The sequence below is a fragment of the Varanus komodoensis genome, unplaced genomic scaffold, assembly GCF_004798865.1.
Source record: "Varanus komodoensis strain SLA01 unplaced genomic scaffold, ASM479886v1 scaffold1, whole genome shotgun sequence".
Classification (NCBI taxonomy): domain Eukaryota; kingdom Metazoa; phylum Chordata; class Lepidosauria; order Squamata; family Varanidae; genus Varanus; species Varanus komodoensis.
In genome coordinates this window covers 98,982,414-99,126,592 of record NW_025335268.1, presented here as the reverse complement: position 1 = coordinate 99,126,592, position 144,179 = coordinate 98,982,414, and the positions used below count along the sequence as shown (strand labels likewise).

Sequence of the window (144,179 nt, the reverse complement as noted above, 5' to 3'; positions counted from 1 at the left end):
CAGCTTTCACAGCCATACATTGCAACTGAGAAAACTATAGCCTTGACTATACGCACTTTTGTTGGCAGAGGGATGTCTCCGCTTTTTAGTATGCTGTCTAGATTTGGCATAGCTTTCCTTCCCAGGAGCAAGCATCTTTTAATTTCTTGGTTGCAGTCCCTGTCTGCATTGATCTTAGAGCCTAGGAAAATAAAATCTGTCACTACCTCCATTTCTTCCCCATCTATTTGCCAGGAAGTGAGAGGACCAGATGCCATGATCTTAGTATTCTTAATGTTAAGTTTCAAGCCAACTTTTGCACCCTCCTCCTTCACCTGCATCAAGAGGCTCTTTAGTTCCTCTTCACTTTCTGCCATTAGAGTGGTATCATCTGCATATCTGAGGTTGTTGATATTTCTCCCAGCAATCTTAATTTCAACTGGTGATTCATCTAGCTCTGCCTTTCTCATGATGTGTTCTGCATATGAGTTAAATAGGCAGGGCGACAGTATACAGCCTTGCCGAACTCCTTTCCCAATTTTGAACCAATCAGTGGTTCCATGCCCAGTTCTCACTGTTGCTTCTTGACCTGCATATGGGTTTCTCAAGAGTCAAATAAGATGGTCTGGTACTCCCATCTCTTTAAGAACTTGCCACAATTTGTTGTGATCCACACAATCAAAGGCTTTAGCATAGTCAATGAAGCAGAATTAGATGTTTTTCTGGAACTCCCTAGCTTTCTCCATGATCCAGCGTATGTTGGCAATTTGATCTCTAGTTCCTCTCCCTCTTCGAAATCTTGCCTGTACTTCTGGTAGTTTTCGGTCCACATACTGCAGGAGCCTAGCTTGTAGGATTTTGAGCATCACTTTGCCAGCATGTGAAATGAGTGCAATGGTGCGGTAGCTTGAACATTCCTTGGCATTGCCCTTCTTTGGGATCAGAATGTAAACTGACCTTTTCCAATCCTGTGGCCACTGTTGAGTTTTCCAAATTTGCTGGCATATTGAGTGTAGCACTTTTTCTGCATCGTCTTTTAAGATTTTGAATAGCTCAGCTGGAATACTGTCGCCTGCACTAGCTTTGTTGTTGCTCAGACTTCCTAAGGCCCATTTGACTTTACATTCCAGGATGTCTGGCTCGAGGTCAGTGACCACCCCATCATGGTTATCAGGGACATTAAGCTCTTTCTTGTATAGTTCTTCTGTGTAATCTTCCCACCTCTTCTTAATCTCTTCTGCCTCTGTTAGGTTCCCGCCATTTTGGTCCTTTATCATGCCCATTTTTGCATGAAATGTTCCTTTTATATCTCCAATTTTCTTGAAGAGATCTCTGGTCCTCCCTATTCTATTGTTTTCTTCTATTTCTTTGCACTGTTCATTTAAGAAGGCATTCTTATCTCTTCTAGCTATTCTCTGGAATTCTGCATTCCATTGGGTGTATCTTTCTCTTTCTCCCTTGCCTTTCGCTTCCCTTCTTTCTTCAGCTATTTGTAAAGCTTCCTCAGACAGCCATTTTGCTTTCTTGCATTTCTTTTTCTTTGGGATGGCTTTAGTTGCTACCTCTTCTACAATGTTGTGGAACCTCCGTCCATAGTTCTTCAGGCACTCTGTCTTTCAGATCTAATTCCTTAAATCTATTTATCACCTCTACTGTATATTCATCAGGGATATGATTTAGGTTATACCTGAGTGGCTTAGTGCTTTTCCCTACTTTCTTCAATTTAAGCCTAAATTTTGCAACCAGAAGCTTATGATCTGAGCCACAGTTGGCTCCTGGTCTAGTTTTCACTGACTGTATAGAGCTTCTCCATCTTTGGCTGCAGAGCACATAGTCAATCTGATTTTTGTGTTGACCGTCTGATGATGTCCATGATTCAGACTGTACTTTTTAATATTCCCCCATAAAACAAAAACTAATTTTCCCTGCAATTACAAACTAAGAGAAGGTTCTAATCCATATTTTGTATGTGCAGGATTTTCAAACACAAACATTTAAAGTCACAATTCCCACCTACAGCAGAAGTGAAACATTTCACTCTCCCACTTCAGTGCTTTCTTCAGAGTCGCCTTATCAATCCATTTGCATGTGAGTACCAAACCAAAAACAAATTTGCAGTGAAGTGTTCTTGTCAGGCATAAACTTCATTTGATTGTATCTTTTCTTTCATGGTAGCTAATGATCAAAGATGGGTAACAGTAGAGTTTTCTCAGCTGGTATCTTAAAGATTTCGAATGCTTTCCCATAAACTGTTCATTTGATTTTTTTCTCTTTATGACATTCCAGAAGTACATAAATATTGTTTTGTTTCATTCTGCTATTGGAATCAATCCTTTAATGCACTTTTGTTATTTCAGCATTTATACTTATTTTCATACTGCAATTTTCAGATAGTTTATTTGACTGTCTCATATACCACTCTGAAAGCAACAAGTAACATTCTTACATAAATAAAGGGTTCCTTATCTCTGGACTAGGAAAGGAAGCAGTTCTGCCGAGCTGACAAATTTAATAATTGTGTTACTGCATAGACTCTTCTTTTACCACTTATGCAACAAATTAAAGAACTGTGGAGAGGTAAGAGCATTAATTTCACTTTCCCTGCCCTACCACTCCACTGCCCCTCAATGATACAGGAACTGTTAACAAGGGTTTACCCTTATAAGCACAATAAAGGATAATGAAATACAAATATCACAGAATAGTACTGCTAAAAAATTATACATACTGTCATACAAGAAGGAACATATCATATGCATGCAATTTAAAATTACTTAGGCTGATGATGCTACAAAAAGTATACATAAGATAAGCAAGCAACAATAAGGAGTAGAAACAGACTGAATGCATTCCAGTCAGTGACAGTTTACAATTCAGCAGATTCTCACACAAATACTGCAGCATTCTACAGTCACAAAGGAGGTGAAAAAGCAAGAGTGAGTGAATGGAAAATGTAGCATATGGCTTCTAACTCTGCTGAGCTTCTGCTTAAATTTGTACTCAAGATCAGCTGCAACTAGGCTTTGGAACTCACTCCCTATTCATGACCTTCCAAAAATGGGGAAAGACCTTTTTAGCAAGACATTGGTTTTTAATGTGTCCCTGATTTGAATATCTTTTGATTGCTCATACATTTTTATGCTTTGCTGTTATTTCAGTGCTTTAGTGCAAAACTATGCACTCCTACCTGAGATGAAACCCTACTGAACATAACTGGATTTTACTTCTGAGTAGACATAGATAACATTTCAATTAAGGTTTAACTGGTAATATATTGTGCAAGGAAAAATGTAAGGAAATTCTGAGTAAGTAAGCTCTTCCCTTACTGGTTCTGACTTAGAGATGAGAAATACAGAGAGTGAGCAACTGACTGGCCCAAAGTCACCTTGAGCTTCATGGTCAAGTGGGGACTAGAACCAAAAACTCCTGGGTCCCTAGTCCAACACTCTATCCAACACAGCACACTGGCTTCATTATAGTCTCCTGCCAGTATCTCTATAGATACCTCACAAATAAGGGACAAATGAAAGTCATTTTCTAGGGAGCACTTGCCTATTTTTGCCCACTGAAAACACTACCTTTAGCCTGATGAGAATAGGACTCAACGTAGCTTCTAGACCAGGGGTCCTCAAACTTTTTCACCAGGGGGCCAGTTGAAAGGTGCCGGTGCCGGGCGCGGGCCAGAAAGGTGATGCCGGTGGGGCACGCAGGCCGGAACGGGGGCGGGGCATGGGGGCACACGGCCGCTGAGGCGGTGGGGCGGGGCGTGCGGGCATGGCAAGGCACGGGCGGGTGGGCGTGCGTGGCAAGGGGAGGCGAGGCAAGGTGGGGGCAGGCAAGTGAACAAGCAAGCTGCCTCCCCACGTGGGGGGCAAGGTGGGCTGTGGCGGGCGCTGGTGTGGCATGTTGAAAACCTCTGAGGCGGGCCAGATAAATGGCCATGGCAGGCCGTATCCGGCCCCTGGGCCATAGTTTGAGGACCCATGTTCTAGACCCTCTGCGGACTCCTTAAGCCTGTCCTCCATTTCTACATGGCAGCTAATTAACAAAAGCTCATGCATTTTAATCATGCTAATTAAGTCCCTGACAAAAACAAGAATATTCAGAATTGTTAAGTCCTCAGCCACATTTCCACCTTAAGCCTGCAACTTAAATAAATATATTCAAATGTTCTTAATTTGCATTATTTGCACCACCACAGAATTTGTTTTCTGGTAGCACAAAGATGTTTACTGTGGATTCTAGACTAAAATCCGCAATATTCTGTACCTAAGAAATCCTATAAACCTACATGCAGTAGGCACCTGTTCAGGATTTTCCACACAATAGTTAGAAGCTTTGATTTAAGAATACTAACTGTAGATTCCAGATTATGTGCTTAGCTAGACTCTGTCAGATACCTTGAATACACAGGACTAAATATAACTCATAAGAACTTTATTAAAATCTTTGTTTCATAAATACCTTTGTATCCAGAAATTCAAAAACTGAAATGATCATGTTGCCATGTTTAAAAGACAAAATTAACTATGTTTACATATATTATTTCTTACCTTCTGTGTGAGGTCACTAGCTTCATTGATGTATCGGTCTCTCTCCTTCTCCAGCTGAAAAATAATCTTCCTCTGTTTCTGAGCCTCATCTTTATAATTCTGAATTTCTTCTTCTAGGTTTTTCTTTGACTGTTCATGAAGCTTAACTAGGTTCATCTGTTTTTGAGTAACACTAGCAGCCTTGAGCAAGTTCTGCAAACACAAGGCCAAGATAGTTAATCATCTTATAAATTTAGTAATTTCATAGAGCCTACTCATGCCAAATACCCAGAGCCATATGAGATGTTACATGAGAGACAAATGTAAAACTTTCCTGATTCTTTTTTTAATGAATGGCAGATATGTGTTGGGAATAGATGGACAGCAGTGAGGGGGATGCTTCATTCTTTCCCCCCTAGTTGTATTTCCTCCACACCTGATAGCAGCCTGTCACAGCTGTTCTTCATTAAAATAAAAATATTGAAAGATTCTACAATACCTACTTTGACTCTGACTACCTCAACCAAATAGAGATTATTCAGAGTGGACACAGGATCTCTTTTATAAAATTCTCATTCCCAAGTTACAGAACATTCTGTGGGTGGGTTTGCATGATGCAACAGGCATCCCTACATAGTTTCCACATGGTATGGGGGGGGGTGTTACCTGGATGTGCCTGACAGATGATTATGTGGCCTCTATGCTAACATGGTTTCCACCCTCCTCACTCAGTCCTGTTGGCATATATCCCATGCTGAATGGCTGGAGGAGGGATGCAGGAGACTCTATGGTAGCTGCATACCAGAATTGTGAAAACCATGATGCCATGTTCAAACAACCAGAGAAATCATGGTAAAGCATGAAACTCATAGAACAGACTGTTGTTTCTTAGGGTGGTTTCTAAAAATCAAATATAGCATGCTGAAATATCATACGTGACAGGGTTTGGATGACATGACAGACCATCCTGCCCAAGAAACCACCATGGATTGTCAAGCCATGCAAAACTGCCGCATCTAATGTTTGTATTAAACATTTATAAACCATTACAGTGGTAAGTAGCTGTCATGGGCTGGCAACTCTCTTCTGTGCTCTCTCTCTTTTCCCCTTCCCAGCAGATCAAAAGGAGAGGCTTCCAACTACAATCTTTATTATGTTAAAGGTTGTTAGCAAGAGACATCCATCAAATTAAGACCTTTTAATTATGACATTAGCTCTTATCCATACCAGGGTTGATTCCAACCTGAATTCCCTTCCCCACCCAATGCATCTGGCTATGCCATCAAGGAGGTTTGCACTGCTTGTGAGCTAGATGGTGGGACTGCCAAACATTACTTAACTATGCACTCATTGGACTTGACCTCAAACCACTGATAAAGTAACACCCCCTCCCTTCTGACCTTCCCTGTTCTACCATGTCTCTCCACAAAATATTTGTACTACCAGTCAGAAAGATATTCAATCTTTTCCCCATGGTTTCCCTTTTCTTGGCTATAAGGAAAGCCATGGGGGGGGGGGGTGATGCCATTGCCAAGCTCAACAGATAACAAAACGACAAACTTATATGAGATGTTGCCATAAGGACTTAAGAACAGTGTTTAGAAATCCAAGGATTGGTACTACTATGAATGATATTTTGTATTTACAAGTAGTGTTTGCTTACCTTTATTTCCTGAAGTAACTATTAATTAAAATTAAAACCTGTGACACGGGAGCACTGAAAAAAGATTGCAGGACTTGGAGAGACCTGGAGGAAGCTAGATAGACTGACATTCACTATGCCCAGACTGGCTGCTACCCCAGGGCATGTGTAACATAAAATAAATTTCACATGCCTCTAATTTTAAAACTGATGTTAATGAGACATTTTTCATTCGTGTTCTCTAAATTTTTCAGGAACCCCTTCAGCAAAGAGACATTCCCTACCAAATGTTATACAATAGACTAAATGCGCATGTCATGAGCGGAGCTGGCTAGTGCCGGAGTGTTTGACAAAAGTATTGGAACAGGATCAATGGGCCACCCTGCAGATATTCGACAGGGCTGCGCTATTGCTAAAAGTTACAGAAATACCTGCCCTGGTAGAGTATGTCAGGGTATGTCTAGGCTTTGGAATATGTTACAGTTCATATGCAATAAAAATGCAAGCTTTACTCCATCTTACCAAGATGGCTCCATATACCTTCTTCTTCAAGGAAAAAACAAACCTTTCTAAATTGTACTCTTCTGCATAAGCAAATTTTAACCACTTTCCAAACAGCTAGCTTATGTCAAGCTCTCTCCCTGAGGTCAGAAGTATTAGAGCAAAATGAAGGTAGAAGCAGGTTCTGATATCTGTAGAAGTGGGAGCTGAAGGAGGACAGGGCAAATCAAGCAGGACATAGTCTTTTCAGAGGTGGTTTCCGGCAAAAACACTGCCAGTTCAGAGATCCATCGGCCTGACATTACAGCGAATACAGCTTTCCTATCCACCCATACAAAGCAACAAATTTTCCATGTTGTTTATGAAAAAAGTGGCTTATGCTGTACGGCTCACTTTGGTCCCAGATCAATTCTCTTCTCTCTCTTCCTCAGCTTGCACGTCAGTTGTTGTTATGTGCTATCAAGTAGTCTACAACTTATGGCAACCCTATGAATGAAAGCTCTCCAAAATGTCCTATCCATGGCAATATGCTCTTGTAAATCCCAGACTTTGCCTTCCTGAACAGAGTCATTCCAAACCATCCATTCCTCTTCTTCATCCTTTGACTTTGCATAGCATGACTGTCTTCTCCAGAGAGTCTTGCCTTCTCATAATGTGTCTGAAATATGACAGCCTCAGCTTTGTCATTTTTGCTTCTAAGGAAAGCTCTGGCTTGATTGGATCTAGAGCCAACTTGTTCATCTTTCTGTCAGCCCAGGGTATTTGCAAAGCTCTCCTGCAGTACCATATTTCAAATGCATCAATTTTCTTCAAGACAAACCCCAAAATGCCAGGCTGGAGTCATACACTATGTGGTGGGATGAAACCACATTTACCATACAGTTGTGTGCACAGCTGTAAAGAAAAGGCTTGGTTGACTTCCAGGTTTTCTCCATGTTTGCCTGGCACTACAAGTCAAAGAATATTCCAGTTGCTTTGCCAGAGGTTCATCCCATGCTCCAGAGGCTTCTAATGTGTCATCCAAACTTATCTTGTTCAGATGGCAGCTCTGATCCCATAGGCAATGAGCCTATGATCAAAGGGGGAAATGCGGGGGGGCAGAAACTGTCTTTTTTATTTAATTAATTTAGAAAAAGGAACAAAGGAAAAGAGGGGCATGAAGAAGAAGCAAATCTCAGGTGAAGAGCTGAGGAAAAGAATGAGACTAGCTCTGTCTTGGGCAAAGGCAAAAAACAAACTGAAGAAGAGCCAGAGCCAAAGGCTACACCAAAGCTTGGTCATCAGATCCCTGGGTGGCAAAGAGACATAACCTGCTGTGAACATCTCCTTGCTCCAACAGGGAACCACAAGTAATACCACAGCTATTTCATATATTCATAGGCCTAAATATCTATGATGCATTCTCACCTTGTTCAGTATGTCCCTTTCTCTCACAAGCTCATCTATAGCTTTCTTATCCATCTCTGCTTGCTTTTTTGCACATTCCAATTCTAAAGCAAAGGAAAAGGTTATAAACTTTGAGTTTGGACTTGGTAAACCTTTACAAATCAAAAATATTATGGATGGGTTTTTTAAACTTAGTTCACTGAATGAGCTCATGGTAATTCCCTTTTAGAAACTTAACTAAGTACCTACAATAAAATGTCGGAGTGTGGCGTGCTTCTGTTCATTGCCAGCTGGTTGAAACCATGAACCCTCTTCAAAAATACTCCATTGATTTCCTACTCATTCCTGGCTTGTTCCAATAAACTACATTGCACTTCCAATCCATCTTGTTTTTCCATTTTTCCCACCAGTACCAGCTACTAAGCACTCCATGGACACTGGGCATGGTCAGTTCATATAGCTTTTCAAAGAAGCATTGAACTTCTGCAAACTATGGGGATTCCATAAAACCTGCTGATAAATGGATTGTGCCAGCTTGGCTCCCTAAGTAAGTTCCAGCACTTGGAGAACAGAGGTTGCTATTAATATATACAGGCGAGACCTACCACAAAATGTTGGAGTGAGAAAGCTTCTGTTCAGCCAGTCATACTTTATTCCAGGATACTTCATCCATGCCCCACTTCTATTCACTTTTCTGTCTATCCTCACTCCCACTGAACAATCAGTCAGTGGCAGTAACCATATATTCATGGATACTCCCACAATTTTTATTTTAATTTCAGCCAAGGACCAAACATACTTCTCAGCCCACCTGATAGAAACTACAGTTTCAAGATCTTTGTTACCATGTATTCAAATGCTACCACACTCTACAAAAGTTTCTGCGGTTTTTGAATATGCAGGGAATTGTTAGTACCATGTCATATTTTTTCTATAAGAAACAGGAAGAAACAGCTGTGCAAAACACAGGGTGAATATTTGCCAGAGAGGTACAACTGGCCAAATTTCACTGCTGCATGCTTGCATTTCCAAATCCCCTTAAAATGTTATCATATCAACCAAACAGTTGACCCACCATGAAAATCCTGTCTTTTCCCATAAAAAGATAATTTGCCCACCTGTAGTTCTGCAGGTAGTCATCTGTGCTTTCACACATACAAGTTTTGCACCTGCATGGAGTCTCATTCAAGAAACTTCTCCAGGTGAGGAATGTTAGGTGGAAACCCATGCCTGGATTACTGCTCAAGTTTCTGGCAGCTTCCCACCTATACCTTCATTTTTCAGAGACCTCAGCAACAAAAAGGTATGCTAGTGTCAATACCATACAACCAACTTCTGTTCTATTCCTTGAACTCAACATCAACACCAAAGTGAAGCTGATGGGGAGAGTTATGAATGCACACATGACCACTTGAAGAACTACAGTTATAGGTAAGCATCTGCCTTTCTTCTCCTCGGTCTCCGTGTATCACACATAAAGACAAATAGCAGGGTGCTCCACTTGCCAGAAGTAGGTCAGTGTTATCAGTGAAGAGAAGACACGCCCTTCAAAAAGAGCAGTCTGCTCAGAAGCAAACTTGGAGGCTGTATAATGAATTCAACTAGATAGCTTTGACCAAGTGGATACATGACAACAGATCTAGCAAAGTAACACCTCTGTCATATTCCACAGAAGTAGCCACTCCTTGTGTTGAGTGTGCTTTCAACAGTCCCAAGAGTTCCAGTCCTGACAATTCATACATCAACAATGATAGCCTGAACAATGGTGCTAAATGTGATAAAATAAGCAAACCTTTGCTCTTGCCTCCATAAGACAGGAATAGATGACAAGCCTTACAAAAGGCTCTGTTTCAGAAAGTGACAAGTCATCTCACATGAAGAGAGTAAAGGACCAACTCCACTGGTGAGGAAGGAGAGATGAAGAAGTGGGAAAATAATGTATTTGTTCAGATACAACCTTAGAGGAAATAAGACATAGGGCAATCCTGTCTCTGTGGAATATCACAGAAACACAGAACAGATGGGGTCAGAAGGGACCAAGACCATCAAGTCTAATAATATCCTGAAGATGTACTCCATTGGATCACAAGGCAGATGTAATCACAGAGATGAAGGTGACCTTCCAAGGCAACAGTTGAATATCAGCTGTTGCAAGATGTTCAAATGGCTTTAATATTAAAGCTTGTAGAATTACTGGTAATTTCTAAGCCAGTACTTGGGAATGGACAGGTGGTAGCAATGGAACTGTCAAATAAAAATGTTTTAATAAATAAATAAATAAATAAATAAATAAATAAATAAATAAATAGGGATGTGTGAGGAATCCATCTGGGTGTGAGAATCCCTTGGAATCCCCAAGTTCAGCTCCCCAGACTCCAGGCCGCTTTGGCCTCATCAGTTTCACATTAACTAAGCTCTCTCCACTGGGAGCAGGCCTCCTAGATTAACCTAGCTGAGCATAATCAGATGTTCCTCCTCAATCGCATTGCTCTGACCTTCACTTTCACACCATAATCTGCTTGATGCTGTGTTGATCTGCTGTCATTTGAAGCAAGTGGCCTCCCTCTCTAAAAGCTGAGCAAGTTCCCTCTCATCCTCAGACAAATAATCACAGAGGGTACCTACTTTCTTCCATAAGAAAAGTTGAAGATGGTCATCCTATCCTGGTAATTTGAGACAAAGTGGTCATGTTTAGTTGAAGAGTATAGTCTAAAGCCCATAAGGCCCTTTCGGAAACCCTCTTTATCCACCAGCGACAAGTGCACTCCATGGGCAACCCAAACCGCAATGGAGTTTGGTCAAGGGTGAGAAAAGAGAAAGTCCATGTCCTTCTGGACTCTCTATATATTTTCTAACCTCTTAGAGGCTGAAGCCACGGAGGGGAGGACTTTACAAGACTGCTGGACTGTCTGGAATAGAGTTGGAAGGAATGCAGTGGCAACCAGTGTGAAAGCCTTGAAGAGCACTGCATCAAAAATGAGGTTCTGCACCTTCTGATATGGTTGCTATGTCTCCAGACCCACGGACTGTGCCATCCTCTGTATCTGGTTGCAAAAGTGAACTGGATCCTCAGATGGGGAGAATCAATCCCACTGCTACATCTAGAGATGAAAGCAAAAGGGGATGAAACTGCAGGATCCAAATGCTGAAAGGCAGTCTTTGGCAGCAGATAAGGGTGCAGAATCCAGCCTTCAGCTGAGAAACAGTGTTGGAGAAGATAGTGCTTGTTCAGGCATACCAGAATGGGGCAGTCAAGCTAAGTCAGGGGCCAAAAGTTAGACCTTTTCAGTGAATGATGGTATTCAGAGCATCATTGTACAGAAGTGGTTTTGAAAGGGAAGCTGACGATACCTCATGCTGAACTCACATGGAGACACCATGAAGAGATAATGACTGAAACTATATGCATAGTTCCAAACATATTGCCAGTTATCATAATAGTAAGGCAAGGACCACCCTGTCTACCTGTCCTAATCCAACAATGGAAGGCAAGAACAAACATGCTGAACGTAACAGTAGCCCCTGTCATCTCTTTGATATTCACATGGAAACACTGGATGTTGACTAAGGTTGCAACAATCCTACCTGGAATCTGACTTTCTTCTGTTCATCAGACTTCCTCTGATGCTCAGTCATGGCTCAAGAAGCAAGCCAAGAAAGAAAGTCCATGAAAGTTTGCCGAACTCCAGTTGTGCAGTTGGCAACCTTCTTTTGCAGTACATGCAGCAGAAACAAAGGCTAGAAGTTACATGCACAGAAGAGGGAGGCTGCTTGGGCAACATTACCCAGGGCTCAATTCCTGATGAGCACCATATAAATTGTCAGCGTGTTCACCAGGAAGCTGAACACACAGCTGCAAGAAAGCAGGCCAGAGTCCAGGGAGCTAAACTCAGGGAATCTGACAGATTTCATCCCCAAAACTGATTCCTCTCTCATCCCTAATGTTGACAATGGGAGATCCTGGAGACAAATGCCTAGCACCCATATCTTGGTTCTGAGACAGGGAATGACCTCAGAACTCTGCTTCAGATGCCCAGTTTTTGTTATCAAATCTTTAAACAGTACTGAAGGTTGTAAAGTGGTAACTGGAAAATCCAGAAGTAGTGGAAGTGCTGGGATCAATACTGAGCATGCTAAGGAGGAATGTCTTCTGGAATCCTTCTTTTCTTCATCTTCCGTATTCAGAAGGCTTTGATGCCCTGGCTCTTTTGATAGTTTTTTGACTAAGAAAAACATCCAAGAGCAACCCAGAGTTTGAGAGTCCATATAGCCCATGGCAAGGGCCATCAAAGGAGGAGACAGGCTCTGATACCTTCAAGGCTGAAGAAGAGGCAGGGCATGCAGTGAGGATGCACAAGTAAGAGCTGGCAAAGATGTAGGGTGTGTTGCAAGAGTGATTGAGTGAGTGCCACTGAAGGACAAGCTGCTTCAATGTTCATTTTTGTTTCATTTCTTTTATTTCATTTTTACACTGTCCAATATCTGAAACCGTCTGGGCCATTAACCACAATATATACAATACAGTAAAACACGAAAGTACAATACAGTAAAACAGCATATCATTTCAATACAACATTTAAAATGGTATTTTTAAAAAATTAGCAACTACAACAAATTCAGGCATCTCTCCCCTAAAGCAGTGCAGTCCAAAACTGCAGCTCCAGGCTTCCTTATAAACTGTCTGGGGGTGGAAGTAGGTGGAATGGTGCACCCTTGATGTGACAGCATCTTTCCCCTAAAGCAGTACCTCCCAAGCTACAGCTCCACTCGTGCTTTTAAAGTCTCTGGAGCGACAGCTTCTAATGCCTTCTTCTAAAGAACAGCCTTCAAATTGTCTGATTTTTGCCTGTCTGCTTAGCAAACACCTGCCAGTCCTTCACCCAGGCAAAACAGACAGCAAGAATGTCTACCCATTGGTTGTAGTTTCCATCCATATTTGGCACACTTTCTAAATGGTGTCTTCAAAGCCATATGTCATAAGAACATAAAAGCCAATCAGACCAATAGTTCACACAGTCCAATACTCCATTCTCACAGTGGCAAACCAGCTGCCCACAGGATCCCTCAAGCAGGACAGGTACAAGACCGGCCTAAATGCTACAGCATCTTGTGTACACAGACATACTGCCTCTGATAACAAAGAGAGCACATAGATGATTCAGCTAGTAGCCACTAATAGCCCCCTCCTCCATGAATGTGTCCAATCCTTCCATTCATGTCCTGAATTTTAAAAGTGGCACATGAGACCCCAGAAAGAAAACACGAGTAAGGGAACAAGAGAGAGAGAGAAGCCTCAATATATGTCCAACACAATCCAAAAATGGATGAGCTAAGCCTCCTTCCAAGCAAGAGTCAAAGAGGAACTGAGGATATAGGTGGGAACCCTCTATCAAGGGATATGTGGAGTGGTGCAGTGGAGGGATTCCCTCCTAATATTTCTCAACTAGAGACATTTCCTGAATGAGGCTCCATGCAAAACCCATATAGGTGATGCACAGAGACCATTAAAAAGTTTACCCAAAATATACATTGAAGGGAAAGCTTTTTCAAGTCAAGTTTCCATAGCATTGCTTTGAAATTGACTCCTACCTTTCTCCAATCCACTTATCTGGTTTTTAAGTGTGTCCCTTTCACATTCTGCTTGTGTTTTGTGCTCTTCCACAACACGTAGTTTTCGTTGCATAACCTCTCTCACTTTGGAAAGCTTTGCAATCTCTTGACGCATCTGAGACAACTCATCTTCTCTCATCTATGGAAGGCAAGGAAATAAGAATTGAGATTTAGCAATTAGTAACACATCTATCAACTCCATTTTTCACTGCGATTGTCACGTGTTTGGTAAAGCAGAACAACAATAGTAGCTCTTGTCCTTTTAAAAAGCTGCAACCTTGATTGTTGGCCTCAATATTGTTAGCAATATGCTCTTTATGTGGGGGGGAGGGACAACTCTTATTGTCTGCTTGCATCTCCTTTGTGTAAGCCTGCGCTCCCTTTTTGCTATCCTCATTTGGGAAAGACTTCCATATTCTGAAGGAAATCTTGGTTTTTTCCAATATCTTCCTTGGACCAGCTTGTGAACCATGATGGTAACCTCTTGTAACTACAGGTATGCTCTTGACTGCAGAAGGGTAGATACAACAGATGAACAATGATAATATATTATGTTTGTATGAATATATTTCATCTCAAGAAGAGATTTGCCTGTCTTTACAGGCAGGAATATATAGGATTCCACAAAAACATTATGAAAACACAAAAGATTGGAAAACAAGATGGATTGGAAATAACATAGTAATTTGTTATAAAAATAGCATGCATGAGCAGTTTGTGAGGTCATCACTTTCCACCTGTATTCACAAATCTTATATGACATTAATTACATTAATGTGTATATTTTTGTTATGCAAAACAGAAAAAAGACATTCTTCTTGCTGCCACCATCCACACAAAAATCACACACATACAAAAAGGATACTACTTCTGCAATAGGATTAGGTCTTATGTCAGCTGGAAACCATGAACTTACTCTCAGCTCCATAGTTTTCTGTTGGTTCTCCTGCATGAGTTGTTCAATGGCCAAACTATGTTGCTCGTTCTCTTGCTGGAGCTTGACATTTCTTGCTGTACATTGTTCCAGTTCTTTTGTAGCTCTTTCATTCAGGATCTGCAGTTATGGCACAAAAAAGTTGACAGATTTGTCATCAAATTACTGTGCCTACTCAAGAAACCTAGTATCACCACCATCTTTTTCATGTTTTCCTTCACATTTTATTCGCATTATCACATGCTCTTTATCAACACATTAGCAATTGAATATGTTGAGAAATGTGATAATTGTTCAACAGCTGGGGAGGGCAGAATGAATATCACAGTGAGGGTAATCCTTTTTTCTAAGGATCCTTGCAATTTTACTTCTGCTTGCCATTTGGCAGACAGTATACAACACCTCCTGTAATCACGGTGAATGAGGCGATTCAAATAGTTTTAATCAGCAATAGTGACAAGAAACTATTAATGGTAGCAGGGTAGTCATATATTAATAAGGAGATGGAGCCATTTCTCAGTAGTACAGTATACTATTTCAGTATGTTGGAATTAGTTTTTATTGTACTTTATCTGACTATGAGCTGCCCAGAGGTGCTGTGGCAAAATTGGGAGGCATACAGATGCTATAAATGAATGAATGAATGTCTTACTACTGTGGAAGACCCAGGTTAATACCTAGTATATCTACCTAAAGGATTACAGGCAATAGGAAATTTGCTAACACAAAGTGTGGTGATGACCATCAAACTAGATAGCTTCTACATTTACACATTGATAAAGCTGTCAATGGCTGTGAATTTTAATGGCTACATATTGCTGATTTCATTTAAAGCTTTTACACTGAATTAACAACTGCCACAGGCTTCTATCCATATCTACTTAGTGACTGGAGAAAGGAAAGGATCCTAAATTTGCTCCCAGAAGAATGTTACTCTTTTGTTGTTTACTAAAAGTGCTTCTCTTGAGGGTTTTGTAGCCTCCAGGGAAATAGATTGAAAAAGTAAACTCGTTTCAGAAGACCATTTTCCTGACAGAAAAATGTTAGGAAGTAATATTCTATTTTAAAAAAATACTTTGCAGTTCAACAGCAGCTTCTGCCTAAAGACCTTTACAACAATTGGTTAGCTAACCTCACAGAAAAAGTAACTGATGGAAAAATAGTATTGCCCTGTTTTCTTCTTTACCTAGATTTTAGAATTTGTTGCAGTCTCCATAATTTAAATGAATATGAGCAATGGTGCTATTTTAAGAAAAATGTTGGTGACACAGAATAGTCTGGTGAATCATGGAATCAGAGTATGAATACTGTTTAGTCAGAAGTGAGGGTCTATTCAATTATTCTGTTAGTCTGAGGAAGCTGCAGCCAGGTTATACATCAGTCTCCACCAAATCAGTCATAGTCATGCTTCTCTTACATCCAGAATTCAGGCATAACAACTTCGGACATGACAGTACAAATGTTGATTATCCATCTATACAAGAGAATAGCATTCACACCAGTATAATAAAGCATACACTGATTATTCTCCACTGTTTGCATGGCCTGAAACTACCCATGTAAAAATTGGGTCAGAGACACTGAAATTTGCAAAGGAAGTTCTGGAGGAGCTACAAACTATAAGTAAATTCTAGTGACATTTCAGGTGTACTTTAATAATCGGCAAAAAAGAAAACTTTGGGCCAGAAAATACAACATTATCCTTTTACCTTAAAAAGAAAGGAGGCAGAGAAGCAACTGCCTCAAGTCCATAGAAATCTTAAATAGGCAGTGACTATTTAATATTCTAGTAATGCAAGTACTGGACAATAGCTATGCTGCTTGAATTGAGCGCTCTTCAATATGACATATGAGATATTATCATTGAGCTCAAACAAGCAGTTATTGCTAGGCCCAAATATGTAACTGCCTAGTGCCTGCCTAATGTTCCTCAGGAGAATTTTACAAACAGAGCCTAATCCCCTCTTTAGAATCCTCCGTTCTAAATATTCCCACTCTTGTTTTTGTTCCTCAGCAATACAAAAAAGACCCAGTAGAAAATAGAAAGTCTCCTGTTATCTCACAAAATTCCCCAACATCTGTCAGACACTTATTTCATTTTATACCTTCTTATTTGCCTAGTTCATAACTGGCCTGGTGTTTGTCCGTCTTGAGGATAATATAACTCACTCACCTATGTATGTCAGTTACTGGTTCCTTGACCTTCAGCCACTGCTGCTATGGTAGCCATGACAGCTGGAAATTGATTCACAACTGGAAGTAGTGAGTGGATGGATGAAGGGAGTGAGAAAGTATTTATGCACAGTAAATTATGACGGTCTGATGAAGGCCTAAATTTCCTTTTGACTTTTTTGCATTTCATTGTGTTACAGTCTGGAATTGCAATTGATTTAATTGGCATTGCTATCACTCCATGTACATTAGATACTTGGCACTGTGAAGGTGCAAAATATTTTTACTGTGACACCAAAGTAAACAAAGTAAGCATGATGGCACTGGTTGGTTACATAAGTATTCACACACACACACACACACACACACCCCGTGCCCCAAGTCAATATTTGGTAGAACCACCTTTGGAGGCAATTACAACTACAAGTCTTCTTAAGTAATTCCCCACTAGCTTTCTGTATCCAGATCCTGCAATGTCTGCCCTGTCTTCCAGGCAAATCTGTTCCAGCTCTATCAGGATGGGGATGGTTGATGAATAGAATCTTTCAACTGTTGCCACAGATTCCCATTCAGGTTCTTGGATTGGGTTTGGGCTTTGACCAAGCCATTCAGGTTCTAGTTTCTAGATCATTCCACTGTTACTTTGTGTTTCATGTCATTACAGTGCTGGAAGGTGAACCCAGTTCCAAGTCTCTTGCAAATAAAAACTCTGTATTTGGCCCCTCAATCCCCCAACATGAGGCTGCCACCACCATGCTTCACTGCACATTCTCAGAGCAAAGATCAGTGTTAACACTGTGCCAACACAGAGCACCTTGCAACAAAGTTAAAAAGTCCAATTTTTGTCTCATCAGACCAGAGGGCCTCTTTGTACATGTTTGCTGGACCTCCTACATGCCTTTTTGCAAACTCCAAATAGGCTTTGATATGGCTTTGTTTCAGAAAATTTTCCTCCTTTCATAACTCTTCCATAAAATCTAGTTTTGTGGAGCAACCAGTAGACAGTTGTCCCAATGATGGTTTCTCCCATTCCAGCTGCAGATCTCTCCAGCAATTCTGGAATTATCACTGCCTTCTTAGTTACTTCTCTGACTAGTACCCACTTTGCCTGGTCACTAAGTTTTGGTGCATGGCCTTATTTATATAAAGTCACAGTTGTGTCATATTCTTTTCATTTGTTAATAATGGATCTAATGATGCTCTGGGGAATTTTCAGAGTCAGGGTGGGAGGTTATAACACAACCCTGATTGATGTTTCCACACAATTTCACCCTGGAGTTGTTTTGATAGCTCCTTGGTCTTCATAATGCTGTTTGTTTAAATATGCTCCCTGGTGATTTTTAAGGCCTTCCAAGAACAAGTGTATTTAATGAGAGGTCAAGTGGCATTGGAAGTGCATACAGATAGACTCCATTTAACCACCTATGTGACTTCTGGGAGGCAGTGGGTTACACCAGAGCATATTAAGTTATGTTACTAAATAAGCAAAGGGAAGAATATTTATGCAACCAATAAATTCCAGCTTGTTTTTTGTTTACTCAACTTTTGAGTCACAATAAATATTTTGCACATTCACAGTGTTTAGTATCTTGTGCACATAAAGGGATAACAGTGCCAGTTACATCCATTTTACTTTCAGGCTGTAACACAATAAAATGTGGAAAAGTCAAAGAGGGATGAATACTTCTCAAAGCACTCTATCTAGATTTGAGTGACTATTCTAAACCTATTAAAATATCTGAAAGAAGTGTCAATTCAGGATGCTGCAGAACAGTAAAAAAGGCCCCAAGTGCTACAGAGAGCAAGACTGATAACTGACAATGCTGTTTTTATTAATACAACATACCACCACAGCATAAATCTGGGTATAATGCATAACAGTCATATCTTGCCACCAATCATTAAGGGCATTCTCGGCTGACTTCAGTATAAGTAGAACTGGGAGCTGATTTTCATTCAAAATATGCATTACTTATCAAAATGCCTAGGAAGTTGCTGCCAAAGCTCTTCATATTGTACCTGAAATCTGACCTTGATCTTATGCCTAAACATGGCTGTTCTTTACATAGTTTAATACAGGAGCCTACAATAATACCTTTTGCTCTTTGAGTTGCTGTTCTAACTTCAGGAGTTCCTCCTTGGTCCTATTCATATTCTGCTGCATCGTCTTCATATCAGTTATCTTGTTATCTAATTCTGTCTGAATCTGTTTCATTTCTCTTTCCATTTTTTCTTTCTTTCGGGTATCCCGTGAAGCCTCATTTTGACGCATCTGAATTTCTTGATGGAGCTGCAGCAACAACAAAAGGGAAAATAAGTAAAATTTCATTTATCTTTAATTCTGGAGAATCCCTAAGCATATACTTCCTCACTCATAACTTTATCATTCTTTGACACAGGATAGTTTGTATGTGTACTTTTCTCTAATCCATCAATTTAGATCTCAATCAGGTAACTATTGAAATGTATCCATATTACTACTATTGAAACCCATAAAATGCATAATGCATTGGAATTGACCAAAATTCTGGCCAGAGAACATACAATCAATATTTGACAATGCAAGGTTGAAGTCAAACCTTTATATGAGGAATGGAGGTGAGGATCAAGTGACAGTGTGAATCCAGGTAAGATGAAAGGTTCAGGAATGGATTTGCTAAATAAATTTTGCTTTAGGGTGACTTATGAGAACTCAAAGACCTGGTCTGATGACAAGAGAAAGGAAAACTGTTCAGGACAAGAGGGAATGCAATAGCAGCTATGGAAAGCTGAATGGCATCCTATTCCTCTCACAAGCTCAGTTGGTTTTGCAAATACTTGAAAAAGAATGGATTAAATGGTCATAAAATCCTACTGGAGATGCCCACCTCCTTTGTCAATTCCCCTCTCCAACAAAATTTCTACCAATAACCAGTGGTGGTAGAAACCCTTCCCCGGAATCCCACCTACTTCGCTCTTCTACCTCTACCTTCATTCCCACCCCCACCTTTTCAGTATTTTTGCCCAACTTCTGCATAGATTGTAAGCTACTCCGGGCAGGAGATCCATCCTCTCAGCATTTGCAAAGTGCCACACACACACACACAATATAACTGACAATATAAAATAATTATCACCAGCAGGAAAAGACATGCAACTTATTATTTGCCACTGTGCAAAGATAAACACAGCTTCTCTGAAGCACTCCATTGCCTGCTATCTCCTACCACCTGTAAATTTTCTTCCTCATGAAAAAAAGGACTGGTAGGGTGAGCAATGTTAAGGCACAAGCTCTGATTTGTGGTTGTGATTACTTCAAATTGGGATCAGTTTGACTCTTCAAACACACACCGATATATTTTCAAGCATTTCAGCTTCAAATAATTCCCTCAGTCCTAAAAGAGGCTGATCATAAAGAGTGAGAAAGAGCAGTGGAGAAGTGGCCTAGAAATGATGATAATCAGACAAACAACAAAACAAGATAGAGCTAACAGGAAACTTTTGGAACCAGTCAAACATAGAAATCATGGGTGTGGATGATATCAGACTCATACTACAGAATTAGCCAAAGGGGCATAGAAGCAAATTTGCAATTGAGGAATTACCCTACTGAAGACAAGCTTTTCCAATACATTCTGTTAGGGATCAATAGAAGAGAATAACACTTCTGATGATGGCCTGTCAGTGCCAGCCTTTCACTGCCAGCAAAATGGTTTCGAGTGTGAAACAACTGGTGACAACTACGTAACAGAAATAAATTGAAAAGATATAGAAGCACTCTAGATAAAGGCAGCAATGACTTCCACTAAGGGGGTACACAGACCTGAGCAATGGTGGCATCTGTTTCAAGTTTGGTCTTTTCTGCCTCCTCTTGTTGATCTGTCATATTAGTTAGATTGTCACGTAACTTAACAACTTCTGACAAAAGTTGGTCTCGTTCCTTTGTTACTTCTTCCTTGAATTTTAGCAATTCCCTCAAGCTGAAAGAAAAGAGATCCGAGTCAGTTCTGTGTAGCCTACTCTGTGTTCTCAGCATGAAGCACTTTGTGGAAAATAGCAGTTTAAAGATAACTGTTTTGTGAGTAACTCCCCCTCCATTAGTTCACCAAAGCTGTCAATTAAATTATATGTCTATTGCAGCTACTAAAAACACATGCATTGTGGTAGAGACATAACATCTTAGTAGTATAAATAATGCCCCAGTAATTTCATTCTTTTGTTAATCTACAAAAGGGTCATCCTATGGCTCCTGAGACAGCACTTGGAAGCCCTAGGATTCTTCAGATTCCACTGTGCATCTTGCATCCAATGCAGAAAGAATAATGCTGGCCATTTTTCCAAGGTTGCTGAAGCAACCTCAAAAAGAGCTAAGGGAACACTCCAAAGGCCTCAGAGGAGAGAAGACCAGGGCCATCAGGATATGATGTATCCTCACAGCCTTCCATATTCATTTGTTCCCACTCCAAAGTGCTGCTGGCTAAGCAGCCATCTGCTACTTCTTCCACCCTTTATAGGATGCCCATAATCCTCATGATTCAGAAGCTTATGGGCATCCTGGTTGGACAGTCCCTCACTGATTTAAGCATAACTTCCACCAATATTATAATTACATATCCATTTCACTGAATACCATTTTCCTACTACTTCTTGTAGAAAAATTATGTCTCTATGATCCAGTCCAAAGGCAATAGCTAATCAGACACCAGCGCTAAAATGTAAATTACACTGTGCTAGTGTTAAGGGCCTTACCATAGCCTTTCCCGATCTGGCAATTCCAGATGTCTTGGGAGTATAACTCCCAGAATTCCCCGCATTCTCTAGCAGAATGCCAACAGTGTTAGCTGATATGATAGATTCCCCAGAAATCCTGTCACATCAGCTTATTCTGCTGCTAGGGGTCCCTCACACCAATGCAATCATAATTTATGTTGTGCTATTAGCCTGTCAGATACTGGTCAGAGGGTAAAAATACCTTTTTATTTATTCATCTAAAATATAAGTACAGACTTTTAGAATGTTATAAGCTTCAATTAATAACTATAACCTCAATGAGAAAGAGGCATCAATGGATGACAACCTCCCACCCCCACATCCAACTCACTTATGCTCTTGACCCAGTGATAATCCAGATCCTTGCTCCACTAATTTAGTCAGGTTCAAGATTTCATCTTTGAGAGACAGAATTGTTTCCTTTGCTTTCTGCTCCTTCTCATAAGCTGCATCCACCATTTTCCAGGCCTTTTCAATCTCCTATACAATTCATACAATATACAATTTAAAATGCACAGTATGTTTTTTCTCTTAACATTAATGAATTGAGGTTTTCCATTTTCTTTCATGCTTTGATCTGCATCATTCTACTAATGTAGTAGCCAACTGCTTGACCAATAGGTAGTAATACTTAAAGTCAACCAATCCACACCAAGAAATTGGGAACACAATTTCTAACATTTTATATTTTCAACTTTTTTTGCTTCTGTTCAGCTGCATAAATTTTGCTTAATACTCACTGGAATAATTTCTCTCTTTCTCTCTCTCATACACACAGCTAATTACAGTTTTTAAAAATCTACACTATAATTGTAATCATGTACTTAATGTCATTACTAGTTTGGCTCTAAGTTTATGCATTAATGTTTATCAAGCAACAGTGATTTTCAGAGTGAAAAACTGATGCAGAATATTTCCATGTTGAGTAATATGTTAGTGAATGTGAGCTGATTTTAAATAACCAGATCTCTGTGTTTTTACATGCAATTTTCTATCTATTGGTTCCCAGTAATTCCCACTTTAATTCTGAATGTGACTCCACATTATGAGAATGAGATTTATCATCACCTGGGAAATGCTAGCTTTCTATTATCCACCAGAATATGGTAAACTCACATCTGGAATGGAAATACATTCAGTTTACTATGCAAAAAAAAAAATTTTTTTTTAAGAAGTCATCCCAAACACACACACATAGAGGCTCAATTGATACAAGATGGATAACACAAAGGTGTAACACATGTTTTGAACAGAAAGTTTTAAAGATGCAGAGCTAGTGTTAGGTGCTGAGAATGCATGGAGGAAGGACATCCCCAAAAATTTCAAAATACTGGAGAAGTGATGGATCCCTAGTAAAAAACATTATGAACATTTTTAGGTGTGTACATCTAAGCCTTGACAGTAATATTAACTTTTAAAACTTGCAACCCATTTTTGAACTTATCTGCACTGGCCTTCTCTATCCCAACACTGAGTTCCACAGGCTAATATGCTGAGATTCTCATATGTATTTCTGTGCAGAAGCAGCAGGCTAAAGGACTAGGATACTGACCCAACCCTTCAGAAGATACACAGGAAAAATATCTCCAGTTGTGTCCTAAAGCCACATAATGGAAACTATAATTAGAACAAAGCTTTTCCTAGATGTCCTTTTACACAACCAGGTTGAAATAATGTAATAGTGGGGATCTAGACCCTACCATAACTATGCGTAATGAAGGATCTCATCCCAGGGGACATTCAGCAAACTTAATTCATGGCTGGTGGGGAGAAAGATGCCACATGATTTTAATGCCTCTTAGGTTTTCATTCCATCTTCAGATGTTCCCAAATTTCCTAATCCCCAGGGGTCAACACACAGTTTATATTCTAAAACAGTGATTTTCACTTAATCTCCTTGTATTATATGGTACTTTGGAATGGAAAGGGGATCTATACAAATTATAGCTATGGTTTAAATATTCTGAATTTTGAGGCAATGTAACTGAATGGAAACTTTGTATATACATGTTATTAAATATTTAGTATAGATGGCATGACTTTCCCTGTACAATTTTATCTTCACAACAGAACCTTTTTTACCCCAATCTAGCAAGCAGAGATAGTAAGATGATGTGACTCTGTTCATACTTGGTCTCTATACTACGTATCATAGAAACAATGACATCTTACAGGTTCATCCACTCCACTTACTATTGTGTTGTCAGTTATGTAATTGCTTATCAAGAATATAAGTCATGTTTTACTTCATTTACCCTTTTTAGTGATGCTATTGTAGTCTGATCATCCTGAGAAAGTTTCAGAGCGGTAGCCACTTTAGCCGAATTCACCACAATCTCTGCATTCAGTTCCCTGCATTTTGCCATAAGACGCTTTTCATTCTCATAGGACTTTTTCAGCACTGCGTGGAGCTTTTCATATTCCACACGAAATTTCTCCAGGCTTTGATCTCCAGTAAGCTCACTGATGACTTCTTGGAAGTCTTTTTCCAAGGCTTCAAAGACATTTTCTTCTATTGCAGGCTTGTCATACCTTTCCTGGATGAAAGGAAAGAGAGAATTTATCAGACAATCACCAAAGGCATCTTGACAAAGATAATGACATATACCAAGAGATTGGTATAATAGCTCCAAGGTAACTACTTTTGATTAAAACTTCTGTGATTATGGCAACTCTGATCCTATCATATGAAGTGTGCATTCCATCCTGGTTCAAGGGCATAGCCCCTTTTTGGCAAGCAGAATCTTTCGTCTATCATTCCAGCCTATCCATAAAGACCCACCAATAAGCAAGGTAGCCAGTTGTTGCTTTTGTATTATATTTCATTCTTTTAGTATTATGGAATTTGCCCAGAGAACTGTTATCATGTGGATTAGCATGCATACATAGATAAATAAACAACATATGTTTCAGCAACAGTATTTATATCAGCACCAGTTATCTTTGTTTACAAGATCCTTGAAGCTACCAAAATAAATTATCCTTCCATCCTTTTACCCTGAAAATAAAATAAAAACAAAAGCACTCTAGCCTTAAAAGAATGCTCCAGACCTATCAACACCTCTAACTTAATAACTCCAGGAGAACTAGATAGTTTAACAGGGGCCTGGCAGACAACAGTAGAAGGCTGACATGCTGTAATTTGGAAACCATGTAAGTTTCACAACCCTAGTTCCGACTTTTTTCTGTGCTTTTATACAATTTGTCCAAAATTATTATTGGGAATAATTTTTCATATTGATAACTTCAACTTATTTAGTTTGGATGCAACCTAATATGAATAACTGCTGAATTTCCCAGCCCAGCAGATCATGCACCAAATTACAGGAAGTGGTATAGGATCTATAATCAGCTAAAGTGACACTAATCCTTCAGAAATAGCATAAAATCAGCAATCCTATGAATACTTGGGGCCTTCTAGATTTTATTGCACTGCTGACCTGCCTCATGCATGAATTTTTACTGCAGGGGGAGCAGTGTTCAGATGTCATCTTACACTTCTAAACCTCCTGTGTTTTTCTACTTTTTTCTTACCACAGAAAATCCAGTAAGAAGAAACAGGACAGTTACACCATGCTGTGTGATTGGCAGTGCTAAGATCATACCATCTGAAAATGTCTTCATTCAAAGGAAAGTTCCAGGTATAACACTAACTGAAAGCATATAAGGCATGCCTGGACTTCATGTGCTTTAACATTCTTCCCATCACGGTTCCAACAACTATTTCCGTAAGACTGACAATATGCTCTTCCTGGGCCTCTTCAGCAAGTTCATTGAGATATTCAGGATTATATTATAGACCAGATGAGGACAACCTCTGACCTGCAGAACCTTCTAGGATTACTGGTGGAGGCAGGGGCATTTATGGTCAGAGATAGCAACAGAGAATATAGGTGGGTGATGTGAGAGACTCATCTATACAATGGCTTCTAAGTATTCCCCCAATCACTAGTATAGTCAGGCAGCTTCACTTGCCCCGTGTCCTTTGCCCAATGGGAGAAGGCATGAAGCAGGCAATACAATTTCGCTGTGTGTAGCGCTTCTCCTGTTGAAAGTCAGTTCCCAATGGTTCTATCAGGAGGATCATGCTCCTGACACACCCACCATTAACCAAATGATATTATTAGTTGTAATAACTGGAAATAACTGGTTGTTATTTCCCTCCCCTGTTACAGAATACATTTCCATATGGTTGTAATCCTATATATACTTACGTTGGAGTAAGTCCCATGAAACACAATAGGATTATTTCTGAGTAGATATATATAGGATTGCACAATAAGAATCTTTGTAACCAAATATTTTCACTTATTAACTTAGCTAGTGTAAATTAGCAAGTGTAAATTAAGAGCTTAACTGATCAGCTACAAACCATCTGCCATACATATGTTGTCACTATGTATAATTGCTGCTTAGAGAGTCTTGCTGACTATTTTGCAGCATATATATTTAAAAATAAACCAATGAATTGGCATTTCTACTACATGCATACAAGGTATACATTGTAATTGCTTGATGAACAAGTTTGGATTACGTTTAGTTATGGCTCTATCAATGAAAACTCAGTTTAGTGGAAAATATCGGATGAAAGAGAGGATACACCTACCCTACAAACTAGACTTATATTTGGCATTCCTTCCTATTGACAGTCCTTTAACTGATATACTTTCTTACATTTTAAGCCTATTACTTACATTTTGGTACCACCTCCTTTTTCAAAAGTCATAAAAATCCTTGCACAATTGTGTGGAAGCAACTCAAAAGTTCTGTCTGTCTATGCATGTTAATTACATTCTTCTTAACTACTAAAACTATTGCTTACTTTTTAAAAAAATTAAGTTAGCCTAATATAGTAAGTTATTTTTAAATAAAGGACATTCACTATCACCCCATTTTCCACTGCCTTAATATATTGTTTTATTTTAACTTTAATATTACCAGTTATAGAAAAAAATGCATATCACCACCACCACTGAGAGCATGGCCCCCCACGTAACACCTGAAAATAAAACTATTTCTCTTCATAATACTTAAAATGTAATGGTGTTCTCTACCCATGATAAATGACTTGCTGACTGAAAAATGTGAGTGAAATCAAACTGAAGATGTTTTGTGAGTTAAAAGGAGCAGCAAGGCAGCTCCTATTTCATTCTCTCAATCTGAGTTTGTGGCAAACTCAGTTATTCAGCCCATAAAGCTTGTTTATGGTCCCCAGGTTTGCCCAAAGTATCAAGAATCACAGGCTAAGAACATTTCAATTAATACAGAACAAAACTGGAATGGCAAGATGAAATGGCAGAAGGCTGTTTGCAACAGAGTGCAAGAGGGAGCTATATTTAAAAAATACAAAGAAATTGGGCTCCTGAAGAAAGAGCAGCAGCCCACATGAATAGGCAAGGAGAAGGGGAGAGATAGAAAGTGGGGGAGAGGAAGAATTAAAATATTAATAGAAACTAGAGAATAAGCAAAAATCATGAGAACAGTTTAGGAGAGTATGAAGGAGAAGAAGGCAAGGTAGTGAGAAAACAAGGAGTGAAAGCAGGATAAAGGAACAGGAAATCAGGAAACTGACAAATGGGGAGAAAAAGAGAAAGTGATGACATTGTATAAGATCAGCACAATACAAAAGAGAGACACTAACTGTGTCTTCTAACTTCCCCCCATCTCTTGCTCTCTCCGCCCCCCTCCACCCACCCAGCACACTAGGAGACACACGGCTATCTCATCAAGTTCTTGTTATGTGCCATCAGGCTGTCTCCAATTTATGGTGACTCTCACAACAAGTGTCCTCCAAGTTGTCCTGTCACTGATAGCCTTGTTCAGTTTTGCCATTACAGAATTCAGTCCATCTCATAGTTGGTCTTCTGTTTCTTCTTTCACCCAAGCATTATTGTCTTCTCCTATAAGTCTTGCCTTCGCATGATGTGCCTAAGTTTCGGTTTTGCCATTTCTCCCTTGATTTGACCGAGGATCCACATGTTCTGCTTTCTGTCAATGCAGGATATTCATAAAGCTCTCCTCCAGCACCATGTTCCAAATGCATCACTTTTCTTCCTATCAGCTTTCTTCACTGTCCAGGTTTCATGCCCATATATAAGGGTTGGGAATACAATAGTGTGGATAATCTTGGGCTTGGTCTCCAGTGAAACATCCTTACACTTGATCTTTTATAGTTCCTTCACTGCTGCCCTTCCAAATCTGTTTTCTAATTTCTTCTCTGCAATCTCCAAGGTGAAACACCAATGAAGAAGCAATGAGCGAAGTTTTATTAGCTTGCTTACTGCATTTGTATGCTGCCCCATAACAAAGTGATCTAAGCAGCTTCAAACAAAATGAACATAAAAATATAAAACAGAATATAAACCTATTAAGAGTTTTAACAGAGAGATTTAAGAAAAAGAAAGACAACATTATAAGAAAGAGAAGAGAAACTCAGAGGACATGACAAAAGTTCGTAGAAGAAAGGTGAGAGGAGAAGGAATAAAAAAAGCAAAATGAAAGAGGCAACAGGCAGAATAGAGCAACAAAAATATAGGAAAAATGAGAGTCTATGACATAAATCCAATGGGGGAGGATTAAAGAGAATACAACAAATTCAAGGATTTTATTCATGTTCTAGGATATAAGAACAGGTTATTACATTTATATCCCACCTTTTTTCCTCTTGTTAGGAATCCAAGACAGCTTACATAGGCCTACTCCATGCCATTTTATCCTCACAATTCTGTGAGTTGGGTCAGGTTGAGAGTGAGTGACTGGCCCCAGCTCATCCAGTGAGTTTCATGTCCAACCGAGGAACAGAAGAACCTAGATCACCTGGGTCCCCAGTCCAGCACTTCATGCCACACTGACCTTCTGTGTATCGTAAAAGAAAAAAAGCAGCCTTCCCCCACTGGGTGCCCACTAAATGTGATGCAATACAACTCCCATCATTCCCAAGCAGCGCACCCATAAGGGTCTGGGATGATGGGGTTATCACTGCAACACAGATGGAGGGCACAAGTCCAGGGTAAAAGGTATCTCAAGGAAAATATGGGGTGAAGAAAAAATTCAGAAGCAACACAGTTAAGACTTAAATTGCAACTGTTAAATAATGCATGTGCTTTTTTGGTTCAATTAATCAATTAATCAGGAAGAAAAATACCACCCAGTTCAATCAGTAGCATGGAGCACATTTTCCACGACGATCTATCTGTGGACACAAGCATACGAAGTAGGACGTTTGAATGTACCCTTGATTTTTCGGGAATGATGAATGTATGTTCCAAGCGATGAGCTACTGTTTACCCAACAGAGGGAGAAAGGCTGCCAGCTCTGACCCAGGCTTAGCCATGCCTAGAGCAGAACTCGTGAACACGGTGGAACTTCAGTCATCCGTAATTAACTTTCCGCTTTGGCTTCCAGGGATCTCCTCTGAGCATAATGACGTCTTGATCCGAGCTGACGTCAGCAGTAAAAACTGCAACTTTTCAGAGTCTAAAAACACAGGTGATATTCACCTTTCGAGGTTTCCAACGGCTGCCAAAGGGGAGCTATATTTCCTCCCCCCCCCACCACCCCCGTGGACAGAGCAGCAGGAGGGGGTGCTTGGAAATAACTGGCAGGACGCCCACTGCGCCTTGTTTCCTTTGGGGGCGCCCCAGGAGGCGGCGGAGGCTGTAACACGATCAGGCGGTGGGGCAGAAAACCGTGTAAGCTACTCGGACGGCAGCGGGCATGGACGGGGCTGCTGCAGGGACAGAAACGGGAGAAAATGAGCGGCCGGCAGAGCGGGAGAGGCTCACCTCAGTCATTTTTGCAGGGGGAGCGAGGTGCGCCCGCCCCGGGCGCGAGGGGGGAAGAGGAGGCGGCGGCGGCGGTGGAGTGTCCCGCGCTGGACGCTCCTCGAACGGGCTCCACTGCTGTGTACGCGGCGGCGCTCCCGTCTCCCGGCAACCGCAACCCCTCCCTGCTCGCATTCGGCGGGGCGCTCCCGGGTGGGCGGAAGGGCGGGGGGAGAGACCTCTCGGGCCCGGGCAACACACGCGGCCGCCTTCCCTGCTCGTGCAGAGGTCGGGGCTCCTCTTCCCATCATAGGTACTGCCCGATCTCCCGATGTTTCAGGGTAAGGGGGGTTTCAAAAATGTCAATAAAAGAGAGTGCTTCACTATAGCGCCACAACAAATGTAGCAGAATATAGCGTTATTTCAAATATTTCCATGAACCAGGGAAAGGCCGCATATAGTGCAAGCGTAGAGCCTCTACTCAGCAGTACGTTCCATTGAGTTCAATGGGGTTTGTCCCCAGATAGGTGGGTATTTGATTGCGCCCATCCGTGGCATGAAAATTTAAAATACCTCGTTACAGTGCTAAAAAAGGAGGGTTCAGTCTTTAAACACATGCAGGATTTGTGCAGAAATTAAATGGTACTGATATATCGCTATTTATTATAATTGTTAATAAAATAACAAAGGGGCCTAAAATACTTCAAACTACACAACTCGCATATAAAACCAATCTAAAATACTTTGAAGGAAAAGCAATTAAAACCAGCAGCAGTATAAACCATTAAGGATGCAACCTTGTTTGTTTAAACAAAAAATGTAATAAGCTGAAGTCCTACAATTCCCAGCATTTCCTAGCTGAGATATGCTGGGAGATGTAGGCCTTTTTCAGTCCTAAATATGCACTGGTGCAATCCTATGTATGTCTTTAAAAAGGAAAAAAAAAACCTAAACAATGCTGGGATTTGTAGGGCTTAGGGTTGGTTTGTTGTTGTTGTCATTTGTTTTTTCTGTCTAAATATGCATTATTTAGATTGCAGCCTAAATAATCCAACTCAGCCCAATGATTCAGTTAAAAAGCAGACTGAATTAAATGTTTTTTCAAGGCTTGTGAGAGGAGAAATATCTTTGCTGCTACTAAAAAGTTAGTGAAGTTGGTGCCAGGGGAGCAAGGGGATTCCCTAAATAGGGTGCCACAAACAGCATTACCTGAGCTGCTCCAAAGATGTGGCAGAAAGCATTTAAAGGGAAGGTGGAATTGGGGGGCAAATACCCCTTCAAATACCTCAGTTGCACATAGGGTTTATAGGCAACTACCATGATTTTCATTTGAGTTCAGAAATAAACTGGCAGCCACTGGATTTTTTTTTTCAGCTTTAGCAAAATTTGTTCTAAACTTCTAGTCCTATCCAACAGCTTACCAGCTTAATTCTAATCCTATAGCACTTCCTTCCTGAGGAGGAATACCCAGCCATTTATACCAGAGTAAAGATCTTAATCTGGTTCTCAATTGTACCAGTTGAGGGGCTCATATTGGAGGCTCACATGCTTGATTTCTCTAGCATAAAAAAAAACAAAAATCCCTGTATGTAGAAAACTAGCACTGGTGGGCGAGATGTCTAGTTTGTTTCTATGCAAAGGATTATTATGATTTTGATTGAGAAACAATCAAGAATGTCAGCTCCCAATGCAATCTGAAATAGCACACTGAATGAAGATGAGCAGGTGCAGAAAACGCTTGTCAAATTTGCAGATCACACAGAATTTGGTGGGAGAGCTAAAACCCTGGAAGAGAGAAACAAAATCCAAATGATCTTTTAGGCTGAAGCACTGGGCTGTAAACAACGGAATTAAATTGGATTGGGACAAATGCCAAGTCCTGCATCTAGGCAAATGAAACCAAATGCATAGTTACACGATAGGAGATACCTGGCACAACAATACTACAAATGAGTAGGATCTTGGAATTGTTGTAGCTCATAAACTGAATATGAGTCAACTATGTGATGTGATGTGACTGCAAAAAGAAGCAATTGCTATTTTGGGATGCATTAATGGAATTATTGCTTCCAGATCACTTTTAGTACTAATTCCCCTCTCCTTAGCACTGAGTAGACCCAGTCTTGAGTACTGAATCCAGTTCTGGCCACCACAGTTTAAGAAAGATGCAAACAAATTACTGGATGGTCTTCTCCTTCATTAGGTTATATTAAAAAATCCACTGCCTTATAATATGTGTCAGTCATTCAAGATTAACCATCTAGGTGAATTGGAAAGCTGTGCAGTGCACAGTATATTATGCTCTGTGAGTATGCATATGCATTAGAAATAAGATGCATCACCTCACATTTCATTTCTAGGAAAACTTAAGAATCTGCACAGCACCTTTAGTGCATGTTTAGAGATACTAGTAAAACACAATGAAACAAAAATTAAGAAATCCCCCAAATCTTCCCCAAAGGAAAACAGGGAAAGTCCAATATCACATATGCCTACTCAAAAGTATATCCTATTAAATTATTGGAGTACAGGAATGTAGCGTGATTTACCAGCAATAGACACAAGAAAATCAGAAGCAGCAAATATATAGGAATAATTGCAGCATATGCAGGAACTTTACATGAACAAAAGAATGTGATTAGAGTACTTCATCTCATTAGCAGCACAGTTGTTCGAGGGGAGTACTTAATTTCTCAGTACTTAATTTATAACCCCCCCCCAAAAAAAACCCCTGAGTTTCAGGTCTGCCAGGCAACTGCACCTCCTGACATATAATGGTTCCCTGCTTATACCCACAGGTCTGAGAGCTGATAACTGTCATTCTGTAGTCAAGGAAAAGGACACAACAGATGCTGAGAGGCACTCTGTGAAATTATATTCCAAGACAACCCTCTGAAACCCAAAATTAAGCAGAACAAAGGTGGGATTGGCCAAGCATAAGAAAGTTTACTCTGGAACAGTGAGGAAAATTATGGGAATGGGGGCAGATTGTGGGTGCAAGCTCTAATTTGAACCAGGAAATTGACCTGGCATGTCAACCTCAACCCTGGACCAGATTTAATTTCATCTTAATTTAAACACAAGCAGCAAAGCATACCTGGTTTACTGAACAGGTATGTTAATTAGCACTATAGTTTCCTCATTAATGCTTGTTCTATTACTATATATTCTCAGAATCTCTCACCTTTATGGACCTGTTTTCCTCCATTCGATATCAGAGTGAAACTGAAACCAGTGAAGTCAATTTTATTAGAAACCATACGATTTTGTAGATTATTGTTAGCAGGGACATGTCTTTATTTTTTCACTGTCATCTCTTCTACCCATCATATCTTTGCAGATTTTTTGCCAAAATTTGTCATATGTTAGGCTTCTGAATCTACTGAATAAGCCTACATAAAAATCAAGTCTACACTAATTAATCTGCTCTGTGAAGGCCTCAGCTGATTTGATACATCACTTCTCTGCATTATAGTAAGTAACATCTAAACTGAAAATACCTGGAAATAAGCATGAACACTACCATTGCCACACAAAAATTAAACTGTATCAGTCTGAAGAGATCAAAAATCTAAAGTGATCAAGCCACCACAGAGTAAGTCAGCAGACAATGCAGGTTCCATGAGTGTACTATGACTTGTGCTTCCCATGTGCCATTCATTAAGACCAACTTTAGTCCAAATAATCTTACTTTGCCATACCTGTATTCACACAAGCAATGCTGTAACCATTGTGAAAAGTTTTGGAAAATGAAGATGGCTTTAGAAGTAGGCAAAGCAAGCAACCTGGTATCCCAGGACAAGCCCACAGCTTGTCACATAGTAATGTGCATAGGCACATATATACATGCAGTGGAACCTCAAGAAATATATTTTTTAAAACCCTGAAGCATCACCACAATCTCACCTGTAAACCTCAAGGGAGAAGAAATATTCCTTAGGCCAGGAAAAAGGGCTGACTTAAAGACAAACACTAGGTGGCACTATGCACCCATAATGTTGTAGTGGAAGGGCTAGCTAAGCCTAGTCTTCCCCCAATTTATCTTATTTAGTTAAATACATCTCGATTGCATTCGCCTTTCTGTGGGAATGTGGTTCTACATCTCCACAATCATTTTGGTTGTTTTTTTCTGTACTATTTCTATCATTTATTCTACACTTCCTGATATATGACAACACAATAGGTTGTGTTCACACATAACAAGTCATAGCAGGAATGGCTGTTATGTATGAATCCAATAAGCATGGTGAAGTGTGGTGTATTTGGTTACCTTGAATCCCCATGTAGAACCAACAGTCTAAAGTCTCCACATTTTAGCATTGCTTGTTGTTGTGTGTGAATTCAGTTACAATGTTTCCCCATATCTTCCCCATTTCTGCCATCAGGTCTGGCAGCAAGAGCAGCTGTGGCAGCAGATGCTCCAGCCTGCATTTTTGGTGTCCTGTTCTGCCTAGCAACTACTGAGACAGCTGCAGCTGCACTCTGGTTGGCTGCCTTGCGCTGCTTTTTCCCTCTGTCTGCATGCTGCCTTCCCAATGCCCAGCTGCAGCTCTGGAATATCTGTGACGGCAGGGCATCACCCAGCACCATCACCAGCGGCAGTGACCTTGGAGGCAAGCGTGCTTGGCATCTGGTGGCTGCACTTTCCCAGAGCACCACTCTGAAATGGCTGTGCGTGTGTCCGGCTCAGGGAGCCAGCACTCTTCTCTTGAGAAGGCAGCTTTACGCAAGAGGAGCATGGTAATGGTGCATGGGCACAGCCATCAGGGTGATCGCCCTGAGAAGCCCAGGTCTCCTGCTCTCTCTCCCGCCCTCTCCACCACTCCTATCTTGTACATGGTATTTCCAAGGGCTGTCAACAGGCCCTGCTGTCCTGCACATGCCCTGGCTGTGCAACACACACACACTCTTTCTAGCCAGCCCAGGAAGCCCAACTTTCCCGGGAAGATGTCCACACACTCTCCTGTGGGAAGCAATTCCTGCAGGGCTTGCTTCTTCCACCCCAGCCATGGGCACCCATGCAGAAGCCATCCATGTGCTTGGGTGCAGGTAGCCCCTGGCAGTATGTGCAAGTCCCATGCAGGGAAATGTGTTGAACAGAGACATGTGCAGCAACGAAGGAAGTGGGAATAGGAGTGCCAGCACAGAGCAGAACAGCAGCAAAACTTCATTCCTCCTAACACACAGTGCTGGCTCTGAAGTCTGACGTTGGGCCTTGGAACCATAGCCAGGGTACAAAGAACTGCATCAGCTGCAAGGGCAGGGAGAGGACGCTCCAAATTTAGAGTCCCAGCTCTGACTTCAGGGCTCTGATTTTTTCTCTAGCTGGTCAGACAGCATCTACCGGCCATAGCGATGCACCCTTAGCAAGTTTTCAAGTACCTAAATGCATTTTATTATTTGCATGTCACTCTGTTTCTGAGGTGCTTGTGGCAACAATTCTACTGAATGAGTTGGGCTGAATGATAGAAATTTGCTGAAAGGTTCCATGGGGATTTGAGCAACGTTCTTGGCTGTGACAATAGGCCGCTATCCAGACTTAACCATGGTCAAAAGAAAATAGGGTGCTCCTTATAATTTATTGAGTTGGGAGGGAGGTTTACACTGAAGTGTCCCTTATTTGAACAATTTGTCCTTTGCCTTTCTACAAAAATGAGTGCTAGAGAATCACGAATAAAACTTGATAAAATTCAGTAATGGCATGCAAAAACATTAAAACACAATTTAAAATCCCGTAGTAACAAAGTAAAACTAGCTCAGCAGATTCACTTATACACCAAAGCCCCTCTTGAATAAAATAGTATTTGCCTGCAGGCAGGAGGACAGCAAAGAGGGAGCTAAAGTTAGATTTTCTAATGGCTTGATGTCTGGTCTATTCTGTGTTTAGCTTATTTTAGGAAGTTGAAATAGTTTTTACATTCTGTATTATAGAAAAACATTTATGGTTGTTCTGATTGAATTGTAGAATCATAGAATACTAGAGTTGGAAGGTGCCATGAAGGCTATTAAGTCCAATCCCCCCTCCTGCTGTAGGAACCCACCTTAGGAACCCACCTTAGGAACTGTTGTAAACTACCCAGGCAACTTCAGATACTGGGCAGTTCAGAAGTTAAATACAGAAAGAAACCTTATCTCCTTTCACAGGGAGCCCCACAGTCAGGGAGCAGCCCTAAGAAGGTCCTTTTGCAGCGCGTCCCAAGAAAGAGTTCCATAGCTGAGTTAGCATTTGCACTGTACCTCGAGTATATCAACCTTCCCCCAACCTGGTGCCTTCTATATGTGCCTGTCTCTGGGATTATGGAAGTCGTAACCCAGCACATCGGATAGCACCGGTTGGGAATGCTTAAAAAGTCACGAGGAACGAACTCCAGAAAGTGGTTGCTTTACCCTTTCCTCTCTTATTGCACAACAGGCAAAAATTAAAGGCATCCAACAATTCCCGCCCGTGCACTCCCTTTTCCGTGAAGGACCGGCCTTAATCGAAACGCTGAATGAACAAATTGCCTAGGTTGTTCTTACTCTGCAGCTTAGATACGGAGAAAAGGCTGGAGGGCGTTTGCTGTTCGGAAAGCTAAGAGTTGCTGTGTGTGTGTGTGTTTCCTTATTTTCCGCTTTCCACCTTAAGAACGTCGTGGGACTCGACAGAAAGTTGGTTTTCTTCTCATCTGGAGGGAGAAGGAGAGTTTCTCAGGGCGAGGGAAAAAAAAAAACGCGCCCACCGATTTCAGGAAATGAGTAAGTTAGAGAGCGATCGCAGTAACGTTAGTTTGTCTTAGCTAAAAAGAAACAGGCGTGGAGGATGCCCAGAGAAAGGAAAAGAGGACTCAGGCGGAGCTTCTGGCCGTCGAACAATTTGGCATGAGAAAAGACCGGGAAAGGGGGCGAGGGGACCGGTGTTAAGCGCTCAACGAAATCGAAGGAGAAGTTTGTTGCGGGACGAAGTAAGTACGAAGTTTCCCCCTCTGCCGCTGCAGCGGCCGTTCCACATCTCGCCGCCAAGGCTGCTCCGGGCTTCGCTTTGTGTCCAAACCCGCAAACTCGTTGCGTTTTGGTTCCTGCAGAGTCGTGTGAACGCCTTATGCGTGCAGCTCCGCCGTCTTCGGAGCCGAGGAGGGAGTCCCTGGGCCCTCCCCTCCCGGCTGCGCGCAGCCCTCGGAGAACCACTGGAGGAGTCCCCTTTTCCTCCAAGAGCTGAAGACGTAGATGCTCCAGCGGCATGGAGGAGGGCTTAGCAATGGATCCCCCGTAGAGCGAGTGGCTCGTCGGAAGGAAAGCGAGGCTTGCCTTCCGTTTAAGCGCCTCGTTTGCTTCCTTCTCGAAAAGAGAATGTCCAAACCGTTGGGAGCTGCTTGAGCGGCCGGGGCGGAAGACTCCGGGCCTCCACGAAGCCTTCTGGAAAGGGCAAGAAAGGCAGCCTTTAAAGCTATTTTCTCTTCCCCATTAAGGCTGTAATCTTTGCCTGCTTCCGCTGGGGGTGGGGTGGGCGTCCTGCAACTGTGGGGGGATGCTGGGAATTGTAGGACCATGCAAGGGTTACACCCGAAAAGATTTTACTTTGAAAACCGAACGAAATCTGCTGGGGGATGTTGATGCATTTCTTCACCCCAGAAAAGCTACATTTCCTGTCGTGGGGTGAGGGGAAGTTCGCATCTCATGCGGCTTTTCGGTTGCCCCACGTGTTCGCTCTCCTTAACTTTTGTCGTTGTTAAATTGTGAAGATTTTTAGCGGTTCGTTTATCGTATTTTATGTCACTGTGTCCCGTTTTTGAGCCAAATGATTTCCAGACAAACACGGGCCAGCACTACAGTAAAAGCAAATAAACAAACGTTGCAAAACAACAACTAAAGCTGCAGTATCGAACACGCCGACTTGGGAGTACCTCGTATCGCCTAATGAGGCGTCCTCCCAAGCGAACATGCACGGGGATTGCACTGCAAAAGCATCGGATAAAACGATTTACTCCGTAATCGCATGCATGTCTCTACACACTAACTCCAAAGTAAGTGAGTGCTAAATGTTCGGCCGTGCTTAAAAGTCCAGCACTTAAAAGAGCCTGGGAGAGAAAGATAACTTCCTTCACCTGCACTGAAAAGGTGAGCACCATCCGAAAAAAGGTTCAGTAAATGAAAGGTCACCATCGAAAGGCCCTTTTCCATGGTCCCTGCTAATCTCTCTTCAGATGACAGAAACCCTGAGAAGGCCCTTTGACAGTGATGTTAGCACAGTTGGGCTGTCCTAAATGTATTTGCTTAAATCGTACTCCCAGCACCCATGTGGACTTCCAGTGGCAGCCCAAATGTTCTCCCCTCCCTGCCCCTTTCAAAAACAGTATTTCAAGGGGGGGGGGGGAATCCCTAGAAAATGTCCAGGAAGATTTTATCTCTCTTTCTAGCCCTTACACTTTTCCCACCTCTCTGCTTTGCTGTCTCCCCCTCCTATTAGGGCTTACTGCTGAGTCTATAAGCACAGGGTTGGACTGTTACATGGGTGGGCTGGCTTTAGGCAAGTAGGACGTGTGTTGCTTTTTACAGAACCCGAACATCTGCTCACCAGAACCTATTTTCAAATGCATAAAATCTAAATACAAGCATTCTGGTCCCCTCAGGCCTTTTTGTTTTGTTTTGTTTTGTTTTTAGCCATAACTGAATGGAAGACACTGTCCTTCCACACACAAATCCACTCTTGATTACCCCAGGCTTTTTTCATTTCAGCAGTATAATTTAGATGGTATAAATATTGCTGCTATTCTTAAATAATTGGGGTCAGAAATCCTTGCTGGTTTGTTGTAAATTACCCAGGAGAGCTACATGCTGCCCACCCTGGTGCTGGACATACTTGATGCTGCGACTTTAGACAATCCTTGGCTACTGCTGCCTCCTTCAATGGCCTCGAAAGTGGCATTAGACAAATCCATGGGCTAGATGGACCTTTGGTCTGATCCAGCATGGCTTTTTCTATATTCTTTTGAGCCAAGCAGTAGCTATTAGTCATGATGGCCACTGCATATCAGATTCCTGGGAGCAGCAGTGAGAAAGGGCATGCATTACTGTTGGATTTCCACAAGCATCTATTTGGCCACCACAGGGAAATCGAGACCTAATGGAACTTTGGTCTGATGTAGCACGACTCTTCTTTCACTCAGACGAAGTAAGGATGCTGTGGTGCTACCATCTCATTACTTATCACTCAGAATGCTTAAAAATATTCCTTCCAATTGTGTTAAGACTGTCACTGAGGAAGTTCTTTTGCAATTCAGTGGCCTTCTGATTTCTGCTGCCCTTGGGTTTTCGTAATGATCTCTTAAACAGCAAGGCTTCCTGAATGATGGTTGAAAGCTAAACCTCAAGATCCCTGGTTTTATTTGAATCTTGTGGCTATTTTGTTTCACTTCACGAACTCCATGAAATTGTGTTTGCTTATCCAAAGATGCTGATCCAGCAGAGACTTCTTGTATATGATTTTCCCCTAGGGACAGGCATCACATTTCATAAACCACAGAGGTTTGGATTAATGTTTGCTCATTCAGGAAAGCTTAAACTCTTTCTTATGATGATAAAGACTCTTTATTAAAGAGTGAGTGTCTTAGAAAATGACTCTGTTCTCTGGGGCAGGAAGGACCTACACTGTCACATTACACAAAAACATTTGTAATAAAAATCTGGCAGCCCAAGAGTATTTAGGGTAATGTGTACTCTTTCTTTCCTCTACTCTTTCCCTTTTCCCCAGCACTTTTTCCCTCTTTTCTCTTTCCTTTTCCTTTAGTTATTTATTTATTTATTTTGCTGGGAGTGCCCAAATATAGGCTTGTATTTTAAATTTATTTATTTGAAAGGCCATTAATCCCATAGGGATTTACTTCCAAGTAAACACATTAGAAATGGTAGCTTTATGTATATACTGGTAATTATGGGGAAGGCTACCTTCTATGAACATACAGTTCTTTTTCTCTGAAAAAGTCCCTTTTCCCCCCCTTCATGCAGAGGGATAGTATGAAGCCCTCCCATCTGTCTTTTGTTAGAAGCTGGTCTTAATGTGAGTGAAATTTTTTGCTTTTAACATCTGCCTAACAAATTAAAGAAAAGGCATTTTTTTCCAGGATAGCATGTGTCCATTTGTTTTTCTCAGGCCTAGCAAATTAGGAGAGAATGCAGAACACAATTTAGACTTGGGAGGAAATAGTGTGGTTGGGGTGGTTTACTCTTCCCCCAGCACCACTGCTCTGGCTTGAATACCCTGGCCAGCAATTGTTTTTATGTAAAAATGCAAGTCTTGGGAGATTATGCCATTGATCTCCCATTTCTTGGGTAATTTGACACTCAGATGCAGCCAGTTTCCTTGCTGGCCAAACCAAATGCAGCTACCAGTCTTCCCCCACTCTCCCAACACCCACTTCCACTGAGTTCTCCCAGGGGAAAGGCAGTGAGGGGCAGTGTTGACTTGGTCTCCCAGCAGCAGCACTGAAAAAGCCCCCTCTTTCTGCCAGCTTCACCCTTGGGAAGGGCTAGCCTGAGAGGCATGCAAGCAGAACCCCCACAGAGGGAACAGGAATTGCTGAGCCAAGCCCTGCATGCCTCAGCCCCTTCAAAGTTGGAGAAAAAGGTTGGTCCCTTGTTGTGCTCCACAGAGCTGTTCTCACTCTGATGAGCGGAATTACTGCAGCCTGCTCAGATGGCAAGCTTTCCTTTATGCAAAGTGCTTAACACAGGAACGGGCATTTCCTCAAAGAGCAGGTATTTTTAAATGTCTGAAGTCATAATAGCTGGTACGATGTTACCCATGCAGACCCTGCTACTCCCTTTGGACTAGAATTTGTAAGATTAGTTTGTGGGTGTCAAGATGCCCTTGATGAGTGTGTGGGTGTCAGGCACAGCAAGCACTTGCAAAAGGACTACGCTGGTGAAAGATGTTGCCTCTGGAAAGCACCCAACCAGAAGCAGTAGCATGAAGAGTTAAAGAAACCAGTGATGTGCCCACTTCTTAATCAATGGGAAAGCACACTTGGCATAACTTGGAATAGGTTGGGTACATGTCTTTGCGGGTATTTAGAGACCTTGCCAAAGTGTCTGCCCTTGGTATCGGTGTCTCTCTCTAAATCACAAAGCGTAGGAAGCTGTCTTTTCTCAAGTTAAACCCTGGGGCCATCCAATGTAGTCCTGTTGACAGTGGCTGCCAGTGGGGCTCTCCTGAGTTTCAGGCAGGTGTTTTTCCATCCCTTCTTAGAGATGCTGGGGGTTGAAGGTGGGACCTGCTGCATGCAGAGCTGTAGTTCCTCCCAAATCATAAAGGCCCCACATTTCTGTCCAGCAACACATTTCTCAGTTTGGATTTTTAATATCCGGTTATTTTTAGGAGGTAGACATTCCACTTTTCAGAGCTCTGGGTAGCAGATTGGCATTTTGGGGGTGTGGTCTGGGCAGGGTGTGGGGATGCCTAGCCATGTGCTTGCAGAGGCAGCCGTGCCAGCTCAGCTGTGTGAGCAAGACTCTTTCACCACATTTTCCAGCAGAAAAGCAGGATGTGAAGTAAACAGACAAGAATGGACCAATATGCAGAGAAGAAACATCTGGGAAAGCAACACCTTTTGTAAACTGGATACAACATTCAGTGAAGTGAACTAATGTAAAATTGAAATATTCCACACTCTTAAGTTGTACACACCACACATTTGTTTTCTCCTGCAGTTCAAAGGCCTAGTACAAATGTAGGTATCATGTTCAGCACTGGTTTGGAAAGTACATTTTGATATGTTTGCTCATGTTTTGCACATTTACATACATTTTTTCCCAGGGCATGGCTGATATAGCCTCATTTGTGCATACACATGTACATGATTTATGGCACAATCCTGGGCACATTTAGAATGAAAGAAGACCTACAACTTGCAGAGTTTCCTGACAGAGCATAGCTGGCAGGGAAAGGCTAGGAGTTAAAAGGCTTTTTCTGTCTAAATATGCACAGGATGGTACCCTTAGGTTGGCCAGATATCGCCTAAGACAGTGGAGAGTTCTCCTTCTGAAGGACAGCCATAGGACTGTTTTCTGTTTTGAAGCCATCCCCTATTTAAAGGGCTGTCTAGTCCCAATCCAGTTTAAAAATAAAGAGCTGCAAGGAAGGAAAATGTGGTCTTGAAGTTGCCCATCAACACCTGGGGCAGCAGGCTAAGCAAGGCACGCAGGTCAGTCTTCCATACAATGGTGAGATGTATTGCATTTAAAAAACACATTGCAGTTGTTTTTCAGTGTGCATATTTATACAATGAAAGTGTATGCAAATCAGTGCGTGTGTTGCATGTCTTCCCTTTTGACCTTCCATAAGTAGCCACCTTATGTGTACTTTATGAGTCATGAATGTTCGACTATTTTTGTCCTGCAAAGTAATTTGGGGCTTCTCAACATGAAGCTATTTTACAGAGGCTTCTTAGTTGATTTTCCTTCACACAGTGGGCTTTCTGGGGCATGGGTTCCAAGCCTTGAATTTCTGTGTGTTCTATTACCTAACTACCTAAGGTAGCATTGTGTTTAGCAGCATTGTGACAATAGTTGGGTCCTTAACTTGATTTGTTCCCAGTTTGAAATTTGAGAACTGGCTTTCCTCATATTAAAAGAAATGTCCTGAAAATGACTGGGAAACACAAGCTAAGCCCTGGAGGGACCACAAGTACCCAATAAATGCCTCGGGTAGAGAAGCTCTTTGCATCTTTCCTTGCTACTGGTACAGTCGGAAATGTCAGGTCCTACCTCAGCTGCATATTAGCAAGGTTGGGAATTCTAACACTATGAAAAGAAATCTCCACATTTTATTTATTTAAATATTGACATGCCTCCCTCTAACATAGTTCTCAGAGCAGCTTCCAAGAATCAAAAAAGAAATTAAAAATGCATGCACTGTGGGAATAAAACTTATAAAAACATAGACCAGATAATACATGGGTAAATCAGGAAAAGATTTAATAGGCCATGGAAACTGGAAGGTCTTTGTGTGGTACAAACATGAACTCAAAGTAGACAGCAGGCGAGTTGCTTGAGGCCACCACTGAAAAGAACTTCGCACAAGAACCATCACTACACCTCAATGAGTGGGTGACCTGGAGAAGAGCCTCATGAGATGTATTATTTATCCATTTATTTTATTTATATCCTGCTTTTCTTCCAAAATTGATACTTGAGATCTTAAAGTCTAGTCAAAGCACATACAGAACTGTTATACAGTATCTTTCTATTTGCTTTTTGTGCCTGATAAATAAACAGATAAATACAGTGTTATCTGAATTTTTTCCATAAGAAAGAGTGCTAGAAACACTTTGCTTAAAAGAAAAGTAAAAGATAATCGCAGCAAACAGATGAAACTGAGGAATAAAAGATTTAATAAAAAAATGAACAGAGCCCTATTATTTAAACAAAAACCACTTGAGCAAGTATTTCTCTTTCACTGGAGATGGGAGTAGTCTTTAGATATACAACTTGCTCTTGGTCACCATTCTCCTCTCCTGTCCTTTATAGTTTGACAGGAAGTAATGGGTAACCTTAGATACATCTCCATTTAAACATGGACATGAACAAAAGATTCACATACATAGTTCTAACTAGTAATAGCACATGGTCTTTAATAGTGCTGTTCAATTTGGCTCTCTGTTGGAATCTTATTGGGTGGATGCCCATGTTATACCTTGTGTAAGTAGTTTCTGCTCTCCTTCATCCAGTTCTTGGTTAAAATGGATATGCCAATGCCATGATAGAACTTTTACACAAGATTTCTTGGTCACAACCTCCTCCCTCATGATCAAAGCTTGTATGAGTTGAATCACTTGCTTCATGGAGCCACCCACCTTCTTTTTCTAGATTAGAATCTCTTAACCTTTCCTAGCATCAGGATTACTTTCAAATTCAGCCTTGTTAAACCAGCTCCTTATTTCTGTCATGGCAGCCTTATGTAGTTCTGTCATGGCAGCTTAATTAGACATATAAGAACAATACCATTATTAGGTCATGAAGGTAGCTTGAAAATTTATTCCTTGCTGAGGAGTGTCTCCCTTAATTTAGAAAAAAAGATACACCCCAAGTTCAGTTTCTGCAGAAACTGTTGTTCAGCTTCCCAAGAATGGTGAAATCTGCATCTTGCCAGTTCAGACAAGCAGAATGCTTCCACCCTGTGTTAATAGGAAAGGTAACAAGTCACTGCAAAAGGCAGAAAATGGTTGTAGACACACCTGATGTGAAACTTCATTGTACTTTCTCTGTCATGGGGCTTGGTGCTCATCCCTGCTGTTTGTTTATGTCATACCAGATTTTAGATGCTGATATTGGGAACAAGGCATCTGCCAGGAGACTAAAGTACTTCTTGTTAGGATTGTCACCCAGTATAAGGGACATCCTAATTCATTAACCAAATGATCAACTTTGCATAAATGTGCATGTAATTAAAATAGTAGTTTTAAGGGGAAAGCATTTCATTTATGCAAAATATGAAGGTTCATGCATATATTGGAACAGACACCTTTATAGAAAGGGGGATCTGGTCCTCTGCAGGAGTGAAAAGAGAATGCCTTTCTAAGATGGTGCAATCTCCTATAAATAGCTTTATTAAACATAAACACGTTGATATATTTCTCATATTTGGACTGTGGCCAAATCAGACCACTTTTCTAATTATGCAAAACAATGGCCCTTTCTCTCCATTCCATCACTGAAAACTTCAACGCACACTTATCCCTTACCTTGACTAATGCAACCTTTTCTTCTCTAGTCTTTTGTTGCAGAATCTATGCTCTGACCAGGATTCCACTGTCAAAATCCTTCACCTCACTCATTTTCACTATGTGATGCTACTCCTTCAATTCATGAACTGGCTTATTGTCTATTTGTTGTTAGGTTAACGGAATAACTCCCAATTAATCCATAGTTTCTGGATACAGTATCCTGATTGGAGGTTACATACATGAAATGGCAATGGCACATACTGGCACACATCACAATAAATCATGGTTCGCTGGCACAGGATTTACAGCTGTTAGGTGAAAACAGCCCCATAGTGTTCCATATCTGAGAAGCAGAAAGTGGACACCAGCCATTCCTTCTGCCTGTATGTTGACACATTAGGCTGGTTTGCATATCTTGACAGTGCTTTAACTATGCATGGTTGTCCACTCGTGAGTCAACATGAGTCATTATGTTTGAAGCCAGAATCATGGGTTTGTAATTAAACAACTCATGAAAAGAACACATGGTCTGTGGTTGAGTTGTGAACTGTGTGTTGTTCAATCCATGAGTTGTCATTCTGTGTGAACCCAGAACTGTGGATTAATATCCTGGGATACAGAGGCAGCAGATGAGAGTAGTCAGAAACTCCAGCCTCTGCCAGTACTGGAGTGTCTCAAAGGCAGTTAAGATCCAGGGAGCAAATGAGTGAAGGAAAAGGGAAATTAGCAACTGAAAGTAATCCATGTTTTGTGAACATCTGCCAGACAAGCCATTGCTGAGGCAACAAACCAGGCTATTGGAGCTGTATCTCCCTTGTGGTGCAAACAACTTAAGTAAGCCTTCCCCAACATGGACTGATACAATTCCCATACTATGATTTAAGGCTTAATTGACCAAGAAGGATGAGGAAAGTAGTGAATTCTTGCTTGCTTTTATATCTACATCTGTTTTCTTCTCTTTCTTTGTCATTGAGCAATATCGTGGGAAGGTGTTTTGCCGCAAGAGTGAATGTTGTCACTATATATTCTTGTCACTTTCAGCTGCCTTTTCTCCCCCTCTTTTGACTACTTCCAATCCCAAAGCATTGTCAGAGGTCACATGATGCAGCCATTTTGCTGAAGCTAAGCAGGTCTGGGTCTGGTTGGTTTCTGGATAGTAGATTGCCTAAAACTCCATGTACGGTGTCTTGCACATGGATGAAGGATGGGATATAAGCCGCCCCGAGGCTTCGGTGAATAGGGCAGCACAGAAATTTTCTAAATAAATAAATAAATATAAATGGACTAAAATGAATAGTTATAAATATGTAGCAGTGTGAGAACATGGAATGGGAATGGAAGTCCTAATGGTTATTGTTGAGACGAATGTCCAGGCATACTGGATATCACTACTGTTGAAAGATTAAGGTGGCACTTCTAAATGTAAAATGAATCCATTGTTCCTGTTGAAAGATTAAGGTTGCAATTTTACACGCATTTACCTATTGAACATAATAGGACTTATTTATAAGAAGACTTGTATAGGATTGTACAATAACAGTGGCAAGAATGATTCATGTGATACGTAACTGCACAAATATTTCAGTACTGTAACTGATTGGTTCCAGGAGCAAATTAGTTGGTATGAGTAAAAATATTTTGCCTCATTGACTCAAAATCAAAGCCTGGCAGTGAACCTAGAATAATAGATCAATTGTTTTTTCTGTGCACAAGCTGTTGAGCCCAGTTTTCAATCTGAACTTTTCCACCTAAATTTATGGTTACAGTGTGGTTATCTCGTGGTCTTGGGTCTCACAAATGGCTCTGATAAAAACAGAGCTGGTCAGCAGAAAGAAGCCATGACAGTAACTGTGTGTGATGCTCACATTAGCTAGGAAAAAAAGACACTTTTCCGCAGGCGTTATTTTAGGCCGTTTCTAAAAGCCATTGTGATCAAATGAGCCACATCTTATATTTATTTTTTAACCTTCTCATTGAAACCAGAACTATTTTCAGAACAAAATTGTAGTACATTCTTCAAGCAAAACAGCCAAAGAGTGGTATTTATAATGTCTGTAGTTGTGATTCTAGAAATTTCATGATGGAGAAGTGCTGACTGGGAATTGGCTGTGCTAATACTCTTTTTGCAGTTTTCCTTTTACATCAGTTTAGATCAGTGTATTATGCCTTAGATCAAACTGGCAGAAAACTACTTCATCAGGTAACTTTTCAGAGAGAAAAGTTTATAGTACTTTAATATAATACTGCTTCTACTTGGCTTATAAAGTAAATGTCATTAAACTGCTATTGTTTTCTGATGGAACAAATTTTTGACCCCATGTAACCATTTCGATTGCCAGACATTCATTCTCTGGCAAAGGAGGGGGCCCTTTGAACTATATACAGGAAAAACGTCAGGATTTCCGTTAAATTTATTTATTTGCAATTGTTGAAACAGAAATCTTTTCCAAACATTCTTAGCATGAATGCTGGAAAGAGTGGTCAGTGCTGACCATGTGACTAACCTCTGTGGCACATGAGCTATCAGAAGCAGGATGTTTCTTCCTAATATTTGTGATGAGAGCATTTTGAGACATATGGCAAAATGATAGCTTTCTGTTTGGGAATTTCTGCAATGTACGCCAAGGTGAGCCCAGCCTATCTTCTGCAACTCCATTCCTAATTGATAGAAAATTGGAAGAAGATTGCATGGCAGGTAACTCTTAAGAGAAAAAGTGCACAGCGCTTCAATACAACATTGCATCTGTTTGATGTAACTCCATATGTATGGGGAAGGGTGAAGGAAAGTCATATCTCATTATTGTTGTTCTTCTGGTTGTTAGGTTGTTATTGGAATCTCCCCAAAAAGTTTCAGAGTGAAACAGGAATGGGATTACCATTTTCTTCTTTCTCATTCCTATAGCTTGCATTGAATAAACTGTCAAAGTTGTCCCTAGAATAGAAATAAACCATAATATTAAAATGTCATCCACTTGATTTCTGCCAAGGAGTACAATAAATTGAGGAGGGGGAGGGCATGGCAGGAAGCAGGAACCTTAGATATGAGAGCAAAGTTCTTTTTGTTCCTATGGCTGTACAAATTGATCTGCAATCTGGAAAATAGGACAAAATAAAGGAGGAGAATGCATGAGGGTGAGTGCAAGGACTGTCCTTAGCAATTGTGTTTCTTCTGTCATTCATCTAGGCCTTTTCTTTCTTTTTGCTACAAGAATTGCCTTTTTGTATTCTTTCCTAATAACGTCTCTGGTTTTAGTCCACAGTTCTTCTGGTTCACAGTCAACTGAGTTCAGTAATGCAAATCTGTGGGCTTTGAATTCCTGCAGAATGTTATATAAATTACATTTTGGCACTGTGCTTCTGCTAGTGATCTTTTTCAATTTTATCCTGACTTTTTATATTCAAGCCCATGGCCACTACCATAATATGCACTTGTTTTGGCAGTGTGAATGCAGTCCAATTACATAGTCTATTTAATTTCTCTATTGGTCATCTGGTGATGTCCACATCTACAGTTGTCTGATCAATTGCCTGAAGTACATACATATGTATAAATAGATGGTTGACAGCACAGAATTCTGTGAGTGATTCCCCTGCTTTGTTTATGACTTCTTGGCCAAATTCTCCCAAACTAATGGATTTTGCTCGGTTTCCTACTTTTGTGTTCCTTTTACCTGGGATTATTAGCATGTCTTATTTTGGTGCTTCCAATTCCTTCTTTGATGCTTGGATAAATGCTTTTAATTTCTTCTTTAGCATCAGTTTTCTTCTATAGAATTTGATTGGTTATGTTGATAGATTTTCCAAGAATTCCGATTGATGCTATTCAGTCAGACTTTGCTTTATAGCTTCTTACTGTCTGTGCTACATCTTGCCCTATTATTAGAGCACTATATTTCTTCTAAATTTGTCATTTCCAGAGTAAAACACTTTGGGTTGGTTTGTCTGACATAGGAAGTCATGGTGAAATCTAAGTGTGGATCTGATGTGACATCTAGACCCAGTTCTGGAGTTTGTGAATAGTAGGATTACTTTTCTGAAATCACAGAGAATCATTGGCTTTAGTTGTTCTAAAGTTTCCACACTTCACCACAGTGAGGATTGACGTTTTACCATTGCTGGCATAGAAGAACCATAGAGACTTCTGGCTAGAGCAGCCCTGGAAGTGGCCGCTTCGAGCCTTTGATCTCTACTGGCCTTAACTCCCCAGGAGCAGAAGCATCATTGCTTGTTTTATCCCCCTTGGTTGAGTGATGTGTCTGTCTCCCTATTTCCAGAAGTAAGGAGATAGCACAAAAACACATGGCGGGAGAAGGGGGAAATCATGGTGAAACTATTTATTTTCATTTAATTAAAAATCTCTGTGGGGATTGGAGCCACTGGGAACCACCACTGACATGCAGGTACATTCAGGAGAGGGAAAGGGGAACCTACTTTAGGACCACATTGAACCAATCAGAAGAAGGCTTATTCATAGAAGCGTCTAGTGAAATGTTCAGTCTGTTTAACAATTCCACCTGGACTCACACACCTACAAGAATTCCCCAGATCCCTTTTTAGAATGGCATGGAGAAATACCATTTTGTGTATGAAAAGGAAGAATATACTTCTTTGAGCAAAACCTTCTTTAATAGGTTTTCTCCAGCTCCACTTCCTCTGTCTTTGAGCCTGCTTCCCATGTGGTCCTACCCAAAGTAATTAGCTTCTCTTGCACTTTGTGGCATACCTAAAATCTTGATTAAAGGAAAAGAGAAAAACTTGACATGGTTCTTTGAAGTCTCAAAGAGAAGCACCTTCCTATTTCATAATTTCTGGCAGGAAGAATGCAAGCCATGTAATCGCTACATAACAAAAGGCTGGTAAACACCCCCAGCACTCCACCCACAAGGGCCTGCACTCACTGCGACTCGTGTATTTTCCCAAGGCACACCATAAATTTAAAATTAATTACATATGCAAAGTGCGAGCTGTTGACCACACCTTGTACTAGCTGACACAGGGCAGAATGAAAAGGCATTTCTCAAATAATTAGGGCTTTTTGTGCATTTGTCAGCTCTGAGGTTATGCGCTGTACATCTAAACCTCAGTGCAAGCAGCAGAAGAACCACACCTTTCTCCTCTAAGATAAATGCTGAAGCATGTAGGTACCAGCATCAGTTCTCATCAAAATGACAGGTCTCATAAAGAGAAAAACCTCCAGGCCTTTTTCCCCAGGTTCCCAGCATTATGGCTTCTCCTGTACATGTATGAGGCAAGTGGTTTCGGGGGCTATACTGTTCGCTTTGGCTTCAGTGAAAGAGATTAAAATATTGCTGCATCAGATTTCAGAAGTCCTTAAATACTGCTTGATCATGCCTGTAGTCAGGCCTTTCCACATGTTGAAAATGTCCTGGCTAGAAGGAAAATCCAGGCTTAGGCAAGAAAAGTCTTTGAATGTAGCACCATGAATAACTGAGTATGGTGTTTAAAAGAAACAAGAGGGATGGATGTGCAACAAAATGTAGCAAGGAGTGCTCCTGTTCAGGGTTCAAGCCCAGTCCACCAACCATACCTTCTCTCAGGATTACATTCCACCAGTTTTCCTTCCACCTACCCCACCTCCCTGCCAAGAATTAGTCACCATCCTGTAGTCACTGAACATGTTCAGTGCTTACTGAGCTTTTCTGCAGAGTGTTTATGGGAACCCTCTCAAAGATCCCCCCAGATGCTTTGTTTTTGGTATTTCTAAATATTTTGGGGTTCCTCCTTGTGTGTAGGTGGTGCTATTGCCAAATACATATATTTGCATAAACGGAATGAGTTTGCTGTAGCTTATACTACATTGCATATGTTCACTTTTATTCTGATTTTAAAACATTTTATGAAGTTTATGTATTGTATGCCAATGGGCACGACAGTGGGGAAAGGGAACTGCAAGCAGAAGATCTGAGTGTGGGAGGGGGGGGGTCACAGCCCTGGGGTGCTTTTTAGAACACAGTCCTATGCACACATAAACATAGAAAAATCCGTACGTTCTCAGCATGCTCAAGCTAACCATGGTGCTGGGGGTTGCAAGCCTTTTATCCCCCTATCTAAGGACTGTGTCCTTTCAGTTGCCTTGCCTAACCTGGCTCCTTCCATACATGCTGGACTACAACCCCTGGTATTGCCCCTTTGTGCTGGCTGAGAATGGGATTTGTAGTCTGCTACCTCCAGATCTATGGCAAATCTAGACAGCATACTAAAAAGCAGAGACATCACCCTGCCAACAAAAGTGCATATAGTCAAGGCTATGGTTTTCGCAGTTGCAATGTATGGCTGTGAAAGCTGGACCAGAAGGAAGGCTGAGCACCGAAGGATTGTGGCCTTTGAATTGTGGTGCTGGAGGAGACTCCTGCGAGTCCCTTGACCGCAAGGCGATCAAACCGGTCAGTCCTAGAGGAGATCAACCCTGACTGCTCTTTAGAAGGCCAGATACTGAAGATGAAACTCAAATACTTTGGCCACCTAATGAGAAGAAAGGACTCCCTGGAGAAGAGCCTAATGCTGGGAACAATAGATGGCAAAGAAGAAGGGGATGGCAGAGGATGAGATGGCTGGATGGAGTCACTGAAGCAGTTGGTGTGAGCTTGAGTGGACTCCGGGGGATGGTGGAGGCCTGGAGGAATGTTGTCTATGGGGTCGCGATGGGTTAGACATGACTTCGCGTCTAACAACAACATCTCCAGATAGCAAGATGGTGACAGCTGATCGATCCAGAACAATTGTGAAGTACTGGCTGTCTTGGATTCTGCTGAATTGTATGAGGCCTCAAACCAGCTGTTTTTCCCCCAGCTGTCATTCTAAACATCTCCTCTCAGAATGATGAAGTACACATCCCAAAATTGTCCTCTAGACATTTTGGCTAATCTTGAATGGGGAGCAGCAAGGACCAAGGACTTGAACTGAGTGCTCAGAGTCTCAGAGTTTTCAACACTCTTGGTTCCAGATTATTTCACTATCTTCCTGCCTAACCTATGACGTGCACTTGATTAATCATCAACATACGTATTTCCATTTTTTTCTTGTTCAGTTTCTTTTAACCTCACAACAACCCTATGGGGTAAGTTATGCCGAGAGTTGGTGATTGGGCCAAAGTCACTCAGTGGGTTTCATGGCTAAGTGGGACTAGAACTAGGATCTCCCAAGCCCCAGCCTAACACTCCAACCTTTACACCACAATGGCTCCCTTAATATGCAAGTAACTAAATTGCAACCTGTTCTTTGCTTGCTGTCAACTGCCTCTTCTGTTCTTTTCCATGTCAGAGGTGCTTCTAGTTGGCATTTCAGGACAAGAGGCCCATTGTTGGCATCCAGCCATGCTATATTTGAATCTCAAAACATACACACTGTTCTATAATTAAATTTAAAAAAGAGCTAAGAAAAGGAAACCATGGCACTTCCTGAAGTTTTCTTGTGAACTGACCTGCGGGTGACTTCTGGCTTATTTTTAAACAACCTCTGTTGGACTGGACAGAAACTATGTATCTCCTTTTTTGTTGGTGTTAAGATATGATATTTAAATCCATCTGAATGCTTTCTAACTGAAAATAACAAACATGCATACCCTCTACCACCCTGCTACTCTTGAAACTAATGTTCTGTGCAGGACTAGACCTGCTATCCGGTAATCTGATTTGGGTGGCACAACACTGCAATAAGGTTTAAAGTGCTGGTGTCAGCAGACAGTGGATTGATCTGGACTCTGCTCGAGGCAACAAAAGATCTTGGCCTAGCACTGGTTCCATTTGCTTCTAAATAATTCACTTCTCTCTTCGTTCAGTCCTTGACACTCTTAAATCCATGCACTAGTTTCCCACTGCCTTGCACAAGCCTTGTTTTGAAAGCCTTCCACTAGCTTTTCCCACTCAACATTTCAGTCTTTAGTTGCTGTGATGCTTTAACTTGTCACATTTTCTCTTTTCAGTTCTGCCCCACAAAGGTCCCCTGCTTTTTCAAACCACTGCCTCTGGCTTTCCCTTATACTTCAGACTCCAGAATATCTTGTGCTCCTTTCATTCAAAACCCTCCACACATCCTTTGTCGTAACTCCCTAATTCCTCCCAACCGTCAGTGCAACAATGCATATCTACTGGCATCTGATGATATTTCCCTTCCCTCCTCTCCATACTCCCCCTTTCTTAATTTCAAAGTGCAGGTTGTAAGGTTTGGGGCAGGGGGAGACAGAATCAGTTGTTTTACTTATAACACTCAGGCAGCATGCTGTACACTGGGCCTCTGCAACATATGATTCACAAGTCAGAATGTAGTTCAACAATCTTGGAACCAGTCAATCTGGTTTTGCTTCCCGCTTCAGTCTGCAGAAGTAGATTTATCTAGTCCCTACATGGCCTCCAGCCACGACTGGCCACCTTCTCACAACCTGGCTGCATTCCTGTGTCACAGAGGCTCTTGTACACAAGTGACATTTTATAATCCTTCCAGCAGAGTTTGTGTGTTTGCAGCACAGCATGGTTTTGACTGCATTTTTAAGCACCTACACTTGATATGTGGGTTTCCCAGTTGGGTAAGTGATGTGTCATGTAAAATGACCAACATCTGGTGGCATTTCCCCAAGACTAGTATTTGTCCTGGTTCACAAATATGTTTATGCATGCCACTTGATATGTTTGCATTCCATTACTGTTCACTTGACTCCATGAAAAACATTCTTTCAGCTAGATTTCTGAGGATCAATTTTCAAACATGAAAACCACTGCTGGATCCTGCAGTAATAGAGTGATTAGCACACGTTTGTGGTGAATCAGGCTGTAAACCCTGCTGAGTATAAAAGCAAAAAGAACTTGCAGCATGAACAGCCAACACTGTGTATATCGTTGAATGCAGTGTGTTAAATTTCCTCAAGACACTGTTAAAGGAAGATGCAGGAAGTTAATTGAGAAGAGGGGGGTTGTGTTATTTTTAAAGATCAAAAGAGGATGTGAGCCCAAGAACATATGGATATTATTTCACCACTAATATATTTTAGGCAGAAAATTCAGTACAACTGGAGCAAACAATTTCATAGCAGCGGATCCAGAAATCAGTAGCGGAGTGCACACTTCTCACACAAAAGATCCCGAGTTTAGTCCCTGACATTTCTAGTTTAACAATGAGGTGGAAGACTATGGGAAGATGTCCTGCCTAAAATATCAGAGAGATGCTGTCACAACAGGGAAGGAAATGGCTTAGATACTAGGTCTGGCTTAGTTTAAGGCAGCTTCTTATGCCTGATCCTTTCCCTTGTTAATGAGCAGGACCCATTTATAGTGGGAATATATGAGGAATTTTAAAGTGGTGCTCTAGCAGTAGCTTTTAGTTGGGAAGCAGTGACTTTCTCAGCCAAGGTACACATCTGTATATTATGCCCTTTATTATCATCCCCCCTCTGGTTGCCATGGAAACTAACTGCCAGGCTGAGGGCAGGGAGAGGTGGAAATTGGAAGGTAATAGAAGACACACTGCATGACTTAGACCCGCAAGAGGCAGAGCGATGCATATTAAAGCAGCTCTCCTGCATGAGAAGGCAGGACGGGATTAGCCGACAGGCTAAATATGCCTTGGCACTGGGATCCCTGTCAAAGCAGGCCTCCCGCTGTCCCGATCCACCAGCAGCTTCATACCGAGGGGTTTCTTATCTGGTTGCTTGCACCAGTCTTCTGGACAAAAGAGAACAGCATTCAGGTTTGTTTTTCCCATGGCCATGGAGCAATAGTTACATCCCCAAGTTGCATGGAAGCTTCAACACGGATAGTCTGTGCTGTATCTCCCATGTGCTTTGTACTTGTAAAGCAGCCCTGTGTGATGTGTCTGTGTGCTCCAATCACCAGAACATAGTGTGTTAATACACAGTTGTATGGAGCACAGCTTCATGGAGCCCTCATTGCAGGGGCTTATGCAGTCCAGCGCATCATCACGTGCCACAGGCCAACCTGGTCCCATGGCCATCCTCAGGGAAAGTGTAAGAGTGGTCAAGGGTTGTCCCACACTGCTTTATACGCTTGCTCTTACAGGAGTTTCTTGAAAGCACTTCATTTTGCTATAGTGAAAAACTGGAGCAGGAAATTCCTGTGTCACAGGTTCCTTGTGCCCTTTGCAGAGATATACAAGAATCTCAACAACCTGGCTTTGTCTTGGTTCAATGACATACAACCTGCCCTGCCTTTCTTCCCATCTCCAATTCTCTGATAGGGAAAAGGTAGACAGTGGACAACCTTGCCCTCTACATCTGCAGGTGGGGGACCTGACTGGCCACTTTGTCCTCTGCCTTGACTTGGGTGAGGAGGAGGACCCCGCTTGATTTTGGGCAGATTGATGGTGTCAGTCTTCCACCAGGGCAGAAAATTACACCATGGTACTGAAGGGGGTGGCATCTTCTCAGGGTCAGCATCTCTAATGGAGAAAATATTACATATTTCTTGTAAAAGCAAACTGCCTTGTTGGAGTTGGCGGACTTCAATCTGCAGTTCTCAGCCTTTCCATTCTAGTGGTTGGCTTTTAAAGGCTGAAATCATAGGCATGAATCAGTGTGGCATGGAGCTTGATGTTGCACTGGGACTCAGGAGGTCTGGGTTCAAGGTCCCACTCAGCCATGAAGTTCACCAGGTGACTTTGGGCTGGTCACTGACCCTCGGCCCAATCTACCTCACATGACTGCTGTGAAGATAAAATGGACAGGACAAGGATTATGCAGGCCTCTTTGGTTTCCTTGCAGGAAAAAGGTGGAATATACATGTAATAAACTAAACAAACATATGATGTATTAATATATGGCTCAATCTTTGCTAAGAAGCATTTCCAAATATGTAGTTCATTCTTTAACACAAAGGATAGCAATAAAACCAGACTCTCAGGGTGATAATGAATAAAAATGCACAATAGAAAAAGATCAACTTGATTTCCCTTTTTTCTTTATTTTTAGAAATGTTTATATTGCTGGATGCCATAGATATGACAATCTTAAATGCCTTCACAGATACTCCATTTTTATTTAATATTTTAAAAATTGTGTGTGTTCCCATATTTAACACTTTTGTTTGTTTCTGGCTTCCCCCACTGCATTTTCTTGATAGGAAGAAAATGTCTCACCCTCATTTTGAGAGGTGAATAGGCTGTTAGTCCCATAATGGTACCCAGACAGGAGATCAACCTGCAGAGTAAAAATGATGATGGGCCAAAACAGACATTTTAAATCAGGGGTGGGCAACTTAATCCTCCAGGTGTTTTGACCAACAGCTCCTATCATCACTGTCATTGTTGACTAGGGTCAATAGGAGTTATTTTAGCTTACATGTGTAATGTCATTTGTTGCCCATTCCTGCTTTAATATTCTTCAGTAACCTGTGTCTTTTCATTTCACCATAGACTATGTGCAGGGGGATTTTAAGACCTGGGCTGGAATTTCCATAACTATTCTGGAGTAAAACAAAAAAAGATGCATCCCCTTGAAAAGATTTAAGGTGTTGGCCCTAATATATCATTGCACATCCAAAGGATCAAGTCAAGGTTAAACCCTCTTTTTAAAATTATATAGGGGTTTATCTTTAATCCCATTAGATTACAGACTAGAGGTGAATCCGGGTTTTGGCATCTACAGGAGCAGCATTTATTCATATCCTTATAGAAATTTTAAATGGAGGTTGTCAGGATGAAAATGCTAGTGGTGTTTGGTTCCAACATCCATGCAAGATATATTTGGAGTGGGCTGCAGGGTTTTGCTACATAGCTCTACCTGCCATACAGTCAAGTCCTCAGATTTCCCTTCTGTTGGGCTCCATGCTTACAGCAGTGATGTGGCATACAAGAATAATCTTTCCTAAAAATGGAATACTTTAGATAGACCCCTTCCTGGGATCTGTGCAATCATTGCAACATCATGCTACATGTTGAGAAAAGAACTTCCCAACATCCTATACTATTCATTATGCGGATGGGATCTGAACATTTCTGGAATTAGAAAGGATTTGTGCGCCTGTTCCCCAGAGCTATGAATGCAATCAATTATCTAATGTTGATTTGCAGCTGTCAACAAAGCTGACCATGTTTCTCTGCCTACTCCTTACAGGAAAGGTTTTGCCATGCCAGCGGGAATCTTCCGAGTGTGCTTGGTGGTTATCACAGCTATTGTCAACCATCCATTCCTCTTCCCAAAGGAAAATGTCACTGTCATTGAGAACACACAGGAAGTCATCCAGAAGATGAAGGAACGAGAGGAGATTCTGAGGCTAGAGCAGCTTAAACTGGAGCAGGAGATTGAGATGCAGGAAACATCAACAAAGTCTCCAGAAAAGGCCACAGAACCAGAAAAGCAATACAGCCATGATCCCCTCTCTTGGAATTTCTGGACTGCATTGTCCATGGTGGTCTTCCTTCTGATTGAGTTCTGGAGGCAAGACTACCAGGAAGGGAACTGGCCAGATTATGTCAATGAGGAAGATGACATTTCCATTCTGGGAAAAGCATTCAAGGGAGTCGTCCTGCCAGACAAGGTCACATTGGCCCATTTCTATGAAAGATGTCTCCAGACCATGACCAGTGATATTGCCAGGAATCGTGAGCTTGTAGAAGGATTTGCAGATGACTTACTGGAAGCCTTGAGGAGTGTGTGCAACCGGGATGCAGACATGGAAGTGGAAGAATCCATAGGAGTTGGAAGTATGTATGAAAACTGGAGAGCTCACAAGCCCTTAACATGTGACTTCATTGTCCCTTTTACTCCTCCAGAACCTTATTGTTTCCATTTTGAGACCTGGTGTTCAGGGGACTCTGTCCAACCAGATAAACAAGGTTATGGTATGATAAAGGTCAGCTGGACAGACGAGAACTCAACTGGCTGTATCTGTGACAAGACTAAGCTAGGGGAAGACCTGCTGTGTCTCCTTCACAGCAGAATGAGCCAAGCAAGGCAGAACCACCAGGTAGAAGATCTTCTTTGCTATAAAGACACTCAATACCTTGATTCTGACCAGGTTATGACATGGTTTCAGGTTGCACTTACCAAGGCATGGAACAAGATTTCACACAAGTATGAGTTCAACCTCACTTTTAACCTCCTGGATGCTCCTGGTGCCCTAAAAATCAAGTTCAGGTCTGGAAAGACCATTGCCTTCAACCTCACTCCTGTGGTACAATATGCTGATTCTGATGTATATTTTATCTCCCATTTTCCTTACAGTAGCTTGTCAGAAGGCTCCACAAGCAGCATTCACTGGTTTCTTACATTTGCAGTATATGAGAAAAGATACATCCAGTTTATTTCCAAAATTCTGCCAGCTAACGCCTGCCACCTCAGCTGCCTCCAGATTCTGTCCTTCCTTCATGGAAAACAGTGCAGTCTAACAGGTACAAGTAACCTGACAAACTATCACTTGAAAACTGTGATGCTGCATATGCTGCAATCTCATCCCAGTGCAGACTGGGCTTCAGGATACCTGGAGGCCAGGCTGCAAGACATGCTCAAATTTTTGGAGAAAAGCCTGCAAGAAAAGAGGCTTTACCACTTTTTCATTGGAAACAGGAACCTGCCGGAGGAACTGGGCATCCCTGTGGAGTTCCAAAAGGTGGAACCCCTGAACCTCTTCCGTCCCTTTGTACTCCAACGAAGTGCCTACAGAAAAACTATGGACATGTTTCATGAGATGCTAAAGAACACATCAGCTTTAATAAATGAGTATACCACGCATGTTCCCAATGGGCGGGCAACCCCACCAAATAAGGAACCGCTGTAGCCATCTCTTTCAGAATTAGGGCATGAAAAGAATTCCCTGTGGAAGAAATTTGATATATGCTCTGGATTCTACAAATGGGCATCTTAAGATTGGCAGAATGGAGATATTTTTCTCATTTTCTTTCCAATGTTATTGGCTGATATTTATGCAGCTTTTTAATGTTTCTAGCCACTGAATGATTTTTTTGTTGTAAATAATATAAACAAGGGAAAGACAGCTAATTTATTCCTATGTGAACATTACAGTTCTTGGAACTTGGTAGAATCTGTAGTAACTTTTTTGGTTTAAGTTGCACATCATAATTTTGCAGAAGTTCCTCATTTACAAGGGCAAGTAGTTCTAATGGAAGAAATACAGTTTGAAAACAAGCAATGGGGCTGTTTAGGGCTGTATTTTGAAGAGTAGTTAAAGAATTTCCCCTCAGTGAATTTTACATCATCCTTAGCTACTGTAATAGATTGAAAAAAGAATGTCATTTCAGTTCCTGCACTTGTTTAACAAGACAATCCTGTACGTGTCTGTTCAGAATTCTCATTGAGTTCAGTGCAGTTTACTCAGTGGGTTTATGACTGCAGCTTAAATAGGCAAACTGCTTACATGGATTTAGAACTGGTTTGTGACCAGTGAAATACATTCATGGCCAGGACTATATAGAAATCATTCCAAAAGCTATACAATGATGCACAGTATAGCAAGGTCTTGAACATATCCTTTCTATACCTCATCAAAAGCTACTTCAGTCAAGACTGACACCAGCAAAATATTTTTTTTTTCAGGGTTCATTCCAATAATGTTGTATGCTAATGCTTCTTTTATAAAACTAGCTGGGGCAAAAAGAAATCTTTGGCATCAGACTTACATGGCAAAATATTTCTGAGAATTCTTTTTATGTATTTATATATTAAAAAACCCAAGCCATTCAATATCCTGGTGCCAGGCAGCTGTGTTTATGATGCACTGAACAAACTGTGGTTTATTTTTTGTGGGTGTCGGGGGCAAATCTCAGTAGTAAACAGTTTTTCTTAACCGAGCTGACAGTGACACAGTTCAGACTCAAACAGCCCACCATGAGTTGCTTTAAACCCTGGTGTGTGCTTCCTGACATTCTGTACATTCACTTCCTAACTGGGGATTGTTCTGCCCTCTGAATCTGGCCACAGTGGGTTCTATGAGGGTTAAACAACCCCTATATACCTCATGGTCTCTTGTAGTTCTCAAGATGGAATATAACAATGTATAAAAAACTATGCACTGTTTACAGATAGGGAAGTTTTAATGTCTATCCACTATCTACTTTCCATGTACCATGCCTAACTCTGTCGTAATACTAGAATCCAGGGACTTCTCATGAAGCTAAATTGTGGGAGATTCTGGACACATTAAAGAAGTGCTTCACACAGCATGGTTAAATTATGGAATTTGCTACCATAACATGTAATGATAACCACCAATTTGGATAATTGCTGATCCAGCAGGATTCTGCCTATGTTCTTAAATGTAGTAAGTGTTTAAAGGAACTGTACCTGTATCCAAAATACAGATATCTAGAACTCAGTCATTTCATGTATGCAAAGCAAGTCAAACAGAATGCAAAGAAAAATACACTAAAGAATTCTAAACCCATTTAGTAAAGTTAAATTCGAACCAGCTTGCCCACATATCTCTTGCCCATTAGCTGCACTATAAATAGCTATAGCTATTTGTTCACTCTGTAAAACATAAATGCCTCTGTGTTATCTAGCAAAACTTAGCGTGTGTGAAAGCTGAGCAAGTCCTGTCTCCAGCAGAAAGTAGTGCTAAAATATCAAATCAGATGTACTTCCTCTTGGCCCACACTGTGAATGACTGAAGAAAACTGTTTCTATAATATAAGAACCTTAAGGTGAAGATGGAAAAAACAGTTAAAACCGTCCTCTGCCATTTTTTTTTTTTTTTAAAGACCAAGGCTGTGGAAAATTGGTTTTGCACAAATGACTAGAAATCCTAAGAGGCTATAAAAAGAGGTGTCAGACATCTCACTGGAATACCTTCCTCCAGAGAAGCATTCTTTTTGCAGGCAACTTCTGCACTGCACTCAAAGTTTTAATGTTTCTTCCATTCTTATTAACATGCCATATAATTGACTCCTTGTAAAATACTGGCTCCAGTTAATAGGCCTATTAAACAACCCATTGCAACTTCAGTTATTTTATTTAAGTAATTACATGGTTGAAGTGGAAAATACCTATCTTCTTTCCTAGTCAGCACTATTTCTAGTTTTGTTACAGTCTCAAAACAAGTCTCTCAGAGGAGAAACAAATCCAAATGTTTATGGCATATTTAAAAAACCCCTTTGAAGTTGTGGATTTTCAAATAGCGTTTTCAGAGAAGTTGCAATCTCCATCAAGGGCATCATCAAGCACCCATGAGATATTTTATTAAACAGTAGCTTTGGTATTCTACAAATATTTCAAAAACACTCTAACATTTGAATGTATGATCAGGCAGTGAGATGTTAATAGCACTGGCCTATGCATGTATACTCAAAAGTACATCCCACTGTTCCGAGGCCAAGCTGCATTTATTAAAACACACAAGTGCGATCCAGCAAGTAATCAAGGTGGACAATGAATTCCAAATATTTCTTTCTACATTGTCTGTATAATACATGTACTGCAGCAAAGACCACCACTGAAGGAACAATCCAGTGGCTACTGAGAAGCTGACCAAAGGGCCACTGGAGGCTGCAACCTTTCCGCTCTGCCAATGAGAAAAATTGCTCCTGGATAATAGTGCAGCTTTCCACCATAGTGACTATGTTACCCACGATGGGGTAGCAAATGGGACAACTTGGAGGCATAGCAGGACTGGCTTGAGTATCGGGAAGCTTCCTTATTACTGCAGAGGAACCTAGGAAGCTGCCTTCTACAGAGTCAGACCCTTGCTTCAGCTAGCTTACTGTGGCTGACACCAATAGCAGTCACTGAATTTTTCAGCACAGCATGGGACTGGGATGCCAAGGACAGAACTATGTGCTCTTCCACTGAGCTACAGCCCCTAATCAAGCCTCATATTATTTTCCTTTCTACGTAGCCATTTCATACTCATTGGAACAATAAAGGAGACTAGCCAACAACTAACTGGTAAATTACAGGGTGGTATATTCCATCTATTTCTGTCACAGCAGCATATGTGATGGGAAGCTAGCAAACTGTTCTAGAAACACACTGAAAACTGCTCACAAGCAGTATTTCCTCTGTACAACACTGATGCATGGGACGCCAAAATGGAGTGGCTTGATCCAGGGATATTGTTTTTCTGTGCAGAAGCCTCTGATACTTCTCCCAATAAAAATCTTGAGAAACACACACTGCTCTCCAATGACAACTAAAATAAAATCTAATTGGTATGCTTGCAGATCAGTTCCGTTGGCTGGTTTCAGCTTCGTTAAGCTTAAGTATTCTAGCATAACATTCAACATGTAGAGTGGTAAGTAATTGGGGTTCAGTGTAATGTACAACTTTTGGAGAAAATATCCACGAACAGTTCCTCTACCAGATCAAAAGATATTGAGGGGGAATCGTGTTCCAGTAATAACATGCCAGGGGTAGGCAGCCTTTATGGACCATCAGGAAATTTAAGAAGCTGTCTTGGGCACCACCACAAAATGGCTGCCATGAGAGCTGTGGTAAAGGTGAGTTACCTGTCCAAATGATGGAACAAAGAGCAGGTGGAGTCTGGACACCTGCACACTTAAAGATCTCCTCTGAACTCAGTTTTTAGCACCAACAGAAAGCTATTTCACAGCAATCTCAGCTGCCAGTAAGAAAATGTTAAATATATGTAAGAAATGTGTTTAATATATTTAAGAGGTGCTCACCTTGGTGGGCCCCAAGGAAGTTTAAGCATGGAAACAATGGAACCCATGGGACTACAGAGCGTACTTCTTGCCCTGTGCGATATACAAAGCTCCCACTCTAAAGCCCACTTTCCCTTAAAAAAAATGTTGCTATTTCTGAGGCTTGCCAGACAGCCAAAATGTACCATTTGGCCCAGCGGTCTGAGTAAAGGAATGTAAAGTGGAAGGGCTGTGGCCTACTGATAGAACACATGCTTTGTATGCAAAATTAATTCATGGAATCTCCTGGCATGGCTGGGGAAAATCCCCATCTGGATCCTTGGAGAGCCATTACAAATCAGTAGGACAATGCTGAGCTACCGATAATAAGGTCCGATAATAAGCTCAGTACCAGACAACTTCCTATGTTCCTAAAGCAGAAAGAATATGCATTCCGTACCGTTACCTCCCTACTTTTAGGTTTCCCATTTTTTTAAAAGGCAAAGATACGACATCCTTCAAGGGGACATGCCTCACTTGTTCAGAAGCACTCCGTTTAGCCCAACACACTCGGACATCTAGCAGTATGAATTTGCTTGTCACTGCACAGAACAGGAAACAGGAAATGTCTGTTTTGAGTGTATTTATTCCAGTTTCAAAACAGCAACTGAGCCAACAGACTTTAACCTATGTTGATGAGATGGAAGAGAAACATTGTAACTTACACGGTTTGGCAAATTTCACTGGCAAACCCTAAAACCCTTTTTTCCTGCCCCAGTTTTATGCTTCTTACTTTTGAGAGCAGGTGGTCCTTTTGCAGGTGGTCTCTCATTTCAGCACAGCAGCATAATTCATTGCCCACAAAAACACTAAACCATGCTAAAACAGCAATAATGCAGCTCGGGTACCAAATGTGCAAACTGGAACAGTGCCTCCGCCTGTACACTTTGCCACCCATTGGAAAGGTTTGCACTAGCTCTCAGAGGCCGTAGTCACAGGCCTCATGGCTATTCTTCAGGTACAGCTCAAGGAAGCCTTTGAAGGTCTGAGGGTCTATCATTGTAGCCTGAACTGCTGGATCCAGCTTCATGATTTCAACCCAGCGTTTTAGTGCTGGAGTGCGATCCGGAAAGCTGTAAAGGAACAGAAAAGGTATTGAGCCAGCTATGAAATCCCTATCACTGTGGCTAATTTCTCTTAAAGCAGGAAAGGGACATAGTACAAGAAAACACGTCTTGCATGCAGACGCTTCCAGATATAAATCCTGTCATCTCAAGAGCTGGGAAAGAGCTGCACTTTTGGCCACTCACTTTGCCCCTGCCAGAAGGGCGAAAAAGCTTGTCCCTTGGCTTCCAGTATTAGTTTTTGTGAGGCTAGCGGTGGTGGTGCAGTGGCCATCTTGGAAGCAAGCACTTGCTTGCACATCCGCACACACCCTGGTGATCCCTAGGTCTCACGAGTCAGAAGGAAAAAGGTGTGCAACCTGCCATTCACTTGCACCTGGCAAGGAAAAAACCACACCGGCTGCACAATGAGGTTAGAAAAATGACCTCAGAGAGGAGGAAAAGGAGGTGTCCTCGTGGGTGTGACCAGGAGGGAAGGAGACTGGAGAGGCCAAGGTACAAGTAACCCCAAGCCCATTTCAACCTGCTTGCCTTTCTTTCTGAAACATGACCTCTAGCAAAATACACGGGCAGGATGACGTGGAGGCGAGAATCACCTCTGCTACGCCTCCCATCCTGCACTGGGCGATCAGAAGCCTTCAGTTTGGGACTGTTTGATTGTCAAGGGCACAACTGAAAGAACTGCCCTCTAGCACAGCTTTCCCCAACCTTGTACCTTCCAGAAACATTTGGACTACAACACCCAGAATTCCCAGTCAATGGCCCTGGAGGATGGAAATCCTGGGAGGTGTGGTCCAAAGGCCTGAAGGCCACCAGGTTGGCGGAGCTGCTCTACCAGACTTAATTGTTCGAGTGGCCCTCAAAAGCTCCTTCGGCATTTTGCACTGCAAATCTCAAACGGGGTGGTGTGTACTGCGCCCATGCACAGCCTAGAAATAACAACACCTGGCAAAGTTGCTCTACCAAATTTAACTTGGCTTGTTGCAAGCCAAGTTATTAATCCACAAGCATGTTTTGACCAGGAAAAGAAAACAGAGCATATGCACTGGATGCTGGTCCTGTATTAGCAGATGAGTTGAATTTAAGGACTAGTTCAGATCCAACATTATGCCAAAGAACAAGAAGTAAAACCTGAAATTTTCTGTTGAAATTATTGTCCAACAGTCACTTGTTTATTTAGACAAGCTGTTTTCTTTGCTGAACTAGTTTTAACTGTCAGGTGCTCTGTATTTCCCATTTCTTCTTAAACTGGCATGCATGTCTTTTAATTGTATTACACATTACCGTGTTTTATTACTGTTAGTCATCTTCAGCACTATTTTTGGCTGACAGTAAGTTATACTTTTTCATAGAAATTCCCAAAACCTGAATCTGTGCTATTCAAGGATGTGTGGGAGCTGGAATAAAAGCTGAATAGTCAAGGAAATTTGATATTTCCCTAATTACTCTCTAGACATCTCAGAGCTCAGTCTGACACTATTCACCCTTGCCAAATGTTTTAACTTATAATTGTAAATCCTTCCACACAAGTCACACAAGTATCAAGTTCAGTGCACCATTTTAGGTTACATGGCAAACTCTTTGTATACTTTCTGAAGCAGTAACTCTGTTAGCTATGATGGAAAGAAACATCTCCAGTGGCTCTTTAAAGATTAACAGATTTACTGTGGCATAGCTGTTTTGGGCAAGAGCGCAATTCATCAGCTGCATGAAAAGTTATCCCTAGTTCCCAGATATTACACATATGGATGCATAAAACTCTTCTAAAACATGGGGCAAAAAGCTATGAAATTCAAGTGGTAATAATAGCTCTGCTATTTCAATGTACTTTTCAAAGGCATTGAATATATTACAAAAAAGAATGACCTAGCCACAAAAGCAGTCAATGTAAATAAACTTGCCATGCTTAACTTAATGGAGAGTTGGGATGATCATACATCAACTGAATAAGATGAGATAAGAACAAACTTCAGCCAAGCCCCTGCATTTCTCTTTTATAGCGAGTATAAACAGACACCTTCCATTTGCTAACATTTCCTATTTTGTCCAAACTGGGAAGCCAGGATTAAGAGCCTTCAAACAGGCGAAGGTAATAAGATAAACTATGGTGTAAAAGTGGCTTAAGAACCTTGCTTGCTCCAGAATGGTTAACCCTAGCTTCCCAGTTTAGAAGTAATAAAAACCTACAGCTGAGAAAAGATTTCCTGGTTTGTTTGCTCAAAGGGAGGAGACAAAGTATGTTTTTTTCCAAACTTGTTTACATCTCAGCTTCTGAAAGTAACTTATCATCCAAACATATTACTATTATAACATTTATTATCTTGTCTTTCTTCCTCTTGCAACAAACCCAATGTAGCTTACAAGATTCTTCTCCTCTCCCTTTTAACCCCACAACAACCCTTTGAGATAGGTTCAGATGCAAGTTCATGGCTGGCTCAAAGTCACCCGGCAGGCTTCATGGCTAAGTGAGGAAAAGAAGTCCCAGTTCAACACTTCTTTAACCACTACATTGCACCAGCTCTCACTGCAGGCATTATCTGGTGCTGGAAAGAAACCTATTGTCTTTATCAAGTCTGAGTTGAACAGAACTGAATTTTCCATTAGATACTATTTCAGAAGAAAAGGGACAACTCCTCGTATTTGTGTTTCCCTCTTTTCCTTACTACCCATCCCTTTGCCTTGAAGGAAGACAAGTAGCCTGTTCAAGGAACACTAAAGAACACAATTCTGCTTCCCTTCCACTCCCCATCTCTACCCCACCACCTTGTAAAATACAGATAAAGTAGGACAAGTGGAGGTAGATCTCCCCTGTTCATACAGCTCATCCATTTCACTGGTTACCCCAAGGAATTGGCAAAGAGACTGGCAGAAGATGTAGGCAGAGGGAAAATGACATTCATGTGTGAGAGGTACAGAAGATCCAGCAGGCTTACTCATTTAGCTGAAAAAGCTCCATCCGTTCAAACCATGGCCACATCAAATAGTCAATCATGGAAACAGAGTTCCCGCCAAAAAACTTGGTCTTCTGCTTTGCCAGAATCTAAAAAGGAAAGACATGTGACATTTATTAATAAAAATGAAAGATATACCTTGAATGCTTGCAGAAAGCAGACAGAATATTGCTAGGGAATTGGTCTACTTTCAACAGTCTTAATCCCACACTGCAGAACTGTGCACTGCATGTACTGTACAGATCCTTATTGGACTCCAGGGACCAATGTGAGTTGTACAGTTGGATTTTAGAAAAGAAGGACCCAGAAAGTTCTTAGCACTCTTCACTGGTCCCTTGTCCACTTCCTTTTGCATGCAGAATTGCAGCCGCACACACATACCCTGGGGTTATAGTGCTTTGCCTTTCATGTACATCTGGCTATGTTCTACAATTGGCAGAATATAGTAGGTAGTCAGTGTCTTTCTTCTTTCTGCTCCTGTGCTCCTTGCAAACATCTAGTAAAAGAGCGGAAGACTAATTCGTGCCCATGGACTCCTGCTGCCAAGAGATGAAAAGTGAAATTTACAAGGGGGAGGAAGAGGAGAAGGTTCTGGCTGTTCATGCAGTGGGACTCTGCTAGTTTCTAGATGCCTGTGGAGTATGCTGGGCAGACCGTGCCTCAGAAACAGAATGCGCAGCGAGGAAAGGAGTGGCAGCTTTTGGACCACTTGCTGGAAAGAGCTGCTTTCCTCCTCTTGGCAGCCCAAGGAGTGAGGAAGCAGCACCCCATGTGAAGTGCTGCATGGTTGTTTGAGGCTAGTTAAGCAAGAGGGGAAAGAGCAGTAAGAAGCAGATGACATTTAATCCTATGGCACTGGGAGGCTGTGAAATGGCTAAAAATTGAATTCCTGAAACATATAGAAAAAGAATTGTTGATTTTAATCAGACTCTTCTGGGTTCCTCTTTCTTGGTATCAACCAGACAACTCTGGATTGTGAAAGAGTTCTTTTGGCTAAACTGAAATGGGAGGAACATCAAACCTGGGTGGAGGCCTGATTAAGAAAGGCCTTCTGATCACTCCCAATGAGGCAGTAAAGAGGTAGGAGCTCTGTCTTTCAAGAAGTCACTGAAATGTTAAAACTATGTTTCTTCCATAAGAGAACAGGGTCTTGCTAAGGACATCTGCAACTCCAGAGACAGTATTGCTCTTCCATCCTTAAAACACACACTGGAACCTCAGACTTCCAGTACGCTGAGAAAAAGTTCAAAGCAGCATGGCCAAAACACACAGCACCACAACGGATGAAAGGATGATAAGAATACTGTGTAAAAAGCAAGTGACTGCGCAATTACTATTCTGGAGTGAACATCCTGGATGGATTTGCTCATTTTGCATAATTTGCACAATTCAGAAGCCAAAAAACTACATAGCACAATTTGCACAGACTTCCTTAGATATGTATTTTTTAAATAAACAAATCATGGTCTGTCTTGGTCACAGCAAGATGCCAGGGTGAAGCTGACAAATCTGAATCCAAAGGGCTGAAGCATAAAAATGTGCCTGATTTTCTCCCCCAATTGAATTCCTCACAAACCCCTATCTGACAGAGACAAATCTATACAAGTGTGAGGATGGCTCCCTCTAGTGGATAACAGCAAAGAAACCTCATTCTGGATCTGCTGGACTTTCTCCGAGTACTCCAGTAGTAATTTTGCGGTTTTTTCACATATTTCAGGGCACCTTATGCAAGACACATTTAGGGTCAAACTATTAGGATTTATGATATACAACCACAAGAATAAGACATTGCTATCAAAGCAATATGGTTCTTAACACAGCTTAAACAGACTTTGCTCAGAACTGTAGAAAAATGGCGAAATACTGAAGGGAACGTGACAGTATAAAAAGCATTCTGCCATGCAAAGTGGTAATGGGGCATATCTGTCTAACCTTCATAAAATCAGAATGGCTTTCTGAAATTTATGGATGGTGGAATCAAGTTTGGATTTTACACACACTGTAAGTTTAATACAGATTGATGGAATACTGTTAGGAGGAAAAGAGCAGTTTAAAAAGAAAAAAACAAAAAAAGCAATTTGTCAAAAGTCACTTTGAGAATTTATACTGGCAACTTTCTTTGCCCTATACAGTTGGATTCCCGTATCCATGGGGGATAGGTTCCAACCCTGCAGTGGATGCCTGAAACCATGGATAATAGCAAACACTATATAGTGTAACTGCTATACATACCTATGATAAAAGTTTACTTAAACACAAGTATTGTAATAGCATAAGAGTTAGTCTGATAACAGAGAAAGCCACTGAGCAATTAATGGCTGGATAGCATATACAGAGTGGATACGCTGGACAAAGGGATGATCAGCATCCCGGGTGGAACTGCACAAAATTTCATCATTACACAGAACAGCGCACAATATAAATTATGAATGTTTACAGTCAAAGCCCAACTTTTGCAGGTTTAACTTTTGTGAATTTGCTTATTCGTGAGTTTGCTATCAGTAATCAAATGGGATTTTTTTGTAGTTTTGAGGCCTATGGCAAAAAATAACAGATGTGCATAGACTAGAAAATGTAAAGAAAACATTTGTGGGGGTTCGAGCTGCAGGCCCCCTGCAAAAGTGGAAAAACTGCAAATATTTCTATCCCTCACCCAAACCGTAACTCTTAATACTGTTGACCATACATATACTGGATTATTTCTCCCTCTCTCTCTTTTGTGCCCCTAACCCCTGCAAATGTGGAGGGACGATTCTATTGTATTCCTGAAATTCCCTATTTAATTTTTTCAGACCGTGATTAACCACAGTTAAATGAAACCACTGTAACTGAAGCATGAGATATGGAGGTTTTACCAGACTCGTGAAAAAAGCTCTTATTTTAACTAAGAAACAATGATTTCTTGTTCTTTATTAGGGTTAGTGAAATACCTTTTTCCATTTCAGATTTTTAAAATGTTTGTTTTAAACAGATCATGAGAGTCAACAGGGGAGAAGAAAAGCTTGCATCCTTTCTGGGCTTTGTTTTCACTGGGGTGGCCTTTTTGTTTTCCCTATCACAATGTGTTTCCTGACGTTTTAGGTGAATCAAAATGGCCACTGCCAATACATAATTGCCAGGGATATCTGCTTAGAGATATCAGATATCAACTGAAATATCAGATATCAGATATCAACTGAAAAGTTTAATAGGTGCTAGGGGAAAGCAAAGAACAGAAAATTAGTGTGGAATTTTAGAAAACTATATACTTCAAAAGAAATGCCGGCATAGATCTTTTAGAGAGAGACAGTGCGTGTGTTTGTGTGCATGTGTGAGCACGGACACACTTCTTTCTGCCCCTGTATTTCTACGTATTGCAAGCTGTGAAGAAATACCAGCATATAACTGCTGTTGTTCTGTAATGTTTACTTTGTGTTGTCTCTGAGAGGCAATAATATAACTGAGCAAGCCTAAAGCCTGACTTCATTGCTGTCAAAGAGCTGTGTATCAGACAGTTAGGGACATTCTGAATGGGGAAAGAAAGGGAGATGTGTATTTGAATGTTGTTACATGGGGCCTAGATCAGATAAATTCTGTATTTATTAGCTGGAGATTCTAGCTAGGTAGAATGGTGTTGGCCAAATGGTCCGTGTCCTGGTGTGCCCAAAATACACATCAGGAGGTGGTTTTTTTAAAAAAAGATTTATTCACAAGAACAACCAGCTATCACTGAATGGTTCCAGATGGTGCACCTGAGCAGTCCTCAGTTGGCCCTTTTATACATTGATCATCAAAGGTTACGCATAACACAGTTAACATTTTGCAGTAAGTTACAGAAGTAAAAAGTTACAAGGCATGATCTTTCCTATTTGCATACCACAGAAGATACTCTGAAGGAAGAGGGAGGGTGCGGTGCTAGTACACAGAAGAGGAGGATGGGGTGGGCTGCTGAAAATTGCCCTTTGTCTGAGCTGCTGTTATCTGTCAAGTGCCAACTAGCTTTCTCTGGACTGGTATCTGCTCAGTCGCAGCTACATTTAAAGGATGCACATATGCTGACTTCAGGAAAAGAGGGTTTTTCTCAGGCCTGGTTATGTGCCAATGATTGCATGATTATACCTGTGTAAGTTATACCTATTGATTTATACTTCAGTGTGCTTGAAAGATTACTGTTGGGGACATGATAGCTGACATAAAGTTAGTTGTTTGGTAGATTGTCAGTGCTTGGCATGTGGTGTTATAGAAAGACTAGGAGAAAACTGAAAAGAAAGTGAATAGCAAAGCCTGCAATATTAAGCCGTTTCTTCTCTGGGGGACTGGAACATATGGTTGGTGAAGACTGGGAATAGGGAAGTGATGGCTACATTGTGTTCAGAAGCTGCCCTGGAATTTTACCAGGAGAAGGATTTTACTGCACAGGGAGTAAAGCCCCAGGTGGACTGTCCAAGTAGCCAGCAGAGCAAGAGGAGGCGAAGAAAGATGGCACCCAAGAGCTAGACCTGGCAGTGAATGGATCTGGCTAGGCTGGAGATTTAGGGCCTTTGGCCTGAGGTAACAGAAGGTAATTTGGCCTGAGGTAACGGTGTCTTTTGAGTCTTTAAGACTGCATTTATTTATTTATTTATTTATTTATTTAGCTTCTATTCCGCCCCATTCGCCGAAGCCTCGGGGCGGCTCACAATAAATAAATAATCACAATGTAAAAACAATATAATTTGAGTTGACCTGGCCAAAGAATAAAATAAATAAATAATATTAACAATTAAAATAATGCTTAAATAAAAAGGTCTTCGCCTGGCGCCAAAAAACAACGACGGCACCAGGCAGACCTCTCTGGGGAGCGCATTCCATAGATTGGGCGCCACCGCAGAGAACGCCCTCCTCCGAGTACTTACCCTCCTAATATCCTTCACGGAGGGTTCCCGGAGAAGGGCCTCTCCCGCTGATCTCAAGGGGTGGACGGGCATATATGGACGTAAGCGCTTCTTCAGGTAACCAGGACCCAAGCCGTTAAGGGCTTTATAGGTCATAACCAACACCTTGAACTGGGCCCGGACTTCAATGGGAAGCCAGTGAAGCTGACGGAGAACTGGAGGCATGTGAACATAATGCCCAGTCCCCATCAGCAGCCTGGCAGCTCTATTTTGAACCAATTGAAGTATCAGGACTGTCTTCAAGGTCTTTTTTGATATCTTTAAATGCACATGTAAGGCAAAGATGGTATGAATAACCTGGTTTACATGGCACAACAGTTCACCATGACCTAATTTAACCACAGTTTATGAGACAGCACAACATCAATGATTGCAGGACACACCTGCTTTGATTTCCTGCTTCACAGTTTTGGGGAGTTTGATGTTTAAACCAACATAATGCTTTAACTCTGCTCTTTTAAACAGGTGGATGGGGGACGGGGTGCTGAATATATACCTAAATTTAATCAAGAACTGAAGGGATGTTTTGCAGTTAGGAAAAAGGGAAGCTTGTAGCCCAGGACAAAGTTTCATGATGCATCTTGGAAGGACTGAGACAGGCATGGGCTACTTGTGGCCCTCCAGATGTTTTTCAACTCTCTTCATCACTCACTTATGACTGTGCTGGCCAGATCTGGTGAGAGCTACAGTCCAACAGCATCAAAAGGCTACAACTTGCCACCTCTAGATTTAGAATCACTAAGTCTTACCTCTTCAAGTTTGAAAAGCTCTTCACAGAACTCATTTTTCACGGAGGCCTTCTCCTCTTCACTCAGGTTAGGCATAATATACTTCTGGCTCAGAGCCCTTGGCTAAACGAAGCAGAAATTATAATGTTACCAAGGTGCAGAAATGTTTATTATTCTTGTTTCTGTACCACCAAATACCCAAAGTTCTCTGAGCTGTTTACGACAGTACATAAAAACAATGCAATACAATACAGTAAAAATGCCACAAAAGCATATCAAAAGAAAGAATACAGTATTTTGTACGCTAAAAACAAAGAATAATTCCATAAAAGAAAACCACCTAGAGTGGGTAATCCCTCAAGCCCTGAATAACCAAGTATATCTTTTAAAACCTCAGCAGAAAGGGCCATCCTAACCTGGTACTGGAAGGATTACAAGGTAGGGTCGGCACCAGGCATGCCACCATGGAAAAGCTATTCCACTGATGCTGGACTATAGCAGAAAAAATCCTCCCTTTTGTTGCTGCATCTCAAGCTGCCCTCAGAGTCAGCACTCAGAGCTCAGCCTCAAATGCTCAGGACAGCACCTTGGGTAGATTGTGGTTGGGAGAGGCACTCTTGCAGGGACTGTGGCCCCAAGCCGTATAAGGCTTCGTAAGTTAAAACCAACACCTTGAATTGGCCCCAAAGGCATACAAGCAGCCAATCCAAGCTGGCCAGAACTGGTCTTCTGCATTTGTACCTGCAGGTCCCAGTTGTTCAATCTGTCTGTCATACTTTGCTACAGCTTCTGAACAGGCGTCAAAGGCAGCCCTATGTAGAGTTCATCCTAGTCATCTAGTTGAGATTACCAGAGCGTAGATTACTGAATCTCCGTCCAGATAGTGGCATGGCTGGGCCACAGCCAAAGCTGGCAGAAGCCACCCTAAGCCACCTGAGCCTCGAGTGACAAAGATGGATCAAGAAGTGTCCCAAGCGATGAACACGATCCTTCAGAAGGAGTGCAACCCCATCTGGAACAGGCTGAATACTCTCCATCCAGTCAGACGGACCAACCACCAACCTTGTCTGAATGCTCTTGCGGATGACCTTCAGTGCCTACCTTAGAGAAATGTTCCAAGAGCATCTTCTGATAAGCTTTTTCATAAGGGTCTGTAGGATACAGCTTCTTCCCTGGGTAAGCTTCATCCAAATACTCACAAGTGATTGGGGAGTCATAGATCAGCTGACCCTTGCTCGTCTCCAGCACAGGTATCAATCCAAATGGGTTTTTCTCAAAAAACCACTCTGGCTTATTTTTCAAGTTGATGTTAACAATTTCATGACTAAAATGTATGAGATGGAATTACACAACAGGGTTACTTTTGCCAGCAATTTCCTACTGAGAGACTCTGTAACAGTCGCACAAATTTCTAAGAGGTGTCTAACAGCTTCTGGCCATATACTTTATTCAAAAGGCTTTTAAAGATTGCTTACACAAGTCCAAAATCCTCAGGAACTGGATCAACCTACCTCACAGGGTTGTTATTGGAGGGATGAGAGCAGGAGGAGGAGAATTATGTAAGCTGCTTTGGGTTGTTTAAAAAATAAAATAAATATATAAATGTATAAATGATACCAGATAGGCAAGCATATTGCACTGCCCATCTCCATAAATGATTGAGGTGGTGAGGGAGAAGAAAGGATTTGCAGTTGAGTGAATTGTTTTTTTAAATAGAACCTTGGAGATAAAATTGCTAATACAACTCAATTAAGGAAAAAAGTTCAAGTGTTTATTCAGCTAATAAATCTTATGTGCCAGCATAGTTTTGTCTGGCCTGCTCAAAGCATCGTTTTCTACATTGTGATTCATCATTAAACAAGGGAGCTCACTGAAAAATTATTTCGTTTCTATACCGTCCCACAGCCAAAGCTCTCTGCCTGGGCAGTCTACATCTATAAAATGAAAATAATGTAACATTACTATTTGAGAAGGCAGGCAGCGTGCCATTCCTAGCTCTACTGCTCAGTACATGGCAGCCACCATTTTCAACTGAGCAAGTTCAGGGTTCTTTTTTTTTTCATTGGTTCACAGCACAGAACATGACAGTCCATAAAATGAGGACCCCAGAGCATCCGATCTTACTTGATCCCTTTGGCTATCAGGACAAGACGTGTTCTCTGTGCAAAGGGGCAGAAGTGCATGCTGTAGAGGCGAATCACCCCCTCCGGCACAGGCCCTGGAGCAGGACTCCCTGCAAGACAAGCAGAACCACACTGGTTGTTCTGGTCAGAACTGAGTTATTGCCTTCCCCTGAACAGAAACGAGCCGTCCATTAAATGGGCAAGGAGGCAGTGCAAAGCAGAGGAAAAAGGGGGAAAGGAACTTTCCGAAAAACTAACTAGTCTATATCTGATAGGCATTTCACAATGACAACATCCTTCTTAGTTTGAACTGCAGGGGAAGGAGAAGGAGCACATGAATGGCAAACTACTTAATTCAGAGTAATCCTACCACCAATATAAACTTTTTGTGTACTGAAATGTTATGGTTTTTTTAAAAAGTAAGTTTTATTATTATTTTCTACTAACTAACAAAAAAAAAGAAACTAAAATCATCAATCATCAGAAACATCAGACCTACTGGGTCAGTCCCCCATACTTTTAATGGTAATCTATAAACATATTTAAGTCTATGCATAGTCCCATTTCTCTAGCCAATAATAAAAAGAATTCCAAGTTTGATAGAAGTATGTATCCTCTTTCTCCTTCAGAGACAAAGTCAATCTGTCCATTTCAGCACAGTCCAAGATCTTTTTTAGAATTAGTTCGTCGGTAGGTGGTTCTCTGAAATGTTATGTTGTTCATATATTAGGGCACTGTAAGCACCCAGAGAGCTTCAGCTATTGGGCAGTTCAGAAATGAGATTAATAATAATAATAAGGCTGTAATCCTGCATCCACTTACCTGCATGTCTCTTCTCCTGAAGTCAGCAGGACTTAGCCTTGAGGAGACAGATACAGGACTGCACAGTAAAACCCAGACTGGCCAGAATACCTTTAGGCCTATAGCACTCGTTCCCTTACCTGGCAAGCACCTGGAGTGCCATCACCTTCATTCACATGGGATTGTGAACCAGGGATGGAAAGCGACCCGGTCTCAAGGGCACGGTGCAGTTTATGTGGCAAATGTCACGTTGCATATCCAACCCCCACACGGGTTGTCATGTCCAAACATGAGTAGGGATCCCATATTCAAAATGGTAGCACTTCCCAAAAGGATTCAGGATGCATCAAAATGCATTTAACATGCATTTAAATAAACTTTGGAGACATCACAATTACTGCAAACTTTTCCACAAGACAAACACTGTGCTTAATAAACTGAGCAGCACAGGGCCGACAAGTTGTGCCACTGCAATTTCCATTATCCCACGTCATTAGCTATACTGAGTAGAGCTGATGGGAAATGCAGTTCAACATTCTCTGCCCCACATTCACCGCTCCCCTTCCTAAGCAAAGAGGAACAGAGAGAAAAGAGCACAGCAGCTTTTGCTAGGGCCAAAAAAGAAGGAAGTAGCACGAGCCAGCATCAAACCCACAATATAAAATTTATATTATAAATGCTCTCTACAGACAACCTCCCTGGACCCGGGGCTCTCACCTTTTCCTAAGCTTCGAACGAATTTCCCAGGCATAATTCCTGCCGTACAAAGCAGCCAAACACCCACTAACTCTCCGAGAGCTTTGTACAACGCTTTTCCCCCTCTCGCTGATCTCCAGAAGCCTCAATGTGGACTGGCTCCTCCCTTTTGATGATTATGCAACCTTTTGATGCTTAACAGCGATATTAAAGCGAGCGGCGGCCGCGGGCAGGGAAAAAAAGAAAGTGCCGAAGACTTGAAGTAGCAAGCCTCAATGCTTGCATTACGTCCCGCGTCTGAAACCCCCGCTGGACGCAGATAGGACTCAACAACCCTGCCTTAAATGTACTTAGATTCCGACTGCGAGGCATGAAGCCTACAACTCCCATAACTCCCAGCCAAATTACAGCATATCCGGAGAGCGTCAGCTCGGGCAAGCCTGGGGCTGCGAGTTTCAGCTGCTATGTAAATGTATAGGTGGAAGAAACGCTCCATCTTATGCATGTTTAGATTAAAAAATGTGCAGAGACTCCCAGCATTCTCCAACCAGCAGGACTAGCTCAAGAATGCTGGGAAATGTAGGACTTTTATCCGTCTAAACGTATACAGAATTGTGACCTAACTGCACAAAAACAGTGAAAGGTTGTTTTAGCACCAAAGCCTCCTTAGGATGCAATCTCATGCATGTTTAGACAGAAAAAGAGGCCTGCAACTCATGTGTATGATTGGATCCTTTTGTTAGTATTTGACAAAAGTGCTGTGTTACTTTCTTCGGGGATTGGAATCACACATTCAGTGCCTTTGGTGATGCCATGAAATCGATGCTATTCCCACTTGTATGAAGAGACTGATTTTAAGTGTCTGCACAATTGCATGAAGCTTTGATCTCAACCATCAATGAAGAGTCAAAAGTAAACCCTGGTTGTGGTCTGATTGCATTTATATTGTTTCTAGCATGCCAGAAATAAATAAGGAGTGGAAGCTTAGAAGTGGCATGTGCTTGTTGGAGAAGATAGTGTCTCCTTTGTTCTTAAAAATGCAGGATTAAAGAGAAAACTTGTGTGTGTGGAGCTGGAGAACTACTAGATAAGAGAACAAGAAGGAACCAGGCCAAGAATGAGTACTAGAGCTGCCTCTTGAAAAGGTCATCCTTTGACAGAGGAAGGAACATTCCCATGCTCAGGAAGGGAAGAGGTTTATGAGAAAAGTGCCAGAGGATGAGGAGGAGGGAACAAGGTAGAAGGAAATCCAATCAGTGATGAAAAAATAACCATGAGGTTTGTTATTCCTACTGTGAAGGGCAGAGCCTCAGTGAAAGCCCCCTGGCTGGATGGGGCACATGATGAAGCAGCAGATGGCTTCAAGGTCTGAGGCAACCAAAATAAAGAACGAGATATGTTACAGAGAATAGACAAACTGTTTGAACTAAGGTCAGGGATGGTGGCGGCAGGAGAGATCTTCTGTTTTTCTCTTAGCAACATATCTGTATTGCACAAGCATGAGTAGAAATCACGTATAAGCTTTCAGAACTTAGTTTTCAGGCAGATGATTGCTTGGATCTGTTTAACCCTCTACCCTCTGGGCATAGTCTGTCTAAATAAACCTTGCATGCTTTTATAGAAACATTGACCCAGATCCATGCCTTTGTTTCTAGAAACGTTTCCAGGTTCAGTTCCAATCTTCATCCAGTCTGGAAATTTCCCATACTTGCTGTAAAGGGACTTGACTTTTCCTACTTTTGAGAAGGCTAGATGGATGCTTCTATAATGCAGCTGTATGTTGGGGAAATGGTTGCTGTTTTATACTAGTACTTTCAAAAGCTTTGCAAATTTTATGGTAACGGTGGGGGAATGAACAAATTGTATTGCTTGTCACTAATAATTACATTTATACATATCCCATGAATGTATGTGATACTAGTAGAATTCCATTCCATACGGCAATTTTACTAGCAATAAATGCACTATTGCAGGACAAATTTAATTTTCTCTGCAACAAAAAACCACCTGGAAGCAAAATGTGCTGCCTACGCAGAACTGAGAAATAAAATAAACAGCTGAACAATAAACTGATAGAATGGTTCTTTGAGCATGCAATCTGTGCATTGTCAGCACACCAACATCTCTGATGGGATCTCACTGCCAGATAAGGACTCATTGTATGTTATTCAGATCGCGTTTCTTATCGGTATAAGGGAAACAGTAAACAACCTCTCAGGCTTGCGTGGTCGGCAAAGGAAAAGCCTATGTAAATGTGCAAACCCGCCTCTGTCTACTCAGAAGGAAGCCCATAGAGTTCAAGGGTGTTTAGTGCTAGAGGAGTATGACTGAGCCTGCAGCCTGAATTGTCACAGAAACACGTTTGCGGCTGTCCTCATCCTATAGGGTTAAGTTCCACTGAGCTCAGTGGGGGCTTCCCTTTAAGTGTGCAGCTTCATCTGGGGATGCAAATTTTATTTCGTTTTATTGAATTTTATATCCCCATTTTTCGTACTAAGAAAACTTTACGGTGCCTTTATGGAAGACGCCTGTCTCCCTCCAGCAGCGGCCGTTACGCAAAGAAAGAAGCGGGCAAGAGAAAGCCTGGACAGAACGCAGAAGTTGCCGCTCTAGGATTAGCTTTCAAAACAGCCCCGCCCTCCTGCTTAGCGCACGTGACCTGAAACACCAAAGAAGGGAAGAGAAGGCGGAACAACTTAGTTTCATTCTAGCCAATGGCTGGCGCTGCCACGTGTTGCTAGGAGACCGGTGTAAACGGAGGAGGATCCGGCATCATGGCGGGCACCCTGGACGTAGGGAAGGGGGGCGTTCGCCGCCCAGTATCTCCTATGCATAAATCTGAATTGGAAGTGAGGTGCGAAGGGGCTGGGGGCGGCGGGGCTGCCTGATGTTTACTACTGCCACTTTCTCCAAGCGCCTTCCTAGTGCTGCCTCTAGGGGACTGTAGACCTTAGACATAAGGTCGACACGCACGGCCCCTTGTAGATTGTTGCGTATGTTACTTAAGTTGCGAGGCTCATCACTTAGCGCCTGTCTGTTCCGCCGTCACCCGGGATTCCGTGATTTTACAACTGCTTCTACATTCCTGATACGTTAGAGTATAACACCTCAAAATTGATCGCCTACCTTGGCACAAAAAGAGCACCTCTGAACATATGCAGATTCTCACTGTAACTGATTACATGTACCACCATGGCTGCAGAAATAAAATGAGAGTCTGTTTTGCAGCACTAAAACTGAACATGATTACTGAGAAATCAGCTTTTTTACTACCCCTCCCCCATTTTTAAAGTAAACATTTTTTTTTTTAAATGTGTATCAGTAACCTTATGCATGTCGGGCCACATGGTACTGACTTATGAAAAAAGAAAGAAAAAATAAGGAAGCAGTGCCTCAGTAACCACTAGCATCAGCTCCTGCTCCAGACACTTATGCAAATCCTGCCTGCTGCTTCCCCCATCACCTACCATTTTCTGGGTGGCCATTTGGAGGGCTGTTGGGCATCAGGGGTACTGGAGTTTGACCTTGAGATCCAGCCTAGCTACACCACTGCTTACTTCTCCATCATAAGTCTGCTTATCCTATGCACATTTTCCTAGCCTTCTCAAGCTGCTGAAGCCCATCCATTTGCAGTAAGGGAGGGTAAAGTATGTGTTCCAAAGGGCAGATATTGAAAAGATTCCATCAATCTCCCCAGAGCATTTCCCATTATTATGATTTTTTTGGCCTCTCTTTGGTCAATCCAGAATCAGTATCACTCAGGTCAGAATTCTAGATTTCACAAAGGACTGCCCTTCCAGCCATTCATAATAGATGCAGAAAGAATCCCTCGATCTACAAATCAAATCAAGTAGAAATGCATGTGTGTGATGGCCCTTTATCAGCCTGAGGTATACATGTATCAAGAAGGTCCTATGTGTGTTGGCTTTTGATGTATCTAGTTGGTTACACATTTTACTATCTCTGAATGGTAACTAAGTTGTGCTAAACAGGAATATACAGTAAGTGTCAAATGTTACTAAGTGTTGATAACAACAAAGGTAGTCTTGGACTTTCCCACCTTCTATTACATTGTTTTTCATTCACAGAGGCATGCCATCATTATCACAATGTTGCTGTTGAAGCAAATTTATTATTAAAGGCTAAAAAGAACTCTTTCTTTCTATCTATCTGTCTTTCTTTCTTTCAATATAAATTGAGGATAGGCATTAGTGCATCAATTATCAACCTCTTTTCTAAATGTTTGGTGTGTTATCACAGAGAACAAGCTGCCATGGATTTGTTTAGTGGAAATTTTGTTCTATATCATCTAGTACTCTATGCTGAAAAATAATCCTATCGCTTTTAAAATGTAGTGTAACCCTAACCTTTTTTTTCTTCCCAAGATGGGTGCAAGGATTCAGCAACAGAAACATTGGCTTTGTCAACAGCAGGACAGTCTGTTATCCTTGTGGCAATTACATCATTTTTATTAACATCGACACGCAGGAGAGGTCATTCTTACGGTGTCGGCATGGAAGTATAGGAGCCTTTGCAGTGAATGCAAACCAGAATGTTGTTGCCTTTTCTGACCGGCAGCTGACTCCTGCAATCTGTATCTACAGTTTTCCAGGACTAAAGAAAGTGGCCAAATTAAAAGGTATCTCTGAGGGTATACACATGTTTAGCCAAAGCCATCTTGAAATTAAAACTTGCTTTATGGGATTTGGTAAAAACTTGAAAAAAATATGTAGAGAAGAGATCTAGGATCAGTGTTCATAATCTTGTGCTGCTTTATTCCTTAGCAATCTCATAAATGTTTGCCTTGCCTAAATTTATTCTTTTATGGGGATATATACATTTGTTTCTAAAAGTGCAATTCCTTACACATATAGACAGAAAAAGACCTATAATTCCTAGCATGTTTAGGATTATAATCTAAATAAAATGAATATGAAAGATGTGGGAATGATAGCCCCAAATAATTATACAATGGGACCAAACTTTTTTCAGTTCAAATATGTTCCTCAATAAGCCCAGTGTGAAGTCTGCAGAGACTTGTTTTGTGAATTCAGTGAAAATGGAGCAAGATGGAAGGCAGTATGAGAGACCAGTTAAGTCCGCTTCCATAAATAAATAAATAGCAAATATAACCTGGACAATGCCGTACATACTTTGGTTATCATTATGGGGTCGTGTAAAATGCTGTGAGTGGTATGTGTTGTGCAGTCTTTATAAAAAAAAACTGTTTGAAATCTTCAATTTTGTTTAAAAATGCAGTGTCTGTTTAGTTTCAGGAAAGGGTTCAAGCATATAGCTCATTGCACTGTTAAATGACTGCACTGGCTTCAAGCCATATTCCAAGTGTCATGATGTAGGCTGCTTAAGGAAATGCTTGCTTTCTTACTAGTCTCCTGCACATTGAGATTCTAAGAAGAGGGTTTTCTTTCTGTCCCCTCTTTGCCAGACGACGCACAGAATTTCCTCAGTAGCTGCACTTTCTTTATCTGTGGACACCCTCTCTCAGGAAGCCTCCCAGGCGAGCTCTAACCTCATCCTCCCAAAAGTAGAGATGATCTTTTAATTTTAGCAAAGATGGCAGATACTGGTTTAATGTTGCAATCCTCAGCACAATTATGAGAGAGGAAACAACTAGTTATCCCCTTGTACGCTTCTAATAAATTATATGCAACTTAACTCTGAATAAACCAGGGCGACTTATTTTATACAGTTATGTGTATTTTATATTGCTATTTATGTATTTTAATTTATTTATTTGTAAGCTGCCCCGAGGCTTTGGCAAATGGGGTGGCCTAGAAATTTTCTAAATAAATAAATAAATAAACATGCAAAGGAGTTCACCGCATGTCCGGTTTTTGATATCACTGTTCTTTTGTTTTTATGGGTTTATTTTTTTATGGACTGTCATTTCAATTAACTCTTATGCTTTGTTATTGATTATTATCTTTGTAAGCTTCCTGGAGACCATGTGGTAGTAGAATAGAAATGTTTTAAGAAATCACCACCCGATCAAGATCTTTCTTCACTGAAACATATCATGAAATTAACCACAATGAGACTTCTCATTAACAGACTTGGCCCTGTGTTTTATGCCATGTGCAAAAAGTTTGAATAATTCTTCTTATTCAAGGAGGGATACTGACTTTGAAAATTTCTGAATGAGAAGGAATTTAATGTGAAGTAAGATTTTCTGAAATCATCCCATTATGATACTGTTCAATAAATGATAACGGTATCTTGAATAAATGCATTTACCTCACAGCCTTATGTGTAGCTACTCAAAAGGAAGCCCCACTGAGTCCCCTGGTAAATGGGTAGATTGTAATTTTAGAATGGAGCTCTGACAATGATTCCTTAATATCTTGAAAATAGGATTATAATCTTTTATTAATCCATTTGAAATATCTTTATTTTCTAGGTGCCATAAATGTAACCTCTCTTAAAATTGAGACAATCTTAAAATTGTCCATCTCTTCCTGCCTGCGACCTCAAACAAATTCCAAATCATATGTTCTTTTGGACCTCACAAGGTCACTGTCTCTCCTCCCTGAGGTGCCATCCACCATTTTAAAAGTGTGAAACTGATGTGGAGCCATGCTGGAGGAATAAATCCATTCTCAGGGATGCCCAATACTTTCAGTGGACAATCTTGGAAATATACACAGTTTTGTGTTTGTTCCTATTCATTTTTTATTTTCAAGTATTTTATTCACTAATATTGCTAATTATTTAAAAAGTAAGTAAGGATTTTAGACTACATAAGATGTGATGTGGGAGATCCATTTCATTATTTGTCTGGAGAAGCAGAAGCAGTCTTTAGGCCTTTGCATTTGTTGGACTGCCAGCCACTATCCGTCCAACTCCACTACAGTGGGAACAGTTGAAATAGATGTGTCCACTGTAATAATGATGTTCAAATAAAAGATAATGAGACTTCTTAGCATAACGATACGATAGGGGATGAAGTAAAACACCCAGTTTATAGTGTGAAGCATGCAGAGATATGAAATCCATGCTACTTTATATTCTAGGACAAGCCAGCCTGGACTATTCCTTGCTTGCATTCAGTTATGCAAGTCCTTACCTGGCCAGTTATTCTTCACTTCCAGAATTTTCACTTTCAATATGGTAAGTGTTGGACATGCTTTTATATGGACAGGGGTATGTTTCTTCCTGTGTCTTAAAATGGGTTCCTAGCTCTTGGTAGCTAGTTTTGCACTTCAGACCAAATAACGTTTCTTCATTGCGTATATAAAGCCCACCAGCACCTATTAACACATACTTATATGCAGACATGTAGCATGCACACATAAAGTCATACAAAACGCTAAGCCAAAATACTCAGAATCCTGGCATATCATTCATGAGCAAGTGTGCTCATGTACACTGCCCGATGGCACCCACTTGTCTCCTAATGCAAATAAAATGAGTTAAACTGATCAGGAAATTACCAGATTGGAAACACTTATAGTTACACTGAAGGAAGTCTTCCACCCTGTAACTCCACCAACAAGACAAGAGTTTGAAGTGAGTTTTTCAAGTGGCTTCCAGATCCAGGCTTGTTGGAGATGCAAGAAGAGAAACATGACATGGCAACTCTTGAGTTTTTCTTCATTAATATGTTCCTGGTTGGCTGAACTACTCCCATTTCCAGGAGAAGCCAAGAGGGAGTGATTGGGCAGCACTGACTGCTTATTAAGGCTAAGCCAGGTTTCTGAAGAATTTTGCAGTACTGCATTGTGTGACTATGGCCTTTTTCTACACTTATTCTGACTGCCTTCTAATTGATCTTTTACCTGAAAATTGCAAATCAAATTAGTACAACTGAAATCTTTAAAAAACCCTTGCAAGTGTAAATGATACCTCATTTATTCACTGTCCACAAACATAGCTAACAGTCTTCTATCTTCAGATAAGAATTGCCAGTTCATTAAATTAATACTTTGGCTTTTTTTCAGCTATAGCTATGAAATTCTGAAACGAATTGCTTCAGGTGGCATATCAGCTCAATTTCTATAATTTTTAGAAAAACTTGTAAAATGAATCACATCAGTTCTAGCAGATGTTTTGGTCCTTAATTGATCCTTGTTTGCTGCTTGACTTATTTTCAGTTAATACATTGCTGCAGGATTTTTATCTGATTGTTGGGTTTTGTTGCATCTATAGATTGTATTACGTATGATTTGTTTTAAGCTGCCTGAAGATTTTTGGGGAGACAGACTAAAAACTGGCAGAACATTAAAAAGTTTAACACCAAATTGTTTTGTTTCATTTTTGATTAGGAACTGGCACGAGAAAGTGCTTTTATGCAGTCAGTCACTGCCAGGGATGGAAGTATCTGCAATGAGTTTTAATCCCATGAGCTGGCACCAGTTGTGTATGTGTAATGGGACCTCTGTTACTCTTTGGAATATTGAAAGGAATAATGAAGAGCACATTTTGAAGTCAAAGTAAGTAACAGCTTTAACAACTTGTTGGGTTTCGTATGATTTTGTTTTTTACATGGAAGAAGTTTATTTTTATCCCAACTCTTTTATGCAAGTCTTTCAGAGTACTTTGCTATCTATGAAATGTAGAGCATGTTTTGACGATGGCAGTCTCTGTATTATGGTGCTACGAAACTGCATAATCCGTGGCTCATAGTGGAAAATATATGGGGGAAACTGTTCTTTGCATAGTATGAAGGCATGCTCTAAAAATAACATAAAGCCACCCTAATTTTTCCCTGGCTTTGGAAGCCAACTTTCTTGTATTTCTTGTTTTTCTAAACCCCTCTCCTTCCATGCCATTTCCTTTCATTGCTTCAGGCCAGTCAGGCTTCCTGCTGAAGATGGATCTTTAATGAATGAGGAAAACAGCTTCTTCTCCCATCCTAATGTCAGTGATCCTTATTTTGGCCCTTTGCTGCCCAATTCAGCCATTGCTGGCCTGGTAGGCGATGAAGCAGAAACATTTAAGGTTAGTTGCGTTTATAGTAAACAACTGCCACATTGTAATGGCATTGATATAAGGCAACACAATTTGTTACCTAACCGCTAATACAGTTTGGCAGAGAATAGTGAGCACTTTTTGCAACAAAATGTGGGTAATTGCAGTCAGTTTTGAAAGTATAATGTATACATTCTTAGTCATTGGGATGTTAGCCATTTTCTTTTTCTAACTGCTGGCTGCCTGAAAAAACTGCCTGGATTGACAGGTGTTTCCTCAAGGGGAAAGAAAAGTTAAAGAAAACTTATGAATGCTGTCAGTATCCGATCATTCATGCCAACTGACCATCTCCAGTGCAGTTGGAAACTTTTGCAAGTACGTTCATCAGTTCTGACCGTCTAAGCTGCTTTAGGTCCTCTTTAAAACTGGAGTTACTCCTGCTTTTATGGGCCCATTTCTAAATGACATGCTAGAAAACTCAGTAGTGGTTAAGAGTAATGTAACACCCAAATGCTTCCCTTTAGTTCTACAATCCTACAGATAATTACTCCTGGCTTTAAAACTATATGTAAATGTACTGCCAGTTGCCCAGATAAATGTTTATATTGTGTACAGTTCCTTATCAAATTCTAAATAAAAAATCAGGTTGAGAAATACTATTGATGTTAGCTTGCAGTTTCTGTATAACTGATTTGATTTTTTAAAACTGAAGCCTAAAGATGATATTCAGCCTTGTGTTCACCCTACCGTCCACTGCTGGACACCAACCTCTGATCTGTATATGGGCTGTGAAGAAGGATATTTTTTGAAAATTGGTGCAGACACATTCAAAGCCGTTATTGTCAATCAAAAACTTTCACCAGATGCTAAAGGTAAGAATCAGATTGAAGCCAAAGTTTGTCCCATTCTTTAAAAATCCTTGGAAATAAGACATAGTTCACAAAGCTGGGTAGACCACTGCCTCTTGTTGTTAAGACCTCATGTAATTCTTTTCCTAGATGACCTAAACGTGAGCATTTCACTTGATCCTCAAACTGAGTTGCAAATATATATAGGTCTGTTTATTTGCAAGACATGCATGTCAAAGGCAGAAATTCCCTTCCTCCCTCCCTCCCTCCCTTCCTCCCTTTTTTTCTTTCCCTTCTATTTATTTTTATTGTGAATTATTGGACATTGCCTAAATATGTGATTGAATGATTTCTTGATCTGAGGTCAGAGTCAGACATCTGACTACTAAGCTAGGGCTCTGTGCTCCAGTCCCCGTCCCCAACCCCTCTCCCTCAAGCTGGTGAGAAAACCATGTTAATGGCTTCCCTAAAGTTGAAAAATTGATCAGGAAGAGTCATCAATAGAAGTGGGAATGGAAGGAGATCGGATCACCAAGATATGAGTTACCCTGAGAGTGCTCCATCTTCTTTCTCTCCCTATCTGAGACATCATAGCTAGATGGTTAAAACTGGCCATCTAACTGAATTCCAGAACTGGAGGCAGAGTGGAGATCGCCTCTTCAACTTCTTCTTTGCATTAGGTTTGTTTATTTTCTGCGGAACTCAGTAACTAAAGCTCTTGGGTGGTAAACAACAATAATACACCACATTGGCTCTCCTCAGTCATGCATTCCTTTCAATATGCAAGTAAGGCTAGGTATATGGAGTCTCCAGACTGGTACCCTGCCATGTGCAGTGGATCATCGTAATCTTCAGTGTCTGAAGTGGCAAAATGGATTTCAGTAAAGCGGTGCATTCAGTACATTATATGAGTTTGCTTTACAGCTACAAGTAGATTGGTATAATGTGGAGTACTACTTTCTCTTAATTTACATTGAAACTGGCCCTAGCGGAGTTGTCAATACATTATATTGGCCACAAATGACATTTTTTCACTTCTTTTCCAGCAAAAAAGCGAGCAACTTTTCGATCGTTATCACACAGTTCCAGGAAAGCAGAAGGTATTTACTTTTAACACTAATTGCCTTTGCAGAAAAGCATCTGCCACTTCGGAGGATTATAATAGTATTCTTCTTGTAGATTGTTCTCTGGCAGAGCACAAGGGCTCAGAGACCTATATGAAACAGGAAAGTGATGTGGGACCTGGTATTTTCATCAAACTGTCCCAATCCCCAGCACTGCCAGTATAACTGGACAACCAAAACAAAAAGCAAATAAATAAATAAACAACAGCTGCCAGATGTGTTTGTACCCTGCAGAGGTTTTATGATACCTTTAAAATTAGCTGCAACTGACCGATAGTGCTATAAGCAGGAGCTATTTCCCCCTCTGTGTGAGAAAGGCAGAGTGCACGACAGGAATGTACATTGTTATCTAGAAGTAAATAAACTAATTATTGACTCCAATATTTAGGGACCACTTTCCCAGTGTAGTACAATGCACCCATACTCTCAAAGCCTTTCACCAGTTGAGTTAAGACATTTCTATGCCTACTGGCTTTTATTTGCTACTTGCTTGTTTTGTTTGACATTCTTTTGTTTATGGTATCTGCTACTGGTCACCCTTGCATTTTATTGAATGTATACATATTTTATATTATGCTCTGGTTTTAAATCATTGTGATCTATCCTGAGTGGTACATAGGCACAATAAAGGCTTAGATACACCTTTCCATATGAATGCAAACAATATAAATACAATTTCTGATTGTGCCACATCACTCTGTGGCATCACTGCCTTGCGCATGCTAGCCATTCATTTTAGAGTCTATGAAATCCAAGTGATAATGTTCAAAAGACTCATATTTTGTAAATACTTTACATAGCAGAAGGAAGGAGGGAAGCTCTAAATGTGGTCCTGCTTGCCATGGCACTTCATAAGGATGGACTCTACGCAGGTGGAAATGTAAGTCGTCATTCAGTAGAGTCTTACAGCTGCTGCTTGACCACAGGTCTGTGGAGCAAGTATAGAAGAGTACTGCCACACACTGAATTTTTACCATTGCATTCCCTTCCACAGAAACCAGGCTGTATTTTCAATGAGCTCAAGATGTCATTTCCAGGTCCCCACAGCATAGCTCTTGTGTTAGTTAACTGACACGTTCCTTTGAGATAAATAAATCCCAGGCCCAAACACTTGCAAGAAAAATATTTTAGAGACCCCAGTGTGTAACTCTGGGAATAAAGATGCCAAGCATTCAAAGAACCTCTTGTCTAGGGCTGTAAATACTAAGCAATCAGAGGAGGAATTTGATTTCACACATGGCTAACTTTGCAGTAGACATAATCGTATTGCTGGATATACTGGAAGGTCCCCTAGTCTAATCTCCAGGGCAGTATCCTCTGTACTCCAAACCCCTGTTGAACAAGCCCATCTCTTTCAGATTATCATGTGTCACAAAGAGAAACCAAGAGTAAACAAAAAAGTAACTATATACAGAGTCAGGAATATACACTTTGCTTTAAAATAAATTATGATGACTTGCCAGGACAAGCCAGATTTTGAGCCCCTCGTCTGCAACATCTCCATATCCAGCCTCTTGGGTCCACTCAGCAGTAATATCCCATCTGAGATATGGGCAGTGCTGGCAGGAGTGCTCATTCTCCCCAGTACCTGCCAAAGGGTGGCTTCACCTGGTATCCTGTTGGGTCAGTGCACACTGTGAAGCCTGGGATACAGCCAGCACTGCATGGAGTATCAATTTTGTGGTCTGTCGAAATCATGGCAATAAATCTAATGTGTGGTTTTGCTTATTTTCTCATAATGTGTTTGTGATGGCAGTAGTGGCAGTACTCCTAACATTTTCTAAGTATGAGTATGGTACAGGAATTAAAAAGGTAAGCATCTTTGCCCACAGGCATATATGTATGGTACAAATGAAAAAAGGAATGGGGAGGAAAGAACAAAGAAAGCAAATTCAGGTACCATACATACATAATTTCAGTAGTTAAATTAACAAATTTAATTAATTCCGCAAAATTTATGTACCCCTGTATTTTGGAAGATTCCAGAGTGGTGAAAAATAGAAGATAAACTGGTAAAGGAATTAAACATGTCAAAGACTAAGTCAATAAAACATTGGCTGGTTAATTCAGGAAAGTTTCATGCAACAAAAGTGTTTTCAAGAGGCACCAAAAAGGCAGGTTTTCCCAGAGAAATGGAGGCACCACACTGGAGGCTTTTCTTTGAGTGAATGCCAACTGGGTCATAGATCCATATGGAACCACCAGGAATGTGCCATCCAATGAACTGGAAAGAGAGAAGGTGCCCTTTCAGGTATCCTGGTCCCAAGTTGTTTGGCTTTCTAAACTAATACTAAAATGGGGGGGGGGGGGAGGGTTACTATATACAACTAAATGTCCAGATCCCATATTTATACGTGAACAGGGCAGACTCATAAAGATCAAGTGGGGCTGTTCCTTGTCCTGTGGAAGAAATATAATATGGAAAATTAATGGAAAGCACAAACCAGAATTGCAAACTGATTCTGGTGTTTAAGTTATGTTTTTAGTCAGAACTTAAACCACACCTTAGTGATTTCAGTCTTACGGGATATTGCAGTTTAACAAACCCCAGAAGCATTGCATTAAGGTCCATAAAGGATGGGCACAGGGGAGGCAGAACACATTAACAACATTTTTGTCAGACCAACACACAATTTCAGAAGTAACGAAATCAGTCCTACAATGGGGACATCCAGCAATATTGAATGCACATGATACATGATTCCTGTTCATGGCTCTGAACATACTGTATGTTTTATGTTTTTAGATTGTTTTTAATCTGTGCACTGTTGAGACAGCTGTTCTTATCAAACAATTTATAAAAGCCACAAATAAATAAATAAGGAACAAGCACCATACAGAAAAGACACCTTAATTTTTATTTAGCTGGGAGAAATCATGACCCATGACACTGTTCTCTGCACAAGTTTGTGTAATGTACCTTTATGTGAAACATTTTCAAAGGAATAGTAGTCATACCATGCAAAGCATGAGGTTCATTCTTCCCCTCCATCAGAAAGCTTTATTATTTCACTGGTCAACAAGCAAGATATCTTCCTTTTAAAAGCAGAGATGGTTTGGAGTTCCAATAATGCAATTCTGGAGTTGCACCAAATGCATGCCCAGAAGCTTGGCTTTGTAAGAGCCAAGCCAGATGAGACACTGGATCTATCCCTTTCCTTTCCTTTCCTTTCCTTTCCTTTTAAACCTTAGAGTGAGGATCTAATTGGATCGGGTTCCAGCCCTGGTGGATGGAAGGGGTTAACTTTTTCACTTACATTGCTATTTAGTATCACAAGAAGCTATAGATGGTTCTGGAAGAAATGGGCATACCTACCTCACCACTTAATTGCCCTGATCTATAGACTGTATCATGGACAAGAAGCTACTGTGAGAACAGAATATGGAGGAACAGAATGTTTTTTATATGCAAAGACATCAGACAAAGGTGTATTTTGCCTCCCTAAAAGAAGACATACAGTATAAGGAAAACTGGATTAGGATTATCATAGTCCTGAACTCATTCCACTTATCAGTGCTCCCATATATAACCCTGCTTTTGAAAAGCAGTTTTTAAAATCTAGAAGAGAGACTTACTGCTATCCAGCATCTCATCTAGTTTGGTTCCAAGTGACATTTTAAGAAAATAAGTGGTTGTTGTGGATGCCTACTAGTAATTATGCTGTTTTTGATATGCATGTTTTTCCACAGGATGGTTGTGTGCGTTGTTACAAATTGAAAGGCACAACTTTTCAGACAGAAGACTGCCTGGAAATGAACGAGCCCATAACAAATCTTGTATTCTCCCCTGACTATATTTACTTATTGGTAGAAACAGAAAAGGTATATTGTTCAAGACAAAAATATTACTAAATGTGATTTCTAGCTTTTATACTGATAGAGATTCTTTCATGCATCATAAAACAAGTCCGTAGTCACTCTAACATGGGAACATCCAATGGATATGAAGTACATGTGGGAGATGATGGTTATTAGATGATGCTGGGTAGATGACTTCCTCTAAGTTTAATACCTAACAAATATCAATGAGGAACAGGGTATGAAATTCAGCAGGTTAAGAGAGTAGGTGTAAGCTTTTAGAGCAAGTGTTACCATGGGCCGTAGCAGCATGTTTTTCCAAGGCTATAGATAACATTCCAACTTTAGAGAAGAAAATTGGAACACCAACTTTCTCTTACAGGAGGACAGTAGTGGCCTTTTTGGAAGGCAGAAAAGAACACATGGGCTAGTAAAGAGAAATCATTGGTTCTGTTGAGGCCATAGTATCCTCATCCTCCAACAATGCCCCTGATATGGAAGAGAACTTAGACCAGCTCTGAGGAATCTTGCCCCTTGAAATAGAAAATAACCCCACAGAGGGGAAGCAACAGGAACTCTTGTTCTTTTCATGCTGCTCATAAGCGTGCAACAAGGCTTTGAATAGATGAGGGCCTCCAAGATCAGAATACATTATGTGCTGCTACTCTTGATTCCTAATTTATACATCTAAAATTACTTGTGGGCATAAGCACCAGTAAAATCAAAGACAGTGATTACTTATGTTACTTATGTTCTTTACAGTTGCATTTTAGCACATATTTTACTTCTGGTGCTATAACCGAAAGGGTTTTCCAGATTTACATTTCACAAGGAAATGCTTTATTTTAGCCTAGATGCAGTTAGGTCTGGGCATCTGAGGCATCCAATAGTCCCAGCGAACATTATTCCTGACTTAGAATTCCTAACACTATTCCCAGCTTAGTAATGCTATTCCTGACATTGAGCTTCCTTGCATGAGGTGTTTAATCCTCCTAGAGGCTTCTTGCATTTTCTTTGAAGGAAAAAGAGAGCATTGTTTATATGTGGGTTTCCCTCACCCCCCAGAATGTTACCTTCTCTGTGCTCCAGTATTGAATATTATACAGTATACAGTATGTATAGTTATCATGAGCTATTGCTGAATTACAAAAGTATTTATTCTAGTTTGTTGCACCTTTAAGATTGATCACCTCATTATCCTCTTTTTCTTTAAAGCTGCAAGAATGGTTACAAAATGCAGGAGAGGCTCTGGAGGATAACAATGTCATGTAAAGTTGGCATCTCTCAACTTTGGTGAGAGAAGGATGATGAGTGCACAGTAGATGCCTCATGAAGTAGAAAAGAATAGCTTCGAAAGACTGCATGCACATTTCCTTGTGGTTATTAAGAACTAGAATATATTTTAAATGCATGGAGGATTTTCAAGTGCTGCCCAAAAGAGAACCATTTGGGCATTAGATAAGTTTGTCTGAGGAGAGTTCTACCACTGAAGAGGTCATCTCCTTAATAGCCTCCTGCTATTTCCCCTCATAGGGGCTGCTGCAGAAAGACTTCCAAAGAAGATCTGAATGTCTGGGTACTTCATATGTCCTACTTCTTATGAGGAAAGAGGCATAGCCATTTCTCAACGTGCAGTGAAAGACTAGAACTTAATCAGGATTACAAAGTAGTAGTCAAATTTCAATGGAATTACAAGTGCTCCAAAGATGAACTAGGTAGTGTGACAACCAGTTTTTCAAACTACTACAAGCATCCAGAAGGCAAACAATTACCTAGCAGTGTTACTCACTTTGAATTCAAATATTCTCAGGATCATTTATTTGAGAAAGATGAGCATATTTTATGAAAATAATCAAGAATATAGAACTGTATTGAATGCTTTCTTTTTCCTTCCAGCATTAAATTGTCATTTCTATTTAACAGGGTTCTGTCTGCATTTTTAATCCCAATGAGTCTGAAGTAGTTACTCTTTTATTGGATGCAAGTATAAGCCCGTTTGTAGGAGCTGATTTTATTGTTCCAGGAACCAAGCACTGTGTGGTAAGGAATTATCACTTTTATCAAATGCTAGAATATCACCCCCACCAATATTTTCAGAGTTCTAACAGTCCATAGTGCCATTATTATATTGCAGGCTTGCTTGGTAGAGACTATTGCAATCCCAATTTTAAATAAAACTTGAAACCTTTTACCTACTTTGATTATTTTAATATTTTACCTGATTTATTTTGCATAACATTCTAATCTAAACAATGCTATGAATCTAAGTAAACCACCTTCATTCAGTTCAGCTGCTGGAGAAGGAAGAGAAGAAATTTTTGTCATAAGTCTAACATTTCTACTTTGAGTACCATAAGGAAGAGTCATATAGAACATAGTCTCCAGAGTCTGGGCTGTGATAGAAATGTGTGTGAGTGACAGGAGTCACATCTTTTCTTACATAGCAGTTAAATTCATGTAGAAAAATGGTCATGTGTGAGGGTGGCCCTATAGAAGTATTGCTTCTACTTTATTCTCCACTTTACAGTTTATAGTTCATGTTCTTCATATATGCATGTTCTTCATATATTCATTATGGCAGCAAATCATTTACTGAGGAGTAAATGCTTTAGAATAAGTGGTTTTATGTTTATATCCTCTTCTGGAATAAGAAGAGGATGATAAACACGGACAGCCCTGATCACCCCAGATAGAATCTTGTCATTTTCTTTCCATTGGAAGCTATTCTAAAATACTCTGAATACCATCCAAGGGTTAAATGTGGGCTACAATAATCCAAGACTGAATAGAGAAGATGGAGAGTGTTGGAATTGTTATATGTGTTCCTTTAGTAGCTATGCTAGTTTCATGACTGTATCTTATCTCAGTCATCAGCAGTATAACGTTAAAGCCACTAAGGGTTAAAGAGCATGCACCTCTGAAAATGGAAATCTCCAAAATAATAAAGGACTCCTGAGAACTAGAGTGAACTCTTGTAATACTGGACCTGCTTATACAGGCGCACCACATGCTGGATTACAAGCAGGCTTTGGGGTTTCAATCCTGCCATCACAGCTGGACCCCAGAGACTCCTGTTTGAAATCAATACCAGCTCTGCCAGTTTTCATGGGAATAGATTGCCACTTTAGTTATGGCACCAACTAAGGTGTTGTCCTCTAATTATATGCCTAAATGGTGAGCTATCTTAGAGACAATGGGTTTAGACTGGTAATTGCCCTAACCATATAGAAAAGTTGAGGTTTGATTTTAAAAGCAAAGAGTAAAGAGATAGGTGAGCAAAATGGAGGGGATGGGTAAAAGGTATAGAACTTACCCCCCACCCCTGTGGTTTTTGCCACCTTCAAGTCCCTTTCCCTAAATGCTTTCTCAGAGTTGGGGTAAATCCTGATATCTTAATGAGATAAAAGTGACTTGAGGAATGAGTCTACTGGAAGGCTGGGGATGACTACTCTGTGCTTCCCACCTCCACATACATTTTCTTTCTAATTGGACCCTGCAGTTCCTTATATGATTGTGGAGCAGTTTCTTGTTTAATCACCCAGAATTGTGGCTATCACAATTGTTTGGCCTTTACAAAACCTTGTACAAAGCAAGTAGAGCACACCGATGTACCAAAGTGGCTAATATGTTGAGTCTTCAGCCTGCTTTTAAGTAGCACCTACTCATTGCTTTAGTAACAGAACTTCTTCCATTTTCTTTGTGCTGGTTTGGAACATGTTTCTTATCAGCTTGCTTGCTTAGAGGCGGGGACGGGCGGGTTCCCATCTGCCTTTCCATATGTTCTGTTGCATAACACAAGGTGGCACTGTTATAGAGTGGCACTATGCTTCTTTAATGAATAGTGGTACCCTCTAGGAAAATACCTTTCAGAGCTCTAAAATAAAGCCACAGAAATGGATGGAAAACTTAGTGAAGGATCTTAGATTGAGGATGTTGTGAAAAGGCCCTGCAAATTTTCATGAAGGAAGGGTCATGCATTCTTTTCTTTTCTTTTATAACTTTTCTTTTATAACTTCTTTTATATCGTTTATATTTTTATTTATTTTATATTATTAATTTTAATTTTATATTGTTATTTTTATATTGTATTGTATTTTATTGTATTGTGTTGTAAGCCGCCCCGAGGCTTCGGCAAGGGGCGGCATAGAAATGTTCTAATCATCATCATCATCATCATCATCATCTTCACTGAATTCCTGTTGTAGAGAATCCCCCTTTTTCTACCAATTTGTTTTTTCCTATCTCTTCCTCTCCCTTTTTTCTTACAGTCTGTAGCTGAATCAGGAGAGGTACATGTTTGGCAATTGGATGAAGGTGCTTTTATCAGTAAATTAAATCTCCACACCTTGGTATGCACAAATGGAATTTGAGTTTTTAATTAATGTGATGCATCATCTGTATTTTATATGTGCCTTTCTTACAATTGGCCCTACAGAGAACCAGAAGAAACACACACAATTCTGACACATGCAAATGCAATTTCAAGTAAGAAAATTCTCTGGTAAGGTGATGTTTGGAAGAAGAAATGAACATTTCTGTGGCATATTGAATTTGTATGAAATGAACAATATATAATATGATTTTATATTTATATATTGTTTGTTCTTCTACATTACATGGTTTTAAAGTTTTCTAAAAGGATTTTTAGGCAAATGCATTTAGAATAGAATAGAATATTAAGAGGACAAATGTACAACAGCAGAAATCACAGTTTGGTTGTCAAATTATGAGCCCAAATTCCGTCCTCCCTCACCAGCTTTCACAAGCTGCACTGCTCCCTTCCCTCTTTACATCTTCTTTGTATTCTCTTTGCAATATACCTTACAGTGCCACTCACCATCACCCATGGCTTGAGTAAAATTTTATTTACCAAACAAGAAAAATAATATCTTTTATACTAGAGACAAATGGTCAAGAAGTAGGTATTAACTTCAAACAGTATTGAAATGTTCATATTTGTTCAAACTGTACTCAGGACAGCACTTGATCTGAGTCAAAGGACCAAGAAGTAATTTTACACTGATTGATTTGGCAACCTAAGGTGTTTGGTGACATCATTTCATGAGTGTTGCAAACAAGACAATTAAGGCACAATTCTATGGCCTCCAGACATTGCCTAGGAGGTTATAGAGGTTTTTGGAATTCCAGTGTCTTGGGGTTCAAACTGCAGCAATTGAGTTCCAGCCCTGCCCACTTCACAAGAGTGGAAGTTTCCCTTCAGAAGGGGGAATAGGGCTTACCAGGGGACAGGAAGGGGAGGAGACTGGAACCATCTACCTACACTGATTCTGTTAGCATCCTTGCCTCCTTTGCTTCATGAAAACAGCTGCCTACATAAAATGCATAGAGCAAAGCATAACAGCAACAGAGACCATGACTAACATGCCTCGCTCCAGCCAACGGAAGCACATTGCAGAAGGGTGGGGATAAGACTGTGCCCTTACGCTTCCTTCAGAAGGTAGAGACTAAAGCCAAGCTGAATCAGGTCATATCTGATTTGTATCTCTGCCTGTATTTTATTGATGTTCTTTTTAATGTGATGTAATTGGTTTTTATTGTCTTTTTAAATGTGATTGTGAGCTGCCTAGATGTGGCATGATGCAATTGGGTGGCATACAAATGTTTTAAATAAATAAATAAATAAATAAATAAATAAATAAATAAATAAAATAGAGAAATGGTGGGTTTAGATACTTCAATCATGCCAATCATGTAGGTGCTCATAATCAATCTTGGTTTGAATAACAATATGGAAGTTAGCCAGATAAGCATGTAAGTTTGTACACCTGGGAATGACAAATATAGTAGATTCTCCTAGCAAACTACCTAAATTTGAGTTTACGTCTATGAACACAACCCTAATAAAAATGCAATGCCTAATGAAACAAGGTATTTCTAGGCAAGTACTCTGACATTCTACCCAGAAGACATTCCTAATTTTAAAATTTGTGCATACAATTGTCTAGGAATGCTTTGTGCAGTATTAGAGGGGTTCTTCTTTTTTAAAAACCCTATGAAAAATAAATTATATTGAAAAAATGAGAATACTTATCCTCAAATCTTTTTATGCATTGTCTTACCACAAAGAAACTCAGTCATCTGCTCCCTCCCCAGGTCACTGCAATGGCCTGCAGCCAGTCCTCTCACTCTCTTGCAGTGGGAACTAAAAAGGGTCAGATCTGCTTCGTGGATCTTACTGATGTTGAATCTCCTCGGATGGTTCACCGGGTTCTGCTTTCTGAGGTTCCTGTACAATTTTTGCAGTAAGTTGACAAATTGATAATAGTAGAATTGAGTGGCTGGACCTTACCACAAGAGGAAAGCCTCCTGGATGTGACAGATGCATAAGTTAGAATTTCAGGATCCTGGATAGCTCCAAGGTGACAACTAGCAGAAAATGGAGGCTTGGAGCTCAAGGCCTTTGATTCTTCTGAAGTCAAGCCTCCCCTTCCTGAAGAGTGGAGAATATTAAACAGATAGTTCTCTGGCTGGAGCCTTAGCACTGTCACTTCTCACTCAGGTTACAACTTACGTATTGTATATGCTAGTTACCAGGCACTGGGAATTACTTAGCCCCTAGTGTGAAGATGGGCAGTTCTTCAGAAGAATCTAGCCCAGAGTTTCCCAGGTCAGAGGCCAATGGCTGAAGGGGTTCCTGATTAGTCCATTCCAACTAGGCTGAATGTCAAAACCTGGGCCTGGGCTCAGCACTTAGCTACCTTTTTCCAATTGTCTTACTGATCTAATTCCTCCCTCCATGTGTCACAGTGTTGGCTGCTGCTAAGAGATGGGCATCAGTAGCTTAAACACAACTATATCTCAGCTGGAACACTCTTTATTCTATATCACACGAGCAGATGTATTAATGTTAAGTATGATGCTGAACAATAGTAAGAGCTGCACTCTAAATTTCACTGACATTCAGCACTATGTTTAGATGATCCACAGCAAAGTATTGCAGAGCTGAAGAGTTTAGTCAAACCTGATCTAATCACACAGCTGTTTCTGACCTAAATACGTAATTTAAGTTCAAAACTTTCACACTTCCTTGTAAATAATTGGGGTCATTGTTGGGCTTTAAGGGCTCTATCAGTTGCTGTGTTTCATGTTAAAAACTGTACTTGCATTTTAATATGCTGCCTTTGCTCTTCTTTTTCTGAAGCTATGAACAAAGTGGTCAGTTTCTCATAACATCAACTACAGATGGAAATATCTTTATTCTAAATGCTATGCCTTCAGCATTTTTTGCAGTCCTTGGATGTGTAGGTAATATAAAAGCATTTGTGGATATTTATTTTCTGTATATGATAGTTATAATTGTTGGTAGATATGATTCTAGAATTAACTTTCTTGTTACCAGAGAATCATCTGGTTTGCATGCCACCTTTATTTAAAAGCAATTTTTGAGTCTTTCAGTTTTTGCTGCTGCCCCAACAATATTTGTTTGGATCCTTTAAAAAATACTGTGGAACCTTGGCTCATGAGCTTAATCCGTTCCAGGACTCTGGTCGTGACCCAAAATGGTTGTGAGCCAAGTCAAATTTCCCCGTAAGGTTCAATGTAAATAAGGTTAATCCGTTCTGTAACTATTTTTTTTAATCACAAAAATGTGAACAGCAAAGATTGCAGCCATCTCCCCCACCCCCCAAACATGAACGCTGCCATATCCCCCCTGCAGCACGATCACAATCGCGCCCATCATCCCTGCATGAGCGCGACCACGATTGTGGCCATAGACAGGTGCGATCGTGGGTGTGCTGGTGGGGGGAGACAGGCATGATCGCGGGTGCACTTGTGGAGGAGACGGGTGCGATTACGATTGTCACCCAATGTGGAGTTTGTGACCTGAGACAATTTTTTTCAGAAATTTCAGTTCACAACCCAATTTGGTTGTGAACTGAGGCATTCATGAGCAAAGGTACCACTGTAGTTTTGTGTGTAACTTGTATAGCTGTTGCAGAAAGTCTGGAATCAATGTGGCAGAAAGTAACGACATTAAAGTTTCTAAACAATGTTCATGTTCATCAGCTTTTCGATAGTTGGCTCATGATATTTTGGAAACCATGCTTAATTTCTACCTAAGATGTTTTTTCTAGCAAACATAGGTTGCATAACAAAATGCAGATGATAAAGTGAGGTTGTCATTAGTTAGGTTGAAATGTTATTTGCATCTGTGTGTGTTGTTGTTGTTGACAGAGAAGTTATACCATACACAAATGCATACATATCTTTACATGTATGTAGATGAACTGGTTGTTCTAGGGTGTAGTTTAAAGGCATAAGTTGTATTTACCTTGCTATTCTAAGTATCCTAGAAACTCTATGTACACCACCTTTAGTTCTATGATGGAATGAAGGAAACATAGAAATATATTAAATTAAGTAAAATAATTAATTTTTATAGCTTCACCCTTGTAGGAACTGTTTTATATAGTGCACAAATAGAAGGGACATATTAGTTTGGTATTATATCTGGTATTATCTGTTGATTTGTTTCCATTTTAGCACTGAGCAATGAGATTATTGACATAACATCACTCTATGATGTAGAGAAGGATTCATCTGAAGTAATTGCACTGCTTTGTCCACCAGAGATCAAAAGAGCAAGAGTGGAGATATTTACTCTTTCTTCAAAGATTGTTTTGGGTAAAAATGAAATACTGTATGAAATTTTGCTATTGTTATGTGTCCACACTATTTTTGAAAATCTTGTCTATTAACATAAAAAGAATTATCTGAGTGTGGATGCTTTTGTCAGTGAAATACCACAATCTGTTCTCAAGAGGAAGTATCAATAGGCATGGAGAAAGTGCAAGGTTCACAGAATTACAGCAACAAAAGTATCAATAGGGAAAAAGAAACATTGAAAGGGGAGCAGAAAACAAAAGATTTAAGTGAAGAGGACTAAGCATGTTCAGTGAACACAGAAGTTGCGTGACTGTAGGGATATGGTTGGGAACAAAAGATAGGGGAATAGAACTGGAATGGTGCTTCCTGGAAAAGGACATGGTTGACTGGTCCTTTGAATGGAATTTTGAATAGGAACCCTCCACCTTGCAACACCTTAGTGCAAGTCCCAATTGTCTATTTCTAAGGGCCTAAAAGTAGATTTATCTATGACTCCTCCTATTGTAACTCTTTTTTAATCTGCAGAGAATGAGGAATGTATCACAGAAAGAGGGATATTGAAAGACAGTGTCATTCATAAGCGTACATATGAATTGGACTACCCCCTAACCTCTCTGGTCATGAGGAAAGACAGCACAGTGTTTGGTTATGCTAGCCAGGCTCCTTTCATCTGCAAGTATCTTCTTTCCACAAAGGTATGTGTTGATTTTTGGATGTCCCACTCTGTCTCTCAGCAGCCTTACAAAATAGACTACAAGGGATGTTTCTACCTAATCAGTAGAAAATGCCACCCTTTCTTCTACTTACGAGCTGCTTGCCTCATCTAGGGAGAGTTATCAGGATAAACTAAATAAAGCCAGCCAAAACCCTGGTCCCAACTGGTAAGAGTTTCACCTATCCAAACAACCAAAACTAATAACTCAGGAATGTGCAACCAAGCATGGTAGGCAGTAGTATCAGAAATGAGGTGAATAGAATTAAGAAGAATCAGACAGGCCAGAAAAGCTAAGGCTGTCTAGGAAATGGTTTTGCAGAAATGAGATCCAAAGAGAGATTTGAAATGGGGACTGTTCCATACAAGATGGGGTAGCATAGTAAATGGGGGTATAAGTAGGAAACCCTATCTGGGGACCTTTGTCTGGGGACCATAGAAAGTCCAATCCTCTGTTTAGTTGACATGAACATCTCTGGGTGCTGTTTCTGTTGCATTCATTGTAACTTGCGGCATTACCTTTTTGGTTCGCAGATATCCTGGAAAGATCAGCCAGTTACTGTTTCAGAGAAAAAGATATCAAGCAAACAGTTTGGACGTGCTTTCCTTCGTTTGTCATATCATGGCAAGTGGTTAGCTTCAGCTTCAGAGAGTGGGCTGCTCTTTATCCATGATACTTCAAGTATGGTAATTATCAGAGTGTAGTTCCCATTCAACCTATGCTCTAGAGCTGCAAGGCAAATTTCACATGCGTTTGCAATAGCTATTTATTCATGTATTTGATTTATACCCTGACTTTCTACCAAAAATGGCATTCAAGGTAGCATACAAAAACAATTTAAAATAGCTTAAAACAGATATCCTCTTTTCTGGAATTCAACAGGTGCCAGCATTACAAACAATGTTTGCCAGCAAAAAGCTATTTTATTTGCCAAAGCGTTTTAAAGATGGTTTATAGTTTTAGTCTATTCTGCTCTTTTGCTGCTTTCATTTGTCATTATCATATAGTATTATTTTGTAGTGTGTTTTAGCATGCTTAATTTTATTCATGACTTGTGTACTGCTCTAATATCTTTGGGTGTAGAGCAGTCTGAAAAGAATTTCAATAGATAACTACATATTCAGGCTGCTACTCATCCTACAGGGCACAGCTGACTTTAGTCTGCCTGATCTGCCGAAAATCAGTGTGCTGGTGGCATATGAACTAAATATCTGGAAACTGACCGCTGGAAACCCTGGTTCAAGACCATTATCCCCCACTTTACATTAAATGGAGTAGCAGAGATGGCTTAATCACTGTTAAGATATTGAAAGCTGTGTGATGCATTAGTTCCCCAAACCCTTCCCTGATTATCTTAATTATGGGTAAATGTTATATCTATTGATTTTAATCCTGATTAATGCGAAGGTTTCATTGCTTACCCATACCCACTTCAATCTGAAGAAAGCTATGAAAGAGTAAAATGCCCCATGTACTTCTAGAACTCCATCTACCATCAGTAAGAAAATCTTACACTTTAAAACATGGCATCAGCCCCTGAATTATGGAGTGTTGCTTTCTTAAACATGAACATGTCCATTAAGATGGACATGGCTTTACAAGATATTTCACATGTATTTATTTTTCATTTGCAAGACTTCCCAAGCTTGGCCAGATATGTTACAGATTGCTATAATTAAATAAACTGGATCTGTGCAGTCATAGTGGGCAATAAGCCAATAAGGCTGCTGCACTTACACAATTGATGCAGTGAAGTGTTTTCCAAGGAAGTACATCATACCAGCCTACACTCCTGGCATAGTGCTAGATGTTTCTTGTAGTATCTGTACTTCAGATGCATAAAGGGAACAACAGTATTAGATACTGTCTTGTATTCCCAACCTGTCCACCACAGTTCTCCCTAGTCTTTCTTTTCTCCAAAATGATTATTCTAGGCAGCAGGTAAAAGCATTTTTGTTTTTTTTTTTCCTCCCTGCCACCCGACCTTAGGATGTTATGGCTCGAGAGTACTGCCATTCATATAATGGACGGGGAATCAGATCACTGGCATTCTCAATGGATGGGCAACTTATGCTTGTCAATGGTGTGCAAGATGGAGCACTTGTTTGTCTAAAATGGAAGTACGTATGAGTCTAAGAATATCTATCAATGGTATGAAACAGATAGACTTCAGAAATCTTATTCTATTATTATTTTACTATTCAAGAGCAATACAAACCTTGTTTTTTTTCCTATATACCCTATCCTTTTGCCAAATTTCAGAATCATTATCTGACTTAAAACAATTTTGAGGTTTTTAATTTTGAATGCTATGTTCTCATTACTATCTGTAGTGTATTCATTGCCATAAAATATGGAATGCTGGGCATATGCAGACTTTATTTGTGTAATGCCAGCTTACCAAGACTTGAATATTTCTATGAGGGAGGAAGTAAAAGAATCAAGTTGCCGGAAGATAAAATCTCTGGAAAAGGTTGAGATTCTATACTGTCAATTATTCTGGCTACTTGTTTTCTGTCAGCTAAGAGCAGCTAATGTTATTAGCCTTACATATGAAAAAATGAGGCTGAAAAAAATGTGAACAATTCTAGGGCAACATCCTAATACCAATAATTTTTTCTCATTTTTTCTTCTCCCATTCCAGAAAGCTTGGAGAGCGCAAAATGAAGGATGCTGTTGATTATGGCATCTATCTTCTTACCGTATATAACAACTATATTTTCCGTGAAAACTCATTTCTAAGATCCATGCCAGAGTGGACGATGTCTTCAAAACCCACATATGAGTTATCCTTTGAAAGTACTTCTCAGGTCTTATACTTCTTAAATTATTTATTTATTTGGATATTTTTATCCCGTCCAATACAGTTCATCTCTGGATGGCTTATAAGATGTACTGCAAGTCAAGATGTGCTGCAAATATGTGTTGGATGGGGGAGTGTTGAGAAATAGAACAGTATTTTTTGATACAGGGTAGACATTCTGTTCTTTACGTTTTTATTGTCTCTTTTCATTCTGTGTTAAAACTCTTGAAAATGAGTATGATATTAGCAACTTCAGTACGATTTTAGAACTGTGATATATATGCATGTGATTTTTATATTCGTTATTGTGCAATACAAAACAACCACACTCTACCATAAGAAAAGAAGTAAAATGGAAAAAAATACAATATTTGAACTCTATTTAAGAAAAGAAAAGGATCCATTGCACTGGTCACATATTATTATTTGTCCCTGTATGTTTGTTATGTAAGAAAGTATTGTTATAGGAATAATTGTGCATATACTTTGACAAAGGCATGGAAATATGTATGAAATATTTCCTTGTATGAAAATATATGGAAGAGTGACAGTGCATATAGATCAGCTGGGGAAGTGTGTGAAAATGACTGATGAATACTATGGGTAAAGTGATATGGTGTGATCGAAAATTAAGTAACTAATGTTAAATTTCATTGCAATGTAAATATATAAGAATAAATATATTAAATATCTATATATTTATGTCTGTCTGTCTGTCTGTCCTGGAAAATACAAGTTCTGTCTTAAATATTTTTAAGTTGAGGTTCCAAAAGGGATCTACCATTGAAACAACGGATCAAGATGAATACTATCTTCTGACCCAAGCAAAATCTGATGAACCTTCATGGTTAGAAGAGAAAGTAAAGAAGGTAAGTTCAGCACTGCAATGAAGACTTAATGGTAATCTGGTCATGCTACCCTATGAAATAATTTATTTTTAAAGACACAGCATTATAAAAATAAAAATGCAGACTAATAAGAAATGAAAACCAAGCCACTTCAGTTGTATCCATGGCAGCGTCCTTTATTGCAGTTTGTTTGTTAGTTTGTTTATCTGTTTGTCTTGGCTAAGTTCAGATCCAACAAACCATGTCGGTTGGAAGAAGGCAACATGTTTGAACATCCCCATGCCTAACCTCATAGAAGACTTCTTTAGGTTACTTTGAAATTGCACATGTGGTTTGTTCCAGGCCTGCTTTGCTCATTGAATAATTTTCCAGTGTGAGTGTTACAGCAAATTATGGCTTAATAAACCTGGAAGCTTTCTTTTGAAGCAGGACTTTCTAGAGGAAAGAAGAAAAAAGAATGTTCATGTTCATTGCTAGTTCCAAATCTAATAAATCATGTTTGATACTCCATAATGAGATAGCTAAGCCAGTAAATAAATTTGCTGATCCTTGGAAGTTTGCAGTGGTCTGTACTAGAAACAGGACAAGACTGCATCCAGGTGAAACTTATGATAGTTAATGACAGTCAATCTGCTGTTTGAGAAGGTGCCATCCTTCACAGGATTCTGCTTGTTGCAGATTCTTTCTAGTTAATCTTGCTATTAAGAGAAAGAAAGAGCCAAGAGAATTCTTGTTTACTGAAGCTAAAGCTAATTGGTTTTTCACATTATAATCTCCATTAGAGTTTTCCAGGGCTTTGCTTCATATACCATATCCAAGATAGTCTTGTTATATTTCTGTTCCACTCTTTTTATTCCTTTCCACCATCTTTCTGTCTGTTATGCTGCAGGCCATCGAGAATGAGACTAGCAAGTTTGCTGAAAAGAGAAAAGAAATAAAAGATGGAATTAAAGCACTGCGTAAAAAGGTATGTTGGAAAAATTGCCAGAATACTTCTAGAGGCACTGTTAAGGCATTGCACATCAGCTTCTCTAAAGTATTATGGGACATTATGATAACACTGCCCACATTGTTGTGACTTTAGAATGGTCCTTTAAATGCATAGCTTTTTCAAAGCCCTTTATCCAAAGGATGGGCAACATCTGGTCCATGGACCTGATCTGACCTATAGTGGTTACCCAGCCAGTACATGGGCTTGGGGCTTGCTCCATGTGACCGTCCCCAAGCCCTGTCCCCTAGAAGCTACCAAGGGGCTTGGGGAAGAGATGGAAGGAGAAATCCTCAATGTTACCCCAGATTTAGGATTGGTGATAAAGTGGGGATCCCCTGTGCATTGTTTCTCACCCATTTGGGGGAGTGAGTGGTGTGCTGGGAAGGCTCTGCTTTATCTCTGATCAGTTTATAAATAACAGCAAGTGTTCCCCTACTTCTTGTATCATTGTGCACACCAAGGGTAAAGGCAAGGAGTATGCGAAGGGCTTCCCCAACTGAGGAACCATGTGGATAGACCAGGGAGGGTATGATGGGACCCCACATGCTATGAATGACCAAAGAAAGGCAAAAAAGATGCAGATGTTTTGCATGCATCCAACATCCTGAGAGGCTCCTGTTACAGTTGTAGCTGCCTATGAACATTTAAGAGCAGATCAAGTTTGCCCCATGCATAGAAAAAGGTGCAAGCCCCTGCATATCCACCTATTAACATGCACATGTTGGTTCTCACAAAACCCCTGCAAAGAAAACAATTTAGGCCAAAACCAAATGTTTATCTCCAGTTATCCAGTGTATAATAGTTTAATTGCACTTGACATCCTTCCTTACTTCATGAGATTGGAAAATGACCAGGCCCTTTTCGTTTAGTTTTTAGGCTAAAGAGCTTTCTGTTTTAGTGTGCTTCAGGGTGCAAATCTTTGCATGTTTAAACATAAAAAAGTTCTGTAACCCAGAATCACCAGCAAGCTGTACACTTTCAGTGTGTCATTTTATTCTACTATTCTGGAACGTTCTGCCTTCAACCTTGTTGCTGTGTTCAACTGCTTATCTTATTTTTGGAACTGATTATTCAATATTATTATTTCATTATTTTATTGTTTGTTTTAATTTTTGTAAGCTCCTTTTTGTATTGTTAGAATGGAAGAGTGAGATGAATTTAAGCTAAATAAATGATCAAATAAATAATAATATGGAACCAACTAACACTGGTGTGGTGAACCTCCACTTGATGGGACCATTCTGCTTGGGAAGCAGTTCCTATATATTATGGCTGACATGGGACCAACACTACGTGGAAGCGGGGTGCCTTTCATGCAGTATAAAATTGCATATTGTGCAATTTCAAAAGAGAGTGTAACACCCACTGATGAGAACTAAGTGGACCTCCAAACTGGAGGTGAGCCAAAACCAAATACCAGAGTGTTTTGCTCTGGCACTGTCTGAGTTCCACTACATACTGGAAAGAAGGCAATGCTATCAGTCATAATACTAGTAGTATAAGACATAGAGTCATACATATTGTAGATTCCAGAGAAACAAACAAACAAAAAAGATTGATCTGTTTATTAAGAAGTTTGGGAACCCTTTTTTATTGTAAATATGTAAATAGGAGGGACATGCTAATAAATCTATGCAAATCCAGTGTGTCTTCTGGGCTGCACTCAGTCCACTTCATTTTTATTTTGACATACAGTGTATCTACTGCAGCCTCACAAGTGTTGGCATTTGCTATAATGCATGTATGGAGATGCAGATCCTCAAAGAGTCACAATCATATGTTGGATCCACTCCAGCATTCTGTTTGGTTGTCGTCTGTCTGTCTGTCTGTCTGTCTGTCTTTCCTTTCATTCCTGGTGCATGTGATGTATGTATTTGGTGATGCATTTTCCTTTCCACTTTGTAGATCAGCTTGGAGAAAAATGGGTTCTCCAGTCTTGTTATACTCCACCTCCCTTCAACCTTAGCCAACATCATCAATAGTCAGGGTTGATGGGAACTGCAGTCTGAAAATATCTGGAGAACTGCAGCTTTCCCACCACTGTTTTATGTGTATATGCATACCTTATTCACTGATTTTTTTTGTTTTGTTTTTAAAAATACAGATTCAGGAAATGATGCTTGAAAATTCGATGGTACCTAAAATTGAGAAACTGGATCAACAAGAATTCAACCTGGACATAGAAGAACAGGAGAAACAACAATTACATAGTGAAGAAGAAGTGGAAAGGGTATGGTCAGCTTGTTGGGAGATGGCATAACTTCGCAGCTACAGAACAGAATGAAACATTGGATAATGTAGGAATAAGCAACATTTTGGGGGTTGCTGGCACATTTGACTTTTTGAAAAAAAGCATCTCAGGCACCATCCTATCTTACCACGGGAGAGCAAATGTTGGGTGTGACTGCTGCTTTACATTTTCACTCTACTTGGCACTCAATTTTTGGATTTTCCTCTTCCTTCTACCCAACCCTTCCCAAGCCATTTTTACTCTTTTCCCCAACTCTGTTGAAGTCAATGGTTCAACTTTTCCATTGACTTTAACAGAGGCAGAGGAAAGCTTGGCAATTATGGGCACACTCTAGGGATTTGGCAGGTGCCACTGAAGTCATAGACACCACATTGCTGTCCCCTGGGATAAAGAAGAAAGAACTAGAACATGGGAATATTAAATGATAGCAGAAATGTTTAAAGTTATTACTGTGGGTTACTGACAATGTGGCAAGTGATACTTTCTCTTTGTGATGAGTAACATGAGGCTCAGCTTTGTTTTAAAAACATCATCACAGAAACTTCAAAGGACATGAGTGTGGTGAAAATATGGCACTGAACCTGAATTCACACAAGCGCAAGAGTACTGGTGGAACAATATTTCCCCATCTTCCCCTGGCCATGGCAGCCCCCTGCATACCCACCAGGTCTGCTCTAGAGGGTCTCCCAACCCCTTAGAGCAGATTTGTGGGACTGCAGGATGGTAAGGAGATCTGAGGGAGTCTCCCTTCTGCTGGCAAAATGGCATAACTGGATTCCACCCATGGTATTTGACATTTCTTCCAACTATGATTTTGTACTAACAAGAGATTAAGGCAGTTGTGGATTCTATTTCAAACATTTCCAGAACCTGTAATAAGGAAATCCAAATGCTCTCTTATAAACCATTTTAATTAAGGAGAACAATGAAATTTGCATAAATTACAGATTCCTGGTTGTATGTATTTTTGATATTTGATACATTTTGATATTTATAGAAGGAATTGGGTAGTGATGAGAGCGGGGGAGGTGAAAGAGTTATATATAAAACTGATGATATAACCTTGGTGTTTGAGGCTAGACAATGGAAAAAGGCCAATGATGAAAGATTTCCAAGCTGAAGTGACTTTAGTGTCTCTTGCTTCTTGGAGCATCTGCCTGAGCCTTCAAAGGCTCAGTCTACCAGGGGACTCTAGCTCGCAGCAACTGTCAGATTCTGATGTGACCGCTGAGGACTGTCCTATGCAATCAACATTCAGTGTGTATTTCAAAGTGTTTTTCTCTGGAAATAACCCCTTTTGATATTAACCAGGGCTTTGAAGAAGTTTCATCCATACCTCTGGCTGGAGGTTTTGTCTATGAAGTTATGTACTTGACCAACCAGAAATTATATCCCTAGCATTACTTATTTATTTATTGTTACACTTATACCCTTTAAATTTTTCCTTTCAAGGAACTCAGTGCAGTTTACTTAATTCTCCTGCTCCTCTCAGTCTTATCCTCACAACAACAACCCTGTGCAGTAGGTTGAGCTAAGAGTCTGTGACTGGCCCATAGTCACCCAGTTAGCTCCATGGGTTAGTGGGGACTAGAACCCAGATCTCCTGAATCCCAGTCCCACGCTCTTAACTACTATACTGCACTGGCTGTCTTCATTACATATCTTGAAATGAAAGGTTTACTGCCTTCTGCATATGTTAAGAAATTTGTAATGAAATTTGAGTGGGTTCAGGAGTTGGTATGTTGGCATTTTGTGCTGTAATACTGCAACTAAGATAAATTTGGCTACAAATTCTCTGCAGCTGTACCATTTCTAGCAGCCTTCTCTAGTACTGTAGATGTGTTCGGCTAGAACTTCCATCAACGCAGGATGCTTCGAGTTGTAGTTCATTTTGTCTGGAAGGCACCAGCTTGGAGAAGGCTGATGTTTGGCAAAAAGATTTAGAAGAAACTGTACCAACTGTGAATCATACATGCAAAATTTTAACTTCATTATATTAATGGCATCTATATGTCTTCTCTATATGAGGTTTTTAACCTGCCACTTTCCCAACATTTGCTTTCAAGTTCTTTGAGGGATGTGTTCAAGTTCTTTACATGTGTTTTTCATGGGATTTTTATTTCTCTGCTTTCCTGTATGTTCTGTACACAACCACAAGTTGGTGATGCAGTACAGCAGACATGGAAAAATACATAAGTTTCTCATAGTGTGGTTTTCCTTGATCTAAAAAAAGTCATGGAAATGGTTGCAAAGCACAGGAGTTTATCTGGAGAATGATGGCATAATGTAAAGAACCTGCAAACTACTATGAGTGAGGAATCTTAAATGCTTGCTAAATATCTCATGTAGAGAAGCCAGTAATGCCACTGTATTTGAATAACACAGTTACATAGATATACCAAACTGCTATTTTATATATCAACCTTGCACTCCTGTGAAATGCCTTAAGGTAGTACTTTAAATACTTCCAACAATTTAGAAGGGTTATGAGGTCCAGGCTTTTTATGTTAGCATTAGTTAATAACTGTACAGATAGCAGATTGTTGTACTGTACACATTACAGTGAAAAGCAGTTAAATTAGTATAAATTTAATTAGTGGGTTGGAGGGTTTTAATTGTATTTCTATACCACGACTGAGTTTTATTGTTGTTTTATTGTCTGATGGGGTTGCCTGGGGAGCACGTGGGCACCACCATTGGAGTGATGTTGGGCAAGGGGAGATACGGCGTTGGGGGATTAACACGTCATTACAGAAGAAGGGGGTCAGATGTTTGGTGTCTGTCCCCTCTTCTGGTTATTCCCCCAACTGGAAGGTTCCAGGTAACTTTATCAACCGCCCCTCGGGCCTGACGGTGCTGCTGCTAAATGTCAGGTCAGTCCACAAGACATCCCTCATCCATGATCTAATAGTGGATGAGGGGGCCGACCTGGGCTGGAGAGGGTGAGCATGTAGCCCTCTCTGAACTGTGTCCGCCTGGGTATCTGATCCAGCACAAGCCATGCCCTGAGGGAAGGGGAGGGGGTCAGTCTGGTTCACCGAGCTGCAGTTTCCCTTGCGGGGCTTCCTGTCCCCTCGAGACCAGGCCTAGAGTGCTTATATCTGGTGGTGGGCAACCCAGACAGATTAGGGATTCTGTTGGTGTACCGTGCACCCTTCTGCCCATCAGTCTTCCTGCCTGAGCTGATGGAGGTCATCTCGGACCTGGTGTTGAAGACCCCCAGGATGGTGGTCCTGGAGGACTTCAATCTCCATGCCAAGACTGTTCTGACTGGGGCAGCTCAGGACTTCATGGCTTCCATGTGGCCATGGGGCTTTCTCAACATGTCATTCGCCCAACCCACAAACGAGGTCACACTCTGGACCTGGTTTTCTCAACAGGGCAGGAAGAGGGTGATCTGGAAGTGAGGAACTTGTGTCTGACTCCCTTGTCATGGTCAGATCAATTCCTCATGAGGTTTGAGCTCAGATCTGGCCTTTCTCTCTGTAAGGGTGTGGACCCCATTACAATGGTTCGTAAGAGCCGAATGGATCCAGATGGATTCCTGAGGGCTCTGGGGGATTTTCCAGTTGATAAAGCTGGCGCTCCTGTTGCTGCTCTGGTTGAGCTGTGGAATGGGGAAATGACCAGAGCTATTGACAGACTCGCTCCTAAGCGTCCTCTCCTGCCAGGCAGAGCCTGTTCATCTCCATGGTATACATCTGAATTACGGGCAATGAAGTGGGTTTGTAGACGGCTAGAGGCCAGGTGGAGGAAATCACGGGATGAATCTGACTGAACACGCTTACACGCTCACTGTCGAGCCTATGCTGTGGCAGTGAGGGCGGCAAACAAGAAATTCTTTTCCACTTCCATTGCCTCCTCACAGTGCCATCCAGTGGAGCTTTTCCAAGTGGTACATGGGCTAATACATCCAGGCCCTAAAAAAGATCCTGTGCCACCATCGATTGACCACTGTGATGACTTTGCCCGGCACTTTAAGGAGAAAATCGCTCAGATTAGTCACGAGCTGGACTCCACAGTTGATACAGTTCCTCTGGGGGGGGTGTCCAGAACTCCGTCTGGTCCAGCTTTATTGGATGAATTTCAGTTAATGAGGCCTGATGATGTGGACAAGGTGCTTGGACAAGTATGTTCAACCACCTGCTTACTTGACCCTTGCCCTTCATGGTTATTTACCAAAGCCAAATATGGGATTGGTTCCTGGATCCAGGAAGTTATTAACACCTCACTGAGGGAGGGCTGGGTCCCCGCTTCTTTAAAGAAAGCGGTGATCAGGCCTGTCCTAAAGAAGGCATCCCTGGATCCAGAGATGGCCACCAATTATAGACCGTTCCTGGGCAAGGTGTTGGAATGGATGGTGGGGGGACAACTCCAGGCACTCTTGGATGAAACTGATTATCTGGACCCATTTCAGTCCGGTTTCAGACCTGGTTACGGTACTGAATCTGCCTTAGTCGCCCTGTATGATGACCTGTGCAGGGAGAGGGACAGAGGGACTGCATCCCTGTTGGTTCTCCTGGACCTCTCAGCAGCTTTCGATATTATCGACCATGGTATCCTTCTGGATAGGCTGTCGGGACTTGGAATAGGAGGAACTGCTTGACAATGGTTCTGCTCCTACCTTACTGGCCAATTCCAAAAGGTGGTGCTGGGGGACTTTGGCTTTGCGCCATGGCAACTCTGCCATGGAGCAATGCAGGGCTCCATTTTGTTCTCCTTAGTTTTTAACATCTACATGAAACTGCTGGGAGAGGTCATCAGGAGGTTTGGGCTGCAGAGTCATCAGTATGCTGATGACACCCAGCTCTACCTCTCCTTTTCAACTAATCCAGGTGAGGCAGTGGCTGTCCTGAACTGGTGCCTGGCCGAGGTAATGGGCTGGGCCAATAAACTGAAGCTCAATCCAGATAGGTCAGAGGTCCTGTTGGTAGGTGATTCGAGATTCCAAGTAAGTGACCTGGGCCCTGCCCTGGATGGGGTTGCACTCCCTCTAAAGGACAGGGTCTGCAGCTTAGGAGTGCTCCTCGACCTGGAACTGTCCCTGGAAGCCCAGATGACAGCAGTGGCAAGGAGTACTTTCCTTCAGCTCTGGCTGATCTATCAGCTGCATCCTTACCTGGAGGAGAACTGCCTTGCAACAGTGACACATGCACTGGTTACTTCCCATTTGGACTAGTGTAATATGCTCTATGTGGGGTTGCCCTTGAAGACGATCCGGATACTTCAGATGGTGCAAAATAGAGCTGCCAGGATGCTGTTGGGGATTGGTCCTCTAGTCCTCTTATCACATAACTCGACATCTCACATAACTCCAGTCCTCTATCAGCTCCATTGGCTTCCCATTGAAGTCCGGGCTCAATTCAAGGTGCTGGTTATTACCTATAAAGCCCTAAACGGCTTGGGACCAGGATACCTAAAGGAATGCCTTTTTCCCTATATGCCCTCCCACCCCCTAAGATTGGCAGCAAAGGCCCTCCTCCGGGAATCCTCTTTAAAAGTGGTTAGGAGACAGAGTACTCGGAGGAGAGCTTTTTCTGCAGTGGCGCCCTGACTATGGAATGCGGTCCCTAGAGAGGTCCACCTGGTGCCGTCATTATATGCTTTTCAGCACCAGGTCAAGACCTTTTTATTTAACTAATATTTTAATGTTAATCAATTTTAATAGTATAATTATTTATTTAATTCATTTTAACTATGTTATTTTATACTGTCCTGGTATAGCCAGTTTATTTATTTGTTTAGGATGGCGGGTTTTAATGTTTGTAAACCACCCAGAAAGCCCTCTGGACTATTAGGGTGGTATATAAATGCAAATAATAAATAAATAAATAATATTTGCCTCATTTGTTTTCTTTGTTATGGGAAAGGTAAGGAAGGATATAGAGATGGAAAATCTAGCCAATTGCTATTTACGTGAGCTCATCAAACGGGAATGTTGGGATGCCATGTCTGTCAAAGGGCGTTCAGTTAAGGTATGTTTGTTTACTTTTTCTTTCATTTGTAAATACAGTAATTCAATAATTCTTCAGTTTTTTGGCAGCATAGAAATGAAATTAATTAATAAATAGTTAAGTCCAGAAAAACATGTATCAGACCACAAACTTACCTCCCTGGTGATACCAGAGTCCCAAGACTGATTTTACACTGTGTGAATTATCTGTGGGGTTTTGCATCATTCTGAATGGGTGCAGATCTGCTTCTGTAAATTATCATTGAAATAGTTTTCTTATGTTCAGCAAAATTTTGGTTTAGTCTAGTTGAAGGTCTCTTCAACTATATTTCATAAGTAAGCAATGGCACTTTTCAGCTTTACCAGTGCCAACAGTAATTTAACCATTTGCTAATTAATAGGGCTTTAGAATACTATAAGTTTTTGCTCACTTAAATATTACTAATCTAGAATTACAGTGATCAGGGACTTTGCAATGAAAATCTTCAGATTTTTCACTCATTGACAGCATAATTCAATACATGTCTATTCAAAATCAGTGGGTCTTGTTCCCATGTAGGTGTGTCTAGGTGTATTTCAATGAAAATTTGGTTTGTGCACACAGGGATGAGGGGAGGAGATATGCATACAGTTTCTATAATTTGTTCCAATCACAAAGCGATAGTGTGCATAATTAGGTGATACATGAAAAATAAACTTCATAATTTGATTCATTAATTGCATCAAGTTAATCATATTGACCTAAAAATGTGTCTGTTTTGTGCAAGACATAGCTCAGATAGAACTAAGCAAAAGCCTCAAAGGGGAGATTTAAACGTGTTTAGGGAACTATGGATATTTCTAAGAAGGTTCCAGAGGCTTAACAGAAAAGGAGCTGTGTCTGATGAACTTGTACCCCAGGCCAAACAATGGACAGCTTCTGCTATTGATTTTATTTTCTTGGTCTTTAAAATTTCTAGTTTAGCTATAGGTTTTTTCCAACAAGCCTCATTGTAAATTGCAAGTGTTTATATTCTAACAGTAAAAATATGTCGATGGGAAATGAGTCGTAACTCATAATACATATGAGCATTATATTTTGAACCAGATAATTAGAAAGCTTTTGCAACATTACTCATGACTATTTTTTCACTTTGAATCCAATGGGACCAAAGTTCAACCAATGCAGTCTGGATCTAACTCTTAGAAATATAGGTACATGCAAAAAGCCCCTTAGTATCTTGAAGTCTTTTAAAACTTTTTTAAAAACCAGACTTAAATCCCATCTATTATTCAAAAAGTTAATGAGAACATGCAGCATCTGACAGAATGAGACTAACAAAGTTATTGTGACATAAAGCTTTTGTGGAAAACATGAAATTTATGTCATAAAATCAGTACATTATCCAATAATTTTTAGAAGAGTAAGGTGTCACTGAATTCTTAGTCAAGCAAATTTGGCTTATGTGGAAAGCCATCCCCATGAATGTTTAACATTATTTTGAAAAATATACCAAATAAGATATATCTCACCTGTCATTTCTCTTTCCCACTCTAAAGACATTCCACTCCTCTTGTGAAGTTCATAATTTCCCCCTTAAAGAACGGAGTACAGAAGAGCGCCAGATGTTGGAGAGAGTTCTTTATCTAAAGAAGATTGAGTCAGCAGATCTGAAGGTAGAATCTCCCATTCTCTTAAAAACAAGCCATTCTTCAAGTGAATTCAGACAGTTCATTTAAAACGTCAAGCCTCATAATTTCGAATTTAGTTCATAGAACTGTACCATAGTTTGACCTTTTTATCCTGGTCAGGTAAAGGTGCAATCTTGCACAAGCTTAGGTAACAAAAAGTCCTATATAATTGCGCCCTAAATACATGAACTACAACTCATAGCATTATAGATAGAAAATACTTGGAAAGTACAACCAGCAGTTCATGTGACAAATAGCTGTCCATGTTATAATACTCTGTCCCCTAGTGAACTCATGTAGTAGCAGAGAAATCAAAATCTTCATGAGCTGATACTTTCATCAGTTCTTCCTGAGACTTGCTGATGTATGGATTACTATATAAAATGCTTTGCTCAGAATTTAGTATTTTGAATCCCTGAATTTATGGGTTTGAGAGATTTCAACATTTGTTACACGTTGCAACACTTCTCAAACAGACTTTGGCAGTTTTCATATAGTGTAATACGTTTCACTCTATTTTTGAATGTAACTTGAAAAGTAGCTAGCCCCAAGTCCAAAACAAGTGCAACATTATGCACTCAATTACTAATTACAAATAATTAGATCTGGGAAAGGAATCCAGCCCAGCACCATTCAGGGGCAGGGTGTGAAGCCTTGCTCCTATACCACAGTTGCAGTTTGAGCCCCACTTTCCCACACAAGCTATTCATTTTTTTAAACAGTCATGTAACTAGCAATTGTGTGAATAATATGTCTCATTTGGTTCTAAGTCACAACAAACAATGCTAGTAGGGATTCACTAGCTGTCGCAGAAGTGCTCTTCATTTTGCCTTCCCTATATTTCTACTCAGGGCTTTTTTTGTCATAGAACGCACCGGAACAGCAACAGCGTTCCGGCACCTTTTTTTCAATGGATTTTACGAAGTGATTTTGAATCAGCAGCAAACATCATTAACATAGTGCCTGCAGGCTGCTGTTGTGCCTGCTATCTGCTATCTGATAGTGAGAGATAGCTGCTTGGGAGCTGCTCAGCTTGGGATTGTGCTTGGGATTGGCGTGTGTGCTTACTGCTGGCGGAAACGTGAGTTCCGGCACCTTTTTTTTATTACAAAAAAAGCACTGTTTCTACTGCTTTTTCCATTCCAAACTCAATCAACTAATTCTAAATCCTACCACAAAGTTCTTTACAAAACACCTGTTACCTGAGACACACACTGGATGAAGCAAGCTCTTCCAATAAAAACTTATATCTCAATAAATCAGTCATTGTTTAAAGGACTATAGGACCAACTTGGGTGATATATGAGAAGCTAGTGTTATGTGGTGGTTAGGGCAGTGGATCTGACTTTCTATCCTCACTTGGCCACAAAGCTCACTGGGTGGCTTTAGGCCAGTCACTCACCTCAGCTTAGGTGTTATGAGGGGAAAATGGAGCTATGCAAGCTTTGCTAGGTACATCACAAGAGGAAAAAACTACATTCTTCCCTATTGACTATGTTGGCTACGGCTGATAGGGGTTGCAGTCCATCCCAATCTATCTGATTCAGGCTTCATGTGTACTAGCATTGTAATCTGCTGTGCTGTTTTATATATGTCCAGCTTCGAAGGACAATTGTTGAGTTTGAGTCTCAGTCTTCAGTTCTTAAAGAGGAAGGGGAGAAAGCCGAAGAAGAGGAAGAAAAAGTTGATGCCCTAGTGGGGAGCCTGAGTTCACAGTATGATGGAGATACATCTGTTTTATATAACCAACTAGAACTACACACGCGGGAGGAGAAGATCAATCAAATTATTTTGCTACGGGTATCTTCTTCATAAGAATTTCTTATTTTGTTAATAATAGCTAGCCACAGCTGTTTTTCTAGACATGTGTAATTCACTATATCTCTGAAGAAAAGATTGCAGTGCTTTTTGTTGAAAAAACAGATAACTGTTTCACTAAACTAGTTCCTTGCCCTGCAAGCACCTCTGTCATGATTTATTTTTAATTTAGGGTCAGACTAGACAGGATAGGGCAGCCATGTTTGGTTTGTAAGAGACACAGAAGCATCATTTTGATGACAAATAGTGGGTGCACATAACCCACTAGTGGGTGCACCTTGCTTCACCAAGTTCTTTTACTTCAGGCACTTGATTCCCACAACCCTAGCATATTTCTTGTTCATCAGAGCTGGGGCACTTCCACATTAGGGCTTTTGAGTGTTTCTTAGGAGGCACTACTGTTGCCTGATTTGTTGGAAGCAAAACTGTAATTTTGTAATTGTAATTTTGCTTTGGTGGGGCACTCAGTGCAGCAATATATGGAGTGGTATATAAATGTAATAAATAAATAAAATATATCCCCATTGCAGTCCTGCAGTGCTCAGTCTTTGTCAAAGACAAAATTGGCTGTGGATTGAAGCCTTGAACTGACACTTTGTGCTTGCTCAAAAGTAAATTTCACTTACTGCAATAGGGATCATTTCCTCAAAAAAATGAGTCAGAAAACGTAGTTTCTCTTAACCAACAACAGTGAGATCTGAATCAAATATTTAACTTAATACTTTAAAAAAATGATGCAAGGTGCTTGGAGACTAATGCAAGGAGATGGCATGGTAGAAAGAGAGGGAAAAAATCAATGGAATTAAACATAACTTTGGGTGCTGATTTTGCCTAAAAAAAGGTCCACAGGATCTAAATCTCAGAGGTTCTGCCCAGGCCTTTCCTCCTAGGGCAAGAAAACATCACTTCTTTCAGCCTGAGGGCCAGATTCCATTTTTGTTAAGATCTCAGGGGCCACACTCCAGTGGTGGGCTGGCCAAAGGCAGAAAGGATAGGGCCAAAAGTGCCAGCTTATGTTCACTTAAAGTTCTTAATGCCTTAGGAGAAGCACGTGAGCTTTAAGAGTGGAGAGCTGGAGGCTGCAGAAAAGTTATGACTTTATCAAGCAATCAGCAACTGGAAGGAACAGGAAGGGTCCTGTGAAGAATGCAGGAGGGCTTAGGTGAAGTACAAGATGTCACCCCGGGCCTGAGGTTTTGCACCCCCAACCAACAAAAATATTTGATAGAGTGACCATCCGTAATCAAGAAAGTGACAACAGTGGCAGCAATATGTGTAATGTGAATTCTTTCCTTTTGTGGTACTGGACTTTCCTCATAATTAAATTTTATGTTTGTACCACAACTGTGCTGTTGTACAATGGGAACTGAAAAGTTTTGTTTTGTTCTTTTAAAGCATGGAGGTTGTTCTTTTAAAACATGTATGTGAGGGTCACAATGCAGCTGGGGACTGGGAGCTTTGGTTCCTCAGTCACTGCACTTCTGACTGCACTGGTGCAACCTTTCCTCACTTTGGAGAAGGATGAAGGAATGTGATTGCGGCTGAGCTCCAGAGGGCACAAGAGTTGTGTGCTTCTTTGTGTCTCAGTACAAGCCAGATTCCCATCACATTTCTCATAAGAAAATAAAAGCCATGCTGCATCATACCAATCTAATCCAGTACTCTGTTCACATGGTGGCCAACCAGATCCCTCAAGCCAGATGGATACAAGGATGGATATTCCGCTTTCCAAGGTGCTCAGCAACTGGTGTATGCAGACATGCCACCCCTGAAAACAGAGGTAGCACCTAGCCAGCAGAACTAGTAGCCATTGGTAGTCTTCACCTCCATGGATTTGTCCAGTTCCCTTTTAAAGCCATCTAAATTAGTGGCCATCACTGCTTTCTGTGGTAGTGAATTCCATAGGTTATGTGTTGTATGAAGAAGTACTTCCTTTTATCTGCCCTAAATTTCCCACCAATCAGCTTCATGGGTTGACTCCAGGTTTTAGTATTATGGACAGGGAGAAAAAAAGTTTTCCCCTTTGCTTTCTCTACCCATAATTTTAAACACATCTGCCATGTCTCCCCATACCTATTTTCAAAGCTGAACAGACCCACTTGTTGTAGATAGAGAAACTTGTCTTGCATGTCTGAAATTTGAGGTTTCTGTGTAGCACTGTGATATTTTTTGACATTCAGCAAATGTGAGAGGCCAGATTAGCTAATAATACAGATATGTATGTGAATGCAGGATGCTGCAGTTGGTAATTAAATATTGGCATTCTGTTTGGATAGAATGCTGTTTTGGTATTGTCCAGAATATATTCCTTCTTGGATCTGTTCTGCTGGGAGGTCTACAGTTTCTGAGCTCTGTAAAACTCCTCTTTAAGCAGCATGAGGAAAAAGAAAGGTGCTTTTATAAGGCTTCCCAGGGCTGAAGAAAGAATGCTGAGTTTGCATTCCAGAAATTAGTCACTTGGGTTCAATAGCTGTTTGTTCGAAAAGCATTTGGGTTGTCCAGACTGAAAACAGCCCATTAAGCATGTGCTCAGTTGCTGTTATACTAGCTACCTATACATACTACCTGTTATGATAGGATTCTCTACTCTGAAACTTTTATTCTCCTTCTGAACAGTGGTTACTACTAGCACTAGTAATGAAAACAGTCCCTAGAAACAGGTGATCAGAGCTGCTGTCAGGTACCATGGGGAATACCCCATGATCCTCATCATATGTTTGGAAGTTTTCCCCTTCCATTTGTAGTACTACCATCTTCTCACCTGCTGTTTCAGGACATCATTCACAGTGTCAAGAGTTCTTTCAATAAGGAGTTTGACTCAGTCTGCCGAATGAAAGAGATGGAAATTGCACGTGTGAAGGAGAGGAATGTGAGGATTTCAGAGATCTTGCACCAGTTGGATATCCAGGAGGAGATATGGATGCCCACTTTTACAGATAATGAGAAACCAGATCGGGCACTGATAGTTCAAGATTCAGAGGTATGTACCTAAAATACAGACCATTCTCTCCATAGAAGATTAAAACTGTAACTAGGGGAGGTGCATACTTTGAAAGAGGAACGATCCCATCCAGCTATGTTTGGCTGGGCAGCAGTTCTCCTGGGGAAGAAGATGGGGGTATCTGCTTTTATCTCATTGTTTTTATGGTGCCTGTTTGATGGCATCAAGTTCAGGTACACATGAAAGCCAGTGTGGTATGCTGGTCAGAGTGCTGAGTTGAGGACCTAGGGGATCCAGGTTCTAGTGCCCACTTGGTCATGAAGCTCACTGGGTACTTTGGACCAGTCATACATTCTTAGCTTGCTTACTTACTTACTTACTTATTTATTTAGTAAACTTCTATGCCACCCCATTCGCCGAAGCCTCGGGGCGGCTTACAACAATAAATAAATACGTATAATCATATAAAAACAATATAATTGGAAACGCCCTGGCCAAAGGTATAAAATCAATAAATAAGCTAACAATTAAAATGCCATTTAAATAAAAAGGTCTTGGCCTGGCACCGAAAAACATATAACGATGGTGCCAGGCGGACCTCTCTGAGGAGCACATTCCACATGTACATATATGTGCTTATCTTATGTTATAGGGTTGTTATGAGTATAAATTGGAGAAGAGGAGAAAGACTATATAAGCAACTTCAAGTTCCTCATAAGAGGAACATAGTCTGGTGTAATGGTTAAGAATGTGGGTCTGGGAGCCAGGCAATTTGGGTTCTAGTCCTGCTCATCTCAGCCATGGAGCCAACTGGGTGTCTTTGGGCTGAGAGTCTGGGTCACAGAAGCTCACCTCACAGGGTGGTTGTTGTGGGGATAAGACAGAGAGCAGGAGGAGAGCAATGATGTAAGCCCCTTTGATTTCTTAAAAAAGAAAAATAAAAGGGTGCGATATAAACCTAGTAAATGGATTTTAATGTAAACAATGGATTTTAATGTAAGGGTGAGGATGATATTGTTTAGGGGCATATGCCTACAACAGACATTCCAGAAAGTGCTAGTTTGCAAAATGCCTTCAGAAATGACATTCATTCATCATAAGTGATACCATCAGTTATGATCAAAACCAAAGTAAGAATGGATTTACACACGCACTTCCCATGCAGAAGTCAGAATCTTGTATGTGTGGTTCACTTCCATCCATTTCTTAAATGGAAAATGCAGTACTATGCATGTAAGGCTCATAAGTGAATCTACTTTCAAACAAGGGTTACAGCTATGACTAATGCGCACGGGGTTTACTAGTGATGTCTTATCCAAATGCTGAGGATGCTCAGACAGTTATCTGCCCATTAATCATTATTAAGCTGTACCACTCATGTAACAAATGTAATCTATAACATGACCTTACATAATTATATTTAAGGTCACATTATAGATTACATAGCTATTTTTAAGTTCACATATAATTTCAAAATTATGTAATCTATAATGTGTTGTTGAATATATCATCCCCACAAATGTGGTAGAAATAAGGAATCCAATGCTGCTATGAAGTAAGGATGGTACGAAAATGGGGTGGTTACTATGAAGTTTGTGTAAAAAAAAATTGAACTGTCAGACAGTCTATTAATGGAAAAAGCTGAAGCTGAACTTTCTGTCTTCACAGATCAAAGTGGAAAAGTACTTGACACCAGTGCAGAAAGCAAAAGAAAAGATTATGGCGAGGATTGAATATAAAAGACGGCTTGCTGCTCAGGTAATCTGCTTTTCTTCATTTTTCCCCTCTTCAATACCAGTGTTCCATTTTTACATTACCTTTTATTTCACCATGGTTTTCAGGGGGATAATGCAAGAGAGCGTGGCCTTATGGACATGATGAATGGAGTCCTTGAAATAAAAAAAGAAGATATTTTGAAGATGGTGAGTGGTGTTTCTATTGAAGTTAAAATTAGGGGTCCACTAAATACAAAGTTACAATTAAGGGTCCACATTACTGCAAAGCAATATAATATTTAGCTCACAAACAAAGCAGCCTTGCCTTTCTGAAGACAATGATCTTGATCAACATGAAATAATGATATTGAGAAAATCATCTTCTGGGGGTAAATTAATTGTAAATAAATTGATTTTCCCCTGCATCTTTTTGGACTAAATATTTTTGACTTCTCAAATTATTTACAAAGCCATAAACAAGCACTGAATCCATGAACAACTTCTTCTCTCTTCTTCCTCATGTGCCAGCTTTGGTGTTCCATATCTGATCTCTTTAAACCACAATTCTCTGTTAATCTGGAACAGGGTACTATGGTTTGATGCTGAATTAATACCCAGGATGTTAAGGCAGTTTTATCTTGGTTTAAGATCCTTGTTAATAAATTAATATTACAAAAATAGTTCCTCACGTGAATATAACAGGAAATTATGGTTTTAAAAGATCAGAATTCCAGCATTGAACCTGCAGTGCAATGGGACAACCCTAATACTAGTTTCTGACTAAATAAACTATTATTTATCAGGTTGAGAACATCATGTCCAACTGGCCCTTTCTATCTTTGTAATACTTATATACCACTTACAGTAACATTTCTAAGCAGGTTATACCGAAACATATATCTGATAGAATGTTAAAATATAAAAATAATCATTAAAATATTACAGCAGAAACAACAAGTGAAACAGAAGAGCGTCATAATTCATTGCAAGCTACGGAAAGCCTATGAAAATAAGTACATTTCCAAAAGTTGTTTGAAACCTGGCACCTTCATACTCAGTGTTACCAGTTATGCCAAGGCAAAGGATGAGGGAAATCAGTCAGCATTTATTGGAAACTAAAGACTTTACAGATGTTGATGGCTACAGTTGATCAATATGCATTTAGGTCTACTTCATATGCACATTTCCAGCTTGCTACATCATAGTTCAGCATGCTAGGAACAAGTGTTCCTATTACTGGTGGACCAGTTCCTGCTAGCTAAAAATACAGTTCCCTGTTACATCTGAAACAAGAAGCCACAATTTAACATCAGTTTATTGCAAAGAAACATAAGGCACAATTTAACAATGGTTTAAGAATGTGCTCCCCAGAGAGGGCTGCCTGGCGCCGTCGTTATTTGTTTTTCGGTGCCAGGCCAAGACCTTTTTATTTAAACGATATTTTAATTGTTAATCGGTTGTTTTGTTTAGTGGTTTTAAATTATGGCCGAGAAACTCCAAATTTTTAATGTTATTCTATTCTTTGTTTATTTATTTTCTTTGTAAGCCGCCCCGAGGCTTCTGCGATGGGTGCGGCATAAAAATGTTATAAATAAGTAAATAAATAAGATCCTGGTTAATAAAGCTAAGATGCTGGGTCCTACATAATGACAAGCCAGGATTGCAAATCTGGTCCCAAATATAGCTTGCTGGTTCAGATGATGCCTGGTGCTACATAGGAAAAAAAATCAATGATTTGGAGAATGTAAGAGGAGGGGAAAGAGAGCACATGAGCAGAAAGCCTTTTTGTGCAGTGTCAAAGCATAGTTTGCTGTTACATCTGAACCCAGTTGAGAGATACCAGGATAAGAATCCATTATGTCAGTTTACAAGAATGGAGCCCTCCTGTCTCCTTCATCCTCATGAAAAGATTAAAGCTTCCACTTTTGATTTTAAACTACCTATAGTTTCTTCTAACATCCAAGTTTGGGGGAATGTGGTTTATTTAAATTATGTTAATGAGAATGAAACTGAGGTTTCAGATTCTTGTTTGTTCTCTGATCCTAGTTTAAACAGAACACCATTCCTAAGTTTACATGTCACTAGAAAGTGAGGTTATTTTAAAATTGGGCGAAGATGCTTTCCCATGGACTGGGGACCATGCAAATCTGAGGGTGCCCATCAGCAATTCATTTAGAGTCCCAATAATACCATTATATATGTCACCAGAATATGACAGAACTCATGTTATAAATCCTTCAAGCATAATAAAGCCAATAAATATCTAATGGAATTTTGAAAGTCGTCTTTGATATATCTAGGAGATTCCAGCACCCAGTTTTGCAGCAAAAGAAGAAGCACTCTGGAATGAAGATGAAAGGAAAATATATAAAGAATATGAGAAAAAAGTTAAGGAACTGAATGAAGAACGAGAGAAACATCGAAAGGTAAACCTTGAGAAAGAAGGGTATCAGAGTTCCCATTCTCTAAAGTGTGAAGCATTCCTTTTGGAAAGCCTTCCTGCCTACTTTGAAAAGAATTACAAGTCAAATGTTACATACATGTGCTCAACATGGATATTTTTGGTTTATTTTATGAAGTAATGGTAATTTAACTATTTTTCCAAATATTTGGTATGGACATGGTCTGCATGATCACTCTGGGAGATACTTTGTTGTTGTTAGCCGTGAAGTCGTGTCCGACCCATTGTGACCCCATGGACAACATTCCTCCAGGCCTTCCTGTCCTCCACCATCCCCCGGAGTTCACTCAAGCTCACACCAACTGCTTCAGTGACTCCATCTAGCCACCTCATTCTCTGCCGTTCCCTTCTTCTTTTGCCATCTATTGTGCCCAACATTAGGGTCTTCTCCAGGGAGTTCTTCCTTCTCATTAGGTGGCCAAAGTATTTGCGTTTTATCTTCAGGATCTGGCCTTCTAAAGAGCAGTCAGGGTCGATCTCCTCTAGGACTGACCGGTTTGATCGCCTTGCGGTCCAGGGACTCGCAGGAGTATCCTCCAGCACCACAACTCAAAGGCCTCAATCCCTCGGCGCTCAGTCTTCCTTATGGTCCAGCTTTCACAGCCATACATTGCAACTGCGAAAACCATAGCCTTGACTATACGCACTTTTGTTGGCAGGGTGATGTCTCTGCTTTTTAGTATGCTGTCTAGATTTGCCATAGCTTTCCTCCCCAAGAGCAAGCGTCTTTTAATTTCTTGACTGCAGTCCCCATCTGCGGTGATCTTGGAGCCCAGGAAAATAAAATCTGTCACTACCTCCATTTCTTCCCCATCTATTTGCCAGGAAGTGAGAGGACTGGATGCCATGATCTTAGTTTTCCTCCTTCACCCGCATCAAGAGACTCTTTAGTTCCTCTTCACTTTCTGCCATTAGAGTGGTATCATCTGCATATCTGAGGTTGTTGATATTTCTCCCAGCAATCTTAATTCCAACTGGTGATTAATTTAGCTCCACCTTTCTCATGATGTGCTCTGCGTATAAGTTAAATAGGCAGGGCGAAAGTATACAGCCTTGCCGAACTCCTTTCTCAATTTTGAACCAATCATTGGTTCCGTGTCCGGTCCTCACTGTTGCTTCTTGACTCGCATATAGGTTTCTCAAGAGACAAATAAGATGGTCAGGAGATACTGGGAGATACTACAGAGATATTAAAGGTAAAGATTCTATAGGAGCTTGTTTAAAACTGCAGCACATGCCAGGGCCATTTGCCAGGGTGCAGCTCGCCCTATCATCCACATTAGGCTTGCTGGAGGAAAAAACAACTCTCCAGTGTAAAAGTTATTTTAAGGCTTGTTTCACTCTCCAACAAGCCTTGCCACCTGGATTTGGGCAAGTTGCACCCAGACAGGTGATTAGGCAAATGCAGTCACTTAAACAAGCCACTGGGGCTTATTTAGCACAAAGTGCTCATGTGAACTGTCCCACTATCAAGTTGCTTAAAAGTATAACATGTCATATTTATTTATACTTACTATTTAAGTGGAGAGAGAGGAACAGCTGGTTAACAACAACACAATATTATATGAACATGAATAATGCAATCTTTGGCTTTACTTCTAGGATGAACTTTGAAAAGGACTGTGTTGATAGTTATGGCTTCTTTATTTTCTATACCCAGAATTAGCCTTCTTGAGGTTGCTTCTTTATCTTCAATTTGGTATTATATTTTTCTCACATGCAAAGTCATGTTTTGCCCCAAATGGACAATTTGGATGAAAATGGCAGACTATTTTCAGTCAATTGGTATAAGCAAGAAACCTGGGATTGCTTCTCTTACATGTTTTAAGTAACAATATCATGAAACGGGCCTGGAGCTGAAGAGATCTGCAATAAAAATATATGGAACAGGTCATTAACAAACCAAGCTATGATTACATCAGCAACTGACATATTTAAGCTGGGCTTTTCCACCAAAGATAGGGAGAAAAAGCAGTATAGAGATACAATTAAATAAATCCATGTTTGCCCTTTCATGGCACTGTGTGTGCATGTATGTGTATTTGGACTCCAATATCCTGAGGGTGTTTTCATTTTTCCACTTGTTCCCAAGACTGCAGTGATTGGGAACATGGAACAGTACAAACCACCCCTTTTTAAGTGGTTCTATACAGGAGGTATTTATCATGAAGCTTTATTGAGATGACTTCTATTTTTGTTGCATAAGGAAAAGCATATCCTTTCCACATGTTGTCCTTCCAGTAGTTTACTTAGTCTGCCTTCCCATATGCTTTATTAAATAACCACAAGGTAGTGCTACAGTACAGCACAATTGCAAAAAGTGCTCTGTAATGTTCTTTGCTAAAAGGTGTGATAGGAAATAAAACTTTCCACAGTCTAAAATAAGCTGCAAAACTGGATGGGAAACACAGTGGAGGCCTGGAGGATGATGGCATCATGAAAAGGACCCACAAACTTCTGTGAGGGACCACAGTATACAATAGTGTGAGCCGCCCCGAGGCTTCGGCAAATGGGGCGGCATAGAAGTTTATTAAATAAATAAATAATATAAAATGAATTGGCAACTCTTCCCTCACCGTCTCTAAAAGGTAATGGGAGAAAAAGCTACAGTGAGCCAAAAGGACTTGTGATCACAGCAGGCTAAACCTAGTGGGTCCTCATCACCCCAAATGTCATTTGGATATTTTGTGCTACTTGGGTACTTGGATCACTTTTGGGGGAGCTGTCACTGATGGTGGCCTAGGAGAGTTTAGCAAGGAAGAAGGGGGTTTTACTCTCTTGCCGAACCACTCATTGCTCTTGATGGGGTAAGTCACACAACCATACTTAATGGGAACAGTAAACTACAACAGCAGATAGCTTGTCACATTTGCACAACATGACAACCCACCATGGCTTGTGTCATGTGAACCCAATCAATGTGTTGATTTTTTTTCACCAGTATGTTTTTCCTTGTTTATATGTTTCTCTTAAAATGTTCCGCTTTGTTGGCTAATTGTGTCCATTCTTTCCTAATGCTACCATTCCCTCCCCTTAGAAAAATTAGCTGCTAAAGGAATAAGATGAGCAGAGGTAAAAGGGAAGAAATGTGGCCATGTTCCTGCTATCATGTGTGTTTCATTATGATATTCTCAAGGTTTCTCTAGGTTTCTGTGAAAGCTTCAGAATTCTTTAAAATCGTATCATTTGCACATGGTTACTTTTGATATAATGAATGTAGTATAAAATTGGGTCCTGACTATTTAAACCTTATATTTTCAATCATGTTCTTGCAAGCATAATCTTCTAGAGTATTGTTTTTAAGAGAGGAGATTTAGATTTTAAAAGAAACTCAAACTAAAATTCCTTCAGCTTAATTCCTAACTATAAACTATACCTATAAAAACAGTATACCTTTCTTCCTTAGATTCTGGAAACTGAATTAAGAAAACTTCAAGCCTCTATCCAGGAAACTACACAGTCATTTGATGAAATTGTGAATAGGCTCTTTGAGAAAAAGGTCAAATGTGAAATGGTTGTGTACCAGGTGAGTTTAAACGTTTATTCATAAGCATTGCTTCCCTATAAACATACATCTGATTGTTTTCTTGTGAAACCTTTTCCTAGGAAGAACTCAAAATAACTAATCTTCTTTACTCACTGCTTTTGGATGAAGAACTTAGCACAAGAGAAGCTGGGCTCTATCACTACCTTAATAAAAAAAGAAAGCAAAAGGTAAAAGAATAATGTATGAAATTTTAAAAAGTAGTTGCATCTTATGGAACCTGCCATTTGGGATTAAAGTACTGTCCCCCTGCTGCAAATAATTTCCTCCTAAAATTGCTTTTCATTTGGAATGCCCACATTCCAGTGCCCAGATTTATAGTGGGCACTATAAAACACCCCTGTTGCAGTGAATGCCAGGGCTTTCTGCTTTCTATCTGTAGAAGCATACAACTTGGATTATCATCAATTTTGAAGAAAAAATGTTTTGATATCTTGAGTGACAGCTTCAGGACATGAAATAACTTAAATAGTTCCTGGAAAAAGGAATATACTCTATGCATCAGTTGCTCATTACATCCAGTTGTATTATGGTGGAATCTTTCACTTATTTCACTTGCCCTCATGCTTTACAAAAGCTGTCAACTATATGCACTTGTTTTGGTACAGGCATTGTCTAATGAAGCACTAAAGGCATCCAGAGCAGAAGTGGAAGCTTACAGAGAAGCTTATGACATTTTAATTGCTGAAGACAAAGTAAGAACATAAGGACCTGATCCAAATATCTGTTCAGTTGAAGGTGTCAAATTCAAGCGTTTGGTCTCTGTCAATCCTACTTTTATTTTCAAGTATTTCAACTAAATTATCAGTCACTTAAGTATGTTCTATTCCTATATGGAGACAGTGAATATTTTAGGAGTGGTAGTAGTGTCTCAGTACTACACTGTGAACATAATATTTTTAACCAGTTAGGTTTTTTTGTGTAAATGGAAGGTGGAACTATTTACCACTTAAATAGCTAGAGACCACGTGGTATTTTCACAGGATATTATTTTTTCCACCACCTCATTGCATACAATAAAGAGAATTGTTATTATTTATTTAGTACCGCCAATGTATTTCACAGGGCAAAAACCTTGTCCTTTAAAAAGTGGAATATGAGGTGAGTGGAATACATCTGTAATAAAAAGTCAAAATTATGCACCTACCCATATTTTTTAACTGACACATGGAGGTAGAAGGTAGGCTCTACAGTGACGACAATGTGAGGGTGACTACTTGGTCTTGCTTTATGGTACATTGTAAAGACAGCCTTGATTTTACAAATTCTGATTTCCAAAGATCTCCAAATTCTTTAATAACACTATATATTGTGTTAGAAAGCCTGTTTCCATACTATGGAATACTGTTGTGGCTGTGCAGTTGCATTCTATACTCTTTATATAAACCTACAGTGGGTGTTTTCTGAAGATCGGTCATCTTGCATGTCAGGACAGGATGGGCACATGCTAGTATTCTTATATTTTTTCCTGCTTAATATGGCGTTATGCTTTCCTTCTCACTGTTAGCTAATGGAGCGTGGCTTTAGAAAGGAATTTTCAGATTTTCCTACTCATCACATTGATCAACTATTCAAACTTTACAAACGTCGACCCAGGTAAGAGTCCACTGGTGGTCCCTATTGTTTTCTGGTTCATTCTGCATTAGGAAATAAAATGCTTTTCTACGGCTGACACAGTCTGATTAGGAGCATTGCAGCTAAGCAGCAACTAGGACAGGACAACCATATAAGAACCATTATTGTAAATGATTGGTTAACATTCATTGGTCAAACATGTAGGGTTGGATACAGACTTAGTCATGCTTTAGTCCCACTAAAATCAGTGGGATTTAAGTGAATCATGACTAACTTGTCCTGTTGATTTCAATGAGACCAAGGTGTGACTAACTTCAATGCTTGCCTGAACTACTGCATATTATACTCAATTCTGTGTGGTTTATCATACGTCTCAGTTGAGGAATCTGCACAAGTCCCAGCTTGGGAACCTCTGTAGACTTTGAGTTAAAGCACTAAAATGGCCCATATTGGAACTGGAACTTGGAAAATCCTGGGTGTTACAAGGCAGTGTGGCCAAGCCTGTCCATCACCTTCCATCAACACCATGACTTCACCCCATCTTTCTTTTCTTGCCTCCGTACTGGTGAACAAGCAATGAACTGGCTCAGGTGACCCTATTTTCCTTTTCTGGATGGTTTGTTGAGCATTATTCAAGTACATAATGCGAGCCACACATGCGCGCATGCGCGCATGCATGCACACACATTTGACTGGGTTTGATCTATGTATAATATGCCTTACCAGGAAAAAAGAAAAGAAAATACTCTTTAGATATAGGCATTATAGAATCATAGAATAGTAGACATCTGGTCCGTGGCCTGCTGCGTGCGGGATCAGGGCCGGCGGCATTCCTGGGCCACCATCGCGAAGAACAGCGAAAACAAAGTCAGGGACTGCAGCTTGGGAGACCTGCAGAAGGAGCTCGCTGAGCTGTATGGGAAGGGAGCTGTCCATCTTTTCAGCAGTGCCTGTACATCGGCACCCCGCAAGTTTATGTTTTGGCTTGAAATATTCTAAGGTTTATGAGTTTCATGTTTCTTGGTCTTGATACATTCTCTTTCCCCCTTCCTCATTGTCACCTTCTTGGTCCAAGCAATTCATGACAGTCTGCAATAGATCAGCATCTCCAATGCTCTGTCCCTTTGATAGTCTGTGTTCGTGCCTGTGATTCACGGCTTCAAGCTTCAGTAACATGCTATTATTCTCCCTGCAACCTGCTTGACCTCACAACACAATCCGAAGGCTCAGAATTCAGTTCCGCTTGTTCAGTGGGCTTTATTCTTAAATAAGTCACCCAGGACTGCAGCCCTAATTTTGCCAAAGGTATTTTCAGCGTAGCACAAAATGCTACGCTGCGTGGATTCCCAGCATAGAGATTAGATCCACAGATCAATGAAGCAAACATTCTGTAGGACGGAAGCAAGATTTGGAAGCCTGACTCAATACACCTGCATTCTTCCTTCATAGCCACTAACGATAGAAGAGTTTCCTGTATTGCTAAATGCACAAATGACAAGCTCCCTTGTTTAGCTTGGCTTTCTCCCACGTAATGATTATATTGGTGGTTCCTTGGAACTCTGCTGTTGATCCAGACGCCTGAGCAAACTAGTGGAATTGCACCCACACCCCTTTCAACCACATGGATCTGTGTACCAGCATGATATGCTGAGGCCCCTCCTCTGAAAAGAGCTCGCCACTTCCCCTCCCCACTGCAAGATTGTTTGGGCACGATCCCAGGCCTGCTGAGCTGGTTGCACGTTGGCCTCTGAACTTGCACCCAAGACATGGTGCAGAGTGGGCAGCAGAGGGGGCCCCCCATCACACCTCGTGCACGGAATTTCCTGCGGATTGCAGTTTGGGGCACCTCCATGAAGAGGAGAGGAGGGGAGGGCATGGAGGATGGGTCTCCCCCCCACTTCCCGATCAGGGTGCTCAGTCTGCCGGAGCCTCCAACCTCCACCCCGCCCGGCTTTCCTCCCAGCACCGCACAAGCACCCATGCCTGGATTTCAAAGCCCAGGCGGGAGGGGCGGTAGAAAAGGAGCCCCCCTGCCCCCACAGTGCCAGCCGAGCATCGCTGGCCTTCCCGACTCCCTGGGCACCTCTGCCGCTTTGAGGAGCTGCTTGTGGGCACTGCCACAAAATGTCCACTTGGGGGCTCTCCACGTTGGCCTCCACTTGTCCTCTCTCCGGCGCTGAGGATCGAGGTCCGGCTCACGGATTTCGCAGCCCCTGCTTCCTACCGTCTGGAAGGGCTGCGGGCATTTACTGCCATGGTGGGGACATCTGCAGGGAGAGTACAGGAGACTTCTCTGTAAAACTGGAAAAAAATATGGCAGTCATCTCAATTCACAAATATTTTCAAGAAAATAAAATTGGAGACACTTTGTTTATGTATGTATGTATGTATGTATGTATGTTTTATTCATTTATTTAAGCCATGGAGCCAACTGGGTGACTTTGGGCCAGTCATAGACTCTCAGCCCAACCTACCTCACAGGGTTGTTGTGGGGATAAGATGGAGGAAGAGATGTAAGCTGCCTTGAGCCCTTTGTAGGAAAAAGGCAGGAGATAGATAGATAGATAGATAGATAGATAGATAGATAGAGAGTTAGATGGGGCCAGAAGGCCATTGGGTCCAACCTCTTGCTCATTGTAGGACTCCCAGTTAAACCTTCCCTCCAGGATGGCTTTCCAGTTGCATCTTGCATGGCTCTAGTGTGGGACAGCCCACAAGCTCCCTAGGTAGTGGGTTCCATTGGTACCTAGTAAGCACACTGTAAGCAATAAAAATCAAAAATTATACTCAGCAAATTTATTTATTTAAAATTTCGTATATGCCATCTGATTATTATAAAATCTCAGGATGGTTTACATAAAAAGCCAGAAAATATAAATATATATTTATTTCATTTTATTTTATAGATACAGAAATAGAAATTCTGCAGTACCACTAGCCTTACAAAGCATCTTTGTTCTTCTCCACATAAGTAGATTAAATGTGGAATGAGAACACTCTGGCTCAAGGCCAAGTTCTGGCTGATGGCCTACAAGTTGTTTCCCTAGAGTTCACCCTTTATTCCTACAAGAAATGGTTTTCTCTCTAATCAGCAACTGACTGAAGAGCTTTTCCCTACTCCACAGTACGAAAAGAGTATTTTGTCACTGCTCATAGGGAAAAGTTCTTCCCTCTGATCAGCTTCTGATCAGTCATAATAAGAATTATGATTCATAATCAGAATCCAATTCACCACCCTGAATTGGAGGATGCTTTGTCTGGGGAGGAAGTTAGCAGTTGATTCAGTTCTGCTTCTTTCTGAAGCTTGTTAACTTAGGATTATAGAAGCTGTTCTGCTCATTTATGAGTAGAGGCTTGATAGTTGGGCTGCTATTTGAAAGTGTTGCTAAGTGATTCATTCCTGTTTGTTTCTGAGGTGAGTATACAGAAATCTTGTCCTGCCTATTTCTGCGCAGGCTGAAAATAAGGTACATTTTGGCCGCACCCTCTTTGCCTTTGGGCTCACCCACAGATGGAATGCAGCCCAATACCTTTCTCAGAATTAAATTCATCTCTCCAGCTGAAAGGGGTTCCCTGGCTCTGGTTTAAATGGAAATTAAAACTCATTGTCAAAATAATCATCATCCCCAGAGTTGTATAAAGTGCAGGCATGGCTAGCTATTTCCTTCTGCAGCAAGCATATGTGGAGACCAGGAAATGCTAGCATTCCCAAGAGTGATTACCCAGACAAAACCTAGGTTCAAGACCTGTTTACCTCACTTCCCATCAAAGCTCAGGGCATTTCTAAACATGTTTAACTTTTCAGCCCATCAGAGCCAGATCATGCTTTGCTTTGAGCAACCTTATTTAGTCACTGGGCTAATGTACATGCATGCCTATTATAATGTATGAGCTAAGAATTCATAAAACCAGCCACACCCATTTCTGTGAAGTCTGAGGCAGTGAAATAAACATTCTTGTTCATAAAAGATTGTGGAGCACAGAATATGGTGAACTTGCATCACCTTTGTTAGCAGATACCCTAAGTGAACAAAGCAACCAAAAGTAATAAACAAAACAGCTGTCAGCCATACAGAGAATGAGAAAGACGACTTCGCACATCAGTGCTTTTGCTGTTCTATCTGATGATTGCTGAAAACAGACTGTCAGACTAGATAGTCTAGAAACAGTAGCTACTGTTGGACTAGCAACGCTTCTATATGATCCAATAGGTTCCTATGTTTGTATACGGTGCTGATGACCTGTTAGATCCTGCACAGAACACTGAAGTGTTATGGTTGTAGCCCTAAGGGTTCACTGGATGGTAGTGCGGTGCTACCAGAGCTGCGTGGTATAGTGGTTAAGAGTGCAAGACTGGGACTCAAGGACTGTAAGCCAGACATAAACTCTTAGCCCAACACAGGTTAGTTTAGTTGTTGGTGGTGGTGCAACAGGAACAGAAAGATGTAAGCTGTTTTGAGCTTACTGTAAGAAACCAGTGGGTTATAAATCTAATAAATAAATAGTGAGGGCTGAGGACTTCAAGGTGGTCTTCAAAAGGACCAGAGACAGAACTAGGTAGGAATGTGGACTTTCCTACTGGTTGTTGCTCATAGATGTAACAAGAAAAGTAAAGCAAGTGTATGAATAAGACAGATGGTAACTGTTGACATACATACGTAAGGACAGCACAAAATAAATAGAAATGGAGAGTGATTCCAATATGTGCAGGCCTAAGAACATTAGACCTTGTCCTAATGCATGTGTAACAAGCAGCAGAAATACATAAACCATGTTTGTTGTGGTTCACAATGAAAGGGCTCTCAAGACAAAGATACATGCTGATGCCACTAACCCCTATGGTGATCGTCCAGGCTCCGCCAAAGCTCAGCAGGATGCTCTGACCCATTTAATGAAAAGCATTGACGAAATGGATGAGCCTGAAAACCGACCTGAGGGTCTTGACCTTGTCAGCTGGGAACGTTTCTGTGCAGCTAGACGAATCAAAGTAGAAAGTGAGCAACAGGTATGTCAAGTGATTTCCACTTTCCTTTAAACAAGTATTTGCATATTTGAAAATGTATTCTGAGAACTGAATACTAACCTGGTAAGAAATGTATACACACTGTGTGATCCACTAGACAAGTTGGTCACTAAGCAACCTTTTAGGACTTTAAATAGTTTTTAAAAGTTACTATTCAGAGGTATATGCATCAAACCACTAGTTCATTGCTACCACACTAACATAATTGAACAGCTTCCATAACTAGATAGATAAAATTAAAACAATTAATTAGCATGCCCTGCTTATGTAACGTCTGAAAGCTTCCTATGGTGTTGACAAACATTCAAAGATGTGCAAGAAACATGCAGTATTGCTAAAGAAACGAGGTCATAAATTTTACTGCAGAAAAAAGTTGAATTGCAACATTTGCAAGTGAACATGTTTTGAAAAAGCTATCCTATTTGTTTAGATAAAGCAAAAAGCACTGACACTAGCAGAGATGCAGACCTTCCTTCAGAAGAGGACTGAAGATGATGAGCAGCTACGGAAAGACATTGAGCATGTTTTTACTGAGCTCAATCTGTAAGTTTGTTTTTTAATATAGTGGTATTGTAGTATTATGGCATTAGCAAAATAAAGCTGCACTACAGATATCCACAGTTCATAGGGCACTCAAACTTCACATTGGGTTTAGAGTCCCTGTTCTTTATCCACAGGATATCTTTGCCATACATAATGCACAGCCCATCAAACCAAAATTTGCTCCACTGTTTGAGTATTCCAAATACATCCCCAGTAGCGTGATTGGCTTAGAATAAGAAAAATGTATCCCGCTTGCTCAGCAAAAGGTTTCAAAAGTTATTTGTAAGAATTGAAAACCCTCTACAATCACCTCCACTAGTATTCTTTATCTCCTTGCTTGTCATGCAGGAATTTAAAAAGTTTATCCATTACTAAAAATAATTCTTGTTTTCTGATTGTAGGCTTCGAGAGGAGAAGATGAGATTCCAGTTAGATTTGATGGTTCAGTTTCTCTTTAAGCAAGGGCAAGTGGAGCTAGAAGGTACCAACTTAATACCAGATTACACAGATGCTATTCTCATCAACCGGAGTATTATTGAAGAACTGAACAGTGTCATTCGGGTAACTAGTTTTCAGAACAAAACAAACAAACCACTGAAGATCTGCCATACCTGATTTTGTGCCCTTGAAGTTTCTAAAACCCCATTTCAGAAGCTTATTAGCATCCACGGCAGAGGGGGAAGATTGAGGATTGACGGTGATTGGTACCCTCCTGCTCCTCTCACTTTGCATTTTAGTTCATTTGGGAGGGCAGGAGGCTAGAGCACCATCTGAATACCTCATATTCTGGTGACCCCAATATCCTCACTCTCCCACCTCCAAATGCTACCTTCAACCCCTTTCCAGGTCAATTTTCCAGCCTTGAAGAGGCACCCAGCATGGTTCTTTCTGTGCCAGCTACAAGTGGCAGAGTATGGTTCCCCAGTTATGTTTCTGATCAATGACTGAAAGTATCCTGTGGCCCTCTTCATGGGGGTAGGATTGCTCTCCCCATTTCTTCAGACCTGAGATGGTAATTGGCATAGCTGTAGCCCTAGCTTCCAAATTAGACTTATGTTCATTTTTCTTTTTCTCATTGGGTTTCTATGAATAGGAAAGTAGCCGTAACTGTATATAAGGCCCACATATTCAATAAATGAATAAGCAAAGCACTTTCGGTAAAAGAAGTTACAATTTCCCAAATTTCTCTCATTACTTCTTAATTTTTTGACATCTGGTCCACCTTCTTTCAGAGATAATTTGTAAAACTATATGTTGAATTGATACTTCTCTTGCTAGGCTCAAGGAGAAAGGAAAGTTGCTAGCATGGTGGAAAGCAAAGACTTCCGTAAAGGAATCTTTCAACTGGAATGGGAACATAAAAAAATGCAGATGCAGGTGGAGGATCTGAATCAAAAGGCTCGAGATATTCAAAAACTGAATGTTACAAAAGATCACCAAATTGTAAGTTGCTATCCCACATGCTGACTTTACCAAATTATCAAATTGCACAGCACTGTGTCTAAGAAAATAATTTCCTTTCACACATTGAAATGCATGAAACATGCAAATTCATTGTCTGTAACTTTAATAAACAGTTCATTAATGTATTTATAGGATAAAAAGTCAGAAAATCTTGAACTGCCCTAAGATGTAGCCAACATGATATGCTATGTGAATGCAATCCCAATGCACCATGCAAGGTTATGCAGCAGGTTTCCATTTGTACCTGCCAACTCCACAGTTTAGGATCTAGAAGTATCAGCTATTAGCTTTATTTTGTTTCTCTGCTTTTAATTCCACAGTTCTTATCAGTAATAAATTATGATAGCCGAATCAATCACGAGGTCTCAATAATGGAAGGAACACTGAATTTTCTAGACAAGGTAAATGTCCTTGGGGGATATAACTGAACAAATGTGTGGAGCATCCTTTCAGTACTCCTGTCTTAGCTCAGAATGCCCTCGCTATCTTTAGTCTTGGCATGACTTCCTTCCAGTATAGATTTTGGTTGATGTCATTATTACATAAATCTAATCAGCTTTGTTCTCCATTGTTTTATCACAATATTGACAACTTTCGTTTCTCCTTCAAAAAGCACATGCAGGTTTGGATTAATAATCTTCAGTTCTGACCATACTTATTACAAATTAAACTGTAATATTTCACACCTGAATACAACTGGGAAACCACCCATGCCCACATCCCTGCCACCAACCACCATTGCTGAAACTATCAAAGGAAACAGAAGCAGAATACCTTCCTTTATATTGACTTTATTTACATTTATGTCCTGTCTTTCCTCAAAGCGACTCAAGGTGGTGGATATGCCTCCTAGAGTTCCCTGTCAGGCAGATGTGAAGGGCTTTGGACAACAGAAATTCAAGAGAGCTTAGCCATGAATGGACAACTTGCAGCCCTGCCAATGTTTGACCAACAGAGAGGGATGATGGGAGTTGTAGACCAAAACATCTGGCATCTCAGCTTGCCCACTCCTGGCCTAAACCATACCTCAAAGAGAGTGCTGCTGACATTCCAAAACATTTTCATCATTAGAACAGAGTTCCACAGACGTGAGGCATTGTGCAGACTAATGAGGGAGATGAAGAGAAGGAATAGCTAGGAGAGGCTGTGCTATATAAGGAGGAGATTGATAAGAGACAGGGTGGGTAGATGGAAGATCATTGAGCTCCCTGAAAATCTAAATAAATTGTACAATAAATCATTGAGAAGCATACTGTTCTGCTATGTATATATGTAACGAAATGTATTCTATTCTGTGAAACAAAATTATTTTTCATAAACCACCTTGGGAGGGCTTCAGTGGAAAACTAGCATATACATATTTTTAATAACAAAATTCAGGGTTGAATAGTTCTATTTCAAACTGTTCACTGAAATCAAGTCAATAGGCAACTTTATAGATGTTTAGACAGAAAGGGAACTGCTGAGAGTAATAGGATTTTTTCCTACCTAAACATGCATAGCACTGCACCCTTACCTTAAATCTCACTGATTTCAGTGAGTCCATTCTAAGTATAAGGGACTGTGGGTGGCGCAGTGGTTTAAACTGCTGAGCTGCTGGGCTGGTTGATTGAAGGGTCGAAGTTCAAATCCGCAGGACGGGGTGAGCTCCCATGTTTTGTCCCAGCTCCTGCCAACCTTGCTGTTCAAAAGCATATGAATGCAAGTAAATAGGTACCACTTTGGTGGGAAGGTAACAGTGTTCTGTGCACCTCAGTGTTTAGCCATGCTGGCCACATGACCATGGAAACTGTCTGCGGATGAACGCTGTCTCCCTCGGCTAGGAAAGAGAGATGAGCACCATCCCCAAGCGTCAGACATGACTGGACTTTAATGTCATGGGGAAACCGTTACCTTTTTTATTCTAAGTATGGATGATCCTGAATTCGGTTTTCTCATCTTCCCCTAGATGTATTCTTTCACTTCTCCATGTTTTGCACCCTTGGCTTTCCATCTTGAATTTGAAAATTCAGAAAGCAGACAAGTTTTTATGGGTTTCATTTAATTTTATTTTCAAGCTATTACTATTTGACTTGCGCTTTAATGATAGCATTATTGTTGCTGTTTCATTTGATTTATTAATGTAATTTATATTGAACTCTCATCTGAGGGGAAAGCAGTAAAAGGGGATTAAAATAATGAATTCAGCACTCATCAGAACCTTCACCTTTTAAAGAATCTTTAACTTCTCTCTACAGACTATAAAACTTTTTCTCTGAATGCTATTAAACACTTTATGACAATTTTTATAGGAAAGAAACTCTGCAAAAAAAATTACCTGAAACAGCAAAACCTAATGAAAGCAACCATACCTAGAAAATAAAACTTGCTTTAGCAACTTTTCACTCAACACTTTTCCAGCAAGTCATTATTTATGTTATTCTGCAATGGCCAGGTTCATAAGAAAAATATGCAACAGCGGGAAAAAGTCATCAAAGAGTTGGAAAAGCAGATAAGTCTGAAAGACCTCGCAAACCAGAAGCTCAGTAAGGAATTACAAGAAATGCTTGTTGCTGTGTCAGAAAGACGACACATACATGACGCCACTGGTAAGTCGTATCACTGGTCCTTTCATATTTTATAACACAAAGATTAGTTCTCTGTGTTATTTTATAACACAAAGATTAGTTTCTTGCACTGCCAGTTATGCTCACACCATCATACATAGTTAAGTATGCTTTCCGCACCATCTTAGTATCAAGAAAAGTAATACGGGAACCAGCAGTTACTTTATGCCTACTACTGATTGCAGTAACACTGAACAACTGGGTACATATATCTTACTTTTAATTCTGTAGTTATCTTTAGTTTCCATTGCCAATTCCACGAGCGACGTAGTGGCAGATTATTATTGATTACTGCACCAGTCAATGAAGACATTCATCAAAGTGGGTAGAAAAACCAATCAGGATACTAAGTATTTTATTCACCTGTACGATAATTTGCATGGTATCAATAATTCATATGACTAATAGCAACATGGCTACTGTTGTAACACAGCTATTCCCATAATGCTCTTGGTAACACCGGAAAGAACATTGTAAGAGGCAGGGGGTGGGGGCTTGCAAACTGCAATCCAATATAATGTGATACAATCTAGACTTTTTTCAACAGATTCAGAGCTGCTTAATCAAAAGATGGCTAAAGAGCACTATGAGGATATTTTGCAACGACAGCAGCTTGTGGATCTTGCAAAAGCACAGGCCCAGGAGTTGACCATTCTTCAAGCTGAAGTGGAGAGGCTGAGAATGAGAACATTCCCTGCTTTCTTCGATGTACAGGAGTTTTAACAATGTGATGCTGTCATAACTAGAAGAAATACACATTCTTGTGGAGTTAAAGAGTCTACAAGACAATGGGGATTTTCTTTCCCTTTTAAATCAAAATACTTTACTACACTAAGGTAGCTTGATAGATGTGGCTTTATAACCCATTCTGACCCCCAGAAAACTATTATTCACTACATATTTTACAATGCAATGAATTTAGGAGTGTAATACATTGTGCTTGTCATGGTGAAATCTTTTGAGCTGGAATATTCAAGCTCCAAGGAACAAAGATGCCAACTGGAACTAAAATATCACAGAGACCTCAGGAACAGAAATAGTTTTCTGGGACTGGCTGATGACAAGACAGAAAAGGACTTAAATAGGTAGTGGAATGAAAAATGAACTTGATGTTATACAATAGGCGACATCTCATCTTCTGATGTTCCCTCTTTCTGGGATCATTCTCTTGGGCAGCATATGGTATGCTCAATCCTAAACATACTGAGTCAGTGTCATTGCATAATAAGGTTTTGTGAATAATTATTTTAGGAATGATATTTGCCTTAAACAGTTGAATCCATATTAGCCATTCCCATCTATCAAAAGTTGAGCAGAACAGAAAGTTGTATTAACCCATAAAATGTTGAATTATATAGTATCTACATGTACTTTCAGATGTGTGTTTTAAATGTGTGTGTACAGGAAAGGAAAAGTACATCTGGAACTACATCAATCTTATACCTGTATGCTTAAGATTTACTGGTTCAAAGATTAATTCCTTTATTAGAAGAATAAAATTTGCATATTCATAGACTAAAAGCAAAAGCAGTTTCATTTGTTACAACCTGTAGGGATCCACACAGACCTAGTTACCACAAACACCAGGAAATGCAAAACAATGTAGCCCACTGTCCTTTTCCATTATTTTAAAGAACAATTTTGCCATACAAGTCAGCAAAAGGGTTATTTCCACCCCTAAATTATTTTTTTCCCGCAAGAATTACATGGTTTTTACAGACTGATGATGCAGTTCAAAAGCCAGATGTGTTTTTAAAACACTTGTATCATGCATCTGTAAAGTCTTCTTCTGTTCTAATATAATGTAAAAGTTTGTCATCTAGTCCAAAATTATCTATCAGTTGAGTAAGGCGTAATTTTTTGTTATCTGTGGATAAGGCTGATTGTAGCTCATACAGCAATGCTTGGGAACTTCTTCGCCATTTTGATATCAGGGACTGCAACTCTGTTGGGTTATTCTGGAAGAGAAAAGACAGAAAAACTAGAGGTGTGTGTAATACAGCTAAAATATGTGACATATATGCAAGTCACGGGCACTTGTAGAAAACAGAAAATCCAATGATTTATCTAGCACCCAAAAAAATCCATTGTAGTTTTCAGTAGTTCCTGTTCTGCCTACACCAAGTTTGCAATGCACTTGTATTTGAAAACATCACGCACCTAACATCTCTTAAGATAAATATTATTAGAATATTTAGATAGTAATTGGGATTTACTTATCATTGAATGTAAAAAAAGTCTTACTTTGATATTCAGTATTGGTAGGAACTGGCCATTACCTAACTTTGGCAGCAATTGTTTGAAAAACTATTTCCTATTTACATGGAACCATCAATCTATATAGATTTTTAATGTAAAAGATCACAAGGAAGGGGCGAAAGAACACACAAGTGCAACATTTTCAAATAATTCAGTTATTTTACAACTACATATAGACAGCAGATAGTACTTCAGTTATTTTTAAGAAATGGACCCAGATACCATGTTTGTGGGGGGACTGGTGCCTAGTTTCCATGACTGGGATCTGCCCTCTATTTTGGGCTGTGCTTCACACTGCCAAACAGGACTAGTACTTTGGATGATGTGGTACTTCACTCAGCTGTAGTATAAGGGCGATACAGCAAGGAGAATTGTACCCTGCAGCATTTTCTTGTCTCTAAAAATATCTTAGTAAACATCCCAACAAAACATTTCTTTATAACACACTTAATTCAAAAATGAGAATTTCAGTGTTGTGTTTTCTTACCTTTGATCTGTACATCTTTACTAGTTTAAGTCTTCGAAGAAGATCTTCCTTTTCCTGAATCTGCTTTACTAAAGTCATTTTTTCCTCCAATAGTTTCCTTTGCCTGCAATCTGTTTCTAACAACATTTCTGAAGAATTCTGTGTTGTTTTATTACATTCACTATATTCAAATGTACAGGGCTCTTTCTCAGGTATAGCACTATTCAAACACATGGTTCCATCACTAACTTTTTCCAAGTGTTTCCCCTCATCTTGTAATGTGGAATATGGTTCTCCTTTAGGCAAAGTCCTGTGTTCACAATCACTGGAGCTATTGTCTTCCTCTATTTTGAGACGCTTTGGTACCATAAAAATTGGATTAAAGGACCGTCTTGCTTTCTTTAAGCGTTCTCGAAGACTTGCACTCATTTGCTATAATCAAAACAACAAGGTAACATTAAAGGATTCCCGCAGCTATTTTTCATAATAAACAGATCGTGTTCATTGGAGCAATAAAGCAACTTATCTGCTGACATGAAACATATTTAAAATGTTGTCTATCCAAATTCAGAATATAGACATTTATATAGGTAAGGCCCCTCACCACAAATGTGATTTATTTTTCATACATACTAGGAAGCCAGATCCTTTCTTCACTGGGGAAAAGTTCTGGGCCAAAACTAACAGTTGCTAATCTTTTTTTACAATATTTGTTGATCTCTACAAGGGTTAGGTAATTTTACAAAGTCTCAGTGTAGAAACAGCTAAAATGAGTAGCAATAGGCATGAGCTACACACCTGTTTTCCTGATGAGCTGCTACTGCTTTTAGTAGACATCTCACAGTTCTCTGGAGTGGAGCATAATGAGGCAGATTTGTTTACAGGTATTTCCATTTTGAGAATGGACTAATTTGCTGGAATTAGAAAATGAGAATCTTTTAACCAGACAGCCTCTATTTGACTAATATTTTCATATGCTCTGTTTAGAGCTCCAGACAGCCTACCTCTTGACCAAAATTGGGAAGTCAGGTGTTGACAGACCTCATAAGCAATTTGAGACATAATAGCTAGCAAATTTGACTACCCTTACCAAAAATGCAAGCTGGTATTGCAAACTGTGTGTAATACACACTAGTTTTACAACTTACTGCATGCAAACATAATGTATAGCCCTATTTATAAATTGCAAGTGAAAAACCATTCGTATTATTAGTTTTAGATAAAACATCCTTGTGGATTGTGTTGCTGGAGCTAGGGTCTGTCACTTTGATAATCAGGCATATGTACAAGAAACACCTCAAGGGGGAGTCAACCTATTTCAGTCATCCCACAACTTGTTCTCCAAATGTTTTGGCCACATCAGCCAGGCAGCATAGCCAACGGCCTGGGAGAGGATTCACAACATGGCTGATACGAATGTATGTATTTAAAATTTTTCTATACCATGATTCAGTAAAAGTCCCATGATAGTTTACAAAAAGGAATACAGTCCTCAATAGGATGAAAAGACAAGAGCAATACTAATGGTCACTAAATGCTTTTCTGGTGGGCATAGTGAACACCTGGGGGGAACCATACTAGCACAGCTACATAACGACAGCTGAAGGATAAGCAGAACATTTTTCATCTTCTAGGTACTGTTGGATTAGGGTTTCTCATCAGATCCAACCGGTAGAGACAACAGCGAGGAATGATGTGGAAAGTTGCCCACTCCCGCTATATAAAGGCAGCCGTTGAATTCCCGCCCGCTGAAGGAGAACAGCTGCCTCCTGTAATTTAGTCAAGCTTTCCTAATCTGACCAATGTTTTCGCTGGAGTGGATACACCGTCCAACCGCTGCGATTCCTCCTACGCTGTTTTGCCAGCCCTATTAACCATAACACCACAAATCCCAACGCCGGTGGTGGCGGGACTGGAGCGCCTTCTCGGGGAGCCGGCCAGAGCCACAACTCGACCAGTCCAGAGCGCCGTCCTGCTCACTCCCGTCCGCCGTTACCTCCGCAGCGAAACGACCAAGCGCCGGCCTCTTCCCGCGGGCTCCGCTCTGCGCCTGCGCGGCGGGAAGGGGCGGGGTCGGGAGCGAGCGAGGGCGGGGCAGAAACCGCCTAGCGGCGACGAGGGGCTGTGCTAGGTTCAGCCCTAGTGACGTATGGACGTAAAGGGAGCCTTCTTAAGGGCGCCGCTATAGCCATGGCGTTGCATTACTGGACGTGGGTGGCCTCCTCAGAAGCCCCCGGGCTTTTTCCCAAGGGTTGGGTTTCTGGCTTCAGAAACAAATCCTGCGCATGTTAAGCTAGAAAAAGCACAAATCTTAATATTAGACAGATGGAATTGGCACTAGAATGATTGAGGAGCGGGGAACATGTGAAGTTTCTCCGCCTAGCAGCTTTCCTAAGACGCTTGTCATTCCAAAGTTCAGCTCAAACCTATTTCAAGGCAAGAACTTGCAAATAGTCTCCCCAAATCGTGAAGATGATGCTGTAACTCGTCTTACTAGGAAGTAAGTCCTGGTCTCCATGCAAGATTATCCCTTTTCTAAGTTGATCTAGCTGAAAGCCACATGTTAAGATTTATCTTCGCACACTTAAGCACACTGGGCAGTTCTTTTGCTTCTATAGCCTGGAGCACAAGGTGGAGAAGCCGATGTATTCAGTTACTTGCTGTTGCAGAAATTTGCTTAGCCCTTCCCACTCAATGTGGGATTTATGGCTGACTTCCCTACGTTAAGCATTTTCTGATATGTAGTGAGTCCTACAACCTGGGCCAGAGTTATAAGAGTGCGGTCTAAAACTAATAGACCAGAAACAGTGCCTCTATAGCACCTTCAAGGTTAGCAAAGGTATTATAGCATACATTTTATGGATTGTCTCATCAAATGCATTCAGCCTTGTGCTCAATAGGCAGGCAAGCAGACAAACGATAAGAAAATGTGCATATGTAGGGTGTCAGGGGCATTGTTCTTATTTTCCATACATTTTAATTAACTGCTTTAATTTAACTGTCAAACCTCTTTGTGAATTTCATTGCAACTCTCCTGTTGCCATTTTCCCCCAGTGCATGTTATGCCTGCTGAGAACAACATTTTGTATATCTGATAAAACTGACTGAACCATGAAAGTTTATGCAAAAATAAATTTGCTGGGCTGTAACCCTGAGTTAAATAGACTTACTCTCTGAGGACATATGTATAAAACTGCAGTTTTCAAAGTGCAACGCCGATCTTTTGTTTTTGTTTTTGCTGTAACAGACTAATATGACAATCCCTCAGTAGAGTAACTTCATGCTTATGTAAATACATAGTAACTCCTATTACACATCTGTATATAAACCGATTATTGAAAAATCCACATAGAAACAAATCGGCTGGTCTGACAGTTTCTCTCCATGTACTAAGCAGCACTGTAAAAGAGAAACCTCTTTAAAAATGAGAAAGAAGCAATGACAATGTTAGAAAATAACATAAATGGCAGGGTAATAATTATTCTTTCATATAATTGCATCACCTCAAATTATGTTAGACAGTTATGTTAAATGTTATTAACTGGGTGTGGCTGAAAATTAAGCTCACTTTTCTCTCACTGAATGCAGAAAGTTCCATGATGTTAGGAACATGAAAAATGTTTGAATCTTTCAGGGGGAAAATCGCAAGGCAAGAAGAGTACATTTTCACTGAAGCAAACTCCACACAAAACCATTTTATTGTATCCGACTATCCTATGCATGTTAACTTTGTCCAATGGAATTTACTGCTATATAAGTGTGTATGCAATTGCAACTTGAATTGTGTGATTTTCTTTTTGTAACACAGTGCTATTGTGTACAACAGTGCTAATCAAAAGAGAGATAAACGAAATGAAGCTATTTATTCCTTTCTTCCATGTTTATGGTATATTGGGAAACCAATGGCCTTTTCTGTTTTCTGCAATAGGGTAAGCAAAGAACAAATCTCTGTATCTTTTGTACCTCATTCCCAGCATTTCTGATCATTGGCCATGTTAGCCTTATGGGGTTGGAGCCCAAAATATCAGAATATCTGCCTTTTGCCCATTCCTGGTGTACAGCCCCAAAGCAGCAAAACAACACAGGTGGATTTGGGGGAATGAAAAGGCTGAGCTCTGCCAGTATGAACATGAGTGAATGCTGCAGCTAATAATCATATAAAAACAGCCAGACAGGGAGTAACTGATATTATCACATTTAAACATGGGTTTTTAACATACACACCAATCTCTGTGCATGGATTCAAATTATTAATGGCTGAGAAGCTTATTTTTAGAAGATAAAAACATCTAGCATATTTGAATATCTATATTCTGTTGCCTAATTAGTAACTAGGCCAACTAACATGT

General features: G+C 40.5%; 5 protein-coding genes across 9 annotated transcripts in view; 2 read left to right on the top strand and 3 right to left on the bottom strand.

The window, feature by feature from the left end:
- The window catches only part of CFAP58 (cilia and flagella associated protein 58), a 103,685-nt gene extending 78,093 nt beyond the window's left edge, over window positions 1-25,592 (bottom strand). Inside the window, exons 1-9 of the mRNA XM_044431375.1 lie at window positions 25,526-25,592; window positions 23,761-24,089; window positions 21,837-21,985; window positions 20,559-20,715; window positions 18,852-19,046; window positions 14,567-14,704; window positions 13,630-13,789; window positions 8,062-8,144; window positions 4,533-4,724 (exon numbers count right to left, since the gene is read on the bottom strand). Of these exons, the coding sequence (XP_044287310.1) occupies window positions 4,533-4,724; window positions 8,062-8,144; window positions 13,630-13,789; window positions 14,567-14,704; window positions 18,852-19,046; window positions 20,559-20,715; window positions 21,837-21,985; window positions 23,761-24,089; window positions 25,526-25,592 (1,470 nt within the window). The remainder of the gene's footprint in view (window positions 1-4,532; window positions 4,725-8,061; window positions 8,145-13,629; window positions 13,790-14,566; window positions 14,705-18,851; window positions 19,047-20,558; window positions 20,716-21,836; window positions 21,986-23,760; window positions 24,090-25,525) is intronic.
- Window positions 25,593-35,705: 10,113 nt separating this feature from the next.
- On the top strand, window positions 35,706-61,064 carry LOC123027387 (inositol 1,4,5-trisphosphate receptor interacting protein). 3 transcript variants are annotated; one of them, XM_044438240.1, is made up of 2 exons: window positions 35,706-36,003; window positions 56,044-61,064. In XM_044438240.1, exon 2 carries the CDS (start codon window positions 56,057-56,059, stop codon window positions 57,704-57,706), a length of 1,650 nt encoding a protein of 549 aa, XP_044294175.1. In that variant the 5' UTR covers window positions 35,706-36,003; window positions 56,044-56,056; the 3' UTR covers window positions 57,707-61,064. The 3 variants fall into 3 exon arrangements, with proteins under 3 accessions (XP_044294175.1, XP_044294169.1, XP_044294185.1); XM_044438234.1 differs by having other exon boundaries at window positions 35,707-36,209; XM_044438250.1 differs by lacking the exon at window positions 35,706-36,003 and adding an exon at window positions 36,961-37,362.
- A 1,087-nt stretch (window positions 61,065-62,151) lies between these two features.
- On the bottom strand, window positions 62,152-75,098 carry LOC123027402 (glutathione S-transferase omega-1-like). Its single transcript, XM_044438262.1, has 6 exons — window positions 74,881-75,098; window positions 73,364-73,472; window positions 72,341-72,563; window positions 71,261-71,362; window positions 65,581-65,687; window positions 62,152-62,656 (listed from the first exon to the last, which is right to left on the bottom strand). Exons 1-6 carry the CDS (start codon window positions 74,912-74,914, stop codon window positions 62,503-62,505), a joined length of 729 nt encoding a protein of 242 aa, XP_044294197.1. The 5' UTR covers window positions 74,915-75,098; the 3' UTR covers window positions 62,152-62,502.
- Window positions 75,099-77,633: 2,535 nt separating this feature from the next.
- Window positions 77,634-138,048, top strand: CFAP43 (cilia and flagella associated protein 43). Its single transcript, XM_044431363.1, has 39 exons — window positions 77,634-77,713; window positions 79,245-79,498; window positions 81,891-81,987; window positions 83,142-83,309; window positions 83,667-83,817; window positions 84,500-84,659; window positions 85,682-85,735; window positions 86,560-86,639; window positions 89,450-89,581; window positions 91,481-91,597; window positions 93,826-93,906; window positions 95,672-95,820; window positions 96,720-96,823; window positions 98,063-98,203; window positions 98,711-98,880; window positions 99,432-99,584; window positions 100,888-101,018; window positions 101,543-101,708; window positions 102,460-102,570; window positions 103,439-103,516; window positions 105,645-105,770; window positions 111,662-111,766; window positions 113,284-113,400; window positions 115,015-115,215; window positions 118,007-118,213; window positions 119,843-119,932; window positions 120,016-120,096; window positions 122,190-122,315; window positions 125,757-125,876; window positions 125,957-126,064; window positions 126,503-126,589; window positions 127,402-127,490; window positions 132,267-132,474; window positions 132,923-133,035; window positions 133,437-133,596; window positions 134,314-134,478; window positions 134,820-134,900; window positions 136,934-137,087; window positions 137,653-138,048. Exons 1-39 carry the CDS (start codon window positions 77,634-77,636, stop codon window positions 137,826-137,828), a joined length of 5,091 nt encoding a protein of 1,696 aa, XP_044287298.1. The 3' UTR covers window positions 137,829-138,048.
- Window positions 138,049-138,562: 514 nt separating this feature from the next.
- SFR1 (SWI5 dependent homologous recombination repair protein 1) lies at window positions 138,563-141,877 on the bottom strand. 3 transcript variants are annotated; one of them, XM_044438210.1, is made up of 4 exons: window positions 141,827-141,877; window positions 140,629-140,744; window positions 139,852-140,262; window positions 138,563-139,063 (listed from the first exon to the last, which is right to left on the bottom strand). In XM_044438210.1, exons 2-4 carry the CDS (start codon window positions 140,722-140,724, stop codon window positions 138,872-138,874), a joined length of 699 nt encoding a protein of 232 aa, XP_044294145.1. In that variant the 5' UTR covers window positions 140,725-140,744; window positions 141,827-141,877; the 3' UTR covers window positions 138,563-138,871. The 3 variants fall into 3 exon arrangements, with proteins under 3 accessions (XP_044294145.1, XP_044294156.1, XP_044294134.1); XM_044438221.1 differs by lacking the exon at window positions 141,827-141,877 and adding an exon at window positions 141,631-141,810; XM_044438199.1 differs by lacking the exon at window positions 141,827-141,877 and having other exon boundaries at window positions 140,629-141,810.
- Between the last annotated feature and the right edge of the window lie 2,302 nt (window positions 141,878-144,179).

Coding starts and splice junctions, on each gene's coding strand:
- SFR1 (XM_044438210.1), bottom strand. CDS start 140,724: ATGGAAATACCTGTAAACAAATCTGCCTCATTATGCTCCACTCCAGAG. Junction 140,263..140,628: donor GCAGCTCATCAGGAAAACAG/GTGTGTAGCTCA, acceptor TTTTGATTATAG/CAAATGAGTGCAAGTCTTCG. Junction 139,064..139,851: donor TAAAGATGTACAGATCAAAG/GTAAGAAAACAC, acceptor TTTCTCTTCCAG/AATAACCCAACAGAGTTGCA.
- LOC123027402 (XM_044438262.1), bottom strand. CDS start 74,914: ATGCCTGGGAAATTCGTTCGAAGCTTAGGAAAAG. Junction 73,473..74,880: donor CGTTCGAAGCTTAGGAAAAG/GTGAGAGCCCCG, acceptor CTTGTCTTGCAG/GGAGTCCTGCTCCAGGGCCT. Junction 71,363..72,340: donor TCTTGGAACATTTCTCTAAG/GTAGGCACTGAA, acceptor TGCTTCGTTTAG/CCAAGGGCTCTGAGCCAGAA.
- CFAP43 (XM_044431363.1), top strand. CDS start 77,634: ATGGCGGGCACCCTGGACGTAGGGAAGGGGGGCGTTCGCCGCCCAGTA. Junction 77,714..79,244: donor AAATCTGAATTGGAAGTGAG/GTGCGAAGGGGC, acceptor TTTCTTCCCAAG/ATGGGTGCAAGGATTCAGCA. Junction 119,933..120,015: donor AAAGACGGCTTGCTGCTCAG/GTAATCTGCTTT, acceptor CATGGTTTTCAG/GGGGATAATGCAAGAGAGCG.
- LOC123027387 (XM_044438240.1), top strand. CDS start 56,057: ATGCCAGCGGGAATCTTCCGAGTGTGCTTGGTGGTTATCACAGCTATT.